Genomic DNA, 144,179 nt, shown 5'->3' on the forward strand with positions numbered 1-144,179 from the left:
TTGCTTTAGTCTGTGACAGATCCATTAAGACTAAAGACATTTCCTTGGTAAATACTTGCAAAAGAAATATTTGCAGTTCAATGAGAAAGGAACAGGGAGTGAGGCAAATTGGTAGTTTTTCAGAGAGCTGGCACATGCACAATGGGCTGACTTGGCTGCCTTCTGTGCTATGTGATTTCATGATTCTAATTGGGTGATAAAATAGTGTAATCTTCAATGTTTATTAATAATGCAGTGCCTCTATGTTTAGCAGCTTTATTTGATTTGAGAGATATGTTATTGATTTCCATTATTCCTGATCAAGAGTATGCTCCTAGTGCTTCTACACCAATTGAGAACTGGGCTTAAGATTTAATGGATCTCCTAAAGCCCCACATACAAGTTAGTTTATGGATGCAGATGTAGGTTGAGCATTAGTACAGTTAACAAAAGTGTTGTAACTTTTATTGGAAATTAAAATTCCTGTAAAAATACATCATTAAAGGAAATGTTTACAGTCTTTGGGATTCCTGACATTGTGATATCAAATAATGGTCCACAATTCATGAATATAGAGTTTCAAGAGTTTACAGAATTATTTGGATTTGTTCACACTACAAGTTCACCAAGGTTTCCTCAGGCCAATGGAGAAGTGGAGAGAGGTGTCAGACCTGTAAAGACATTACTGAAACAGAATGAAGATTTTCAACTAGTGCTCTTGAGTTATAGATCCTCACCCTTGCAGAATGGCTCCAGGTGAATTACTCATGGGAAGAAGGTTGTGAACACAGATTCCTACCCTTCTACATACATTGATGCTATAGGTCAAAGAAACAGACTTAGAGAAAGTATGAGAAAGAGAGGAAATTTACTTAAGTGAATAGATGAAATACTATGATAAAAGCAAAAAACTGCGGTAGCTGGAAATCCAAAACCAAAAACAAAAATACCTGGAAAAACTCAGCAGGTCTGACAGCATCTGCAGAGAGGAACGCAGTTAACGTTTCGAATCCGTATGACTCTTCAGCAGAACTAAGGAAAAATAGAAAAAAGGTGAAATATAAGCTGGTTTAAGGGGGGGTGGGACAGGTAGAGCTGGATAGAGGGCCAGTGATAGGTGGAGATAACCAAAAGATGTCATAGACAAAAGGACAAAGAGGTGTTGAAGCTGGTGATATTATCTAAGGAATGTGTTAATAAAGGTACAGATAGCCCTAGTGGGGGTGGGGTGGGGGGAAGGGATCGAAATAGGCTAAAAGGCAGAGATAAAACAATGAATGGAAATACATTTAAAAATAATGGAAATAGGTGGGAAAAGAAAAATCTATATAAATATTTGGAAAAAAGGGGGATCGGAAAGGGGGTGGGGATGGAGGAGAAAGCTCATGATCTAAAATTGTTGAACTCAATATTCAGTCCGGAAGGCTGTAAAGTGCCTAGTCGGAAGATGATGTGCTGTTCCTCCATTTTGCGTTGAGCTTCACTGGAACAATGCAGCAGGCCAAGGACGGACATGTAGGCATGAGAGCAGGGTGGAGTGTTGAAATGGCAAGCGACAGGGAGGTCTGGGTCATGCTTGCGGACAAACCGAACGTGTTCCGCAAGGCGGTCACCCAGTCTGTGTTTGGCCTCTCCAATGTAGAGGAAACCGCATTGGGAGCAGCGAATGCAGTAGACTAAATTGAGGGAAGTGCAAGTGAAATGCTGCTTCACTTGAAAGGAGTGTTTGGGCCCTTGGACGGTGAGGAGAGGGGAAGTAAAGGGGCAGGTGTTGCACCTTCTGCGGTTGCATGGGAAGGTGCCGTGGGAGGGGGTTGAGGTGTAGGGGGTGATGGAGGAGTGGACCAGGGTGTCCCGGAGGGAACGATCCCTGCGGAATGCCGCCGGGGGGGTGAAGGGAAAATATGTTTGGTGGTGGCATCATGCTGGAGTTGGCGGAAATGGCGGAGGATGATCCTTTGAATGCGGAGGCTGGTGGGGTGATAAGTGAGGACAAGGGGGACCCTATCATGGTTCTGGGAGGGAGAGGAAGGTGTGAGGGCGGATGCGCGGGAGATGGGCCGGACACGGTTGAGGGCCCTGTCAACCGCCGTGGGTGGAAAACCTCGGTCAAAGAAGAAAGACATGTCAGAGGAACTGTTTTTGAAAGTGGCATCATCAGAAAAGATGCGACGGAGGCGAAGGGACTGAGAGAATGGGATGGAGTCCTTACAGGAAGCGGGGTGTGAGGAGCTGTAGTCGAGGTAGCTGTGAGAGTCGGTAGGCTTGTAATGAATATTGGTGGACAGTCTATCACCAGAAATTGAGACAGAGAGGTCAAGGAAGGGAAGTGTCAGAGATGGACCATGTGAAAATGATGGAGGGGTGGAAATTGGAAGCAAAATTAATAAATTTTTCCAGGTCCAGACGAGAGCATGAAGCAGCACCGAAGCAATCATTGATGTACCGGAGAAAGAGTTGTGGGAGGGGGCCAGAGTAGGACTGGAACAAGGAATGTTCCATACCCCATAAAGAGACAGGCATAACTCGGCCCCCTGCGAATCCTTTTACCCGCCTCCAATATTCTCCCTCCACCTGGACCCCTCCCTCTGGATTCTTACCTTCTCTTGATCTTTTCATTGAGAACTTTCGGCGTGACATCAGTCGTCTCAATTTCTCTGCTCCTCTCACCCACTCTAAACTGTCTCTCTCTGAACTTGCTGCACTCCGTTCTCTCAGGTCCAACCCTGACATTGTCATCAAACCTGCTGACAAGGGTGGTGCTGTTGTTGCCTGGCGCACTGACCTCTACCTCGCAGAGGCTGAGTGTCAACTCGCAGACACTTCTTCCTACCTCCCCCTGGGCCATGACCCCACCACTGAACATCAAGCCATTGTTTCCAGGACTGTTACAGACCTCATCTCCTCTGGAGATCTTCCTTCCACAGCTTCCAACCTCATAGTCTCCCAACCTCGGACGGCCCGCTTCTACCTCCTACCCAAAATCCACAAAACAGGTCTGTCCCGGCAGACCGATCGTGTCAGCCTGTTCCTGCCCCACGGAACTCATTTCTTGCTATCTTGACTCCATTCTCTCTCCCCTTGTCCAGTCCCTTCCCACCTACATCCATGATTCCTCTGACACCCTACATCATATCAACAATTTCCAGTTCCCTGGCCCCAACCGCCTCCTCTTCACCATGGACATCCAATCCCTCTACACCTCCATCCCCCACCGGGATGGTCTGAGGGCTCTCTGTTTCTTCCTCGAACAGAGGCCCGAACAATCCCCATCCACCACTACTCTCTCCCGTCTGGCTGAACTTGTTCTCAAACTGAACAATTTCTCCTTAAACTCCTCTCACCTCCTCCAAATAAAAGATGTGGCTATGGGTACCCTCATGGGCCCGAGTTATGCCTGTCTCTTTATGGGGTTTGTGGAACATTCCTTGTTCCAGTCCAACTCTGGCCCCCTCCCACAACTCTTTCTCCGGTACATCGATGATTGCTTTGGTGCTGCTTCATGCTCTCGTTTGAACCTGGAAAAATTTATTTATTTTACTTCCAATTTCCACCCCTCCATCATTTTCACATGGTCCATCTCTGACATTTCCCTTCCCTTCCTTGACCTCTCTGTCTCAATTTCTGGTGATAGACTGTCCACCAATATTCATTACAAGTCTACCGACTCCCACAGCTACCTCGACTACAGCTCCTCACACCCCGCTTCCTGTAAGGACTCCATCCCATTCTCTCAGTTTCTTCAACTCCGTCGCATCTGTTCTAATGATGCCACTTTCAAAAACAGTTCCTCTGACATGTCTTTCTTCTTCCTTGACCGAGGTTTTCCACCCACGGTGGTTGACAGGGCCCTCAACCGTGTCCGGCCCATCTCCCGCACATCCGCCCTCACACCTTCCTCTCCCTCCCGGAATCATGATAGGGTCCTCTTTGTCCTCACTTATCACCCCACCAGCCTCCGCATTCAAAGGATCATCCTCCGCCATTTCCACCAACTCCAGCATGATGCCACCACCAAACATATTTTCCCTTCACCCCCCCTGGCGGCATTCCGCAAGGATCGTTCCCTCCGGGACACCCTGGTCCACTCCTCCATCACCCCCTACACCTCAACCCCCTCCCACGGCACCTTCCCATGCAACCGCAGAAGGTGCAACACCTGCCCCTTTACTTCCCCTCTCCTCACCGTCCAAGGGCCCAAACACTCCTTTCAAGTGAAGCAGCATTTCACTTGCACTTCCCTCAATTTAGTCTACTGCATTCGCTGCTCCCAATGCGATTTCCTCTACATTGGAGAGACCAAACACAGACTAGGTGACCGCTTTGCGGAACACCTTCGGTCTGTCCGCAAGCATGTCCCAGACCTCCCTGTCGCTTGCCATTTCAACACTCCACCCTGCTCTCATGCCTACATGTCCGTCCTTGGCCTGCTGCATTGTTCCAGTGAAGCTCAACGCAAAATGGAGGAACAGCACCTCATCTTCCGACTAGGCACTTTACAGCCTTCCGGACTGAATATTGAGTTCAACAATTTTAGATCATGAGCTTTCTCCTCCATCCCCACCCCCTTTCCGATCCCCCTTTATTCCAAATATTTATATAGATTTTTCTTTTCCCACCTATTTCCATTACTTTTAAATGTATTTCCATCCATTGTTTTATCTCTGCCTTTTAGCCTATTTCGATCCCTTCCCCCCACCCCACCCCCACTAGGGCTATCTGTACCTTTATTATCACATTCCTTAGATAATATCACCAGCTTCAACACCTCTTTGTCCATGACATCTTTTGGTTATCTCCACCTATCACTGGCCCTCTATCCAGCTCTACCTGTCCCACCCCCCCCCCCCTCCTTAAACCAGCTTATATTTCACCTCTTTTCTATTTTTCCTTAGTTCTGTTGAAGAGTCATATGGACTCGAAATGTTAACTGTGTTCCTCTCCACAGATGCTGTCAGACCTGCTGAGTTTTTCCAGGTATTTTTGTTTCTGTGTTGAGATGAATACTATGATAGTCATCACAGAGCAAGAGCATTATCAGATTTTTGACAAGGAGAACAATTTTGGATCAGCGATCAATCGAGATTTGGACAAATAGTGGAGAAATCACCAAACCCAAGACTTACATTGTCCAGGCAGAACAGAGCATAGTACACAGAATCAGAAGAACTTTGATTGCACTTGAACAACAGAGTGAAAATCAGAGACTAGAGAGGTCACAATCAACAGAAATGAAAGAAAACACTGAAGCAGGTGATCTCGAACCATCTACTAGTTTGAATTCCTTTCAACAGCATCCACAGGATCAATAGCAAATTCAGAAGGTTTTATTTCCTACAATCAAGAGGAGAACGAGGTATGGTAGACAATGAGGACACCACAATGCTTATCTGTGTAAGAGAAGGCGAGAATCTCAAAAAGACCGGTGAAGTAGAGAGAAGGGAGAACAAGAAGAGAACATGGAGAGAAAAAGAAAAGCATTTACTTAAGAGAGCAAAAGACACTACGTTTCCTTCAAGACTTCAAAGCACTGAAATGTTCAGAATGACTAGGAGACTGAAGTATTGGGTTTCCAGCAACATCAGAGAACACTGAAGTCTGAACAGAGACTTGGGGGAAGACATTGTATAATGGCATATGTTAGACTAGGTCCTGCAAAGGGTTAACTGTAATAATCTGTGATGTCATAGAAGGAAGTGACATGTACTCATGTGATCTGAGAGTCTAGAAGAAAGCAGCATGGAAAGAAGCTAATGTAAAGGAGTGCTCTCATAACTGGAAACATGTTACAATAAAGTTGGAGTGTTTGCAGCTGGCAGTCTTAAGGAGTTATTGATCTACTCCAACCCAACAACACAATAATATACTGCCTACCGCCATAATTGGGACCACCCCGCCCATGATTTCTCTCGCTCCTCGCTCCTACCTGCCCAATCAGACTGCTTGTGGATGGCAGCCTGACAGTTAAACTCTGTCAGATGTTCTGGAAACCCGTTCTTACTGGTTTCCTGAACTCACAAAAACACCTTTACACATAAGTCACCCCCAGGTTACATCCAGTCCGGTGCCTTTGTGAGAATTTGACAGTCACTTTAAACTGGATCCCAAGGGGTAGGTAGATACCAGTCCACGTGATATCAAGAAACGGCTGAAGGCACTGGATACTGCAAAGGCTATGGGCCCTGAAAATATTCTGACAATAGTACTGAAGACTTGTGCTCCAGAACTTGCCGTGCCCCTAGCCAAGCTGTTCTAGTACAGCTTCAACACTGGCATCTACCCGGCTATGTGGAAAATTGCCCAGGTATGTCCTGTGCACCAAAAGCAGGACAAATCCAACCCGACCAATTACCGCCCCATCAGACTACTCTCCATCATCATGGAATGGGGTAATGGAAGGGGTCATTAACAGTGCTATCAAGCGGCACTTGCTTCGCAATAACCTGCTCACCGACACCCAGTTTGGGTTCCGCCAGGGCCACTTAGCTTCTGACCTCATTACAGCCTTGGTTCGAAGATGGACAAAAGAGCTGAACTCTCGAGGTAAGGTGAGAGTGACTGCCCTTGATATCAAGGTCGCATTTTACCGAGTGTGACATCAAGGAACCCTAGCAAAACTAGAATCAATGGGAATCAGAGGGAAAACTCTCTGCTGGCTGGAGTCATACCTAGCACAAAGGAAGATGGTTGTGGTTGTTGGAGGTCAGACATCTCAGCTCCAGGACATCACTGCAGGAGTTCCTCAGGGTAGTGTCATGGCCCAACCATCTTCAGCTGCTTCATCAATGACCTTCCTTCCATCATCAGGTCAGAAGTGGGGACGTTCACTGATGATTGCACAATGTTCAGCACCATTCACGACTCCTCAGATACTGAAGCAGTCCATGTCCAAATGCAGCAAGACCTGGACAAGTGGCAAGTGAAAATCGCACCACACAAGTGTCAGGCAATGACCATCTCCAACAAGAGAGAATCTAACCATCACCCCTTGATGTTCAATGGTATTACCATCACTGAATACCCCACTATCAACATTCTAGGGGTTACCATTGACCAGACTGAACTGGACTAGCCATATAAATACTGTGGCTACAAGAGCAGGTCAGAGGCTAGGAATCATGCAACAAGTAACTCACCTCCTGACTCCCCAAAGCCTGTCCAACATCTACAAGGCACAAGTCAGGAGTGTGATGGAATACTCTCCACTTGCCTGGATGAGTGCAGCTCCCACAAGCTTGACTGGCACCCATCCATAAACATTCACTCTCTCCAACACCGTTGCACAGTAGCAGCAGTGTGTACCATCTACAAGGTGCACCATAGGAATTCACCAAGGCTCCTTAGACAACATCTTTCTAACCCACAATCACTGCCATCTAGAAGGACAAGGGTTGCAAATAGATGGGAACACCACCACCTGGAAGTTTCCCTCCAAGTCACTCACCATCCTGACTTGGAAATATATCACCGTTCCTTCACTGCCGCTGGATCAAAATCCTGGAACTCCCTTCCTAACAGCACTGTGGGTGTACCTATGCCACATTGACTGCAGCAATTCAAGAAGGCAGCTTACCACCACCTTCTCCAGGGCAACTAAGGATGGACAATAAATGCTGGCCCAGCCAGCGAAGCTCACATCCCATGAATGAATTTAAAAAAAGAATGCCTTTGTGACTTAGGCCTTGGGAGTTGGACGTGAGAAAGTGATTGTTAGGGCAATGTTTGGTGATAGTTTGGTTGTCTGGTTAAAGCCCAAAAGCTAGTTTTTTCTTTTTTTATATTAAAATTATGAAAACCTACCTTTTAAGTTGCAAAACCTACGTAGCTTATTGTGTTTACATGTCAGCGACTTTCATCAGTTTTTTGGGAGCTTTATCAATTTTTAGTTTTTCAGGCATCCTGGCTTATCTTGTTTAAAAAATGATTTCTTAGGATGTGGGCATCATTGGCAATGCTGGCATTTCTTTCCCATCCTAAGTTGCCCTGTGAAGGCAGTGGTGGGCCTTCTTGCATTGCTACAATCTGTGTGGTGAAGATGTCTTACACAGGGAGTTCCTGGATTTTGACCTGGCGACAGTGAAGAAATTGTGTGTTACTTTGCAGGGGTATTTAGAAGTATTTGAGTTCCCTTGCATCTGCTGTATTTGTCCTTCTAGGGAGCTACTGCCGAAGAAGTCTTGGCAGGTTGATGGCGTGCATTCTGTAGGTTGTACACACTGCAGTATGGTGATGGTGCAGGGAGTGGATGTTTAAGCCGTTAATGGAGCGGTGATCAAGTGAACTGCTTTGTCCTAGATAGTGTTAAGCTTCTTGAATGTTGTTGGTGCTGCATTAATTCAGGCAAGTGGAGACCATACCATTATACCCTTGACATGCCACTCATTGCAGAATACTCAGCCTCTGACATGTTCCAGTAACCAAGGCATTTATATAACTGGTCAATTTCAATTTCCAGGAAATGGTGACCCCCAGGTTGTTGATGGAGTACCAGACAATGGCAATTGAGTGTCAAGGGAAGGTAGTTATGCAGTCTCTTGTTAGTGATAGCCATTGCCTGGCACTTTTGTGGCACAAATGTTGTTTGTCACACCAGCCTTCATGTTGTCCAGCTGTTGCTGAAAGCAAACATGGACAAATGAGCAATTGCGAATGGAGCTGAATACTGTGCTAACCGTCCCACTCCTGACTTTATAAAAGAGGCAGTGTAATTGATGAAGCAGTTGAAGATCCACAATGATCGATGAACCCCTGCAGCAATGTTCTAGGGCTGAGGTGATTGGTCTTCAGTGACTAAAACCATCTTGCTTTGCATCAAGTATGACTCCAACCATTGGAGTGTTTTCCTATTGACTTCAATTTTACGAGGCCTCCTACATCCAATCCTCCAATCAGTCAAATGCTGTATTATTTCTGGAATTCAGTCTACGTTCCTGTTTGGACCAAGCCTGTAATAATGTCAGTGACAGTAATTGCCAAGGTTAGATTTGTCCTGCCTTTTACCGACAGGACAAGAAATTTCCACATTGTTGGATAGATGCCAATGTTATAGCTGTAAAAGACCAACTTAACTAAGGTCTGCGAGGGCACTTTGCTACAGATCAAAGAATTTACCTGGGTTCTATCTGTAGCTTATCGAGGAGAACCAGATTCTATCTGGGTTTGTAGGTTTGTATGTATAATTTACCAATGTTGTGGCATAATCGTGTTTAGAGATTTAGCGCTATCCAATAGTCGGGGTGTGAGTATGAAAAAAACACCCTGTTTTCTGCGTTCTCGACACATTGACGCTACTGGTGACGTGGAAAAGGAATAAGCACAGCCCCCTGCCGGTGCTTTGCTGAGCTGAGTGGACTAAGGGTCAAAATACCGGACTATCTGGTGCCGAACACGGAAAATTGGCCATCTGGCCACCCTACCAAATCTTTATAAATATTGCTGTTTGTGGGGCTGTGCTGTGAACAAATTGGCTGCTCTGCTTTCTATATTATAACAGTGATAAAACTTCATAAGCACGTTGTATACTTTGGGAGGTCCTGACTGAAAAGTGTTGTATTAAATGCACGTTCTTTTACTACTTTCCTTCATAAGTGCAGGTATGTAAAGACTGTACCATCTAAAAAAGGAAAATGGGAAAAACTAAATTTTGCTATCTGATGAACTGCATTGGTTTTTTACCCTGTGGTTCACGTTGCTGACAACCGAGTGCGCCCGTAATTAGCAGTCTTGAGCCAATGGACTTGCACGCTGGCGCGTTGAGAGCTCGGACCCTCCCCGGGACAGGCGAGTTGTAGGCGTCGCGCGTCCGGGTTGCAGAACGTTTTGTGTAGAGCTCAGAAAAGTAAACATGACTGACTGTAAAAATGCCAGCATTTTAATCGTGGGAAGGTAATTTTATCTTGTCTAAAGTTACAGTGGGTATGTCGTTCGTTAAAATAATATTGTGTTTTGGTTTGTAAAGTTGCAATTCGACTAATACAATATATTCGTTTTTAAAATATTGTTTTTATTAGTGGAATCGTTGGTCGGAGCTGGGCCATGTTGTTTTCAAGCGCGGGGTACAGAGTCACTCTTTATGATGCTGTTCAGCAACAGGTCACCTGCGCAATTGAAAATATAAGGTAAAGTATGATACAACGCACGAAATTCACAATAACACCTTCCAATTTACTTTCATTCTTAGACTATTACCTGTATTTTTAATATACATAATTTTAAACATGAACCAAAAGATGGAGGATTTATAACATAGCTGAAGAAATGGCTTTCACTTGTAGAGAGGTTAAAATCAGGGATGCTCAAGAGGTGAGAATTAGAGTATAGATAATTGAGGACCTGTAGAGCTGGAGAAGATTTCAGAGTTAGAACCATAGAAAAGTTACAGCACAGAAGGAGGCCATTCGGCCCATCTTGTCCATGCCAGCCCGAGGAAACCCAGGTGCCCTTTCTAATCCCACCTTCCTGCACCCGGCCCATAGCCCTGCAGCTTACAGCACTTAAGGTGCAGATCCAGGTGGTACTTAAAAGATTTTAGAGTCTCTGCCTCTACCACCAACTTGGGCAGCGAATTCCAGACACCCACTACCCTCTGTGTAAAAAAAGTTCTTCCTCATGTCCCCCCTACACCTTCTGCCATTTATCTTGAATCTATGTCCCCTGGTTCTAGAATTCTCCACCAAGGGAAACAATTTTATCCTGTCCACTCTATCCATTCCCATCATAATTTTGTACACCTCAATCAAGTCACCTCTCAGCCTTCTTTGTTCTAAGGAAAATAACCCCAACCTATCCAATCTAGTTAGGATGGAAGAGGACAGGGAGGGATTTGAAATCAAGGATGGCTAATTTAAAATTGAGGCATTGTTTAACCAAGAGTCAGTATAGGTCAGCGAGCATGGGTGAATGGGGCTTCTTGCAAGTTCAGGCATGGACAACAGAGTTTTGGATGCCCTCAAGTTTATAGAGGGTGGGACATGGGATGCCAGCCAGGAGTGAATTGAAATAGTCAAGTCTAAATGTAGCAAAGTCCTGGATTGGGGTTTCAGCAACATATGAGCTAAGGTGATCCAGTACTGGATGCTGGACTATTGGGAGGATTGAGAGAGGAGAGGATGAGGCAGAGCTGGGTGTTGTCAGCATTCATAAGACATAGGAGCAGGAGTAGACCATAAGGCCTATCGAGCCAGCTCTGCCATTCAATACGATCATGGCTGTTCTCGGGCTTCAACACCGTTTTCCTGCCAGCTCTTGGATGCCTTAATTCACTGAGAGACAAAATCTGTCGATCCCAGCCTTAAAATGTGTTCAATGATGGAATATCCACAAACCTCTGGGCCAGAGAATTCCAAAGATTCACAACCCTTTGATTGGAGTAATTTCTCCTCATCTCTGTCCTAAATGATCAGCCCCTTATCCTGAGACTGCATCCCCATGGTTTAGACTCCCTGACCAACGGAAACAATCTGTCCACCCTATCAAGCCTATGCAGAATTTTGTGTGTTAATGAGATTGCCTTTCATTCTTCTTAATACTAGGGAACATAAGCCCAGTTTACTCGGCCTCCAATCCGAGGTACCAATTTAGTGAACCTTAGCTGCACTAATTCCAATGCAAGTATATCCTTTCTTAAATGTGGAGACCAAAACTGTACAGTATTCCAGTTGTGGTCTCATCAAAACCCTGTACAATTTTGGCAATACTTCTTCATTCTTGTACTCCAGTGCCCTTGCAGTAAAGGCCAACATGCTATTTGCCTTCCTGATTACATGTTGCATCTGCATGCTAACTTTGTACGATCACAAGCAAGTCTCTTTGAACATAACACAAGTTTCTCACCACCTTGAAAAATATTTTGCTTTTCTAAGCTTGTGACCGAAGTGAATAACTTCACAGTTCCTTACATTATACTCCATCTGCCATCTTGTTGTCCACTCACTTAACCTGTCTATATGTCTTTGCAGCCTCTGTGTTCTCCCCACAACTTACCTTTCCACCTAGCTTGGTATCATCAAATTTAGAAACATTACTTTCTGCCTCTTCAGAGATTAATATAGATTATAAATAGCTGGGGCCCCAGCACTGATCAGTGCGGCACTCCACTATTCACTGCCAACTTGAAAATGCCTATTTATGCCCACTTTCCTTTTTATCTGTTAGCCAATCCTCTATCCATGTTAATATGCCCATATCTTGCCCATTAATCTTTTCTGTGCTACTATATCGCATGCCTTTTGGAAATCCAGGTATACTACAATTAATGGTTCCCCTTTAATGTACCCTGCTAGTTACATCTTCAAAAAAAACCAAATTTGTCAAACAGGATTTCCCTTTTGTAAAACCATGTTGACTTGTTCTAATCATACTATGCTTTTCTAACTGCATTGTTAAGACTTTCATAATAATAGATTCCAGCATTTTTCCAATGGCTGATAGGCTAACTGGTCTTTGGTTCACTGTTTTCTCTTTAACTGCTTTTTATGAAAGGAGGGCAACATTTGCCAACTTCTAATCTAATGGCACTGTTCCCGAATCTAAGGAATTTTGGAAAATCATAGAGTAGCAGAGATAGCGGATGGGCTGACTATCTTTTAGTACTCTAGGGTGTAGGCCATCAGGCCCTGGGGATTTATTGGATTTTAGTCCCGTAGGTTTCTCCAATACTTTTTCTCTGACATTAATTTTCTTAATTTATCACTTTTTAGGCTCTAGGTTACCACCTATTTCTGGTATGAAATGGTCTGTGAAGACAGACACAAAATACTTGTTCATTGCCTCTACCATTTCCTCTTTCCCCATGATAATTTCTCCTGTCTCTGCTTCTAATGGACCAATGTTCACTTCAGCTATTCTCTTTGTTTTTACATACTTATAAAAGCTCTTACCATCTGTTTTTATATTTCTGGCTAGTTTACAATCATTCTATTTTTTTCCCTTTTTATCAACTTTTTGGTGACCCTTTTGTTTCTAAAACACTCCCAATCCTCAGACTTGCTACAGTTTTTTTTACAGTGTTGTAAGCCTCTTCTTTGATCTAATACTATCCTTAATTTCCTGAGTGAGCTTAATTTCCTGAGTGAGCTAGGATGGGTCTTCCTTGCTGAGTATTTTTTCAGTGGAATGTATTTTTGTTGAACATTGGGAAACTTTCAAAGAAATAATTCAAAATGTTAATTTACCTCCATGCCTTTTAGTATATTTACCCAATTAACCTTAGCCAGTTGTTCTTCTCATACATATGTAATTGGCTTTGTTTATTCTTAAGATTCTTGTTTGTTATTGGAATATGTCACTTTCAAACTTAATGTGGAATTGAATAGTATGATCACTATTTCCCAGTAGATCTTTTACTGAATTGGACTAGCCATATAAATATTGTGGCTCCACGAGCAGGTCAGAGGCTAGGAATCCTACAGTGAGTAACTCACCACCTGACTCCCCAAAGCTTGTTCACCATCTACAAGGCACAAGTCAGGCGTGTGATGGAATACTCTCCACTTGCCTGGATGAGTGCAGCTTCAATAACACTCAAGAAGCTTGACACCATCCAGGACAAAGCAGCCTGCTTGATTGGCACCCCTTCCACAAACATTCACTCCCTCCACCACTGACGAACAGTGGCAGCACTGTGTACCATCTACAAGATGCACTGCAGACACTCACCAAGGCTCCTAAGACAGCATCTACCAAACCCATGACCCCTACCATCTAGAAGGACAAGGGCAGTAGATACATCAGAACACCGCCACCTGCAAGTTTCCTTCCAATCCACTCGCCATCCTGACTTTGAAATGTATCACTGTTCTTTCACTGTCACTGGGTCAAAGTCCTCAAGCTCCCTCCCTAACAGCACTGTGGGTGTACCTACACCACAGGACTGCAGCGGTTCAAGAAGGCTGTGACCTGCAAGGCTATGGACCTGGTGCTGGAAGGAGAAATTAGAATGGGCAGCTAGGTTTTTTTGGCCGGCGCAGACATGATGGGTTGAATGGTCTCTTTCTGTGCTGTAACTTTTCTATGATTATGATGAACCTTTATAAAACATGCTATGACCTCAACTGTTGTATTGTGTGCAATTCTGAACACCGCGTTTTGGAAGCGTGTGAAAGCTTTAGAGGATGCAGAAAAGATTTACGAGACTGCTTCCAAGGATGAGGAGCTTCAGTTGCATGGCTAGTTTGGAGAAGCTACAGAAAGGAATAGAACTGGATGCACCACCTGACATTGACTTAGACACCAGACGTCATAACAACACACCGAAACCTGCAAAGCTCAATTAACAGTTGGGGGCTTGTGCCAAAATTGAGAGAGCTGTCCCACAGACTAGTCAAGCAACAGCCTGACATGGTCATATATACACAACCATACCTTACAGCCAATGTCCCAGACATCACTATGAACATCCTTGGGTATGTCCTATCTGATACCCAATTATCTTCAGTTACTTCGTCAATGACCTACCCTCCATCGTAAGGTTAGAAGTGGAGATGTTTGTTGATGACTGCACAATGTTCAGTACCATTTGGAACACCTCTGATACTGAAGCTATGTGTGTCGATATGCTGCAAGTCCTGGACAGCATTCGGGCTTGAGCTGATAAGTGGTAAGTAACATTTGCGTCACACAAGTGCCAGGCAGTGCCCATCTCCAACAAGAGAGAATCTAATTATCTCAGCTTGACATTTAATGGGATTACCATTACAAAACCCCCTACTATCAACATCCTGGGGGTTACCATTGACCAGAAAATGAACTGGACGAGTCATTTTAAATACAAGAGCAGGCCAGAGACTGGGAATTCTGAGGTGAGTGACTCACCTGACTCCTCAAAGACCATCAACAAGGTACAAATCCGTACTGTGATGGAATACTCTTCACTTGCTTGTATGCGTGCAGCTCCAACAACGTTTAAGAAGCTCAACACCTTCCAAGACAAAATGGGCCACTTGATTGGTATCCCATCCACCACCTTAAATATTCACTCCCTCCACCAACGATGCACAGTGGCATCAGTATGTACCATAAACAAGATGCATAACAGTAACTTACCAAGGCTCTTACCAAGATGGCACTACCAAACTTGCGACCCTTACCACCTAGAAAGACAAAATCAGCAGATGCATGGGAACGCCACCACCTGCAAGTTCCCCTCCAAGCCACACACTGCTCTTACTTGGAACTGTATTGCCGTTCATTCACTGTCTCTGGGTCAAAATCCTGGAATGCCCTTTCTAACAGCACTGTGGATGTAACTACACCACATGGGCTGCAGCGATTCAAGAAGGCAATTCACCACCACCACCTCAAGGGCAATTAGGGATGGGCGATAAATGCTAGCCTAGCCAGCGACTCCCACATCCCGTAAATTAATTTAAAAAAAACTACGTCATTACTAATTAACCCTGTTTCTTTACACAGATCTAATAACTTTATCCCTAGTCGGCTCTGCAACGTATTGCTCCAGGAATCAGTCATAAAAACATTCCACAAATTCATCATCTAGACCACTCGTGCCAATTGACTGTCAGGGTCTATATGAGATTTAAAGTCCCCCATAATTATGACGCTTCCTTTGTTACAAGCTCCAATAATTTCTTGTTTAATGCTCTTCCCAAAGGTAAAGGTATAACTGTTAGAGGGCCTATAAACTTCTCCCACCAGCGGTTTCTGAGTCCTGCTATTCCTAATTTCCACTCGTACTGATTCTACTTCATGATCTTCTGAGGCAAATCATTTCTCACTAAAACAAAAACAGAAATACCTGGAAAAACTCAGCAGGTCTGGCAGCATTGGCGGAGAAGAGCACAGTTGACGTTTCGAGTCCTCATGACCCTTCAACAGAACTAAGTAAAAATTTTTTACTTAGTTCTGTTGAAGCGTCATGAGGACTCGAAACGTCAACTGTGCTCTTCTCCGCCAATGCTGCCAGACCTGCTGAGTTTTTCCAGGTATTTCTGTTTCTGTTTTTGTTTTGGATTTCCAGCATCCGCAGTTTTTTGCTTTTTTTTCCTTTCTCACTAATGTCCTTCTGTCATCCTTTACTATCAAGCCTACCCCTCCTCCTTTGCAATTCTGGCTGTCTTTCTGAAATATTGTGTACCCTGGAATATTTATTTACCCAACCTTGATCACCTTGCAACTATGCCTCTATAATGGCGATTAGGTCTAAATCATTTACCTCTGTTTGTGCTACTCATTCACCTGTCTTATTGCAGATGTTTCATTCATTCAGATCAAGAACCTCCCTGCAATTACCTTATTTGCTGATGTACAATTTTTGTTAAACTTTGTCCTTTCCTGTCCCACTTGTCTTTACCCACATTGCTATAATGTTCCAATGCCTCACCCCTTCTCTTGGATTTTTAAACCTCTCTTCACTCGAACCCTATGGAATACATGTGGAAACTGACCGTGTTTTCGGATAATGTTGCTGAGTGGTGGCATACAGATGAGAAATAGGAAGGGGCCAAGGAGATTATTGCTGGAGATCAGAGTTACCTTGTGGGATCAGGAAGTGATGCCATTGCATGTGACTCGGCTATAATTGAATAAGGATGGAACCAGACAAGTGCAGTCCTACCGAGCTGGACAACAGTGGTGAGGTATTGGAGGCAGATGGTGTGGTTAATCGTATCAAAGCCTGTAGACAGGTTGATCAGGATGAATAATTTACCTTTGTAGGGTGTCATTTGTCACTTCGATAAGCTCTGTTTCTGTACTAAGGCAGGGGCGGAATCCTGATTAGAGGGATTCAAACTTGGAGTTCCAGGGAAGATTTGGAAGATGACAACATGTTCAAGTACTTTTGAGAGGAAAGTGAGGTTGGAGATACAGTGATAATTAGTAAGGATGGAGGGATTAATAGTTTTCTTTTGAGGAGAGGGATGATAGTTTGAGAGAGAGGGGACAGTACTGAGGAGAGAGACTCATTTACAACATAGTTAACATGGGAACCAGAAAAGGAAGTTGGATGATCAGTTTAGTGTGAATAGGATCAAGGGAGAAAGTGGATCTCATGGACAAGATGAGTTCAGAGAGGGCATGAAGGGAAATGGGTGAGAACTAGAAAAAGATGAGTTTGGGGCTTGGGGAGGGGGGAAGCATAGAAGTCTTCCCAGGTGGGCTAAATGGAGGGAGGGAAGCGGCAGAGTCAACTGATTAGGTGAATTTGGTCTTAGCGACAAAAGTTCATGAGCTCTTCACACTTGGAGGTGTGGGAGAGGATGTTTGAGACGATGGTTTGCAATGGAGAAAGAAAACCAGGGCGCATAATGAACAGTTGCAGATGAAAGCTGGATCCAAATCACTTTGTGGCCCAGCCCAATCTGGCAGTGATTGGCCAAATCGGTGGTCTGCTATATATGTTAGTCTGCATTCCTTGCACTTAAGGGAGTGGAGGCGAGGGCTGAGCAGAGAAATGGCCAAAATGGCCCCTGCCTTACTATCATTTTTAAAATCCGAACTGTACTAAGTAAATTGGGAGATTTTTTTTCCCCCCCAGGCCAGACACAGAAGAAAATATGGTTTGAAGGGGGATGTGGGTGACAAGCGATACAAGGAAGTAATCAAAACCTTATCTGTGATTGACATGATGAGAGTAATGAGGCCACGTAAGATGATCAGGTCAAGGGGCCAATCGTAAATATAGGTTGGGAGTTTACATGGAGGGAGTAATTCAAGGTAGGATTATAGGGCAGTGCAGTCAGTGGAGAGAGAGCATGAGCAGATGAGATGGGTTAAAATCACCGAGGATGAAAAGTCGCTTGGTGTAGAGGTTGAGTGAGAAAAGAAGTGAAGACATCTGTGAGAATTTTTACGGTACTTGGGTGAGCCATAGTGAACAAGAATTTTAAACGAGAGGTGACCAGGGGGGTGGGGGTGGTGAGTTGGGTGGGGAGGAGATTGACAAGATTATCCTGCAGCCAGCATGTTAAACAGGAACCCGGTGAGAGGATAGGATGCGGTAGTTGGGCTTGCTACTCACAAGGAGGCAGTGACAAGTGCCTCAATTGACCCTTTGAAGGGTGCCAAGAGAGGGAAGCTGCTGGCTTATCCAAGGGTGTAGAGCTTGGGATGGTGGAAGGAGAGCAGAAAGGTCAAGATATATTTTAGGGGAAGGGGAAATGAAAGAAGGGATGAAGACTTGAGGGAGTAGAAAGAAGAGAATTAAAGGGTCAAGAAAAGTATAAAAAGAAATGATGGGGTCGGGCCCTGACTAGCAGCCAAAACCCAAATGGAGACGAGGAAAACTCGCATAGGTCTGATTTAGGTAGCAATATTTAGGGGTAAATATATTGTGCTGAATCTTCCGAGGAGTGGCAGTCACCGTCAGATTACCCCTCTGCCTTTATTTTCTTACCCAATGCCAGAGCTCTGCATTTCTGGCCTGGACTTCTGAACTGGGGCTATTCAGAAATGTGGAGCGTACCTATTCTGAGTCCTTCCACGTAGTGCAAGATTGTTGGGAGATTTGGCCCCATTTATGGCACTAGCTGCCATATTTTGCTAAGTCTTTATTCACTTACACAATGAAGTTTTGGGACATTTAGATAGCTTTTCAGTGTGTTTAATGAGTGTGAGTGAGATAAGTGGGTAGTGGTCAGGTCAGAAGGTTGTGGGGGGGTGGGGTGCATGGTGGGAGGGTGCAATTGTATTGTTATCCAGGAGTTAGACGCGGGTATTTTTCCAGTCTAATGTTACCTGGGTAACTATCCGGGTAAGTGAGTCGAAATCCTCTGAAGTCTCTGACACTAACTCAGAGTTGGAAACTTTTTGGAGGGTCCCGGGGAGCAGGGGAAATCAGAAATTAAAACTTCCCAGGCAATTTCCGCGGAGCCCTAGTGTCGACCATCTGGAGACTGGAAGATCTGGGCTGTTGGAATAGTAAATGGAGAATAGAGGAAACAATAGGATGGAGTTCAGAATTAACTCTTTGTATGCTATTTGAGGAGGTCATAGACTGAGCATTAGAGAGGAAAGGATCTTGGCTTGGAAAATCAAGATGTAGAATCAGTTGGATGATGCTAAGAAACAGCAAAGGGCAGCAAATACTGATTGGATTATTGAATAGATCCCCTAACAGACTGAAATGATTCACCGTCTAATATTTCATTCTCTTCCTATCATGTATTTTCACTGGCTCAGCAGAAATGGAAGGTTTACTGTGGTGCCTGGGATTTCCCATAAAGTGCTTCTTTACCACTCATGTCAAATCACTGTGCCATCAAGCTATTGATAAATTTGTGTTCATTGGCTTTTGAATGTAGCTCTGGTGGAGCTTTACGAACCTATAAAAATGTGAGGAAAAAACTAGCTGGCTCATCAAGCCTGCTACACCCTATGTGTGAAGTATCATGACTAGAAAAAAACCCCAGGGCTCAAACCAGAAAAAACACCAGGCCAACCTTAAACAATCAAATGGTGAAGACAGAGGTGGTTAAAAGTAACAGTTGGCTGCTGAGAGTTTCTAATCTTGAGAAATTGTCATCTTGCACTTGGTTGCTTCTTTTACAAGATACTTCTCAGAAAATAATTCTGCAATTCCAGAACTTTATATTTTCTAGTAGCCTTGCTTTGCTGGTACTGGTGTGATATTTCTGACTTTTAAAGTGTAGTTTATTTTACGAACTTGTATATTTTAAAATAAAAGGATTTGACTTGCTAAATTTCATATTTCACTGTTCCATTTTGGATTATAAATTGATTGGCATTTCAGCTTTAAATTCTTTGTCAGTAGGGATTGCTATATAATAATGAGGTCAGTTTAGTCAGGAAACATCTGTCGGGTTTTGTTGAAACAACTTTAGATCAGCAGTTTTGGTTCTAGAAAAGGAACCACAAGTAAAAACCAGCACTCTACATGGTCTGTGGCTTTCGAATAAAATGGTTGCGATAATGTGTAATTCATCAGACTACTCAGATTTCAGGGACATTCTTTAAACACAATACTTCCAAGGTTTTTTTTTGCAGTATCAAAGGGAAGTAAGGAAAAACTTAAGCGAAAATAGTAAAAAAAAAGTCAGAATAGATTTTGTAAAATTCCTTAAATGCTAGATTGATTAATTGTTTTATTGAAACTTGAAAATATGTAACATATAGGGCCAGATTTGTGCTGACTCCAGAGAATTTAAAAATGGTGGGCAGGGCTGGGTGCAGAAATCCCACCCCATTTTTGCTAGTGGGAAAGGGATCAGGGCATAAATCACGTAGGCAGGAAACCCAAACTCAGCAGGACCATTTGAAATTTGTGCTGACTCTATCCCACTCGCCCCTCCCTGAGCAAAAATTGGTTGTAATGGAGCCCTTTTAAACCAAAGCAGGTCTGCCCACTTAGGTTACCTACCTTGATAGTGAAAATCCTGCCCACAGTGTTCCAATAATGAAATAAAATCAAAAATCACCTATGCAGAACCTAGCAAAGTCAGAGAGGTGGATGAACTGCTGAACTGAACAAATAGGACCTCATTATTATTGTTTAATCCCTTTCCTGCTTAGCAGCTGGCCAACTGATGCCTGGCTGGTGGCTGAGGGGGAATACCAGTGGAAGGAGGCTACAACCTGGGATTTTTGAAGGAGTGTGTCAGCTTGCGGGAGTGAAGAAGGTCACTAAGTGGTGCTGGATGGTCAGACGTTGCAACTTGGTGGGTAGGGAAGAGGTGTGGTGCAGTAGGGAGCGTAGAGAGGATTGGGGTGAAGGGGGCAGGTTCCCAATTGGGAGGGGTGGTAGGAAGAGAAACAGTGATCAGCAAAGGAGAGTTTCCTTGGACTGGTGGGGGAACTTCTGATCCTCTGGGCTCACGAGTGCTGAAAAACCACTTGCCTGTGGAGCTGGTAGCTAATGCCCCCCTATCGCTGCTAGGTTTTCCAACTCCTGGAAAATGCTTTCTACAAAAGTGAATTTAAAATCTGGCTGTGTTGGAACCCAATTTAAATATGGTAAGTGCCTCATCTCTCCATGGCAGGATACAAAGACAGCATGACACCTGGCACTGTAAAAAGAAAAGGCACTGGGCATATGCACAGAGGCGCATTGCCTGTATTTAAGTCTTTAACCCCAATCCCTGCCCATTGTGGACAGGTTAATATTGAGTCCCTTGTCTTTAAAATGTGCTCTCCTATGTCATCTTGCAGTCAAACATTTAATTACAACCTAGTCTCATCTACTGAAATAGACCATCCCTGAAGTTCTCATTCTGGACACCTATACAGCAACACAGTGACTTTCTATGTTAACTAATCAGTATTTTTAATTGGTATCTTGTTCCAGTATTAAATACCAGTTCTCAACAAGCGAGCAATAATGAATCAGAAATGTGACACAGTGAATGTATTCAACTATTTATAAGGAATAATGTTGGTGGTTTAATATCTCTGGGTTTTTTTGTTTCCTGAGTTGCCTGGCCAATGTTACTTTGCAATTGTGGTTTACCTACATGTTTCCTTATCTTCCGAGAGATTTTTGAAGGTGTATATAAAGGTATCTGAACTGCATCTGTTGAATCAGATCTTTTTGCTGTCTGGTTTGGTAGATTTTCCAGTATACAAATTGTTTTTTTAAATATATCCACAATTTTCTGCTGTTATCACCCTCGATAAGCTTTACCCGCATGTACGCAGGGCTGTTTTATAGGCCATTTCAGGGTGTATGGACCAAGAGTAACTTTATTGGATCTATCTGAAGAGCAGTGCAGGAGGAAGCTTTACTTCAGGCAGGCTATTGAAACCAGGAACTGCAGGACTGATTGGTGTGCTCTGCCAGTCACTACGGCCCTTAATTTTTTTGCTACTGGATCATTTTGCACTACTGCAAGGGAAATCTGCTGCATATCACAGTCTACATTGGACAACTGCATCAAGCAGATTTGCTGCAGTGACTAACTGCCTTTATGTTCAGGTTTTCATTGACTGTATGCCATTGATGTCCAGCTAGTGGGCAAGCACAGAAGCATTGTTATTCAGGCCTGTACAAAATACCTTGGGGTTGCCAAGATGCAATTATCCTGAGGCATTCTACCATTTCTCCCCTCTCTGCAATATTCAATCCATTTCAGGGGGTCAGGGATATTGCCTATCATGATTACCAACATTCCTGCTCAAACCCACCAGACCCCATTTACACACAACCAAAGCCAGGGAGCACCAGGACCATAATAGAACACTCCATAGGGGAGCTGAAGCAGAGATTCAGATGTTTCAACTGTTCAAGGAGCTAACTTGAGCTGCATATGCAAAAACTTATGCTACAGAGAGTCCTGCATTTGGAAGAGGCAGAAGACCAGCAGCAGGAACAGTTCTTGCAGACAAGGAAAATCAGGAAGAATGGGATAAATTGATAGGAGAGAGGACCAGCTCATCACCTTGCAGCAAGGGCTGAAGGATCAGCTCATTGTTCAGTAATTTCACTGAAATGATCAAATTCTGCTTTGAGATCTTACACAAAAGGCCTTCTGATTAATGGACCTTTAAACATCCTTCATTCCCATAATCCTCCATAAAAGAACATTCAAACCATTCAGATAACTTCTATATCAATAACATACTGACAGTGTAGGCTTATGGGCCAAATGTGATAAACTTGATGGAAGGCAATTATGAATGCCATCAATTTATTTCTCACCCAAGTCATCAAACAGTAATCTATTTTTTTTAAAAACTTAGACTTCCTAAGTCTACTGTTCCTACAAGGTGCTCCCCTACTGTAGTCAATAAAGCTGATGGAAGCCTGCTATTTTTCATGAAGTCCTCACCACAGAGCACTGCACTGGCTGCTGCCAGCTGACTTGGTTGAAGGATGGCCAGAAAATCCATCTGCCACTGCCACTCTGGGTCTGGGGCTCAGCACTTCCACTGATTTGCAGGAGAGCATACTGCAGAAGATGTTATTCCTTCAAAGCTCCTATTATTTTGATTCACCAATCTTTCCATGATGCCCAGAGCCTGAAGGCTACTATTAAAACTACAAAGCCTACAAACATAACTTTCATTGTGAGATCCCTGCTACAGTTTCCCTGGAGATGATAGGTTGAATCATGATAAAATAGTTACATTATATATACATATACGATGGGATGAAATCTTTGCTGCCTAGCGCAAGGGACGATTGATGTTTTATAGGAATATTTTACATGACAAAGTCATTTGATTGCATAGCAGAATTTAGATGAATTCTTAATCTGATGTGAACTTCAGCTTTTAACTATTTTGAGTTTAAATTTCACTCTTGCCCTGTCTTTTCAATAAAACTTCTTGGAGAAAATTAACAGATTTATAAATACAGTTGACAAAGTTCAAAAAAGTATGCTTTATGGAAGTGTGAAAGAAGACAGCCTTGGACTTTGTATAAACCTGTTTTTGTCTCTAGTAAAAGACTGACATTTGACAATTCCACCAGTCAGTGAAACAAAGCAATATATTATCTAACTTAAAAACATACAAGCAATTGAAACATTTGTAACAGTTCCCATTTTTCATGTTCCAATCAAAGAAGACCATGATGAACTTCTCTGAGTAAACTGTACTTTTCAGAAGTATGAGTATTTGTTGACCCAGAGTTAATCCATTCAGGCAGGATATATCTTCGATATCTCATTATTTTCTGGCCAATTTTAGGGCAGTAATCAGGTGTGTGGAAGGGGGAAAATGGAGTAGGCATCATTACACACTTGGCCAGTTTGGTGGCCATCTTATTTTTAACTATCACTTCTGGCAGTTGTGCCCATCTGTTTTTTGAGTGGGGGCATCAATTAAGACAGTGATGATATCTTCTCATCCTTTTGTTTCTACATCATTTATGCTCAGCAATAATTACACCCATATAAAAACAAGTATCCTGGGTTGCTTGGTGCAGAGGGGGAACGGAAAGTAAATTTATGGAGCAAGCACCACAATTTCTAAAGGATGTTAGAAATCTGAAATCAAAACAGAAAATGCTGGAAGTATTCAGGTCAAGCATGTTAAAAGCTGTTGCTCTCTTCTCAGATGCTGCTTGACCTACTGAGTATTTTCAGCATTTTGATTTTATTTCACTGTTTCAAAGCCCCACTGAATACTTAATTCTCTTCCAATTCTGTATTTTAGTGTTTTCAGTTTATGAATTTCTTTACAATCACCCTGTTTATTATTTACTGTTGGTCTGTTATTTCTGCCCCCATTCCCCCCCAACCCACCATTTCAAAAAGGTTACATTGGATCTCATGGAGAATTTCCTTTTTTTGTTGCTATTCTTCTTCCAAACAACAGAGGGAGTCCAGACTGGTGAGATTACCACAGCATGGTTGTACATACTTCGACCACCAAACCATTACACCAGACATTTCTACCTCCAGTTGACCCAAAAATTATGCCTGTGTTGGCATCACTTCACTAAGAAAACTATTTTTGAATATTGCTGAATAATGCTTGTGTCAGCATCACTTCACAAAGAAAGCTTTACTTAAATTACTGAAAAGAGAGACACCACGTCAAAGCTTTTTGCCTTGCACACATCAGGACAAACACGATGCCAAATTTCAAATGATAGAGACATATGTTGCTGAAGCTTTGGCAACATGTCTCTTTTTTTCAGAAATATTAAAGGAAACTTTCACAGAATTATACACAATCTGCAAGCAGACCTCTGCAGGTCACCTTTATTGTATTCACTGATTTGCCAGTGGCTGTTAAAGTTACCATTGTATCACACTATCTACTACTAGAGAAAATTGTAATAGCCTAACAGCTGTGCAGAGGTGCATCAAATAATTCATGGGTGCATTGTGTTCTCATAATTTAATTGGTTTCACTGTGACAACTCACCATCCTGACTTGGAACTATATTGCCATTCCTTCACGGTCACTGGGTCAAAGCCCTGGAACTCTCTCCTTAACAGCACTGTGGGTGTACCTACACCACATGGACTGTAGAGGTTCATGAAGGCAGCTCACCACCACCTTCTAAAGAGCAATTAGGGATGGGAAATAAATGCTGGCCTAGCCAGCGATGCCCACATCCCTTGAATGAATTAAAAAAAAACTGGCAACATGGCAGAACACTGCAATTTTACCAAAGTGATAGCATTTTCCAAAGTTAAAGCGATCATAAATGGCAGCTATTCAATATGGACCTAATGCTCATTTCATCAATAGTATGATGTACATAGGGTACCAGTTTCTCTATGTAGCTTGTTTCTGACTATTGTAACTGGTAGTAGCTTGATTTGAAGGAACTCCATAATTCCAGTGATCTTTAACCAGAGAGGCAAGTCTGACTCCTAGAAGGTTAAGGCTTGCTCAACAGCCTAGGCCGATAACACTAGTGTGCTTTCCCAGGACTTCAACAGAACAGCACTATAGTCAGCTCCATTCATCAATCAGAATCATAATTTGAATACAGTGTGTAAGGACTCTTGGACTTGACAAAGCAAATTGATCAATTTGGGAGAATTTATTAAGTATAAAAAGCTAAGACTTAATAAACCAGGCAGTAGTAGTTTATAGGCCGCTACGGGCTTTGCTTCCCATTGTACCCTTGGATGCGGAGCATGCTACTCCGCCTGGACCTTGTTGCTGCTTCTCTTTGTCTTGCTGTGATGTCTTTAGGTGGTTGTGAAGTTGTCTGCTGTGGTGTTCCTCCTTTGTCGTAAAGTCTGGTTCTTGGCTTTGTTCTTTTATCTTGTTTTGGATGTGAGGGTTCCTTTGTGCACAATCTGTTTCTACCTGATTGGTTCTGAAGGCATGTAATAGTTCTGTTATTGGTCCAAGTCAGCATAGCTCTGTCCATGTGACTGACACTCGCATACTGTTATCTTATGACCACGTAAACTTTCTTTAAAGGTCTTTTGATTAATTTGAGCTGTTCTCCTGTGTCAGCAGTCCTGGGTATTCAAGGGTTACAAGCAGAGTCCACATAGCTTCTTGATTTAAGATCAAGAGTTAATGAGGTTTGCAATCATACTTTTAGCAATTATAGTCCAAACTAGTGCTTTGTTTTTATGGCTACTTGAGTTTGTTGTGCATTTTTAAACTGTTCATGTCTGTATATAACAAATCAGCCTGAGGTCTCTTAGTGGCCTCAATCACAGAATGGAATGTTAACATTGTTATGATCTAGGACAAGACCTGCAATTTTTTTACAATCCGGTTAGGGATTAATAACTTTTGTAAGGTAGACAAAATTTGAATTCCTAGGCATCTACTAGGAGAATTTAAAAAAAAAATTCCATGATTTTAAGCAAACAGAACTTTTATTATACAAAAGTCAGCAAAGCAAACAGTCAACACTCTATATGCTTAATGTCCAGAATTAACATGAGATAAACATGAATTAACAGGCAAACTATGGCCGAACACAAACCACAAACTGCACACCAAATGGCAGGCACAAACAAGACGGGTTCCACGAATTTCTCAGCAACCTACCCATATGTTGGTAATCACTGAGTCAACAAAACCCTTTAAAACTGTTTTCTTCAGGGATTTCAGCTTTTATCTTTTGAAGAGCTGGCCTGGTCCCCAGCTGACAGCAGCTCTACTGCACCTGATTTCCACAGGTACAAACCTCATCAAAAGGCAATTTATTTCCTCATTGTTTATGTGGGCTCACTTTTTGTGCTGCCAAAAAACCCGGTTACCTGGTCACTCTTCTTTTCATGCCAAAACCCCGGTCCCATGCTTTGGTTTTATAAAAACGCTTTTAAGCTATCTTTTGCACACGTGTGGCTTGTCCTCCTTGCTGCTCAATGTGCTTGCGCCAAAACTTCCAGGTACATTGGGATTTGTGGTCCTCGGTCATGGCCTGGAAAACCCACAGAAAAATCCCACGTTATAGATTTCCTCACAATGATTCTCAGTAAGTTATGAAATGGTTACAAAGCATTTTGCATCCTTTTCCACAGTAGAAGGCACAAAAAGCATCCCATGAATAATAGAAAATTAAGAGGCAAAAGGGAGGGAGGAACTTGAAACAATCACTACCGCTAAAGAAAAAGCAATGGGAATAATGGAATTTAAGGGTGAAAAGCCCCATGGACCTTATGGCTTGCATCCTAGGATCTTAAAAGAAGTGGCTGCAGAGCTGGTGTTTGCATTGGTTGTAAATCTTCCAAAATTCCCTAGATTCTGGAAAGATCACAACAGATCGGAAAATCACAAAGTTACACCTCCTTTCAAGAAAGGAGGGGGACAGAGCTGGAAACCGTAGCCAGTCTGTCATTGAAAAATGCTACAATCCATTTACTGAAGAAGTGGTGGCAGGACATTGACAATACCTGATGATTTTCTAATATGGTTTTTATGAAAGGGAAATCGTGTTTGACAAATTTATTAGAATTCTTTGAGGATATAACAAGCAGGGTGGATAAAGGGAAACCAGTGTATTTAGATTTCCAAAAGGCATTCAGTAAGGTACCACAGAAGGTTACTGCACAAGATAAGAGCTTATGACGTTGGGGGTGATCCATTAGCATGGATAGGACTAGATAACTAATGGGAAATGAAATCAGGATAAATGGATCATTTTCAGAATGGCAAACTGTAACTAGTGGAGTGCCACAGGGATCAGTGCTGGGACCTCAACTATTTATGATCTATATTAATGACAGATAAATTGACTGTATTGTAACCAGTTTGCTGCTGATATAAAGATAGGTAGGAAAGCAAGTTGTGAGGAGGATACAAAGAGTCTGCAAAGGGATTTATGTTAAGTTAGGGACAAAAATTTGGTAGATGGAGTACAGTGGGAAAATGTGAGGTTGTCCACTTTTGCAGGAAGAATAGAAAAGCAGAATATTACTTAAATGGAGAGAGACTGCAGAATGCTGCGGTACAGAGGAACCTGGGTGTCCTTGTACATGAATCACAAAGTCAGCATGCAGGTACTGTAAGTGTTTAAGGCAAACAATGTTGGCCTTTATTGCAAGGGGGATATAAAAGCAGGGAAGTCTCGCTACAGCAGTACAGGGCATCGGTGAGACTGCAGCTAGAGTACTGTGTACAGTGTCATGACGATGTGTCATGAGCAATGTGGAATATAAGCTTTTAATTTCATCGGCTGGTTAGATATATATTGAACTTCTTTAAAAGGTCTTGGCCAAGAAAAGACACTGACTAAAATGGCTGCTAATTTGCAGTGGTGAAAGTCACCTTCCCCATCATGTAGTCAAGTCTGCAGAACCCTCAAACAAAGGCGTGCCCTTGGAAGTGTAAAAGTGCCCTTTCTACATTATCAAGGGAAAAGTGGGCCATTCACGAAGTTAATAGCTGAGACATTAATATTCAGTTTTGGTTTTAAAATGCAGTTATTACAAAATGTCCAACCTGGCTTGCCGTAGTCAGTTGAACTCTGCCATGAGAGAATGTCCAGAGGCAACTATGATACATTCAGTTCAACACACGTATTACATTAGAAAGACTGTAGTCTCTGAGCTTGTAATGTATTCAATTACCTTTGGCTAGCACAATGGCTAACCGAATACAAGGAATTAATTGTCCAACTTGTTGAAGGCCACTATTGATCGATAGAGCTAACAACAGTTAAGAGAGAATCCCAGTGCCAGAGGAGACACCGTGCAATTTGATAGCCAGTCACATGACAGCAGCCATCTTTACTGCCAAGTGTAGTAAAAGACATTACAAGCTGCTAAAATCAGAGAATTCTGCAGAATGGACCTGTAACAACATCTTTCTCTCTGCATTTTAACAAGTTTGAAACCCTATCTCTGCTACATTTTGGAATACATCACAGAATTTTAAGCAAAAGGAATTTCAAGCGTAATGACACCCACTTTGGAAAAATATGGATTACAGTTTAAAAGAGACAGTCTCCAGAAAGCCAACCAGCTTGCATCAGCTGCAAAACCGGGAATTTCAAGACCATTGAGGAACATTGGAATGTATAATTCTTTATTTTCTTAAGGACTTTGACTCTCATCAATTTCACCTCCTCCACCCACTTGTTCTGATTTGTGTCTGTGTGTATGTTGCGGGATTCAGGACATTTTTTTATCTTTTTAATAAGTCTTATTTTTACGTGAATGAATTTTTAACAATAAAACTAAATCCTCACTTGTTAATTAAAGATCTTGCTGGCTTATTCCTTCATATAGCTTTACATACAGTCAAATACATATTGGATTGGAAAAAAACACACCTTTTTAAAAATTCAAACTCTGTTATAGCCAACTTCAGGAGTGGGAAAGAGGAATTTATTTGCCCCTCTGGACTTGGTTGTAACAACAGTTTTGGTCACCTTACTTAAGGAGAGATATACATGCATGGAAGCATTTCAGAGAACATTCAGTAGGCTGATTCCTGTAATTGAGGTGTTTGTCTTATGAGGAAAGGTTGAGCAGATTGGGCATATACCTACTGGAGTTTAGAAGGATGAGAGGTGATAGATGCTGAGAGGATGTTTCCCCTCATGAGGGGGGGAATCTAGAACTAGATTCTAGAGAGCACAATTTAAAAATGAGGGGTCACCCATTTAAGACTGAGATAAGGAGAATTTCTCCTTGAGTGTTAGTGTTTGGAATTCTGTTCCCCAAAGAACAGTAGGGGCTATGTCATTGAATAAATTCAAGGCTGAGTTAGAAAGATTTTTGATTGACGATGAAAATCAGGGATTATGGGGGCAGGCAAAATGGAGTTAAGGCCACAATCAGATCAGCCATGATCTTATTGAATGGCGAAGCAGGCTCCAGGGGCCAAATGGCCTACTCCTATTTCTTATGTTCTTATGGAATATTAACATGATTAAATGCTGACTATAATTGAACATAACCCCTTTGAATGCTAACACAATTAGTTCAATTTAACACCAAACATAAATCCCTTACAAGCATCAGTTTGTTAAAGATGCACTCCAAGTTCCTGGATCTTGCAGCACAGTAAGGTTCTAGAGGATGTGCTGGTATGATATACAATTTTGCCTTCCAAAAATGTCTTCTCATGGAGGCCCTTGAAAACCACGGTTCCTAATGGATCAACAGGATGAACAGTAGCCTGAAGAAGGGGATCACAGCCCATTGGTGGTTGTAAGAAATATTCATGTCAATCTGATATAGGTGATATTTTCTTGGATACCTTGTACTGTCACTGCACAAACAATTCTTTCCAACATCATCTCCCTTCTCACCAAAACTTGCTTTCATCTACTGATAGTTTGCTTTACATAGGGTATACACACAGAATGGGCCATTCGGCCTAACCAGACAATGCTGGTATTTGTACTCCACTGGAGCCGCCTGCTACGTTTTCTCCTCTAAACCTCCCATCATTACCATCTGTTCCCATCTCCCTCATATGCTTGTCTAGTTTCCCTTTAATTGCATCTATACTATTTGATTCAACAATTCCCCTTTGTAGCAAGTTTCTTCTGAATTCCCGATTGGATTTCTTGGTGACCATCTTATATTGATGCCTCTTGTTATGCTCTTGCCCACAACAGGAAACATTCTCTTTATCCAGTCTATCAAAAACATCTATAATTTTATAGACCTCTACTAGGTCATCCCTCAGCTGCCTTTTTCAAGAGAAAAGAAACCCAGCCTGTCAATACGTCCCTAATATGCACACTCTCACATTTCTGATATCACCTTTGTAAATCTTCTCTGCAGCCCCCCCCCCCCCCCCCCTGAGCCTCTGAATGCTTTTTATAATATGGCAACCATGTAGTAGTCTAGGTGTGGTCCACCCAAGGTTTGATACACGTTTAGTACAACTTCCCTACTTTTCAGTTCTTTCACCCTATATAGTGCTCAATTTGCTTTTTTTATTATGGCCTTGTTAACCTGTGCCGCAACTTTGTGACTGATGTTTTTGTACACCAAGATGCCTTCCCCCATCTAGACTCCCAGCTTCCAAGTAATAAGTGACCTCCCTATCATTCCTACCAAAATGTACTATCTTGCATAACCTGCATTGAACTTCATTTGCCAATTCTGTAAGTTTATTAATGTCCTCCTGTAATTTGCTGCAGTCCTCCTCGGCATTGACTCCCCCCCGTCCCCCCAGCATCCCAGCAATTTGTCATCCACAAATTCAGAAATTGTGCCATTGATTTGAAAGTGCAAATTGTAATGTGAATTGTAAACAGCAGTGGTCCCAGGACTGATCATTGTGGAACACCGCTCCCCACTTTCTGCTACTCTGAACTATTCTCACTCTCTTTACCCTTTATGTTGCCTTCCCACTTTCTGCTTTCTGTCTTGGAACCAGCTAGCAATCTATTGTGCCACTTGTCTCCTGACTCCACTTTCTTTAACCTTATTTATTTGTCTATTATGAGTTACCTTATTGAAGGCCTTTTGAAAATCCAGATGAAGTACATCTACCGTAGATCATGGTATAAAAGTCGACTGGTGTATAAAATGACACAATTTTTTCAGCACCAAAATTCATGATTTTTTTTACAATTCTTCCTCTGGATGTGGGTATTGCTGGCTGGGCTAGCATTTATTGCCCATCCCTAGTTGCCATTGAGAAGGCGGTGGCGAGTTGCCGCCTTGAGCTGTTGTGGTCCGTGAGGTGTAGATACACCCATTGCGCTGTTAGGGAGGGAGTTCCAGGATTTTGACCCAGTGACAGTGAACGAACGGCGATATAGTTCCAAGTCAGGATGGTGTGCGGTGTGGATGGGATCTTTCAGGTGGTGGTGTATTTGCTGCCCTTGTCCTTCTAGGTGATAGAGATTGTGGGTTTGGAAGGTGCTGTCAAAGGACCCTTGTTGAGTTGCTGCAGTGCATCTTGTAGATGACACATCCAGTTGCACTGGTGGTGGAGGGAGTGAATGTTTAAGGTTGTGGATGTGGTGCCAATCAAGCAGGATGCTTTGGCCTGGATGCTGTCGAGCTTCAAGTGTTGTTGGAGCTGTGTTAATGCAGACAAATGGCTGGCATTCCATCATGCTCCTGACTTGTGCTTTGTAGCCAGGATTTGGGGAGGCAGGAGGTAAGTTACTCGTCACAGAATACCCGGCCTCTGACCTGCTTGTAGCCACAGTATTTCTGGTTAATGGTAAACCCCCAGGATGTTGATAGTGGTGGATTTTAGCAGCAGTAATGCCATTGAATGCCATAGGGAGATGGTTAGATTATCTCTTGTTGGAGATGGTCATTGCCTGGCACTTGTGTGGCGTGAATGTTATTCACCATTTATCAGCCCAAGCTTGAATATTGTCCATGGACACGGACTGCTTCAGTGTCTGAGGCGTCACGAATGGTACTGAACATTGCGCAATCATCAGCGACCATCTCCACTTCTGACCTTATGAAGGAGGCCATTGATGAAGCAGCTCCTGCAACAATGTCCTGGGACTGAGATGACTGACCTCCAACAACCACAACAATCATTGATGGAATCATGCGGTCTATGTTGTCAAGAAGGTGCGTGGGAATTTAAAACACCCACACAGAGCAGAACGTGTGTGGCAAATGACGAACAGAAAAAGGTCCTCTGGCAAAAGGAATGAAGTATGAAGCTGGTTTCAAGCTAAAAGTCATAACATTTGCTAACTTGTCAAATATCTGTGCTGCAGCAAGAGAATCTGGTTAGTAAAAAACTGGTACAAGAATGAAGAAGGAGGAATCTGCCTTGAAGAAAATGCTCAAGATCACATGCACCATGAAAACCAAGACCTGATCTCAGAATGGGTCCTCAAATTGCCAGAATGGTTACGTTGTCATCAGAAATGCAATGCGTATCTACACACTTAAGTGGGGCAAATTAGACAGAGTCCAGCAAATATTTCAGGGCAACAGCTAGTTGGTATAGCTGCTTTATGGAACAAAAATGTCCAGCGTTGCGGCAGAAGACCAAGATCGCCCAGACTACCAAAAGACCATGGATGCCAAAATTACCAATTTCCAACAATTCATCATTAGACAGATACAAACACATGAGTTTCCAATATGTCACATGGGGAACATGGATGAAATGCCCATGAATCTTGATATGCCCAGCAACCAAATTGGACTGGAGAGGTTTGAAAACAGTTCTAGTGAAAACCACTATAGCCAACAGAACGAAATTAAAGCCTATGGTGATTTTCAAACGTAAAACCATGCTGAATATAAAGTTCCCTGCAGGAGTTTTTGTGTATGTCCAATGACAACGGTTGGTTATTGTGGTCAATAGCATGTGGAATAGGTGTCCTGATGGCCCACACAAAACTAAGCTGATAGAGTGGCACGTGGTCAGATCTCACATAACCGATGAGATCAAGTGCCTGCAAAGAAATAACACCCACTGTATTTCAACCTTTTTGGATATGTGCCAAAACAAGCCATTAAAAGATCATGTTTGCGCCAAATGGAATAGGTGGATGGTTGATGGAGAAAAATCCTTCTCAAAGAGTGTGAATATGTGCGTTTCCCCACATGATGACAAAACCACACACAACATCAAATCATGGGATGCTATTATGCAAAAACCGTCAGATTGTTCAGAAATATGTGGAATATCCACTTCAGTGGATGGAGAGGAAGATGATTTATTGTGGATGGATGAGTCCGAAAGTGAAAGCACCAAATCTGGTGCTTTGCCAAAATGACTCAATTGCCAAGATGACTCAATGAATTTGATGAACTCTTTGCATCGGATGCTGAAGACAATGAATTTGACAATTTTAAAAATGTTTTGATTGTGGTTAAAGGGATCCTTGTAGAATTAATTCATTCAATAAAACGTGTCACATTGATTTAATTTACTGGTGTTATGTTTATTTTTTTCCCATTTCAAAATAGCAACCACCTACACCAGCACCAGCAGTTCACATTTTATACTCTGCATATAAACCGACTACCATTTTTTGGAAGGATTTATCAAGGTTTCAAAAGTCGATTTGTATGCCACGATCTACGGTACTATATTACCATTGTCTACTCTCTCTGTTACTTAATATTAATAAGGTTGGTCAAGATGTTCCTTTTTGAAATCCATGCTGACTAGTCATTATTATAACTCATTTCTAGATGTTCTTCAAGTCTCTCTTTTAACAATGATTCAATTTATTTTTCCTACCACTGCTATGAAGCTGACTGGTTTATAATCCTCTGAAGGTGTTCTGTCCTCCTTAAATATAGAAATTACATTAGCAATTCAACACTCTTCTAGCACTAGACCTTTTGTCTAACAAGTTATTAAATGAGTATTAATGCTTCTGTTATCTCTTTCCTAGATGCTTTTAAAATATGTGGATGTAATCTATCAGGACCAAGAGTTTTATCCTCTTCAAGTGTGTTTAGTTTGTTCAGCAGCTCCTTATTTTTAATTTTAAATGCACATATCTCATTACTCATCTCATCGTTCAATGTAATGTCTACCAGTTCTATCTCTGTAGTAAATACTGATTTGAATTAATTGTTTAAATATTTCTGCCATCTCTCTATAGTTACCTGCGGCATGATCCTTTGTGTCCATAAAGGGTCCTATTCCCATCAGACCCCTCCTTTGTTATCGCTGTGCCTGTAAAATATTTTACTATTTTCTTTAATGGTACTTGATAATTTAATTTTATAGTTTCTCTTTGTCTTCCTAATGGTTTTTTTTTGACTTATATCCCAATCTTTTCACTTTTTCTCTCTGCAGTCTATCTACTTAATGTGTACATCTTTTCTAAGCCTCAATCGTTCTCATCTTTATTCATCCCTGAAGTTCCACTAGTGTTTAGTTTGTTCTTTTAGAACAAAGAACAAAGAAAAGTACAGCACAGGAACAGGCCCTTCGGCCCTCCAAGCCTGCGCCGATCATACTGCCTGTCAAACTAAAACATTTTGCACTTCCAGGGTCCGTATCCCTCTATTCCCATCTATTCATGTATTTGTCAAGCTGCCTCTTAAACACCACTATTGTACCTGCTTCCACCACCTCCTCTGACAGCGAATTCCAGACACTCACTACCCTCTGTGTAAAAAAACTTGCCCCGCACATCATCTCTAAAGTTTTCTCCTCTCACCTTAAATCTATGTCCCCTAGTAATTGACTCTTCCACCCTAGGAAAAAGCTTCTGACTATCTACTCTCTCCATGCCACTCATAATTTTGTAAACTTCTGTCAAGTCGCCCCTCAATCTCCATCGCTCTAGTGAGAACAATCCGAGTTTCTCCAACTTCTCCTCATAGCTAATAATCTCCAGACCAGGCAGCATCCTGGTAAACCTCCTCTGCACCCTCTCCAACACCTCCATATCCTTCTGGTATTGTGGCGACCAGAATTGCACGCAATATTCCAAGTGTAGCCTAACCAAGGTTCTATACAGCTGCAGCATGACTTCCCAGCTTTTATACTCAATTCCCCTGCCAATGAAGGCAAGCATGCCATATGCCTTCCTGACTACCTTATCCACCTGCATTGCCACTTTCAGTGACCTGTGGACCTGTACACCCAGATCCCTCTGCCCTTCGATGCACTAAAGTGTTTTGCCATTTACTGTATAATTCCTGCCTGTATTAGACCTTCCAAAATGCATTACCTCGCATTTGTCCGGATTAAACTCCATCTGCCATTTCTCCGCCCAAGTCTCCAACCGATCTATATCCTGTTGTATCCTTTGACAATCCTCTTCACTATCTGCAACTCCTCCAACCTTAGTGTCGTCTACAAACTTACTAATTAGCCCAGTTACATTTTCCTCCAAATCATTTACGTATAATACAAACAGCAAAGGTCCCAGCACTGATCCCTGCGGAACACCACTAGTCACACAGCTCTCCATTCAGAAAAGCACCCTTCCACTGCTACCCACTGTCTTCTATGACCAAGCCAATTCTGTATCCATCTTGCCAGCTCACCTCTGATCCCGTGCGACTTTACCTTCTGTACCAGTCTGCCATGAGGGACCTTGTCAAAGGCCTTACTGAAATCCATGTATATAACATCCACTGCCCTTCCATCATCGATCATCTTTGTCACTTCCTTGAAAAACTCGATCAAGTTAGTGAGACACGACCTCCCCTTCACAAAACCATGCTGCCTCTCACTAATACGCCCATTTGATTCCAAATGGTAGTAAATCCTGTCACGAAGAATCTTCTCCAATAATTTCCCTACCACTGACATAAGGCTCACCGGTCTGTAATTTCCTGGATTATCCCTACTACCTTTCTTAAACAATGGAACAACATTGGCCATTCTCCAGTCCTCTGGGACCTCACCCGTAGCCAGTGAGGATACAAAGATTTCTGTCGAGGCCCCAGCAATCTCCTCCCTTGCCTCCCTCAGTACTCTGGGGTAGATCCCATCTGGCCCTGGGGACTTATCCACCTTAATATTCTTCAAGATGCCTAACACTTCCTCTTTTTTGATTTCAACATGATCCAGGCTATCTACACACTCTTCCCTAGACAGATCGACCGCTAAGTCCGTCTCTTTGGTGAATACTGATGAGAAGTACTCATTTAGTATCTCTCCCATTTCTTCTAGATCCACACACAGATTCCTACCTCTGTCCCTGAGTGGGCCTACCCTTTCCCTGGCTACCCTCTTGCTTTTTACATATGTATAAAAGGCTTTGGAGTTTTCCTTAATCCTGGTTGCCAATGACTTTTCATGACCCCTTTTAGCCCTCCTGACTCCTTGCTTAAGTTTCTTCCTACTTTCTTTATATTCTCCACAGGCTTCATCTGTTCCCAGCCTTCTGGCCCTTTTCTTTTTGACTAATCTCACAATATCCTTCGTTATCCAAGGTTCCTGAAACTTGCCATACTTATCCTTCATCCTAGCAGGAACATGCCGGTCCTGAATTCTTATCAACTGACGTTTGAAAGCCCCCCACATGTCAGTTATTGATTTGCCCTCAAACATCCGCCTCCAGTCTAGATTCCTCAGTTCCTGCCTAATATTGTTATAATCAGCCTTCCCCCAATTAAGCACCTTAACCCGAGGACTCCTGTTATCCTTATCCACCAGTATCTTGAAACTTTCTGAATTATGGTCACTTTTCCCGAAATGCTCCTCTACTGAAACTTCGACCACCTGGCTGGGTTCATTCCCTAATACCAGGTCCAGAATTGCCCCTTCCCTAGTTGGACTATCTACATATTGTCTCAGGAAGCCCTCCTGGATGCACCTTACAAATTCTGCACCATCCAAACCCCTAGCACTAAGTGATTCCCAGTCAATATAGGGAAAGTTAAAATCACCCACCACAACAACCCTATTGCTTTTACATCTTTCCAAAATCTGCCTACATAACTGTTCCTCAATCTCCCACCAGAAATTGGGAGGCCTATAGTAAACCCCCAACATTGTGACTGCACCCTTCCTATTCCAGAGCTCTACCCATATTGCCTCGCTGCATGAGCCCTCCGAGGTGTCCTCCTGTCATACAGCTGTGATATTCTCCTTAACCAGCAGTGCAACTCCCCCACCTCTTCTACATCCCTCTCTATCCTGCCTGAAACATCTAAATCCTGGAACGTTTATCTGCCAATCCTGTCCATCCTTCAACCAAGTCTCTGTAATAGCAATAACATCATAGTCCCAAGCTCTAAGCTCATCTGCCTTGCCTGTTATACTTCTCGCATGGAAACAAATGCATTTCAGACCCCCAGTCCCACTGTGTTTAGTAATTTCTCCCTGCCTGCTCTTCCTCTTAGTCCTACTGGCCATATTCACTAGTTCCCAGTCATTTATTTCACCTGCTGACCTATTGCTCTGGCTCCCACCCCCCTGCCAAACTAGTTTAAACCCTCCCGAGTGACACTAGCAAACCTCGCAGCCAGGATATTGGTGCCCCTCCAGTTTAGATGCAACCCATCCTCCTTGTACAGGTCCCACCTGCCCCAGAAGAGATCCCAATGATCCAGATATCGGAAACCCTCCCTCCTACACCACCTGTTCAGCCACATTTGTGTTTGGTGACTTCTTCAAGTATCTTTTCTCTGGGCTCAACCTTCATGAGTTAAAACAACAGTTCAGTATTTTTATCCTATTACCACATTCTACAAGCTGTGTTACAGTGTTCTTTAATATTTAATACTGTACCACACATGCTTCACATTACTGATAAAAATTTGTCTAAGTGAGTGGAATGAGAGGGTACAGGTTTAGTGTGATGCTTTCACACTAAAGGTGAGGGAGTGTCAGTATAGTTCAAGTCTGTCAAAAGAATCAATATACATTGGTATCTATTCAAATAAAATGTCACAGAATGAGGTAATCACAGACTTAAATCCAAATGTTTTCATCTCATGGCTCACCTACAGAGTATGACTGAAAATAAGTTACATTTCAAAGTGTGTAAAATCTCTCTAAAGAATTATAACACATTTTATTGCAGTTTTCATTGGATAAAACTAATCTTTGCAATTGCACAAAGTCATTTACACCCAACCATTGTATCCCCTAGTCCAATTTACAAGCCATGCTTTTTAAACACCATTCAATTTAACTTCCACCAATTTATACACCCCACTGATATACATGCCCCCTCCCCGATTTACACTGCTCCCCCCCCCCCCCCCCCGCCCCTTCACCACCTTCACCCCCTGCAATTTACAGGATGGAGTTAGGGACTGGGGAAGGATTGTAGGAGGTTTGATATCTGGAATTGGGGAGGATGGAGATTGGGATTGTGATTGGGAGTGGGGGAGGGTGGGGAGCAGGAATCGTGGAGGCCAGATGAGTCTTTGAGGGGTCTTGGGTCCCTTCCCTGCTCTCCTTGTCCCACACGCAATACTGAAAGAACTAATTACCTAGTAGTTCCCAACAGGGATCAGCTGCCAGGTATTCTCCAGTTTCAGTTTAGCGGAATATACTTTCCCTAAACTCAGAACATCTTTTTAAATGTTTCCCATTGTTGTTCTACATCGTTGTTTGCCAATATAGTTGCCCATTTTGTTTTCCCAATTTCTATCTCAGCCCCTCAAACTCTGCTTTTCTCCAATCTAATAGTATGCTGAAAACCAGGTTATGTCCTTTTGTATAATCATCTTAAATCATTATAGTCATGATTGCCTAGATGCTCCCCTACTTTCTTATCTGCTCTGATTCATTCCCATTGCTAGATCCCATAGAGAATTTTCTCTGGTCTTTTTACATATTGGGTTAGAAAGGAGTCCTGTATACATTGTAGGGAACTGTATTTTCTTATCCCCTTTACCTGCCTCTTCTGTCCAATTATTATCAGGGTAGTTAAAATCCCCCATAACTATTTTATGTTTTTTACTCCGTTCCCCCTAATTTGCCTGCATATCTTTTCCTCCACGACCTTGCACTGTTAGCTGGTCTCTAGACTATACCTATTAGTCTGATTGATCCTCTATTACCTTTATCCATACGGATTCTATTTTTGTCTCGCTGATAGCTGCGTACCTTTTTTCTATTGCCATTATGTTATTTCGCATAAGTAGTTACTCATCTCCCCACTTTCCCTCTATCTTTTCTAAATACGTCATACTCTGCAATGTTTAATTCCCAATTCTGACTTTTCTGTAGCCATGTTTCAGTAAATCCCTACTCTGAAATCCCAGTAGTACTATCTCTGCAATGGCCATTGACAGAGATGTGGAGAAATGTTTTCTCTCAGAGGGTTGGGTGACTTTGGAACTGTCTGCCTCAGAAGGTGGTGGAGGCGGGGTCAATGAACTTTTTTAAGGCAGCAGTACGTAGATCCTTGTTAGACAAGGGAATCAAAGGTTATTGGGGTTAGGTGGGAATGTGGAAATCGACACGCAAGAAGATCTGCCACAATCTTATTGAATGGCAAAGCAGGCTCGAGGGGCCGAATGATCCACTCCTGTTCCTTTTTCTTATGTTCTTATTTGTGAGAAAGAAGATCTTATCATACTGATAATATCCAATAAAACCTAGTTGTCAGCATGTAGGCCATAATGGTAATTCCGCTGAAATCCTCATTGATGCCTCTTCTAGACTGTACTATTCCAATTCTCCTGGCTGACCTCCCATTTTAACTCTACATGAACTTGTCATCTGAATGCTGCATGTATCTTAATTCACACCAAGTCCTATTCACCTATGCTTGCTGATCTGCACTGGCTTCTAGTCCAACAATGCCTCAGATTTTAAAATCATAATTCTTGTTTTCAAATCCCTTCTTGGCCTTGCCCTCCCTATCTTCGTAACCAACTCCAGCCCCACAAGCTTTTGAAAACATTGTGTTGCTTTTGGAATCTTGCTTATCCCTAATTTTAATCATTGGTGATGCTTTCAGTTGCTTGGGCCCTAAGCTCTCGAATTCCCTTCCTAAACCTCCCCACTGTTCGAGTTCTTTCTCCTCCTTTAAGATACTTCTTAAAACCTCCCTTTTTAACTAAGCTTTGATCAATTGCCCTGATTGCCTCTCCTTGGCTCTTTAAACCTTTAAAGCATTATATAAATGCTAGTTGTTGAGATGATGACCAGTATGTACAGCAGTAATTACATATCAGGAGGTTTTTAATGGAGCAAATGCATGTAAGTGAAGGATGCATGCAGTTAGAGACTGGGTTGTGTGTAAAGGGCACTACATGGACTCGTGTTCTCATGACTACCTTGTAGTTATTATAGTCCATCCACCATTACTGCATAGGGTGGTTGAATTGGCACTCATTCCTGGCCACCACCTGCTGTGCAGTGTTCGGTGCAGGCTCTGCTTCTCTCCTCCTCCCAAGCATGTGCAAAATGACATTGTGCCTTTATCAAGGACACTGGGGCTCTGGGCCCAGCTTCAGATTTTGCAGTGTTGACCTATATTCTTGGGTAAAGAAATTTAAGTTTTATTTCTAAAATTTATTTTTACTGACATTATCCAGTTAAGATGCTACAAGCCTTTACTTGGGAGTGCGAGCTAAGGGTGTTGCCCAAATAACTTTCCAATGACCAGCATTCATAATGTAGAGAGCTCACCGACACTTAACATTATCTTGACCTTGGAAATTGTTCAGGCCACTTTTGTTGAGCTGGTGTGAGTCAGGCATATGCGAGTTGTACTTCTTTATACTTCCAGTCAGGATTATGCCCGAGTGGAAAATGGCATATCCTGGGAAGTTTTCTCCCCTGAAATAGAAGATAAAGAGATCCACAAGAATGCAACGAAAATGGCCTTTCCTGGCCCACAATTACTCAAGGAAAATGGCTTACTGACCCTGTCAGAGATGTAGTGGCATGTCTAAGAAAGTGTGCCTACAATTTAGCAGGAGTATAGTCTTAGACCTTGCCATTTCCTGCAATCAGCCCTACAAACATCACCCATGATTGGGACTTATCTGCTTGTATTTCAAAGTCATCACTGACTTGAAGGTCTACACCAATGACTCCCTTTTTTAGGCTGTTTTGGGTGATATCTGTCAAATCAGCCAGTTCTGCAGTGACTCATTGCATACACCAAGTCACTGATTTATTTGTATACACATGTGAATAACTTTTGCTGCTTATCTATGGGGAGGTAACAGCAGTAAGTTCTGCGTTTTTTTTTCAGATGGCCACATATGCATGATTCATGGATGAAACCCATGTGGTCATAGGGGCTTCACTTAAACAATGTTAAAGCACTTATTGAATAGGAAGGAGTACCATTCAATCATTAGAATCAGGATGAATGTCAACATTAGCACCAATTCATGCAAGTAGATGCATGATCTATAGATGCAGACAGAAGCAGCATTAGCTCATTTAAAGTACAGTAGTTACAATGCAATTAATATTTCTTAATGTATATCTTCCAAATGGATTATCTTGAGTCAGATTCATGACTTTTGTCTGAAATCCACTATCCACAGTTCAAACAAAATATGAGGCATGTGCTCAGTAAGGATGCAAATGATGCATACTACAAGATAGAGAAACACAGTTTCTACGTTTAGATTGGTCTGATGTACAGCCCTGAAAATATATCTGAAACAATGGTGGTGCTGTATAATTAATTATATTCTCAGATGAGGGCATGCAGATGGAATATAGGGGTCTGGAATGCTTCGAAGAAAATTATAATATTTAGGCCAATGTTGAAGAACTGCCACCTTTGCTAGAGCTGCACCAAAGTTGATCAATCCAGGAGCATTTAAGAAATAGAATAGGTTTTCCTATGATCAGTGCCCAAGAATGTATGTTCTTGGGCATTGAGTACAGGAAATGGGGTGGAGACTTCCAGGGTTTGGGAAGCAGCTGCCTGCACCAGTAATGGCTGCTAGCTAGGATCAGCCACTCGAATAACATTCGAACATATGAAATAAGAGCAAAAGTAGGCCATTCAGCCCCTCAAGCCTGCTCTGCCATTCAATAAGATCATGGCTGATCTGTTTGTGATTTGAGTTCCACATTCCCATCTTGACTTTAACTTTTGACTCCCTTGCCTAACAAGAATCTACCTACCTCTGCCTTAAAAACATTCAATGTCCTTGACTCCACCGCCTTCTGAGGCAGAGTTCCAAAGTCGCACGACCCTCTGAGAGAAATAAATTCCCCCCATCTCTGTCCTATAAGGGCGACCCCTAATTTTAAAACAATGCCCCCTAATCCTGGACTCTCTCACACAAGAGGAAACATCCTTTCCACATCCATCTTGTCAAGACCATTCAGGATCTTACAAACTTCAATCAAGTCACCCCTCACTCTTCTAAACTCCAATGGAGCAAACCCAGTCTGTCTAACCTTTCCTCATAAGACAAGCCACTCATTCCAGGTATCAATCTAGTAAACCTCCTGTGAACCGCCTCCAACGCATTTACACCCTCCTTTAAATAAGGAGACCAAAACTGCACATAGTATTCGAGATGTGGTCTCATCAATGTCTTGTATAACTAAAGCATAACAATCCTTACTTTTATGTTCAATTCCTCTTGTAATAAAGGATAGCATTCCATTAGCCACCTTAATTACTTGCTTTATCTGCATACTAACTTCTTGTGACTTGTGCACTAGAACATCTAGATCCCTCTGCATCTTGGAATTCTGCAGTTATTCTCCATTTAAGTAGTACTCTGCTTTTTTATTCATCCTGCTAAAGTGAACATCTTCACATTTTACTATATTATATTCCATCTGCCAGATTTTTGCCCACTCACTCAACCTACCTATATGTCTGCAACCTCATGTCTTCTTCACAACATACTTTCCTACCTATCTTTGTGCCATCTGCAAATTTAGCTACCATGCATGCCCCTTTGCTCCCCTTGTCTAAGTCATTGATATAAATTGTAAAAAGTTGAGGCCCTCTTCGTATCCTGCCAATCAGAAAAAGACCCTTTTATGCATACCCTGTTTTCTGCCTGCCAGCTAGCCAATCTTCTGTTTACACTAACATGTTACCCCCTACACCATGAGCTTTTATTTTCCACAATAACCTTTGATTTGGCACCTCACCAAATGCCTCCTGGAAATCCAAGTGCAGTATGCCTGCAGGCTCCCCTTTATCCATGGCATATATTACTCCTTCAACGAACTCCAATAAATTGGTTAAACATGATTTCCCTTTCACAAAACCATTCTGACTCTTCCCAATTACCTTGTTTTTCTAAGTGTCTGGCTATAACCTCCTTGAATGATCAATTCTAATACCTTCCCCAAGACAGATGCCAAGTTAACTGGCCTATAGTTTCCTGTTTTTTGCTTCCCTCCCTTCTTGAATACAGGGATTATATTTGCTACTTTCCAGTCTGATGGAACCTTTCCAGAATCCAGCAAATTTTGGAAAAGTAACACCAATGCACCTATGTCCTCCATGAGCCACCTCTTTTAAGACCCTAGGATGAAGTCCATCAAGACTGGAGACTTGTCAGCCCGCAGCTCCATCAGTTTGCTTAGTACTGTTTGCCTAGTGATTGTAATTTCACTAAGTTCCACTCTCTCTTCCATCTTCTGATTTACAACTATTACTGGAATATTTATTGTATTGTCTATAGTGAAGACAGAGCAAAATATTTGTTCATTTCATCTGCCACATCCTTATTATCTACTATTAACTTCCCCTTCTCACTCTCTAGAGGACTGACACTCACTTTACTTACTCTATTCCTTTTTAAATACCTGTAGAAACTCTTGCTATCCATTCTTACATTTCTAGATAGCTTCCTCTCATACTCCAATTTCTTTCTCCTGATTAACCTTATAGTCATCCTCTGCCTTTCTTTATATTCTGACAGTCATCTGACAGGTGACTCATCTTTGTGCAGTTATATGCGTTTTCCTTAAATTTGGTGCTTTCCTTAACTTCTTTAGTTAACCACAGATGGTGGGTCCTCCTTTTAGAATTTTTCTTTGTCCTAGGAATATACTTTGAGTATTTTGAAATATATCCTTAAGTGTCAACCACTCCATCTCTATTGACCTATCCTCTAGCCTAGTGTCTCAGTTCACTTCAGCCAGCTTGGCTTTCGTGCCCACACAGCTACCCTTATTAAAGTTTAAAATACTAGTCTTAGACCCACTGTTCTCCCTTTCAAACTGGATGTAAAGTTCAATCATATTGTGGTCATTGCTGGGTGCCTTTACTCTGAGGCCATTAATTAATCCTGTCACATTACACAATACCAAGCCTTAATGTAACCTGCTCTCTGGTTGGTTCCAGAATGTGCTGCTCTAAGAAACTATCTCGAAAGCATTCTATGAACTCCTCATCCAGGCTACTACTGCTAATCTGATTTTTCCAGTTCATATGTAGACTAAAGTCACCCATGATTATTGCCGTCCCTTTATCACATGCACCCAATATTTCTTCTTGTATACTTTGACCTACATTGTGGTTACTGTTTGGGAGCCTGTAGACCACTCCCACTAGTGACTTCTTTCCCCTACTTTTCCTCATCTCCGCCCAAACTGATTCCACACTCTGATCTCCTGAACCAAGGTCATCTCTAACTATTGCATCAATGCCATCCTTGATTAACAATGCTACCCTTTCACCTTTACCTAGCTTCCTATTCTTCTTGAATGTCATATACCCCTCAATATTCAGGACCCAATCCTTATCATCCTGCAGCCATGTCTCCGCAGTGGCTATTGGACCATATTTATTTACTTCAATGTATCAATTCGTTTACTTTGTTATGAATGCTACGCACATTCAGAGACAGAGCCTTTGGTTTTGTGTTTTGTTGACTGGTGTATTTTTAGGTTTCTTTCTCTCCGTCCCTTCCTGCCATTCTCTGACCCTCATTTCCCATATTATTATTTTGCTCTCCTGCTCTTGATTTGCTACATCTACCCAAGCTTGATCCCTCACCCTCCTTGTTTAATTTAATGCCCTCCCTACTTTCCTAGTTATGCGGCTCGCTAGAACACTGGTCCGAGCACAGTTCCGGTGTAGACCATCCCAACGGTATAGCCCCCACTTTCCCCAGTACTGATGCCAATGGCCCACGAACCAGAACCCACTTCTCCCACTCCAGTCTTTGAGCCATGCATTCATCTCTCCAATCTTATTTGCTCTATGCCAATTTGCATGTGGCTCAGGTAATGATCCAGAGATTATTACCTTTGAGGTTCTGCTTAATTTGGTACCTAGCTCCTCATACTGATTATGTAGAACTTCTTTCCTCGTCCTGCCTATGTTGTTGGCACCTATATAGACTATGGTAACTGGATCCTCCCCCCCCTCCCACTGCAAATTCCTTTCCAGGCCTGAACAGGATAGGACCGAGGTGGTATTGGTACGTTTCTTTTCAAGAACATGAGATCAGGTGTCAGTTGTATTATCTGGGGAAAGGAAATGAAATGACTTGCTCTAGCAAGCATTGCACCCATAATATGCTTAATGTAACTACAGAACTGATTGACATCTCCAGTAGCAGCCCAGACTGATTCTGTAGGGTAAAAGTTAAGTGCACTTGTAATTTTAATAGTTGTTGCCAGTGTGCTGCTTGTGGTGAAGGTGGGCTATGTGTCTCTATCCCTTGTGATGTAATTCAGTAACGCCTAATCAGCCAAGTAAAACCTTCATAAATGCAGCAAGCTTTGCCTATATAGCAGCAGTACCAGGAGGTGATGCTGTTCCAGTACTACTCGACCAACTTCTGTTGAACCTCCTCATCCTTTTAAGAAAAGGACAAGGTACACGGCAATTCCCAGTGAGAAATAATCCAAGGTGACTGTTGCCTGCTTGTAACCTGATCTAAGATCTCTCCCTGCCCTTTATCCTGCTTATCCAACTGCTTCCAGCTGCCTAATTTTCAGAACTTTAGCTATAATTTTCACTGGCTCAGCAACAGCAGCCCATATCAACCATTTGCCTGAAACCTGAGCTGTGCTGTCTTCTCCAAATGTTTCCTCACCCATTATCTGATCTTCTGTCTGTTATGTGGTCTTCTGCCCAGTGTCTAGTCGTTGAGATTTAACTGAAGCTATCAGAAAATAGAATAGTTACAGCACAGAAGGGGGCCATTCAGCCATTGTGCTCTTGCCAGCTCTCTGCAAGAGCAAATCGGCTGGACCCACTCTCCTGCCTTTCCCCGTAGACCTGCAATTTTCTCTTCAGAGATTGATCCAGTTCCATTTTGAAAAGCACAGTTGAACCTGCCTCCACCACAGTCTCAAGCAGTGTGTCCCAGATCCTAACCAGTCACTGCATTAAAAAAAAGTTCTCTCATGTCACCGTTGGTTCTTTTGCCAATTACCTTAAATTGGTGTCTTCTGGTTCTTTGACCTTCTGCCAGCAGGAATGGCTTCTCTTTATCTGTCCAGACCCCTCATCATTTTGAACATCTATCAGATTGCCTCTTAATCTTCTCTACTCTAAGGAGAACAGCCCCCAGCTTCTCCAACCTGTCCACGTAACTGAAGTCCCTCATCCTATGAACCATTCTCGTAAATTATTTCTGCGCTTTCACTAATGGCTACCTACAGTCTAATCTGCAGTGAAACATCCATTATCAACTTGTCAGGTTGCCATTGCTTCCATCTCTAGTTGCAGGCCTCAGCCTCCTGTGAAACTGGCATAATGTTCTCTATTAGGAATCTTCCCAATGCACTTTCTAACCTGCTCCCTGTTTAGAACCATTAAATGGAAAAATACCTGTTGTACATTACCACACAGTGAAGATCTACCCATATAGAAATTGCAGTTCTCAGAACTGTATCCTATATTGTCAGCAGGTATTGGAAACCAATCCATTTGCCATCTATTTTCATAATCCATTTGACTTAACTGATCGCAATCCTGAGACCTTGTCTGCTTTAGACAATCAAGCCTTCATCTTATTAAAACTTCTGAAACTTTGTCATCCAAATATTGTAGGAAGAAAAATTTAAATGGTGGAAGCCAGATCCTGTAGACCCTTGAGGTGATAGACATTAAAAATATTAGGATATGTAAGGTTAAGAAACTTTCTATTTGTTACAGAGATAGTAACATACATTCTGTTCTTAATTTAGACAACAGCTGACTGAACTTGAGAGGACTGGCATGCTGAGAGGAACCTTCAATTCCGAGGAACAAATGCTGCTGATCGGTGCCTGTAGTGACCTTGCACAAGCAGTAGAGGGTGCCATTCACATCCAGGTCAGTGTTTCCGCTGGGTTGCAATGGTTTTCCACAAGCGAATATTTGATTCAGCTCACTCTAAGCCATCAGTGTAGACATATGCTAAGAACATTTAATACTCACTTGGGTTTATTAAATGCAGTACGATTTTGTATGTGAAATGTTACAATAGTCTCTATAGACTGAAAACTTGTAACAAAAAATGTGAATTTCCAGTGGCTGACCATAGAAATGTTAGCACAGAAAGAGATCATTCAGCCCATTGCGTCTGCGCTGGCTAAAAAGCCTAACCGCCTATTCTAATCCCAACTTCCAGCACCTGGTCTGTGGCCTTGCAGATTACAGCATTTCAGGTACAGATCTAGGTACCACTTAAATGAGTTGAAGGTTTCTGCCTCAACCAACAATCTGGGCAGTGAATTCCAGACACGTACCACCCTCTGGGTGAAAAGGTTTTCCCTGATATCCCCTCTAGCCCTTCTACCAGTCACCTTAAATTTGTGCCTCCTGGTAATTGGCCTCTCTGCTAAGGGATACAAGTCTTTCCTGTCTTCTCTATTTAGGCCCCTCATAATTTTGTACACCTTAATCAAATCACCCCTCAGCCTTCTCAGTTCTAAAGAGAACAACCCTAGCCTACCCAATCTTTCCTCATAGCTACAATTTTCAAGCCCTGGCAACATTCTTGTAAATCTCCTTTGTATTCTCTCGGTGTTCACAAGTGAGAGGGACGACATGGGTATGGAAATCAGGCAGAAGAACTGTGATATAATTAAAGAAATTAGCATAGAAAGGGAGGAGGTTCTAAGTGGTCTGGCAGGCTTAAAAGTAGATAAATTTCCAGGCCCGGATGAAATGTATCCCAGGGTGATGAGTGAGGCAAGGGAGGAGATAGCAGGGGTGCTGGCAATAATTTTCAATACCTCTCTGGCCCCAGGAGAGGTGCCAGAGGACTGGAGGACAGCCAATGTGGTATTGTTATTCAAGAAGGGAGGAAGGGATAAACCAGGGAACTACAGGTCAGTCAGTCTAACCTCAGTGGTGAGGAAACTATTGGAACCAATTCTGAGGGACAGAATTAATCTACACTTGGAGAGGCAAGGATTAATCAAGGACAGACAGCATGGTTTTGATAAGGGGGGAGGTCATGTCTGACCAATTTGATTGAATTTTTCGAAGAGGTGACCAGGTGTGTAGATGAGGGCAATGCATTTGACGTAATCTACTTGGACTTCAGCGAGGCTTTTGATAAGGTCCCGCATGGGAGACTGATAACGAAGGTAAGAGCCCATGGAACCTAAGGCAAATTGGATCCAGAATTGGCTGAGTGGCAGGAAGCAGAGGGTGATGGTCGAGGGGTGTTTTTGTGACTGGATGCCTGTGTCCACTGGAGTTCCACAGGGATCGGTGTTGAGTCCCTTGCTGTTTGTGGTATATATAAACGATTTAAACTTGAATGTAGGAGGGTTGATCAGTAAGTTCGTGGATGACACAAAAATTGGTGGGGTGGTAAATAGTGAGGAGGATAGCCTTAGATTACAGGATGATATAGACGGGCTGGTCAGATAGGCTGATCAGTGGCAAATGGAATTTAATCTGGATAAGTGTGAGGTGATGCACTTGGACAGGACAAACAAGGCATGGGAATACACAATGAATGGTAGGACCCTGGGAAGTACCGAGGATCAGAGGGACCTTGGTGTACATATCCACCGGTCCCTTAAGGTAACGGGACAGGTAGATAAGGTGGTTAAGAAGGCATATGGGATACTTGCCTTTATTAGCCGAGGCAGAGAGGTTTGCTGGAATTGTATAAAATGCTGGTTAGACCACAGCTAGTTTATTGCGTGCAGTTCTAGGATCCGCATTATAGGAAGGATGTGATTGCACTAGAGAGAGTGAGTGCAGAGGAGATTTACCAGATGTTGCCTGGGCTGGAGAGTTTTAGTTATGAGGAGAGATTGGATAGACTGGGGCTATTTTCCCTGGAGTAGAGGAGATTGAGGGGGGACATGATTGATGTGTATAAAATTGAGGGGCATAGATAGGGTAGACAGGAAGGAACTTTTCCCCTTGGTGGAGGGATCAATAACCAGGGGGCATAGATTTAAGGTAAGGGGCAGGAAGTTTAGAGGGGATGTGAGGAAGAATTTTTTCACCCAAAGGGTGGTGGGAATCTGGAACTCACTGCCTGAAAAGGTGGTAGAGGCAGAAACCCGCATAACATTTAAGAAGTATTTGGATGTGCACTTGCAATGCCATAGCGCATAAGGCTATGGGCCTTGTGCTGGAAAATGTGATTAGAATAGTTAGGTACATGTTTGACTGGTGCAGGCACGATGGGCCGAAGGGCCTTTTTCTGTGCTGTAGACCTCAATGACTCTATGAGCAATTATGTCCTTCCTTAATGTGGTGAACACAACTGTACACAAAACTCCAGCTGTGGCCTAACCAGCGTTTTATACAGTTCCAGCATTACATCCCTGCTTTGGTATTCTATACCTAATCCAATAAAGGAAAGCATTCCATATGCCTTCCTTACCACCTTATCTACCTGTTCTGCCACCTTCAGGGACCTGTGCACATGTACTCCAAAGTCTCTCACTCTACCCCTCTCCAATATCATCTTGTATATTGAGTATCCCCTTGCTTTTTTGCCCTCCAAAAATGCATTACCTCACACTTCTCCAGATTGAATTCCGTTTGCCGCTTTGTCATCTACTTAACCAAACCATTGATGTCATTCTGGAGACCACAACTATCCTCTTCACTATCAACTATATGGCTGATTTTTGTGTCATCTGCAATTTTCCCAATCATGCCTCCCACATTTAAGCCTAATTTGTTTATATATCACAAACAGCAGGGTACCCAACACTCAGCCACGTGGAACACCACTCAAAACTGCTTTCCATTCACAAGATATCCGTCGATCATTACCCTTTGTTTCTCATAACTGAGCTAATTTTGGATACAAATTGCCACATTCCCCTGTATCCCATGGATTTTTACTTTTCTGACTACTCTGCCATGTGGGACCTTGTCAAATGCCTTACTAAAACCCATGTAGACCACATCCATTGCACTACCCTCATCAATCCTCCTTGTTAATTCCTCAAAAAATTCAATTAGGTTAGTAAGACACAACTTTCCCTCAACAAAGCCATGCTGAGTATCCCTGATTAATCCGTGCCTTCTGAAGTAACAGTTTATCCTAGTTCTCAGAATTGATTCTAATAACTTGTCCACCACTGAAGTCAGATTGACCGGCCTATAATTATTTGGCCCATCCCTCGCACACTTTGTAAACAATGGTACAACGTTCACAGACCTCCAGTCCTCTCGTACCTCACCTGTATCTAGTGAGTATTGGAAAATGATCCTCGGGGCATCCACTGTTTCCTTCCTGGCTTCCTTTAACAGCCTGGGATACAGTCCATCTGGCCCTGGTGATTCATTCATCATCAAGGATGCCAGCACTTCCAGTACTTCCTCTTTAATTACACTTATTGTATGGAATATTTCACACTCCTCATTAAGTATGCATCAGCCCTCTCCTTTGTGGAGATGCTTGGAAGTAGGGTACTACCTTGAGGAATTCCTGCAGCCATGTCCTGGGACTGAGTTGATTGGCCACTAACAACCACAGTCTTCCTTTGTGCTTGGTATGACTCTAGCCAGTGGAGAGTTTTTTCTCCCTGATTTCCACTGACTTCAATTTTACTATGGCTCCTTGATGTCATACTTGGCCAAATGTTGCCTTGATGTTGAGGGTAGTCACTTTCACCTCAATTCGGGAATTCTGCTCTTTTTGCATATTTGGATCAAGGCTGTAATTAGATCTGAAACTGGTCCTGGTGGAACCCAAATTGAGCATGTTAACGATGAGGAAATGCTGTTTGTTAGCACTGTTGACGACACCTTCTGTCACTTTGCTGATTGATGGTAGACTGATGTAGCTGTTATTGAGCAGATCGGGTTTCTCCTTTTTGTGGAGAGGACATACCTGGGCAATATTTCACTTTTCTGTTAGATGCTAGTGATGTAGCTGCATTGGAACAGCTTTGCTGGAGGCAAGGCTAGTTCTGTAATGCAAGCCCTTAAGCACAACAGATGGAATGTTGTTGGGACCTATGGGCATTGCATCCGGTGCGCAGAGCCATTTTTTAATATCAATTGGAGTGTATCAGATTGGCTGAAGACTGGCATCTGTGATTAAGAAGAGGCAAGATAAATAATCGACTTGACAGTTCTGACTGAAGATGGTTGCAGATGCAAAACAACTTTGTCTTTTGCATTTACTTGCTGCACTCCACCATCATTGGGGATGAGATATTCATGGAGCCACTTTCTCCTGTTAGTTGTGTAATTGTCCAATACCATTCATGACTGCATGTGGCAGGACTGCTGTTCTTTGATCTGATTCATTGGTTATGGGATTGCTTGGCTCTGTCCATAGCATGCTACTTCCACCTGTGGCCCTGTGCTGTAGCTGCACAAAGTTGGCGCCTCATTTTTAGGTATGCCTGGTGAAGCTCCTGGCATGCTCTTCTACACTCCTCATTGAACCAGGGTTGGTCCCCTGGCTCGATAGTAATGATGGAGTGATGGATTTGTTAGACTGAGGTTACAGATTTTGGTGGAATCAGCTGCTGCTGATGGCCCACAGTACCTCATGGATGCTAAGTCTTGAGCTGCTGGATCGGTTTCCCATTGAGCACGGTGGTGGTGCCACACAACACAAAGAGTGTCAGCAATGTGAAGAAGGAACTTTAACTCCTCAATGATTGTGTATTGATCATTCCTACCAATACTGCCTTGGACAGATGCACCCATGATAGGTAGAGGATGAGGTCAAGTAGGTTTTTCCCTTCAATGGTTCTCACATCACCTGCCCAGCAGTAAGCTCAGTCAGGTAGCTGTGTCCTTCAGGACTCAGCCAGCTTGCTCAGTGGTGATTCTATCAAGTCACTCTGTAATGGACATTGAGCCTCCACCCAGAGTACGTTCTTAGCACTTGATACCCTTGATGTCTCTTCCAAATGGTGTTCATCAACATGGAAGAGTATTGATTCATCAGCTGAGGGAGGGTAGTAGGTGATTATCAACAAGTGTTTCCCTGCCCACATTTGACCTGATGCTATGACAGTTCATAGAAAGAGAAAATAGGAGTAGGTCATTCAGGACTTCGAGCCTGCTCCTCCATTCAATATGATCAAGGCTGATCCTCTATCTCAACGCCATACTCCTGCTCTCTCCCCATACCCCTTGACACCTTTAGAGTCCAGAAATCTATCTGTTTCCTTCTTAAATATATTCAGTGACTTAGCCTCCACAGTATTCTGTGATAGAGAATTCCATAGGTTCACCACCCAATACCATTCATGACTGCATGTGGCAGGACTGCTGTTCTTTGATCTGATTCATTGGTTGTGGGACTGCTTAGCTCTGTCCATAGAAGAAGAAGTTTCTCCTGATCTTAGTCCTAAATGGCCTACCCTGTATCCTGAGACTGTGACCCCTTCTTCCAGAGCCTCCAGCCAAAGGAAACATCATTCCTGCATCCAGTCTGTCCAACCCTGTCAGAATTGTATACGTTTCAATGAGATCCCCTCTCATTCTTCTAAACTCCAGTGAATACAGGCCTAGTTGGCCCAATCTCTCCCCATTAGATAATCCTGCCATCCCTGGAATTAATCTGTGGGTGTTATGAATGAGTTTTAGCTTTAATGTTTAAGTTTGACTTGTATTTCTGTATGTGTGTGTTAAAAGGTCAAATTGAGTTTTAGTTTCACTTTAAAAGGTGCCTGCATTTCTAATGAGAGTTTACGACTGTTGCAGTTAAGTTAAACAAACAAGAGTAGAGAAACTGGGCTGTTGCCTAGCAACAGGATCCAGAGAGGTAGGTCCCTCCCACAGACACAGAAGAAATTAGAAACAATAGTTTGATTTGGAAGCTGTTTGAGTTCAGTTGGATTTGAAAGTAGCTGCCAGGAGAGACTGGAGCAAAGGGGACAGATAGCCAGTCCCAAGCTAAAGAAAAGAACCTAGGGTAGTGGAACAGGAGAAAGTCCCAAGAAGACCTTCTAGTCAAAGGAAGCAAAAGAACTGGGAAACGGTCCTGTTAAGTGACGTTAAGAGTGAGGGGCAGAGAGAAGCCTCCCAAGCTGCAGATTTAAAGAGAAAAAAACTGCAGAAAGCAGATTTAAAGTGAGAACAGCTTGCAAGAGGCCAGAAAGTCCAAAGGCTGAAGGTCTGTAAGTGTTTGCTATGGGCATGTGAAGCAGTGGTGTACTGTTGACAGCTGAGTCGGTGAGAGAGTGAGTGTGGATGAAAGCTTGAATGCATGTGGTGGCAAGGGGAGAGGAACGTCGGAAGGCGAGTTTGAAACCCTGGAGGTGAACTCTTGAGAAAGGCGTCTGAGAGAAAGCGTCAGTTTGGGAGAAGATTCCAAAGCGAACCCTTCGAGAATGGATATTGGAAACCCTCGTGTGAAAGAGGGAGTTCAGTGAGACTGGTTGGCTCACGGTGTGACAAGCGTCTGGGGGGAATTGAGGAGAGGTCCAAAGCATCTGTCTGGGGTGGCATCTGTCACTTGGTTTCAGAATGTGGTGTGCCTGACCACAGGTTGCCTATTGGTTTACATGGACTGTACTTACTGTGAGCATTAGAGTATAAGATAGCTTTTGTGACTTGTATTATCCTTACAAATCTGTATATATCTGTAAATGTATAGTTGTGAATGAAGGAGTATTGCAATATAGTTCATTTTTTCTTGCTTAATAAATGTTTTATGCTTTTGTTAAAAGCTAATTATCTGACTCAGGTGACTCTGTTTGGTAGCCCCTCTCCACGTATCTAAATGAACAAATAAAAGTTAGGATCTATCAGGCTGGGCTCCACCCTGGGATCAGGCTTGCCTAGTGGTAGCCTCAACTGGGGATCATCACACCTCAAAAGAACTCCAGTGGATTTGTCAAACATCATTTTCCCTTTCATAAATCCATGTTGACTTTGCTTAATCCCATTGATTTTTTTTTTGTGTCCTGTTATCACACCCTTTATAATAAACTCTAGCATTTTCCCTACTACTGATGTTAGGCTAACCGGTCTGTAATTCCCTGTTTTCTCCCTCCTTTTTTCAGATGGTGCAGTTACATCTGCAACCTTCTCCCAACCCAAAGAACAACTTTTAGTTAGTTGCCAAATTAAAGAAAGATTAGACTTTAGATAGGAGTTAATCCTTAAAAGTCCCTCTGTCACCAAACTCCAATTTAGGCACTGTAATGCAGCCCCAACCAGCATCAATGTTGAGGACTCCCAGGGCCACTCTTTTGTGACTCTATACCATGCTGCTGCCACTTTTGGTGGGTCTGTCCTGCTGGTGGGACAAGGATATCCATAGGGATGTTGGCTGAAATGTATAATTCCCTTTGTATGACTGTGTCAGGCTGTTGCTTTATTAGCCTGTTGGACAGCTCTCCTAATATTGTCACAAATCCCCAGATTAAGTTAATAATCCATTTATGCTCATGCTTGTTTAGTTAATGCCTGCTGATTGTATTTGCATCTAGATATGTATTCATATTGCAAGTACAACTTAATGCTTTTAAAGGTGTCCCACTTGTCCTCTACTAGATTGTTGTTGAACAAACTCTCCTAATCACAAGTTCGGTTTCCTGTATTTTAAGTGATTAAAAATACCTGGTCTAGAAAAGCACTGCCTCCTATGGCTTCACTGATGCCCAGGATCATGAAGCAGTCATGCATTTCATTTACCAGACCCAACTCTTAAAACTTTGATATTCTCAATTTATATTTGGATGATTTGAATTCTCTGGGTAAAATAACTTAACTGTTTTCATATGCCATTCCTATCTTCAGTTTTACTTCTAACTTTGCGGTCTGGAGTTTTTTCAGAATTTCCTATAAATTTTCACCCAAAGAAATGCATAATAGGAGCCTAATGCTGGTTTTTGGCACATAATGTTGAGAAGATTCAGGCATAAATGACTTCTATTTTCACTCAATGCCCAAATTTCTTTGATACTCTGTGCCGGTACTTTGAAACACACATGGAGATTCTGCCCTGCTCGTGAATATAGGTCCTTCCTCATTTGAAAGACCGGAAACCAAGAATTTCCTGCGATTATGTTGGTTTAAAATGGGTGTAAATTTTTAACACAGCGGCACCCAAAGTCATTCAATAAAATCAGTCAATAAATTTGGAATATAAACTAGACTTAGTAATAGTGATCATGAAACTATCACCAGTTGTTGTAAAAAAAAAACTCATCTGGTTCACTAATATCCTTTAGGGAAGGAAATCTGCCATCCATACCTGGTCTGGTGTACATGTGACTCCAGACCCCCACAATGTGATTGACTCTTAACTGCCCTCTGAAATGGCCTAGCAAGCCACTCAGTTCAAGGGCAATTAGGAATGGGCAACAAATGCTGGCTTCCCCAGTGATGCTCACCGCCCATGGAAGAAAGAAAAAATGACCATCAACATTTGGGTTCTCTGAGTCAAACTCAGGATACTGGTTGGCAGAGAGAGCGTTTACAGTCACGGGGAATTTTGATTCAGTTGGGAGGTGAGAGTTGGGGAGATTGAGGGCAGGTCCAGTCTGAGGTAGGAATATTCGAAAGTTTTGTAGAGCCAGTCATGGGATCTGATGGAATCTCTAAGGATGATGGGGGGAGGGTCTAAGATCAGAAGAGGAATCTTGACGGCGATAGGGATATGCTCAGGAGAGAGATGGCATGTCCACTTCAATGATGACAGGGTCCAGGGTGATGGGGGAGGTTCAAGAATTAGAGGGAAAGTGCACAGTGGGAGGGTTGAGAATGACGGGGACAAAGTTGACAGTGGTGCAGAGAGTGGAGGATCACTGGTTGCAAATCGAGCATTACTGGCCATGTCTAAAAACTTATTTATAACTGCTCAGATCCAAGTGGGAGACCAGTGTGGGGTGGGTAGAGAGGAGTAGAAGTTCCCTCTGCTCAGCAATTGTATGGCTGAACCTCATGGCCTTTTTCACACAGTTCACTTGGTTGAATACTTATGGGTCTCATGCGCTCAATATTCTTACAACCTTGAGAGCAGGAGGGGTAGATGCAACAAAGGAGGGCTCTTGCTGGTCGTCAACTGAGGCACAAGGCAGCACCAGAGGAGGGGAGTGGTCAGAAGGCAGGGAAGGCAAAGGAGAACATGGTCACTGACTCAGCAGCGTGTCTTCAGGACACAAACAAACTACCTCCATATGTCGGGAGGTAATGGGCTAGGGAAGTCCTGGGAGCAGTCACTGTGATTGCTGGATTCTGCAACAAGACCTGCAGCCACGTGGATTTGTTGGTAATCCATGCCTGTGGCCCTCAAGCACTCAACATTTTCGCCACTGGCTGCTTCCTGGGCTCCACAAGCAACATGTGGCATCTTGCAGGCTGCCACACACAGGCGCATCATAGAGGTGACCAATGCCCTCTTCATCGTGCTAATGGGTTCATCAAGTTCATCACAGATGAGAACCAGGGTGCAATGGGCTTTGTGGCCACCGCTCGTTTCCCTAGAGTGCAAGGAGTAATTGACTGCACTCGTTGCCATTAGATCTTCCTGGGAACAGCCAGCAGCATACATGAATTGTAAGGGATTCCACTTTCTAAACATGCAACTGGTTTGCAACCACAGGCAAAGGAACATGCAAGTCTGTGTTTGTTTCCCAAGGAACTCTCATGACTCGCTATATCTTGCAGATCTTGCAGCTTCTGGAGTTTTTTCAAGGCCCCAGCCCAGATTGACAACTAGACCCTAGGTGACAAGGGCTATCCCCTCTGGAACTTAAACAAAAATTGCTGGAAAAACTCAGCAGGTCTGATAGCATCTGTGGACAGAAAGACAGAGTTAAAGTTTTGAGTCCAGATGACTCTTCAGAACTAAAGAGTAGTAGAAATGTGGTGAAGTATATACTGTTTAAGAGGGGTGGAATAGCTGATGCTGGATAGAAGGCCAGTGATAGGTGGAGGCAAAGGAGAGATTGCACAAGATGTCATAAACAAAAAATCGAAGGGGTGTTGATGGTGGTGATACTAGCTAAAGGAGGTGACATTAAGAGTAGAAAGCAGGATGAGCAAGTGACAGATGGCCCTAGTGGGGGTAGGGTGTGGGGAGGGGACAGTGTGGGAGAAAAGATCAAAATAGGCTAAAAGGTGGGGATAAAACAATGAATGGAAATAAATTTTTAAAATAATAATAGAAATAGGTGGGAAAAAATGCATATATAAAAATTTAAAAATAAATATATGATAAAAGGGGATCAAAAAGGGGTGGGGATGGAGGAGAAAATTCATGATCTGAAGTTGTTGAACTCAGTGTTAAGTCCGGAAGGCTGTAAAGTGCCTAATTGGAAGATGAGGTGCTGTTCCTCCAGTTTGTGTTGAGCTTCACTGGAACTTTGCAGCTCTGGACCTGGTTGAGGATACCAGTGAGGCAACCCACAGCGCAGCGGAAAAGCACTACAATGAAGCTCAGACCTCCACTAAAGCCATCATCGAACAGACTGTTGGCGTGTTGAAAATGAGCTTCTGCTGCCTTGTCAAGTCTGGAGGGCCTTAGCAATACAAACCACACAGGGTTTCACAGATAGTCGTGGCACCCTGTGCACTGCACTGCGCAACGTCGCCATGCAATGCAATGGACCCTTGCATCAGGATGTCTGGGAGGAGCAACACTCCTTGGATGAGGATGAGTGGGATGAGCCTGAGGAAGTGGATATGAATGTGCATGAACCTTTAATGGTTGCCAGTGCTATAGAGAGAAATGCCAGAGAACCCAGGGACAATCTCATATGCATGAGATTTGTCCAAGATTGAGGGACCTACATGACCATTATTCCATTGCTGGGGCAGGTTTTCCTGCTTGAGGTGTCTACCAACCCCTGTCAGCCTCCCCTTGAGGAGCTACCTCTGAACCTGCATCCTCTACCACCTAGAATAGCTAGGAGAGTGGACCTCTGTCTTACACACTTGCTTTAGAAGGCTGTTACGCAAGACAACTGATCCATCAATGGTCATAAATCAAGCAGCCTGCATCGGTCAAGATTTCAGAACCTGCTGCAGGCCCTTGAACTCACAAGGCAGTTCAGTTGTCCCTGACACTATGCGTATTGGAGTGTCTGCAGAGCCCACATGTTCCTCTGGGTCCCACAAACTGGCGAACATTTAAATGGACACACAATCATTGAATAAAGATAGATTGCAAACACACATCACCATAGTCTTCTACATAATACAGGAGATGTCTAATATTCCCCTGCAGCCTTTAATGAGTGCCAACCATGAGGCATAACAATATAGTTAGGTCCCAAAAAGGATAATGATGCACAAATGAATAAAATAAAAACAATACATTGTGCAACATTTACATGTGACAGAGTGAATTGCATAAAAACACCAGTGCCACTTTTATGCTCTCAAATTCTTAAATTTTCTCTTCCTACCACTATGCCTTAGTATAAGCCAGACATCAGTAACTGAGGTGAAGGCAAGCTACTAAGTGTGATGCACCGTTTCCTGCGATGGCTTTGGTGTGCATCCTCGGATATCTGGGGCTTTCAGGGCTCTGTCCTATTGGGGGTGTCCTGAATGGGTTCAGGGGCAATCTCCTTGGCCACACAGTGGCAGAGGGGATGAGAGGATGCTCATCCTGGGCATGCCTTGAGACAAAGTCCCCTGGGGCAACTGGCACAGCTACTCCTCCAACTGGTTGCTCAATGGCACCTCCCTGTCATCCTGAGAAGGGGCACCTAGAGGGAGGTCCAGATCATAGTGAAAGGATTCGAGTACAGGAGCAGGGACGTCTTGCTGCAATTATACAGGGCCTTGGTGAGACCGCACCTGGAATATTGTGTGCAGTTTTGGTCTCCTTATCTGAGGAAGGATGTTCTTGCTATAGAGGGAGTGCAGCGAAGGTTTACCAGACTGATTCCTGGGATGGTGGGACTGACATATTGAGGAGTGATTGAGTTGGTTAGGATTATATTTGCTGGAGTTCAGAAGAATGAGGGGGAATCTCATAGAAACCTATAAAATTCTAACAGGACTAGGCAGGGTAGATGCAGGAAGGATGTTCCTGATGATGGGGGAGTCCAGAACCAGGGGTCACAGTCTGAGGATACGGGGTAGACCATTTAGGATTGAGATGAGAAATTTCTCCTCCCAGAGAGTGTGCGCCTTTGGAATTAGCTACCACTGAAAGTAGTTGAGGCCAAAACATTGTATGTTTTCAAGAAGGAGTTAGATATAGCTCTTGGGGCGAAGGGGATCAAAAGATATGGGGAGAAAGCGGGAGCAGGCTATTGAGTTGGATGATCAGCCATGATCATGAGGAATGGCAGAGCAGGCTCGAAGGGCTGAATGGTCTACTCCTATTTTCTATGTTTCTATCTCTGCATTAAATTTGATCTGCCATTAGTCTGCTTGTTCCACCAACCTGTGTCCTTTTGAACTTTTAACACTATCCTCCACACAGTACTCAGTACTTCCAAGTTTTGTCATCTGCAACTTTTAAAATTGTGCCTTGTATACCAAAGTCTAGGTCATTATATCAAGAATAGCAGGGGTCCAAACACTGACCCCTGGGGAACTCCACCATAAATCTTCCTCCAGTCCAAAAAACAACCATTCACCACTATTTTTCCTGTCACTCAGTCAATTGCTATTGTTCCTTTTATTCCATCAACTCTAACTTTGTTCACAAGTCCATTGTGTGCACTTTATTGAGGCTTTTGGAGGTCCATGTACACCACATAGTTGCATGACTTTCATAAACCCTCTGTTAGTAAGTAACTAATTAGCCATAGTCCACAAAAGGCCATAGGCATCTCTCTCCACTAGCAGGAGACAGAGAATTGGTTATATATAGCTTGAAGGGGCTGCTCTGCAAGCATGGGGCAAGGTGAGGAGGCAGGCCTCCATGAACTACCACAGCTGGCACCCTCATCAACAAACTAGATTAATTTAGTTAAACATGATTTAGCCTTAACAAATCTATCCTAGCTTTCCTTAATTAATTCACATTTGTCCAAGTGACTGTTAATTTTTGTCCTGAATTAACTCTTTCTAAAAGCTTCCCCATCACTGAGGTTAAACTGACTGACTTGTTGTTGCTGGACTTATCTTTGCACCGTTTTTTGGGCAAGCATTTGCAATTCTCCAGTCCTCTGGCACCATCTCGTATTTAAGGAGGATTGGAAAATCGGTTCCGAAGAAGAATTGGATTCGAAACGTTAACTCGGTTTCTCTCTCCACAGATGCTGCCAGAACTACTGAGTATTTTCGGTATTTTCTATTCTTATTTTGGAAAATTATGGCCAGTGCCTCCGCAGTTTCCATTCTTACTTCCCTCAGTATTCTTGGATGCATCTCATCCGGTGATATTGCTTTAGTATTTTTCGGAACCTCAATTGTATTCTGCAGTGTTTCATACAATTTATGCTGATATGCAGCACACTTGAACAAAGGGATGAGGGCCAACCGAGTGACACTCTCTAGTAATCAATCATGAACAATTCTAAATGCTACAGGAGCTAAGACAGTCGCTTCTTAGTTTTGGATGTTCTCCTGTGGTTTACTCTCCATTTTGAATGTTTTCATTCATGTTTTTCCATCTTTTCCTCATGTAGCCTGCCTAAAACCATTTACAATAACTGAACAGAGAAGAGAGCAGCAATTCTGATGAGTTCAGTACTGAAAGAGGAAAAGTGATTTTTTGGACCTCTTGGAACTGAATTTTGATCCATGATAGATTTCATGTAGGCATTAACTTTGCCTCTGAAGAATCAGAGACAATGCAACGATCGCAAAAGCCTATCTTTTGACTATTGAAAAGGCCAGTCAAGTTATTTGATTTTGTTCTTTTCTTGGATGTTTTAATAGGGCAAGGATATTGCAGAGCCCAAAAGCTTACAATACTAAATAAAAATGACTTGGCAAGGATTTTCAGGAATGGTAAAGGAACATCCTGGAATGGAACCAGGAAAGCATTTCCAAATCAAAAACAGAAATACCTGGAAAAACTCAGCAGGTCTGGCAGCATCGGCGGAGAAGAGAACTTTGCTCTTCTCCACCGATGCTGCTAACTTTGCTCTTCTCCGCCGATGCTGCCAGACCTGCTGAGTTTTTCCAGGTATTTCTGTTTTTGTTTTGGATTTCCAGCATCCGCAGTTTTTTGTTTTTATCTAAGCATTTCCAAATGCCTGCCCTCAATGGCAATGTTTATTGGTTAATGAAGAGTAGTGTTTAGTATACCTTTGTTAGGTGTGATACCTATTGCATTGGGAAGCATTGAGTGGAAACAATTTCCAAATGATGCTGTCAAAATCTAGTACAGGCAAACTGAGGCCATAAACTGAAAAACATTAATTGAAAGCCCATGGTAGCTGACATTGTGTCATGAAGAAATTAATGTCTATAATGTTATTGGAAATTATTTTTAAATTGGACTTGTTGTAGGTTCTGTGTCTATGTGTGTGTGTGTCTGTTTGTGGCTTAATTGGATTAAAGCCAGCTCACCTGGGTGCTTTGACGTATAGTAGTTGAGATGTTAATTAGATAAGCTTAAGGATAGAAGGTAAAGAGTACATTTGCATTTGTTGAATAAACCATTCAAAAGAATGGATAAAATCTTGCACCTAGCTGGGAGACACCAAGCAACGTGTTTATATTACTAATAAAACTAATAAAAGGATTATTGTTAGGAGAGGTAAAATTTTTTAAAACCTAGTAATACAATGGAAAAGTTATATTCAAAGGGAAAGCTAGGTATAAACCGAAAGGAGTTTGAGTCAGAGGCATTCAAGATCTAACCAGCCTGTAAGCTTAGGACTGTGTCTGCAAAGGAACCTCATTTTGAATTTGTAACGTGAAATGTGCTTTGCCTGGTGTCTGTTTAAAGTCTATGGGTTATTGTTGCCTTGGTGAATATTTACCTGGGAGTGATTAATTTGGGGATTTGTTTAAAGGTTATTATGGTAGTAATTTGTAGACGTGTAGGTGTTCATATTTGTTAAATTAATAAATGTTTAATTTAGTTTTATATAAAAAAAACCTCTTGAGGCTTGGTGGTTTTACATTTGAATTCAGAGCTGCATCTCAAACATACCAATTGAAAATATAGGTTATGACAGTTGTTCAAGTTTCCCTCTGGGATTTAAACAACTCAGCATTTACCAACTGCTGTGTCATAACACATTGTCTATCATATTTTGTTGAAAATTACCTGGGGGCAAAATCTACTTTAGTACTACTTGCAATGAATGAATGAATGGCCAGCAGCTCTGCTGCACTCCATATGAAATGATCAGTGCTAAATATACATTGTGATTGATACTTGTAGCATTTAAATCACAACAAAACTGGAGGTAAAAATCTACTTTGAGTTTTTCTATCCACTCAAACCTATTTGTCTGACTGCAAATTTCTTCAAGTTGTAAAAGCAGAAAAATAATCATGTCAACACTGTAAGGAAATGTTGTTTTGCCCTAAAATATATAAATTTGTTAAATTTGTGCCATTGTGATTTTTTATTTTAAATTGCTTTTGCAATATGCACACACAAGCACCACTGTTGTTGATTGTTAAAGGTTCAAACGATGCAACTTAATATTTCCTTTATCTTTTTCTAGGAACCCTTACCCTAATAATGTGGTAAATGGTTGTATGAATTCTATACTGATGGAAAGATATCAATCGATTCTCTCTTGTTGGTAGCTAGAGGTTATAAGCTCTTGCTTCTGAACATTGATAGCCAAGTTATGTTTGTTTTTGCAAAGGCTTATGCAATTTAACACTCCCCTGTAAAAGGTTTTAAATCAACAGCTTCTAAATTCTTTCAGATAATCAGATATATTGATGCTAGAATGCATAGCTAGTGAGTTGTGAGGGCCTATGAGAATGTTTTGGTGGTTTGCACTGAAAACATTTGTGAATCAGTTATCTTTTTTATTGGTTATTCACATGACAGCAAATGCAGCCTGTTTCTAGCTTTTGACAACAAATTTAGCCCAATGTCTTGCAATATGCACATTCATAATTCCAAGCAAAAGAAAAATTCAGAACTGGAATTTACGTTCCCCTGCTGGCGTGTTTGAAGGCAGGAGGGCTTGTAAAATCCAGCACATGGCCTGCTGCTGGTTTCCCACCTACACCTGACCTGCCTCAAATTTTAGAGGGGAGTGGAAGCTTTGGGCAGCCTACATATCTTTGGGCCTAGTGACCAATTAATGGCCATTTGAGTGTGTCATCCTGTCCCCCCACCCCCCACCTCCGGCTGCAATTTAACTTGCAGCGGGGAGGCCTATGCAAGTGGGTAGCCCGCAGCTTTTACTGGTCAGGCTGTTGTCGGGCAAGGAGGGGGGACCTCCTTGGGGTGGCCCTGTGCCCAGCGGAGGTACACCCTCCGCCCGTGGCGCCTCAGACCCACCCCTCCCCTCCACCCCCCTCACTTGGGCCTGCCAGACAGGCCCCACCAATATTCTGGATTTGCCTTCAGCTGGAACTCCATAATCTCCTCCTTTGGGGACTGGCTTTAGTCCCGGCAGTGGCCACCACCCAAACCTGGCGCTGCTGGAACTACAGAGCAGCCAACCAATCAATTTGGCTGGCAGCTCTCTAAGGCGGGACTTTCTCCTCAGATTGGGGCGGTTGTCTCACCCTGAGCCAATTAGTGTCCCCTTGAGTGTAAAATGGCTGTGGAGTAGCCAGCTTTCTCATGGGTCTGCTCCCGACCAACTTTTTAGTGAGGGGTGGGCGGGGGTGTGTGTGTGTGCAAGGAACATGGCGCCTCATAAAGTGCAGTCTAAGATCTCAAATGGACGCATTTGAATTTCTTGATTCTTTGAAGAATGTAATTCTTTTTACTTCCGCACAGGTTGTTGAGCTTTGTAGCAGCTTATGTTTCTTACTATGCAGGCAAGGTAGTACAACTTATGCCTAAAATGTATAACTGCTTCCATATGATACTTTTGCATTAAAGCAAAAGCAGTTAGAAAGTGAAAGTATAGTTTGCGAACCAGGTCCGTGATCTGACTCTCACTAAAGGATGAGTACATGGCACTCTAGTATATAGTCTTCATTGGGTGATGACCTTTACTTGGTACAAAATCATATTTTAAAAGTGCTCAGCCAACCTGCAATCTGTGCACTGTGGCAATATCCAAGCAGGTGTGCTGAGCTTTATTGTTGCTGAATTCAGTGCAAGTCACAAGTGTCACTCCAATCTGGCAACTGAGCATTACAAGAGCAGCTGAGGTAAAACTGATCCTAAGAAATAACTGTTCTGAGATTGAGTCCTTCTGTCCTGGATGTTAGACGTGGGACTTGGCTGTTGGACAGACTGTAGACATACTCATGCGTAACATTTGTCTGTTAGTATGACTTCTAAACAGGTTACAGTGTAGGTATGTAACACTTAGATATGATTCCAACCCCTCTCCCTCTCTCTCTCTCTCTCTCTCAAGTCTAACACATGACTGACTAGTGTCAGTGGTACGTCATCATCTACGTCATATATTAGCATATCCTATCTTTTAACCCTTTACACTACAAAAACAATAGCAATTCTGCTGCCATATGAATTGTCACTACAACGGAAGTTCCATGTAACTTGATTACAGAGCCTTAACATTTAATGTAGCTGGAGCCAAGGATTTTTGGTAATCTAAGCAGCTGCCTTGTTTGCTAGCAAAATCTTGGGTAAACCGATAATGAATAAGAAGAGGTTAGATGATTGAGTATTAGAACTTGTTACTGTTATTTGACTGGCCTACCAGGAAAAAGTTAATTTATGTGCTCGTGTTTTGGCCATATCATTGGCCAATATGCAACAGTTCTTTCTTGCAACACCTGCAAAGCATCTACATGGTGTACTTTACATGCTTTCACAAAGCTGTTTTTATCTGACAACTCATGACAGTAAGCACTTTGTTGTGGTGCTCTAGTATGGCTTTGGCATTAAATTGTAGAGAATCACACCTCTTTTTTTTAAACCACTTTGCTGCAATTTATGAATATTTGGAGGGTAAATTCATAAGGAAAATGTTAGATTGCATTCTACTACAGTAAATGACTGAAGAGTGCCAGTGTCATGAATCTTAGTTTTTTTGTGATGCGTTAAAACAAAAGTGTAACATCACCTCGTATTACCCTCTATTATCAGAAATGGGTTCTAAAAATGTCGCCTCAAAACAGAAATCTTCTGTGAAGGGGAAATTATAGAATTGGCCATCAGAGAACAGCTAGTGTTATGTGTGTTCCTTGGAATCCACACTTTCAGTTAACCTTTTTGCAATAAGTCGATTTTTATAATCTAGGGAATATTTACATTTGGGAATCCAACACTTTGCTGTGTCATTAACCTGCTGGTGACAGGTAATTGAGTTTGTCCAACACCATTCTTTGTCAGTTGTTTCATTTGCCTCTGCACTTAATCAATTTTGGCTCTAGAAATCTTCCTGATGAATGGATTGCTTTTTGAGCTTAAAATTCTTTCAGCTTTAAAATTTTTATTATCAAGTGTCAGCTTTTCTCAGGTCTGTCTTTAAACCTGAAGTTGTTTTCCCCAATCCTTTTGTGTTTTTCTGAATAACCTATTTAGCACAATATCTATCCCTGTGCTGCAGTAATTTTCCTGTGGGTCCTGAGCTGCAGCGAGAGTCTCACAGTAATGTTTTCATTCATCCTTTGTTGTGTCGTGCTATGGCAAGTAGAATAGTGGGGTTGAATTTCCTTCCCTTGTTTATCGGGCTCCCACTATAGCAGGAGTCCTGAGTTCAGCTCTGTGAAAAAAAGTCACAATCTCAGTTGGGAAATCCCACTTCACCATGTAAGGTGTTGAGGAAACCTTTACAATGCCATCAACATGAGAACTGTTAGGACCCCAGTGGGTTTTCTTATGTTGACCTTTCCTATTTTCCCATTCACTCGAGCTCAAATCCCTGAATTTTTCCATCTCACCTCCTGACTTTCTAAGCTCATCTCTTCTGAGAAATACACCTTCTCTCCTGACTCTTTTCCCACTAAGTTATTCTTCTCTTACCCCTATGTTCAGCAGCATCATTAGTGGCTTCCTTTGCTCTGGTAGAGTGTCTCTCCCTTTAATACGATTATTGGTGCACCACTTTCAGAAAATCCACCTTCAACCCATCTGCCCAGCTCTGTCTTCATTTCCCCTTGGCTGCCCGGTTTGAATTTCTTCATTTTGGCTTTTGCCATGCAGCGCTAAGGCTGCCTTGACTAAAATTATGAATGACATCAACTATAGCTGTGACCATGGTGGTATATCCCTCTATTTCGTCCTTGGCCTCTCACCTGCATTTTGACACCATCAACTGTTTAACCTTGTCCGTTACTTACATTTACCGTTGAACCACTCTTAACTATCTGAAAGCAGTCGGTGCACCTATAGCACTAGCTTCTCCAAGAGTTATTGAAGGATCTGACCTTGCCACGCTCCTCTTCATTGCTTATGTGCTTGTTTATATCATCTGTGGGAATTGGACCAGCTTCCACAGTTAGGCTAGTGATACCTGGTTCTTTTCCCCCCTCCTCATTCCATTCCTCTACAACTACTTCCATGTTGTCAGACTGCCTGCCTGACATTGTCATGATGAGCCAGAATTTCTTCCAGCTGAATACTGGGAAGACTGAAGTTATAATTTTTCATCCCCAGCTTAAACTCTACACTCTTCCCACTGGTTCTCCACACATTACAGTTATTAGTTCAGCCAGTTGCAGCCCCCAAGATACCTTGGTGTTCAGTTTGACATCAGCATCCATGGTGCTAAAGCCATGGTGCTTCTATCACCGTTATATTTGACCCCTCTAATGCACACTGTTCTGCTTCCTCATCTTATATTTTCTGTAAACTCCAACTTATCTAAGGCTCAGGCATCTAAATCCTGTCTCCTACAGTAAAGCATTCCTGTTGATCTATATTAGCTGCTCCCCAATCCCTTTCTTTGTCATCACATCCTTCCTCTAGCTTTGTATTTCCTCCCACACCATTCATTCCTATACTGAGCAATGGTGAATTCCTTTATACCCTCCCACCCTGTCATTGACTGCAGAGCCTTCTGCCACCTTAGCCCTTTCTCTGGAACTATCTCCAAAATCCTCAATATCTCCACCTATAAAAGTTGTTTTAAAATTAATCTTTTTGTTAAAGCATTTGGGTAACCTCTCCAAACTCCCCTATCATATTGTCCATTTCTTTAACTTACTGTTCTTGTCTCTTTCTCTCTCACTCCTCCCTTCATCCTAAAGTGCCTGGTGACATATCTGTTAAAGCTTAGGCTTTGAAACAGTTGTTGTTTGGATTGTTCAGTCACTTCATATTTATCCCTTCATCGGCTTTGAGACAGCTTTTTAACAATGTGGTTGCATCCTCAGTGATGACTTGGAGTACATCATACTATGGTTTAGTGTATTGCTTCATGCAGTGCTGCAGTTTTGAGGGTTACATTACCTGTCACTGATTGGAACCGGAATCTGATCAAGGGTACATCCAGGACTACTCCACTGGGCAGAAAACCATGTTGAAGGTGACCAGCTCATGCTCACACTTTATTGTAAAAAGGCAACTGTAACTATTAGCCTTCCCAACAATACTAATTTAAATGGAAAGAAAATTGGACAGCTTCCATATAGGTGGTGATCTACTTTTGCAGATTACTGCTTATGTGAAAAAGACAACATTCCCTCATTAGTTTCTTTGCTTCGTTGTCACGCCAGTCTGCACACTTATTCACTACAGCCTCGAGTGAACGCTTATTTTAGGTTATATGTCTCAATTAGTGAAATATTTTAGGGAAATTAATAAAGTATGTGCTCTTATCCAATGCAGCCATGCAAGGCACTATCCTACCTAAGCAATAAGTGTGAGAAAGAGAAAAACACAAGTAAAGAAATTGTGACCCTTTTCAAGTTGCAGAACTGTTAATGGAGAAAAACCTAATGGTTGATTTATAGAGCTCATTTAGTGGTTAACAATGGTGTAATGTAAATGTTTCACCTTGTTACATTGTAGCCTTGTTTTTCAAGATACATTTTTAATACCAGATAAACCACAACCTCTGCTTGCTCTGACGCACACAGCATTTTACCAGATGAACGTCACAGTTCACCCTTGTAGGACTGCCAGTTCTCAGTTATGCTTTGGGCGTGTTTACAATATTAGTTTTTAATCAACTTCTGAAACGCAAGGTCACACTTTGGAAAGTTCCTTAGCACTTCACTGTAGCTTCAGATTCTCTCAACAAAAACAATAGGCTTAGGCTTTGAAGCAGTTAATTGTAACAGTTAACCTTTAAATGAAATCTGACTTGTTCTAGCCATTTTAATGTAGCACAAAAGAACATAGGAAATTGGAGCAGGAGTAGACCAGTTAGCCCTTGACCCTGCTTCACCATCCAATATGATCATGGCTACTGGTAATCTGCCTTAACTCCACTTTCCTGCCCACTCTTTATATCCCTTGAATTCATGAGATAAAAAAATCTATGGCCTCTCGAGCCTGCTCCTCTATTCATTAGGATTATGACTGATCTATCTCAGCTGTAGCATCCTAAACTATACCCATATCCCTTGATTCCCTTAGTGTCCAAAAATTTGACAATTCCTAAAAAAAAACTAAGCATCTGTGGTAGAGCATTCTAAAGATTCACAACCCTTTGAAGAAACTTCTCCTCATCTTAGTCCTAAATGGCTCACCCTTTATTCTGAAACTGTGGATCCTAATTCTAGACTCCCCAGTCGGGGGAAACATCTTCCCAGCATCCGCCCTGTCGAGCCTCTTAAAAATGTTATATATTTCCATAGATAACCTCGCATTCTTTTCAAATCTACGGAATGTAGACCTGGTCTACTCAATCTCTTCTCATAGAACAATACTCTCATCCCAGGAATCAGCCTAGTGAAATTTTGTTGCACTTCCTCTAAGGCAAATATGACCTTCCTTGGGTAAGGAGACCAAAGCTGTACACAGTACTCCAGGTGTCATCTCACCAAGATCTAATGCTATTGCAGTAAGATTTCTTTATGCTTATACGTCAACCTTTTGTAATAAAGGTTAACATATCATTTGTTTTCCTTAATGCATGCTGTACCTACTTGTGAACTTCTTTTGATTTGTGTACAAGGACACCAAGGTCGCTCTGAATACTAACATTTCCTATTTGCTCATGACTTAAAAAATACTCTTTTCTATTTTTCCTACCAAAGCGGATAGCTTTTCACTAATGCTAATATACTTAAGTCCCTCATTTTCACAACCCTCTTAGTTCCTCATTACTCCTGGATTTTTTTGTTTGCTCTTCTACAGCAAAGACCAAGTAGAATATATTCATTTAATGTCTCTGGTTCAGTTGCCATGTGGGTTCTGGGCTCAAACCTGAATTTCACCTAGACAAGCAAACATCCACCTTGAATAGATTGATGCAGCAAATAGACATGGACTTTGAAGACATCACTTATCTTCTGCAGTCTACTCTCCCACAGATGTGTGAAAGAGTTGAGCCCTAGCCCTATGAGTTTGGCAGTGGCATTTTGGAATTGGCATGTAGCTTCCACTCTCCTGATACTTACGTGCCATTCTCCTGAACCAATACTAAATGGAATGCCAGAAAGACTGCTTTGGCAATAGATGAAGTGCTGCAGTATGCAGTCAGGTCCTCAGTGACTTGACTTCCCAGACTTGGACTCCGTTTCCCATAAAGGCAACAGCAAACTTTCATTGGCTTTGCTGAAGTCAATGAGGGAGCACTTCCTTGGAGTAGTAAAGTTACATTATTGTGTTTGGAAGCAAAGCCAACACCTTTTTTACATTTGCACCTTTGGTCCATAGTTTCTTTGAATGACAGCTTCTTAGTCTGAATGATTAGAAACGCATTGACGTAGAGGATGAATGGTTTCAATGTTCAATGCAGAATCAAGAAATTGATGAAGGGGAAAACATTGGTTCATACTTGAAGGCATTTTTTTGACCCTTCAGGTCAGGGGTTTGAGAAGATCACTAAATGCAGAACATTGCCTTCTCCTGCCCCTCCTTGTAGTTCTCCTTCATCTTCATTCTGTTCTCCCTTCTCTTACAATGCCTAGTCTTGTTGCTATGCCTCAGTGTTGGGACCACAACTTTTCACTTTATACATTAATTATCTAGATGAAGGAACTGAGGGCATCCTGGCTAAGTTTGCAGATGATACAAAGATAGGTGGAGGGACAGGTAGTATTGAGGAGGCAGGGAGGCTGCAGAAGGATTTGGACAGGTTAGGAGAATGGGCAAAGAAGTGGCAGATGGAATACAACGTGGGGAAGTGTGAGGTCATGCACTTTGGTAGGAAGAATAGAGGCATAGACTATTTTCTAAATGGGGAGAGAATTCAGAAATCTGGAATGCAAAGTGAGTTGGGAGTCCTAGTCCAGGATTCTCTTGAGGTTAACTTGCAGGTTGAGTCGGTAGTTAGGAAGGCAAATGCAATGTTGGCATTTATTTCGAGAGGACTAGAATATAAAAGCAGGGATGTGCTGCTGAGGTTTTATAAGGCTGTGGTCAGACCACATTTAGAATATTGTGAGCAATTTTGGGCCCCGTATCTCAGGAAGGATGTTCTGGTCCTGGAGAGGGTCCAGAGGAGGTTCACGAGAACGATCCCAGGAATGAAAGGCTTAACAAAGGAGGAACGTTTGAGGACTCTGCGTCTCTACTCGATGGAGTTTAGAAGGATGAGGGGGGATCTGATTGAAACTTACAGAATACTGAAAGGCCTGGATAGAGTGGACGTGGGGAAGATGTTTCCATTAGTAGGAGAGACTAGGACCCGAGGGCACAGCCTCAGGGTAAAGGGAAGACCCTGAGGAGAAACTTCTTTAGCCAGAGATTGGTGGACCTATGGAATTCATTGCCAAAGAAGGCTGTGGAGGCCAGGTCATTGAGTGTATTTAAGACCGAGATAGATAGGTTCTTGATTGGTAAGGGGATCAAAGGTTACGGGGAGAAGGCAGGAGAATGGGGTTGAGAAACCTGTCAGCCATGATTGAATGGCGGAGCAGACCCGATGGGCCGAATGTCCTAATTTCTGCTCCTATGTCTTATGGTCTTATATTCCTGAGTACCCCCAATAATCTTCAACCCTTTGTTAATCAAGAATCTATCTAGCTCTGCCTTAAAACTCCTTGACCTGCTCCTTTTAACAAGCACCTGAAGAATTCCCTACTTTTCTTTCAATGGTGACATTCTACTTCAAATAGTAAATTAACAGGCGAAGTGGAACAAATCTGATTTTCTAATGATTCAGGATGGTTTCCATAGTATACCCTTAATGATGTCTTCACTCATAGTGTTCATTAGATTATTTTGCTGTACAGCTTTCTAGCTTACTTAACTGCCGCATGCACAATAGGAAGTGATTTTGATTGTATTTCATGTCTTTATGATGCAGGAATGTATTCCTGAAAACTTGGAACTGAAGAGGAAGGTTTTTCAAGACCTCGATGAGCTCATGAATGACCATGTGATTCTCGGCAGTTCTACCTCATGTCTTTTGCCTTCAAAATTGTTCAGTGGTCTTAAGCATGTAAAACAGTGCATTGTGGCCCATCCTGTAAGTATTTATGCAGTGCGTAACAATGATATACTTAGTGTTTGTGTCTAGTTGTTCAAAGATTGGAATTGGTTGAAAATCTACAGAGCATGGTTATCAATCTTTCAGCTTACATACACTTATCAGGATTATGCATCTAAGAATATGTAGAAAAATGTGCTGCCTTGCAAAAACATGTTATTTTTAATTCCTTTCAGATTTAAGATTTAACAGGATAGTTTTAAGATTGTTTGTTTGAAAATCTTTATCTTGTGTACATAATAGGTTATCATATAAATGATAGCATCTAAAATTGTGAAAATAGAGGTTTTGATTACAGAACAATGCATTAGAATGCTGAGTTGAAACTAAATAAATCAAGTTGATGATGATTTGCAAAATAGAAGTCCTTGCTGCTATTGTGAAGTTAAAAAATGTAAATTTTCCAGTTCATTAAAATGAAGAGACCAAAAAACACACAATAGTAGGTGTGAAACTTTGTGGTGGGCACTCCTGACTTATGCCAACAAAAAACCAAGGTGGAAATTATTCCATTACATAAATGTCATTTTAGATGCAAAGCATGTGTATATAAAATGTACAGGAAGCCCTAAAACTGTTTACTGTAGAAATCGCAGTGAACCTAATCCATTGCTGCTGCCGTGAGTATTAATACTTCACAAGTTGACCTTTGAGCAGCAAAAGTCTCCTGTTTCTAATTCTTATCAACAGGAATTCTGTATTTTTAAAGTAGATATGAAGAAAGCCATATTTGCATTCTGACTTGGGTTTCAAAAATGCTAAATCTGAACTTGCATCCTTACTACTGAATCAGAAAAAATAATCAACTGTAGCCCAGATTTTAACCTGGGGCAAGAATCGGGCAGCTGGGGAGCATCAAACCATCCCATGTGATACCAATGTCAGGCTTGAGTGATTTTATCTCTTGTGTCTAATTTTAATGTGATTAAAGGACTGCCGACCCAGTCACATTGGTAAATGGGCAGTATACCAATTTTGACAGCACAATATTGGGCAGCTACCCCAAGGCCTATTTAAAGCAGGAATGCACCTCTTAAAGGAAGGTTGCATTCCTTGCAGTCAGATTTTGTGACAACACTTGACACAGTCCTCAATAATCCTGAGTGCAGGGTTTCACCAGGTTTACTGTGGAAGTCTTTGTAGCAAAGAGGGGAGATACTACTCAGCACTTTCAGGAAGATCCCTAGGCCTATTACCCAGCAGGTCTGGACAAAGATGACTATGAATGTCAATGCTGCCAACAATGACAACAATGTCAACTTGTCATTGTTGCTGACAGGGAATCCCAACAGGGAATCTTAGACTCGGGTTCAATGATCTTACACAAGCGGCAAATTACACTGAACCACTTCTCTTCCTCTTTCTGCGACTTGTTTCTGCCTTCACACCTGACACTAACCAATAGTCTCTTATCGCATCCTAGCACTTAGAGAACTAGCAACTCCTCTCAGGACTCATTTCTCACTTCACATGCCACATACTTTTCCTTTCCATTCATCACTTGCAATCTTCATTCTACCTCATTTCTTAACAAGCTCTTAGCAGAAGCCCTATATGTGTAAGACCTACACATCTCCACTTTCCTTTTCAATAGTCACTCACTAACTCTTGCCCTCTTGTTATGTAGGTTAATGGAGCACACAATACCAGGGAGAGAAAGACCAGGGGAGCATTATCTGACATCATTGTCATCACCCAAATGGAGCAGGGCTTCTTGGAGATTAATGATGCAGCAAAAGCCATGAGCATTGGGAAAGATCATGCCTGGAGGCATTTCTGATCAGGACACCTGCTTATTGCTTGTAACTGTTCATGCATTTCAGCAAATTGCATGTTCAGCCAGCTTGACAACTTCAGACTGCAATATGAGGACTCCCAGATTCCAATTTGCAGCCTGTCACTGAAGTGGTAACTTCTATCCCTTTTCGCATTCTTCTAAGTCCTCAGCAGAAAGCCACACAGAAAAGGACTATCCCTTTGAGAATGCATCATCATGCTCTTCATCCTTGCAAATCGTGAGCACAGAGATTGGCATTAGTGTCTGTGATTTGTGAAACATCCACACCCATGAGCAGCAGCAGGCACTGGTAGCCGGGACAGCTCAAATGAGATTGCCAGCTCTGTTTAGCAGACAGAGTTGAGGATTTCAGGGATTCAGCTTTGGAAAGAAACCTGCTTGACTCGCATGTGTCAATGTATTGGAAGTCCTGCCAAGGAGTTTCAACATTATGACTGAAAGCATGGAGGAATCCTCTTTCAATCCAGGTGGCATAATCTTACATGGCCCAGTCTGTCTTGATGGGACCACCTCCAGGAATGCAGCAACAAGGTCCTCACAATATGAAAGAATGTTCATAACTTTTGTATCTTTGGTAGATGTCCAAACAGCTGTCACGTAGGCTTTGGGCACCACATTGGGGAGCGTGATAGATCACATGAATAGCAATTTTTAAGGAGTCACTCATTTCCTGCAGTCTATTCCCAGCAGATCAGTGGTGAGCCCCAGGAATGCTACAGGAGCTTCCCAGCAACAGGAATGGCAGTAATGATTAGGGAGTGGTGTTTGTTGCCTTCTCTCAGGAAGTCAGCATGTCTGCCCCTTCTCCACTCCTTGAATCTACACCTACCATAGTACCAGGAAGATCAGCCAAGATAGCAACTGAATGGAAGCAATCTGCAACCAAGCCTTCACGGCCTTGAAACAAAAACAGAAAATGCTGGAAAAACTCAGCAGGTTTATCAGCACCTATGTCCGTATGACCCTTCTTCAGAGCTGCAGAAGTCCTGCTGAGTTTTTCCAACATTTTCTGTTTTTGTTTCAGATTTCCAGCATCCGCAGCATTTCTTTCTTCACAGCCTTGAGCAGCTCAAAGTTTCTAGTCAGGAGCATCACTGGGGTCCCAGAAAGGTTTGCTGAGGTCGCTAGGAGAATGCCTCTAAAGGTAGTAGAGTAATAGAGTCAATCAAGTGAGGAGCTGTGCTGACTTGGCAGCTGTTGGCAATCATCAGGTCTTGTTACCTGGAGGCTTCAGTGTTCTGCTACAGCCTGCCTGGCGAATCACAGCCCCCTCCTGCACTGTATCTCATAGGTGCAAGAAACTGGTTTAATAGACCCTGCATGCTGTGTTCTAGGTGAGCATCCATTAAGCAGTCAACCCCCTCATGCCTGAGGCCCAAATGCTGGGTGGTGCAACTGGTGCCCCCCCTTTTGCTCCACCTCTTCTTCCATCCAAATAAAACAGGCCATAATGACACCCAAAAGAATCTGTTCAAGCTTGATGACATGAAATAAGGCAAGAAATCTCAGGAAGAAGAAAGCCAGAAACTTCCCTGGTGATGCTATGAAACCACATCAAGATTCTGGCAAAACAGCTTCTGCAAGTGGAAGTAGCCATTCCAGTCCTATTCCGGCAAGGGTCTTGCCTGCAGTGGACGGTAGAGCTCTGCCTTTGTAGTTGAGAGATGCAGCCCTGTTTCCCTTGAAGATTTATACAATCTTGGTACCCCTTAGTTCTTCTGGGAGCCTCGCTTTATGCCAGATTTTCCAGAAAAGTAATTTAAGATCTGCACAACTGAGACCCTGCCAAACTTTTACACCTCAGCTGGTATACCATCCGGGCTGTCAGTCGTCTTGTTTTTGGCTTGTGCAATGGCTTACTGAATTTTGTTCAGAGAGGGAGATTTGGCTATGGACTCGTCCGTTGGTGCTGACGTACAAAGTCAAGAGTGGTGTCCAAGACCATCAAGTCGCAGTTGAGAAGAACCTCTGAATACTCTCTCCACCTGGTCCTGATGGAGTCGCTGTCTGTGAACAGGGTGGACCTGTTAGCAGCTAGGACTAGTGTGAGCCAGATGGGCACGGACTGCCGATGGCTTTTGTGGCCTGGTAACCAAGTGTCCCAGTCAGTGACCGGAGACTTGAGATCCTGCACAGGATCCAGTGCGTGAGCTCCTGCTTTGGAAAGCTAGGCCCAACCATCTTCAGCTGCTTCATCAATGACCTTCCCATCATCATAAGGTCAGAAGTGAGGATATTCGCTGATGATCGCACAATGTTCAACACCATTCACAGCTCCTCAGATACTGAAACAGTCCATGTCCATATGCATCAAGACCTGTACAACATTCAAGATTGGACTGATAAGTGGCAAGTGACATTTGCACCACACAAGTGCCAGGCAATGACCATCTGCGATGAGAGAGAATGTAACCATGTCCCTTGACTTTCAATGGCATTACCATCGCGGAAGCCCCCATTATCAACATCCTGGGGGTTACCATTGACCAGAAACTCAACTGGACCAGCGATATAAATACTGTGGCCACAGCAGCAGCTCAGGGACTGGGAATTATGTGGCGAGTAACTCACTTACTGACTCCCCAAAGACAGTCCACCATCTACAAGATACAAGTCAGGAGTGTGATGGAATACTCCCTGCTTACCTGGATGAGTGCAGCTCCAAGAACACTGAAGAAGCTCAGCACCACCCAGGACAAAGCAGCCCATTTGATTGGTACCCCACCCACCACCTTCAACATTCACTCCCTCCACCACCAACGCACAGTGGCAGCAGTGTGCACCACCTACAAGATGCATGGCAGCAACTCACCAAGGCTCCTTTGACAGCACCTTGAAAACCCACGACCTCTACCACCTAGAAGGACAAGTTCAGCAGATGCATGGGAACACCACCATCTGCAAGTTCCCCTCCAACCCACACACCATCCTGACTTAGAACTATATTGCTGTTCCTTCACTGTTGCTGGGTCAAAATCCTGGAACTCCCTTCTTAACAGCACTGTGGGTGTACTACACCAGATGGACTTCAGCGGTTCAAGAAGGCAGCTCCACCACCTTCTCAAGGGCAATTAGGGATGGCCAACAAATGCTGGTCTTGCCAGCAATGCCCGCATTCCATGAATGAGTTTGAAAAAAAAGCTGTTCAGGCGATTCTTCACTAACCATCACCTGTAGACAGACACGAAGTTTGCAGTCTGCAAGGCAGTCGTCCTCCCGTCATCCCTCTGCGAAACCTCGGCATATTGCTGACACCTGAGAAAGCTCGAGACATTCCTTCAATGCTACCTATAGAAGATCCTACGCGTCACCATACAAACACGAGCATCCTCCAGGATACAGCATCCTGAACATTGTTTTTTATTCATTCATGGGATGGGCTTCGCTGGCTGGGCCAGCATTTATTGCCCATACCTAGTTGACCTCGAGAAGGAGCTGACTATTCTTGTGTGGCAACTGCACTAGACAGGTCACTTCATCAGAATGCCGAACATTTGCCTTATGAATTGCGCTCTCTACTCTCAGTTTGGGACTGGTCAAAGAAAATGTTTCAAAAATACCCTGAAAGCCTACTTGAAGATTGACTTTGACCTCAACAGCTGGGAAGAGAGTGCACTATAGTGAGCCCTGCTTCAGCAAGGCAAAGCTAGTTTTGAAGCAGGGTGTATGATGAAGGCCGAAGACATGAGAGCAAGAAGAAAGCTCGAAGTTGCACAACCCCTCATTGACCACAAACTGACTAACTTACTGACTAATGACTAACTGCTGATGTGGAATGTGAATTTTGGATTTTTTTTATTTTGTTGTTTCTCCCCTAGCCTTTTACTTTCCCTCTTCCTCCTTTTCCACCTGCACTGACTTCACCCCTATCTCTTACAGCACCTTTCCCTCTCTCCCCCGCTCTCTACTCTAGGACTCTGTGACAGTATTTTCCTGGCTCTGAGGGACTCTCAAAATGAAACACATAGTTGCCAAGACTGTTTAGTTCAGCTTGCCAGTCATGGTCAATGTCAGGATGTGAACGCATTGGAAAGAGTGCAGAAGAGATTCATGAGACACTTCAGTTATGAGGAAAGTTTGGAGAAGTTGGGACTGTTTTCCTTGGAGAGGAGAAGGCTAAGAAGAGACTTGACAGAAGTTTTCAAAATCATGAAGAGTCTGGACAGAGTAGATGAGGAGAAACTGTTCCCACTTGTAAACGGATCGAGAACCAGAGGGCACAGGTTTAAAGTGTTTTGCAAAAGATACAAATGCAAGGTAAGAAAAAGCTTTTTCACACGGCAAGTAGTTAGGGTTTGAAATGCACTGCCTGGAAGTGTGGTGGTGGCAGATTTGATTGAGGCATTCAAAAGGGCATTGGCTGATTATTTAATTAGAAGCAGGGTTACGGGGCAAAAGCAGGAGATTGGCACTAAGTTAAAATGCTCGAAGAGCTGGTGCAGACGCGATGGCCGAATGGCTTCCTTCTGCATCATAACGATTTTGTAATTCTCACAAATGGTAGAGAAATCTGGAACTCTTTTTCCACCTTGAACAACTTTTTGGAGGACAATTGAAAATGCAAAACTGAGATTGATAGATTTTTGTTAGATACCCTTATTGAAGGACATGGAAACAAGGTGGATTAATGGAGTTAAGGTACGGATCAGCCATGATCGAATTGAATACTGAGAGGCTTGAGGGGCTCAATGGCCTACTCCATATGCTGCTTATATGCAGTAAACCCTGAAAGGCTTTGTATTGCTGGATGTAACTAGAAAGGGCTTATATTGCCTGGGTGCTTCTTGAGAGCCGTAAATTTCAAAATAAATTCAATGGCATCCATGCACAGGTACTGATGAACAAGCAATAGCAAATTGACTGAGGAAATCCAAACTGTCAAGAGCCATCAGTATTTAAAGACGAATGTTCTTTTTTATGAAAGGCATAACTTATCTTGGGACAGCTTCACCCTCCTGGTTCTCAATGGGTGGCATGAGGGAGCAACATATTTCAAGGTATTTAAAGTGAAAGCAGCAGAATTAAAAGGGGAACAGTTAACAAAAGATAACCAAAAGACAGAAGGATATTTAAAAGGGAGCATCCAATGGAAGTAAAATCGAATGAGAATAACCTAAGAAAAGTAAAGTTTTAAAAAGGGAACATCTGAGAGGTATAAAAGTATTAAATAGGATGTATTTGAAAGAAGTAACATGAGTGCAACTATCAAGCAAGAAGGAGATTTTGTTGAAGAAGCCGGTAACAGCTTAAAAACTCCATTAGTGCTTACTCTAAGATTTTCTATCTAAAAGGTGAGGCTATCTTCCAGTGCAAAAATATAGAAAATTGTCTATAGTTTTGAGTAGGATAATGTGGGATGGACAAGTCATGAGGTATGAATGTTGGAGCATATGCATTAGAAAGTCAGGCACAATAGATTTGAGAAAAAAATGAGAAAACTTGATCAAAAGTTAAAGGAAAGGCTTACCCATACAAGAGTACCCACAGGGTAGGATAAATGATTACAAAAGAAAATTGTATAGTACTAAACTTGGTGAAAGCCAGTGAAGTGATGAGCAATGAACCTCTACAGTGGGCAAGCTAGTTGGCATTTGAAGTGGGGATAAATATAGCAAAATACAGATTCACTAAGAAAAGGAGAAACATGTTGAGAAAACGCAAGATAATGGGGTTATTGAAAATATTAAAGTAGGAAAAAGGGGAATGCTAAGCAGATCTGTGAAGAGATTTTGAGAATGAACAAATAGCCAGACAGTGCCCCATAATAATGAAGGAAGATGGTTAGATAGCTTGGACAAAGATGCAAACTGAAAGGCAAAGGAAGATTGCATTCATATGGAAACCTCTCAGGAATTTAAATAACCACAACAATTGTATTTATAATAACACCTCTAATTATAGAAAAATGACTCAACATGCTTTACAACATTCAGATAAAGAAATGGCCAAGAAGGGTATTAGCTTGGTCGGATAGGTGAGTTTTAAGAAGCGTTTTTGAAGGAAATTTTAGTATAGGACTGAGATGGCTAAAAACTTAGCAGCTTGTTCGGGGCAAAGGAAGGAGGGAGATGTGCAAGAGAGCAGTTTTGTAGGAATGCAGAGTTCTTAGAGGATGTAGTACTGGAGGAGGTTATAAAGATAGGGATGATCAAGACCAAGAAAGGATCTAAACACAAAGAGAATTTTAAATTGGATGACCAGGCACCAATGTAAGTAAATGTGAACAGTGATGTAGGTGAGCAGGAAGTGGTGTGGGATAGGATGCAGGCTGCAGAGTTTGGAATGAGCTGAAGTTTGGGGTGAATGGGAGACTGATTAGGACAGCACTGGAATAGTGTCTGGAGGTGACAAGACATGGATGAGAATTTCAGCAGATTATAAAAGCTGGATGTATGTACTAATCAGAAGGCCACATTATTGCCCACACCTAGTTGTTCTAATTGGTTTGTTTTGTTGAGTGATAAGGCAGTATTGCTGAAGAAAGAGACATTTTTGTTGAAGCTTTTTATCTTTCACTCATCAGGACAATTCACAAGAATACCAAATGTAAACGGAACAACAGTTTATACTGTATGAGAAGAGAGTGCTGATTGGTTGGCAAGTGGACTTGATTGGTAGAGGCGTTGCCATTGAGAATGTACCAACTGATGGTGACTGACAGTTAGCTGCCAAGCATTGTTTGAAATTTAAATCAGTACTTGGGAGGAGTTGCCCTGGGAGTCCTCAACATCAGCTCTGGACCCCATGAAGTCTCATGGCATCAGGTCAAACATGGACAAGGAAACAAGAAAACCACTTGCTGATTACCATGTACCGCACCACCCCCCCACCCCCGCTCAGCTGATGAGTCAGTACTCCTCCATGTTGAACACCACTTGGAGGGAGAATGTACTCCAGGCGGGGGACTTCAGTGTCCATCACCAAGAGTGGCTTAGTAGCACCATTACTGACTGAGCTGGCTATAGTATATAGCTGCTAAACTTACCCTGCTTCAGGTGGTGAGGGAACCAACAAGAGGGAAAAACATACTAGACCTCATCCTCACCAATCTGCCTGTTGCAGATGCATCTGTCCATAACAGCAGTGGTTGGAGTGTCCACAGCACAGTCCTTGTGGGGACGAAGTCCCGTCTTCACATTGAGGATACCCTCCATCGTGTTGTGTGGCACTACCATAACACTAACTGGAACAGATCTAGCAACTCAAGACAGGGCATCCATGAGGCACTGTGGGCCATCAGCAGCATAATTGTACTGAACCACTATCTGTAACCTCATGGTCTGGCATATCCCCCACTCTACCATTACCAAGCCAGGGGATCAGCCCTGGTTCAATGAAGAGTGCATGAGGGCATGCCAGGAGCAACACCAAGCTTACCTAAAAATGAGATGTCAAGCTGATGAACCTACAACTCAGTACTACTTGCATGTCAAACAGCCTAAGCAGCAAGTGATAGACAGAGCTTAGTGATCCCACAACAACGGATCAGATCTAAGCTCTGCAGTCCTGCCACATCCAGTCATGAATGGTGGTGGACAATTATACAACTCACTGGAGGAGGATGCTACACAAATATCCCCACCCTCAATGATGGAGTTGCCCAGCACATCAATGCAAAAGATAAGGCTGAAGCATTTGCAACATTCTTCAGCCAGAAGTGCCAAGTGGATGATCTAACTCGGCTTCCTCTGGAGGTCCCCAACATCACAGATGCCAGTCTTCAGCCAATTCGATTCATTCCACGTGATATCAATAAATGGCTGAAGGCACTGGATACTGTAAAGGCTATGGGCCCCTCAATATTCTGGCGATTGTACTGAAGACTTGTGCTCCAGAACTTGCCACGCTCCTGGCCAGGTTGTTCCAGTACAGCTACAACACTGGCATCTACCTGGCAATGTGGACAGGCACGTCCTGTCCACAAAAAAGCAGGACAAATCCAACCCGGCCCATTACCGTCCCATCAGCCTACTCTCAATACTCAGTAAAGTAATAGAAGGGGTCATCAACGGTTCCATCAAGAGGCACTTGCTTAGCAATACCCTGCTCACTGACGCTCAGTTTAGGTTCTGCCAGGACCACTCAGCTCCTGACCTCATTACAGCCTTGGTTCAAACATGGACAAAAGAGCTGAATTCCAGAGGCGAGTTGAGAGCGATTGTCCTTGACACCAAGGCTGCATTTGACCGAATGTGGCATCAAGGAGCCCGAGCAAAACTGGAGTCAATGGGAATCAAGGAGAAAACTCTGGTGGTTGGAGTCATCATTGCAGGAGTTCCTCAGGGTAGTGTCCTCAACCCAACCAGCTTCAACTGCTTCATCAATGACCTTCCTTCCATCATAAGGTCAGAAGTGGGGATGTTCACTGATGATTGCACAATGTTCAACATAATTCGCGACTCCTCGGATACTGAAGCAGTCCATGTCCAAATGCAGCAAGACCTGGACCATATCCAGGCTTGGGCTGACAAATGGTAAGTAACATTTGCGCCACACAAGTGCCAGGCAGTGACCAGCTCCAGCAAGAGAGAATATAATTATCGTCCCTTGACACTCAATGGTATTATCATCGCTGAGTCCCTCACTATCAACGTCCTGGGGTTACCATTGACTAGAAACTGAACTGGACTAGCCATATAAATACTGTGGCTACAAGAGTAGGTCAGAGGCTAGGAATCCTGCAGCCAGTAATTCACCTGCTGACTCCTCAAAGCCTTTCCACCATCTACAAGGCACAAGTCAGGAGTGTGATGGAATATTCTCCACTTGCCTGGATGAGTGCAGCTCCCACAACATTCAAGAAGCTTGACACCATCCAGGACAAAGCAGCTTGCTTGATTGGCACCCCATCCACAAACATTCATTCCCTCCATCACCAATGCACAGTGGCAGCAGTGTGTACTATCTACAAGATGCACTGCAGGAATTAACCAAGGCTCCTTTAAACAGCACCTTCCAAACTCACGACCGCTATCGCTTCGAAGGGTAAGTGCAGTAGACACATGGGAACACCACCACCTGGAAATTGCCCTCCAAGCCACTCATCATTCTGACTTGGAAATATATCGCTGTTGCTTCACTGTCACTGGGTCAAAATCCTGGAACTCCCTCCCTAACAGCACTGTGAGTGTACCTACACCACATGGACTTCAGTGGTTCAAGAAGGCAGCTCTCCACCACCTTCTTGAGGGAAATTAGGGATGGGCAACAAATACTGGTCTAACCAGCGATGCCCACATCCCATAAAATTATTTAAAAAGTGCGGATGATACATTTGCTGTATTTAAATCTGAAACTGCATGTAATAATTTCCTTACATGTCTTAATGGACTCCATCCTGCCCTCAAATTCACCTTTGAAATGGAGCAGTCAGATGAATTCCCTTTCCTTGACATACTAGTTGAGAAATCTGCCTGGGTTCTCCACCACGGTCTACTGCAGGCTTTCACAAAACGTCTCTTTTTTTCAGTAATAAGACAGTATTAAGTCTATTACCAACCAATGTTAGCATAAATTGGCTGTAGGATATTTTTGTTCCTTAGCTTGTCAAAAACCTTGAATAAATTAGAACTCATTCTATTCACACCATGGCCATGTTATTAGCTGTTTTGGCATTGCGGATGGTAAATGCCGTGCTGCTCATCCCAGAGGGAAACTTGAAACAGTTGCCATAACTGTTTTGCAATTTGTATTTTATTTCGAGATGCATGACTTGAATTCAGTAGTAATAAGTCCACCAAAACTTGAGAGGTTTTTTTTTACAAAACTAAATTAAATATTTATTAATAAAAGAAAAGATTTTAAGCACATACATAGGCCTACAAATTACTACTATAATAACTTCTAACTCCCCTGATTAATCTGGCTCCCAGTTACACCTCCATTAAGGGAACAGTAAAACAAAATACATTTCAACAGACCCAGGCCAAGCACACAATACCCTGGACAGTGATATTCAAAGTGAATTCACTTGGCTTCAGTTCCTGTAGACAGCAACTTGATGCATAGAGGCTGGAGGCTTTTCACACTTGTGTTAGATCTTAGAATTCCTTCTTCCTTACACATAACCTCATCTCCTTTATACATGTTTCTCCCTTTTTAATGTAAACTCCATTGTTCCAATATGTCTTTGCAACTTTTTTCATAATATAAATCTTTCATAGTACTCATATTATCAGTAACCTTTAGGAAAAATAAATACTGTTTGGCTTAACTTCTTATGGCTAAATATAACATCTTACCATCTCTTTGAAATTCATACTACTCTGGTTTATCTAAAAATATTCCTTGCACCCCGCATTCTAAAGCTTCAGCCATGTTTACGTATTTAGCATTTCAAACCTAGCTTCCCTTTTTATCACTCAAAAACTCCAGACTACCTGTCCCTAATTCAGTTAAATCCCGCACACACACATCCACACACACAAACCAATCCAAACCCCATTATTAACCTACCTTTACAATAAATCACAATAATATTATGAAAATTATTATATTTTCATGATATTAGCCAATATCTAACTAATTTTTGCAACAATATTTGCAGAAGGGCTGTATGGTGTATTCTGCGTAGTTTTGCAGTGCATTTTGACAGCTCAAAAGATTGTGCTCCAAGTTGACTTCAACATTAAGTCATAAACAGTTATTTTTCCTGTACTGTGTTGACATAATTCATTTGTAATTGAGGATTGAACTAATGATGGCTCTAACATTTCTACAAAGTTCCTCTAAGTTTTGTGGAATTTACTCTGAAGGCCTTAAATAGATTGTTTTACAGATGTAAGAGCTGCACCATTAGCGAAATAACCTCCTCTGACTTGCACTCCGACAAGTATGGTATTCCACTAAGAGCATGGAATTGCAGAATTACCTCCCTTGAATATGCAGCAGCACTTAGATGAAGGTGTGCACCTCTTCAATTCAAGCTATCAGCAGTATTTTATTGACATGCAGTCTATATTTAGTGTAGATATAGAAAACAAAGAGGAGAGATTTTTGATGTGGTTGGCAGTGGGATGTTGTGGATGCATAATCCCAATATATACCGGGTATTATATGATGTTATCTTAATTGTTTACTTGCCACCATCTGCAAGTTTTGCAATGTGACAAAATTGCTTTAGTAAGAAAAGTTTGAAGAAAAATTGTGTTTATGTTCTCAGGTGAATCCAACGTACTATGTACCTCTGGTTGAACTAGTTCCTCATCCTGAAACACATCCTGCTGTACTAGAACAAACCTATGCACTTATGAAAGATATTGGCCAGTTGCCAGTCAAACTGACCAAAGAGATTGATGGATTTGCATTGAATCGAATTCAGTATGCGATCATTGGAGAATCATGGAGACTTGTTAATGTATGTATTACCTCTTTTACAATTTATTGCATATTTAATGAGGATTTTTGAGTGTCAGAGCAGTTATACAGCTAGTGAAAACAACGGTTGAATACTGCAATTACTCATGTGTCTGGGGTAAATTCTGGTCTGTGTATGGTTAAGTATTGAATATGTTGACATTAAGATGTTTGTACAAACATTTAATGACAAAGCAGGTTGGTGCTCCAATGTGCTGTGCCACAAAATGGCAGGCTTTCCCTCTTGCAGGCTTCTGAGATCAGACACTTTCTGACATGGAAAGTAAGAAAACCTGAGACTTGACTGTCTTGTGCAGCCTCCAGAAGTCCATTAGAGTGCCAGTACAAGGTAGCTGAGAGCAGGTTGCCTCTTCACCAGGGACTGGTTTGTGGCTTGGAAAAATAAATGTGGCTGTAACGCATAAATGTTTTACTCAATTAATTTGCTTTTGTTCCTTCAGAAAGTTATTATTACAGTGATTGAGTCATTTCAAAGAATAAGTTCCAAGATCCTCATCATTATCTCCTTCTATGTCATTAGTTTGATTATTTAGAGAATTTTCTGCAGTCAAATGTCCTACACTGCATTCTCCATTCCTCAGGTTTTGAATTACTGCTTGTGCTCTGCTCCTCCATCAGATTCTAATCTTTCAGGCACTCTGTTCCTGTCCCCTAAAATTAACCTTCAAAACCACAAGTGTAAGTTGTGGCAGTGGGTTGTTATTTTTAAAATATTCTTTCATTTGATGTGAGTGTCACTGATAAGGCCAGCAATTATTGCCCACCCTCAATTGCCCTTGAGAAGATGGTGGTGAGCTGCCTATTTGAATCGCTGCAGTCTATCTGGTGTAGCTACATCCACAGTGTATCGACCCAGCAACAGTGAAGGAATGGTGATATGGTTCCATGTAAGGATAGTGGGTGGCTTGGAGGAGAACTTGCAGATGGAGGTGTTCCAATGTGTCTGCTGCCCTTGTTCTCCTAGGGGGTCGCGGGTTTTGAAAGAGCTGTTGAAGGAGCCTTGGTAAGTTGCTGCAGTGCATCTTGTAGATGGTACATGCAGTTGCCACTGTGGGCTGGTGGTGGAGGGAGTGAATGTTTAAGGTGAGGGATGGGGTGCCAATCAAGAAGGCTGCTTTGTCCTAGATGGTGTCAAGCTTCTCGAGTGTTGGAGCTTCACTGATCCAGATATTAATTGCCCACTTAAGGGCCTCAATTAGCGTTTGGGCTGGAAGGTCATCTAGCATTCCCACCATGGACTTGATCGGGGGAAGGTGGGTACCCCCTCCGCACCCTCCCGCCCTATTAAATGTTCCCTGCAAACTCATCACTGAGGTGGAAGGGGATGCATTAAATTCAACCCATGGGGTCAATTTGTAGGCAGATTGATCTCCCTTCAGTTCAGGTGAACTCCATCCCTTCTAAGTAGTTCACCCCTGTCCCAGAACCCCTGGCCTCTTGCTCTCTCTGTCTCTGACTCTCAAGTCCTGCTTTAACTAATCTATTACCTCACGCCCAGTGCATGATGCAAGAAATAATTCTGAGATTATCACTTATGAGGTCTTGCTCTTAACTCCTTATTCTACCTCTTCAAGATCTCCATGCAACTGTTTGCTATGTCACTGATTCCTAAAGCACCTCTGGGTGCTTTTCTTCATGTTCTAAAAGTTTTTCCACCTGCTTCGTGATGGCATCACCACACATTCAGGACTTCAAATTACAAAAAAAGTTGTCTTTCAAATAATTGAATCTCCCCCAACTTTCCTGTTTTTATTCCCTTTGTCCCACTGGGCAAACACTAGTAGTATGGTATTGCTATGGTTACTATCCCCTGTATATCAGATTTTACCCTCATCATAGACTTCCAGCACTGTATAATGATTAGACAGGGTAAGATGTACAATGGTTTCCTCCTCCTCCCTGTTTCTTCATCCTGTCCCATATGTGGTCTGCTGTTTTTCCTGCTTTTGTCTTTCCCTACTTGGTGGAGCATCCGCCATGGATACTATGCTCAGTTGAATGTCTTACAGCAGAACAGACGAGTCTGAAGAGGTAAATGCCTCCAGAACTCTCAATAATAATGTAGGTTGCTGCTGTCCTAGTCTGCCCCTCCCATGATCACAATCTCCATTGCCCCAGACCCACCGGTTTCTTGGCCAGGTCAGCCATCAGGCCATCTGATATGGTGCCAGTCTGGAGCTGGCAAACAGGAGGTGGCAACCTGATTTAATATCTGAAAGGTGCCATCTCTGACAAAGCAGCGTTTTTCAATATTACACTGCAGTGTCAGCCCAGATTGTATTGCCAAATCTTGAATAGGGCTTGGCCCTACAATCTTTTAATTCAGAGGTGAGAATATTACCAAGTGATTAAAATTAACATTGAGCATTGTCTGCTAGTCTGTTTTACTCCAGGACTTAATTGTTTAATGATGGCAAGCACAAGAGAATCTGAGAGAACTATTTTAAGACAATTGTTTTTCCTGAATTTGGTTTGCAATCAGCAATTTCTGTCTAGGGAAATGTACTTCACAATTTTCTGATTAGACAAACTGAAGTGTATTTAGATGAACAGCAGCAAGACGGTCTGTTTTCAGAGCATGTCATACTACTTTTTGAAAGGATGCCTCTTCTTTCTGTCCTTCCCAATTTGAGTAGAAGATAACAGTCTCGAATTGTACTCTACAGATTGTAGTCTGCTATCTGGTTGAACCTCCATATCAGCTGCAGCCTACCAGGAACATAAGGTGACAATTTCTGAACTCCTGTGCCACTAACAGGAGTTTCATATGCAGTGGATCTCATCAGAAAATCACAGGTGCAATGTCTGTGATTTCTCATTCTTTCATTTATTTAGGTGAGGTGTTAAACCAAAAGTGCCCCCCCTCTGCTGCCTCTTCCTTGTGTGTTCATGTGGACATAAAAATCTGATGGAACTATTGAAAGAAGAGATTTCCCAATATCCCTGGCTAATAATTAATCCCTCAGCCAACACCATGAAACCTAGTCATTTATCTGATTTACTGAACTTGGGACCTTGCTGTGCTTGTCTGCATAATAAGTGACTGCATTTCAAAAAAAAAATCATTGGCTATGAAATGCTCTAGAACCCATAATATTCCGATAAGCCACTTGTTGCATTCAAGACCATGCTACTAGTGCAGGCTCTGAGAAGATGTTGCTTTTGGAAGTTGATGCTCAAGTCCAGAGAGAATGTTTACACTGTGGAGTGAAACACTACTGCAAAGATTTCTTTTTTATATGTTCATGGGATGGTGGCAGAGGTTACAAAAATAGGGCAGGGCCATTAAGGAATTTAAACACAAGGATGAAAATTTTAAATTGGAGGCTTGGGGGATCAATAGCCAATGTATTTTGGCACGGAGGTGGGACCTGATGGGGAATGGGGTTTGGGTAGACCGCCTTTGGATGAGTTGGAGTTTATGGAGCGTGGAGGATGGTAAACCAACCAGGCATGGTAGTAGTTGAGTCTGGAGGTGACAGTGGCATGGATGAGAGTTTTAGCAGCAGTTAAGCTGAGGTGAGGTTGAAGCGGATAATATTAGTTAGTTGAAAATAAGCAGTCTTTATGATGAAGAATGTATGGGATGCGAAGGTCAGTTAGGATACTGAGGTTGGAAACAGTCTGGCTGAAACTGAGACAGTGGTTGGAAAAGGAAATAGAATCAGTGCCATGGATATGGAGTTTGTGGTGAGGGATAAAACACACATTTTAGTAGCCAAGAAACCCAAATGAAGAGACATGCCCCACAGAGTAGATTGAAAAAGACTTGGTTAATTGAGTGATTAGGCGATGCCAGGCTTAGATATGGACTAAAGATTTTTTTTGAAATTCCCTATCTAGCTGTCTCCACTAAGTGTCAATCTAAGTAATCCTTTTCCTCCCTCATAACTTCTTCAAACTGAGACAGGCTTCCAACATTGGATTTCAATGCACCCTGTGGAGTAGGCTTTTAATTTGTTTTCAATTTATTGTTAACTTAAAATGAGATGTTAATATGTACTAAAATTTGAATTTCAATAGGTGCACATTTTCCCAAACTTTGACCTGACGGCAAAGGTGTAATGCTGACTGAGGCAGAAGGAAAGCAATAGGTCACCAAACCAATTGAACCCACCTATTGAACTTTACCCCCTAACTAAAGTCTTGCACCTAGCTGAGCTTTTTGCCCAGAATCTTTTTTTCAAATTAATCATTATCACAAAATCCTTCTGACCAAGTTAAAGTTAAATTGAAAATGCTGCACTGTTCAGATTCCAGGATATGGAGACTGTGTGATGGAAGTTGGAACTAAAAAGTGACCAATGGTACATTGACAGAATGCACCAGGAGACTGTGTCTCATTGTTTTTGCTTTACCTAATGGTATATGACGTACTTGGAATGACTGAATCAAAATTTTAAAAACAAAAAACTACTGCGGATGATGGAAATCCAAAACAAAAACAGAATTACCTGGAAAAACTCAGCAGGTCTGGCAGCATCGGCAGAGAAGAAAAGACTTGACGTTTCGAGTCCTCATGACCCTTTGAAGGGTCATGAGGACTCGAAACGTCAAGTCTTTTCTTCTCTGCCGATGCTGCCAGACCTGCTGAGTTTTTCCAGGTAATTCTGTATTAAAATTTTGTTGTAGCAGTGAATGTTAGCATTGTACATTTGATATGTGTTCACCCATCTTGTATAACAATACTTTTTACATATTTTTAATATAATCCTGTCAGGTTATGAATTTGTGTGAAAAATATTAATATCCCATGTAGTGCATACTTTTAACCCCCATTCAAGTGAATTATAGATCTTTCATTGCCACATTGTTGTCAGTGATAAAAGGCTCTTGGATTGAATAAGTTTAACAGCAATGCCACACCCTCAAATTGCATTCCGGCATAAATCTATACAACCTCATTAAACTCCAGAATTTGTAGAATGGTATTGAAGCATAAGAAATAGGAGTAGGAGTACAACATTCGGCCTCTCAAGCCTGACTGCCATTCAGTGCAATCATGGCTGACCTTCTACCTCAACTGCACTTTCCTGCCAGCTCCCTTGATTCCCTGAGGGATCAAAAACTCTATCAATCGCAGTCTTGAATACACACAATGATGGAGCATTCACAGCCCCCTGGAGTAGGGAATTCCAAAGATCCACAACCCTTTGAGTGAAGAAATTTTTCCTCATCTCAGTCCTAAATAATCAATCCCTTTTCCTGAGGGTGTGCCTCCATGTCTAGATTCCCCAACCAAGGGAAACAGCCTCTCAATGCCTACTCTGTCAAGCCCCTTAAGCTTGCAAGTTTCAAAGAAATCACCTCTCTCTCTTCTAACCATCAGAGTGTTTCGGCCCAATTTACTTATCCTCATCATAGGGCAACCTCCCATCCCGGGAACCAATCTAGTGAACCTTTGCTGTACTGCCTCCAATGCAAGTATATCCTCCTTTAAATATGGAGACCAAAACTGCGCATAATACTCCAGGTGGGGCCTCACCAAAGTCCTGTACAATTACAGCAAGACTTCCTTATTCTTGTACTCCAATCCCCTTGCAATTAAGTCAAACATGCCATTTGCCTTCCTAATTGGTTGCAGTACCTGCATGCTAACCTTCGCGTTCCTTGTACATGTGGAGATGAATATCGGAGGAGCAGAGGGTTATGCAAGGAGGACTCGCGCCTGGGGCAACAACATGACAGAAAAAGACTACTACCAAGTGGGGAGTGGGATTGGGGATGGCATGATACTAAGGAAGGGATAGGTAAAAGGGGGCATGGCAGGAAGAGAAGAAAAACAAGACCAGGGAGTAGCCCAAAAAAAGCCATGGGGACTTGGTTCTGGAGTGGACACTGAAGGAGACTTTGAATTACACACACTGTTGATCAGGACCATTATAGTCAGTTTCTATTGCCAATTTAAAAAATGATTTTAATTTTTTTTTCCTGTTTTATTTTAACCATATTTTTTTAAAAAATCATTGGGGAAAATATTGAACTTTAATAACACTCCTCATTACAGAAAATATCAAAGCCTGCCATAGTATTTGTGGTGGCTGGTTAAAGGTGCTAGCACACAAAGGACAATAACAAATCTGTTCTCCACCCCAACCATTTTTTTTTTTGCTGTCCTTGCTCTTTGTTACATACCTAACCAGGAATGAAAGCCTGTCATTTACTGTAGTGTGAAGGATATAGTTTTCTCAGTGAAACCCAAAGAAGAATCAGTTTCCCTTAAAAACATTTCAATTTGTACAGCCAACGTTCCTTTTCCTCTCTCAAATCAAGTTGAGAATCTGTTCATATTACAGCAGTGACATTAACATGACACTGCATGCAACATACATGTCTACTAACTTCATGGACATCTCTGAACTCAATTTTTGGTAAGGCGACAATGGGAAATTTCAGGGGGTAGGGCTCTCAAACTTGGAAAGAAATTGGTCTTTACCGATCCACCTTCCAATAAAATTGAATTTTATTGTTGGAAATCAGTCAAAACTGAAACCCCAATTTTGTCACAGAGCAAAACAGGTCTTGGGCGTTGGTAGGGCGATGGGGTCTGTGGGTATGAGCGGCAAGCAGAGTTAAAATTGTGTCAAAAAGCTTGACTTGGCAAAGCAGATTCTTCAAATTGAGGCGGATGGTAACTAATCCAGGATCTTGAGAGATATCTTGAGGGGAGTGCTCAGGATAGCATCCAGCAGACAGGTAAAGTCCAGTTCAGCAGACATAAGAGGATCCTCTTAGGTCAGGATCTGGAATGCACTGTCTAAGAGTGTGGTGGAGGTAGGTTCAATCGAGACGTTCAAGAGGGAATTGGATTATTATCTGAAAAGGAAGAATGTGTAGGGCTGCGGGGAGAATGTGTGGGAGTAGCACTAGATAAATTGCTCCTAAGAAAGCTGGTGCAGACAACGGGCCAAATGGCCACTTTCTGTGTTGTAACAATTTTCTGATTCTGGGATGGGGTATAAATCAAATGGGCTGTTATGCCCTGAATGGTGTTGAGCTTCTTCAGTGTTGTTGGAGCTGCACTGATCCAGGGAAGTGGAAATTATTCCATCACACTTCTGACTTGTGCCTTTATAGATAGTGGACAGGCTTTAGGGAGTCAAGAGGTAAGTTATTTGCTGCAGGATTCCCAACCTCTGATCTGCACTTGCAACTACAGTGTTTATATGATTGGTCCAGTTGAGTTTCTGGTCAATGATAATCCTCAGGGTTTGAGGGATTCAATGAACTGAACATCAAGGGAGAAGGTTGGAATCTCTCTTGTTGGAGATGGTCACTGCCTGGCACTTGTGTGGCACATATGTTACTTGCCATTCCTCAGCCCAAGCCTGAATGTTGTCCAGATCTTGCTGCATGTAGGCACAGACTGCTTCAGTGTCTGAGGAGTTGCAAATGATACTGAACACTGCAATCATCAGCAAACATTCTCACTTTTGACCTTATGATGGAGGGAAGCTCATTGATGAAGCAGCTAAAGACGTTTGGGCCTAGTACACTAACCTGACGAACTCCTGCATCGATGTCCTGGGTTTGAGATGACTGATCTCCAAAAACCACACCAAGGAGGCGTGACTGAAAATACCTTAACTAAGAGTGGTTGATGCTAACACTGGATGCCTGAAATGGGAAAGTATCCAATTTTCCAGGACTAACATCTCTCAAAAGATGACAAAAAATGATCAAAGTGCTGACTCGAAGTGTATGTCTGGAAGGACATAACTTGCAGCATACTGGAGAATGTACAAATAGATGAGGAACTAAGTGGAAACTTAGGGGCAGCATCAAATTCAAAGATGTCACACCCTTCTATAAATATAATTGACTGTTCTAGCTCAGTAATTCCTTATTTACATAATTAAGAACTAATAGTTTTGTGTTTTGAATACATTGAAGTGTACACTTTCTGTTTTTGGTCCCATTTTATATGTAATAAAATACAAATGGAGCTGTATGTAGTTGGACCAAAAGCAAAATATTACAGATGCTGGAAATTTGAAACAAAAACCAGCAGGTCAGGCAACATCATTGGAGAAAATTGTAAAGTAATGTTTCAGCTCCTAAAGTATCAACTGAATAAAATTCCTTGTGGCTTTGTTATGATATATTTTTGGGCATGTCTGTGTTTAATACATGAATCACAGCAAAACATACAATTCATCACAAAGATAAAATTACCAGTTAATTCTTCGACCTTTTCTAAAACAGGCTTTTTGAAAAAGTTATGTTACTGAATATTTAAAACTACAATGTCCCAGACATACTGCATTTTAAAAATTAGTTAAATGTGGTGAAGTTTAAAACAGGTTTCAAACAATAAACTCCCAGTGGTGAATTCTTTCTTGTTTCAAACTGCATAAACTGAGAGATTTACTGGAATTCAGGCTAAGTGATTGCAGCAATTGTGAGCTCTGCTGCTTTAAATCTATTTTTCCAATGTAAGCAGTGTGACAGGGATCACAGAGGCATTACGATCTGACTTTCTCAAATGCTGCGGGTTAATTATTATTTGGTGATCATAATCTCGTACATAGTAACTTAATCCAGTAACGTTTTTGCAGTAATTTCAGTTTAAAATTTTACTAATTGGATGTGGGTTGTTTGTTTATAGCTCAAACATCAGAAATATGTACAGTGCAAAACTTTAATTGAAACTTTCTTTACAACTAGAATGTAGAACTTGTTAAACAATTTGTTTTACTGTTTATGATTTATAGTCTGCATTAATAAGTCTCTATTTCACTTTGCCACTAGGTACCTTTCTCACAAGTTCCACTTGTAAAACTAAAAATATGTGAAATCTTAACAAAACATGCTGATATGGATTGGCAGGAGTAAAATGTTATAGCTTTCAAAGCAAACAGTTATCAAAGATGACTATCTAGAATAATTTGAGGATAGTTGCTGGTAGGTTATAACCTATGTATTTTTGATGGGGTTATAGTCGGCCGATCAGTGCCCATTAGAGGGACCCATCTTTGGGAAGGGGGAGGGCTGCTGAAAGCCACCCTGCCCCCTCTTCCAGTGATCCCCACCCTGTGACCCCCATCCCATTCATCTGTGACCTGAGATCCAATGCCATGGGCTGGGCCTGGGTGTATTACCGGCAGCAGCCACCACTCCCGGTAGCACTGCAGCACTGGCGCTGCCGGTTTCTCATTGACCGGCAGCTCTTGGTGGACGGGATTATTACCCCTCGGGTCCTAAATCCAATGGAAGGTCCGCGCTAGCCAGTTTAGTGCCTAAGAGGCACTTAATTGTGTTGGACCTCCTCCCACGGAAGTGATGTGGAGTTCCTACTGGTGGAGGGTGGCAGGGGGAACCCCATTAATAGGATCAAAATCCTGGCCATTGAGTTGAATTTTCCAGACTTAGTCCCTGCTACAATGGCAGGGTCGTTTATGAGTCACGAGCTTGAATGGTGAAGGTGCAGGTTTTGCCAAGATTCTTTAATTTAGCCAAGGCATTATTATCCCATCTCAGGTTCCCCAAACAAGCAAGGAGGGTAGGTGGGATGATACATCCAAGGGAGGATTTTTAATTAAAGGAATCACAAAAATGGGTCACAATGATACCAACTCTTTGATTTTTGAGGCTCCAGCAACCACACGAATGGAGAGGAGACCTGGGAAGGCTGCTCCCTGCATGTCTGTCTCTCTCTCTTACCTAGAGGTTCTGCTGCAGAATCTGTGGGTCTGGAGTGGGCTGAGCTCTCCCAAGCACAGAAGGAAGAGGACAGCCTCTCTAACAAAGCAGGTGTGGATGGAAGTGACTAAGGAAGTCAGCAGCAGAAGTGTGATCCCTCCAGTTTGGAGACAGTAAACCAAGAGGATTCAGGACATAGGAGGTATGACAGATAACACTTTCAGGTCTTAAGCTTCACCCTTTGGCTTTCCCAGCATTTTCTTGCATAGCACTCCTGAGGACAACACAACTTACAGCTCCACTCGCACTCGTCCTCATCATATTACCCTCTTGCAGCCATGCCTCCACAAATGTTATCCTTCCCTCCTCTCTGCACAAACCATTATGAAAACACACACACACGCACACACCTCTGCATCATCTCTCCTTGCAAAGATGATCCTTATAAATCCTTATAAAAGCAAAAAACTGCAGATGCTGGAAATCCAAAACAAAAACCAAAATACCTGGAAAAACTCAGCAGGTCTGGCAGCATCTGCGGACAGGAACACAGTTAACGTTTCGAGTACGTATGACTCTTCAACAGAACTAAGTAAAAATAGAAAGGCTTTCTATTTTTACTTAGTTCTGTTGAAGAGTCATACGGACTTGAAACGTTAACTGTGTTCCTCTCTGCAGATGCTGCCAGACCTGCTGAGTTTTTCCAGGTATTTTTGTTTTTGTTTTAAAAATCACACAGTAGTGTGCACAGTAGCAGCTTTGGTGGCAGATACAACAGAGTTCTCATAGTTATAACTGATTTTTTGATATATGCATTGAATGCTGCTATCAAGTGGAACTTGGAATTAGGGTGATGTTGGCTTTATGGGAGTACTTTTCCAATTTAATCTGCTGACATGGAGCTCTGCTTATGGAAGCATACATTGACCTCTCATCAGAACTTGAATTTCCAATGACCTGAAATGTTAACTCTGTTTCTCTGTCCACAGATGCTGTCTGACATGATGACTGTTTCTATTTTCATTTTGGAAATTCAAGCTTGTGCTGTGCTGACCATTAAAGGTCATAAGATCATATGCCCAAATTTCTAATATGTACTTTGAGCAAGCGGAGCTCTTGCTATCAATGCAGCTGGCAAGTTACCCCTTAATCCTCAATCTGTATAACAGACCTGTTTGTTTTCCATTAGGATGGTGTACTCTCACCCGAGGATGTAGACCTTGTGATGTCAGCAGGTTTAGGAATGCGCTATGCTTTTATGGGACCTTTTGAAACAATTCATCTCAATGCAAACGGTGAGTGCTTGGTGTGGCCTAGTTTATTGCAGCAAAATATTACCACATCACCAAAGTACTATTACACTAAAATCATTCTTACTAGCTGAAGAAAAGGTTAAGCAGATCAACGTTTTGATAACATTAAAGAACATGGGTCAGGTTATAATGTTGATATTGGTGATTTTTAAAAAAAATACTCATATTGCTGGAACCAGCGTGAAGACCTTCCAGAATGTTGAAAGTTGGTGGTTGGCCATGTCTAGTTTGCCTTTTTGCCTTCCCTGAGTCGGTTCAGTGATTGTGTTCTAATGCAAATCTTGAATGACTGAAAAAATATGCTAAAAAGTAGGCCAGAAGCAGAGGTCCACAGTCAAAGAAAAGGGAAAAAAAGAATAGAAGGAATAAAATAGATTTTAAAAAAATAATTAGCAAGTTGAAGAATGTCTCAAGATTGCCTTTAGAATCATAGAAAAGTTACAGCACAAAAGGAGGCCATTCAGCCCATCTTGTCCATGCCAGCCTGAGGACACCCAGGTGCCCTTTCTAATCCCACCTTCCTGCAGCCGGCTCGTAGCCCTGCAGTTTACAGCACTTTGTGTGCAGATCCAGATACTTTTTAAAAGAGTTTAAAATTTCTGCCTCTACCACCAACTTGGGCAGCGAATTCCAGACACCCACTACCCTCTGCGTAAAAAAGTTCTTCCTCATGTCCCCCCACCACCTTCTGCCACTTATCTTGAATCTATGTCCCCTGGTTCTAGAATTCTCCATCAAGGGAAACAATTTTATCCTGTCCACGCTATCTATTCCCCTCATAATTTTGTACACCTCAATCAAGTCACCTCTCAGCCTTCTTTGTTCTAAGGAAAATAACACCAACCTATCCAATCTCTCTTTGTAGCTACACTTTTCTAACCCTCCTCTGCACTCTCTCCAGAGCCATTACGTCCCTCCTGTAATGTGGTGACCAAAACTACACACGATACTCCAGTTGTGGCCTCACCAGTGTTTTATACAATTCCAACATTATCCTTACTTTTATATTCTATACTTCTGCCAATGAAGGAGAGCACTCCATATGCCTTCTTTACAACCTTGTCTACTTGAACTGCTGCCTTCAGGGACCTGTGTACTTGTACGCCAAGATCTCTCACTTCATCTACCCCTCTTAGTATATTCCCATTTATTTTGTAATCCCTGTAACTGTTTGACCTCCCTAAATGTATGACCTCACACTTCTCTATGTTAAAATCCATCTGCCAGTTTACCGCCCACTCCACCAACCCATCTATATTGTTTTGGAGATTATGGCTATCCTGTACACTATCCACTACTCGGCCAATCTTTGTGTCATCTGCATTCAAACAACCCAAGAAAGGATGAATAAATTGGAAACGTCATAAAATAAAATTAAGCAGAAATTAAAACTCTCAGGAAAAAGAGCAAAATATTAATTAATTTGAAATTATATAAATATCTTCCACCCTTCTTCCCTGCCAAATTATATAGATATCTTCTTCGAACCCTCTTCTCTGTCCTTCCTCCTAAGAACACTTGCATGCCAAATTGAACTTTTTAGAAAGAGACTGCTTATTTTAGGGGAGGCCAAATGTACTATACCTCACTTCGAATTTTGTGGAATAGATCTGATTTCCCCATATGTTTATAAGACAACCAATCCAGGTTAATGTTAATCACCTAGGTTTTCATCTAAACCTATTGTGGCCATTTTAAATGAAGATACTCTGTAGGATTCCAAATCTGCTTAGGTCGCCAACTCTGGACGTATCCTGGAGGCTTGTTCACATAATGAGTGACCTGTTGAAGTTTGATCAATGAAGCCTATCTTTAGTTTCCAGATGTTACTGGATTTACCTTATAAACACTTTGGTCTCCAGTAGTTGAGTGCATTACTCATCACCAGTGACATTAGTATAAGATGTGGCAGAGGGATCAGTGTTTTTGTTATCATTTTATACAAAACACCCAAAGATTTTGATATCCAGTCGGATTTACAAATCGATGTGCTTAAAGTCCTCACAAAGATTGTTCTTATCTCACTATACGTCCTTCATTTTCCCTCTTTTGTAATATTGCAAAGTATGTGGAATGCACTCTTGTTCATGATACTAAATGGAGCTATTTAGATATCTCAATAACACCAAACTTTTGTCAGAAGAGCTGACAAGCTATTGTCTCTGGGCACTCGATTAGCTCTGTATCTATGTTGATCATTATAGTAAAAACCTGATTGAATGCTGCTATCAAGTGGCACTTGCTTAGCAATAACTTGCTCACTGACCCCCAGTTTTGGTTCTGCCAGGCTCATTCAGCTCCTGGCCTCATTGCAGCCTTGTTTCAAACATGGACAAAAGAGCTGAACTTCCGAGGTGAGGTGAGAGTGACTGCCCTTGACATCAAGGCTGCATTTGACCGACAGTGGCTTCAAGGAGCCCTAGCAAAACTGGAGTCAGTAGGAATCGGGGAAAACAATCCACTGGTTGGAGTCATACCTAGCACAAAGGAAGATGGTGATGGTTGTTGGAGGTCAATCATCTCAGCTCCAGGATATCACTGCAGGAGTTCCTCAGGGTAGTGTCCTCAGCCCAACCATCTTCAGCTGCTTCATCAATGACCTTCCTTCCATAATAAGGTCAGAAATGGGGAAGCTTGCTGATGATTGCATAATGTTCAGCACCATTTGTGACTCCTCAGATATTGAAGCAGTCCATGTCCAAGTGCAGCAAGACCTGAACAATATCCAGGCTTGGGCTGACAAGTGGCAAGTAACATTTGGGCCACACAACTGTCAGGCAATGACCATCTCTGACAAGAGAGAATCTAACCATTGCCCCATGACATTCAATGGCATTGCCATCACTGAATCCCCCACTATCAACATCCTGGGGCTGCCATTGACCAGAAACTGAACTGGACTAGCCATATAAATACTGTGGCTACACGAGCAGGTCAGAAGGAATCCTGCAGTGAGTAACTCACTTTCTGTCTCCCCAAAGCCTGTCCACCATCTACAAGGCACAAGTCAGGTGCGTGATGGAATACTCCCACTTGCCTGTTTGAGTGAAATTCCCACAACACTCCAGAAGCTCGACACCATCCAGGACAAAGCAGCCTGCTGGATTGGCACCACATTCACAAACATTCACTCCCTCCACCACCGACACACAGTTGCAATAGTATGTACCATCTACAAGATACACTGCGAGAATTCACCAAGGCCCCTTAGACAGCACCTTCCAAACCCATGACCACTACCATCTAGAGAGATAAAAACAAAATACTGTGGATGCTGGAAACCTGAAACAAAAACTGAAAATGCTGGAAATACTCAGCAGGTCTAGCAGCATCTGTGGAGAGAGAAACAGAGTTAACGTTTTGAGTCCACGTGACCCTTCTTCAGAGCTGAAGAGAAGTGGAAATGTAATGAAATTTATACTGTTTAAGGGGGGTGGGGCAGGTGGAGCTGGGTAGAAGGCCAGGGAACAAAGGAGGGATTGACAAATATGTCATGAACTAAAGGACAAAGGGAGTGTTAATGGTAGTGGTTAGTGCTTGAAAAGGTGCTGATAGTGGCTTAAAGGTAAGAAAGGAGAATGTGATAATAGCAGAACAAGGGTAAGATTTTGTGAAAGGACAACCTGGAACAAGTAACAGATGGCCTTGTAGGGGATGGGGAGGGGGCGGTAGTGTTGGGAAAAAAAGGATAAAAAATTGGAAAGAGGGGGATTAAAAAGGGGATAGAGGGGGGATAAAACCACGGATAAATGAATAAAAATAAATGGATTAAAAAATTGAATGTAGAAAAAGGGGGATTAAGAAAAGGAGGTGGGGATGGAGGAGAGAGTTCATGGTCTGAAGTTGTTGAACTCACTGTTAAACCCAGAAGGCTATAAAGTGCCTAATCGGAAGATGAGGTGCTGTTCCTCCAGTTTGTGTTGGGCTTCACTGGAACATTGCAGCAGGCCAAGGACAGACATGTGGGCGTGAGAGCAGGATGGTGTGTTGAAATGGCAAGCGACCAGAAGGTCTGGGTCATGCTTGCAGACTGACCGGAGGTATTCTGCAAAGCGGTCACCCAGTCTGCGTTTGGTCTCCCAATTGTGGAGGAGTCCACATTGGGAGCAGCAGATGCAGTAGACCAAATTGAAGGAGGTGCAAGTGAAGCGCTGTTTCACCTGAAAGGAGTGTTTGGGCCCTTGGACGGTGAGGAGGGAGAAGGTAAAAGGGCAGGTGTTGCACCTTCTGGTGCATGGAACGGTGCCGTGGGAAGGGGATGAGCTGTTGGGGTGATGGAGGAGTGGACCAAGGTGTCCCGGAGGGAACAGTCCCTATGGAATGCTGACAGGGGGAGTGAGGAGAAGATGTGTTTGGTGGTGGCATCATGCTGGAGTTGGCAGAAATGGCGGGGGATGATCCTTTGAATGTGGAGGCTGGTGGGGTGAAAGATGAGAACAAGGGGAACCCTACCATGGTTCTGGGTGTGAGGGCAGAGGCGCAGGAGATGAGTCAGACACGGCTGAGGACCCTGTCAACCTCAGTGGGGGTGAACCTCAGTTAAGGAAGAAAGAAGACGTGGCTGGTGGGGTGAGAAGTGAGGACAAGGGCGACCCTATCACCATCTAGAGAAACATGGGCAGCAGATAGGTGGGAACACCACCACCTGGAACCACCACCATCTCCAAGCCACTCACCACCCTGGCTTGGAAATGTACCACCATTCGTTCACTGTCGCTGGCTCAAAATCCTGGGGAACTCCCTAACAGCACTGCGGGTGTACCTACACCACATGGACTGCAGTGGTTCAAGAAGGCAACTCACCCCCACCTTTTCAAGGGCAACTAGGGATGGGCAATAAATGCTGGCCCAGCCAGCGAAGCCCACATCCCGTGAATGAATTTAAAAAAATCATCTCCTAAATCTGTCCATCACTCCACCAATTCCAGTTGAATCAAAACTGACTTTGGTTTTGTTGTTTGTAACACTACGTTTAGCTGCTTGATGGTTAGTAATGCATAATTTATGATTGGAGGAACATTAAGTTGTGTAGTTAGGAGCAGGAAGTTACAGAGCAACATAGATTAAGTGACTTGGCAATACTGTGGCTGGTGAAGATCAATTTGGGGAATTGCACTTTGAATTCAAAAAAGACAAATCAGATTTTTTTTTTAAATGGTGAGAGATTAGAAACTGGGAGGAAAGAAATTTGGGTGTTTGGGTACAACAGATTACTAAAAACTAGTTCACAGGTGTCAAAAGTAATCAAAAAGGCTAATAGAATCTCAAAAGGATGGGAATACAAAGGAGAGGAGGTTATGCTTCAGTTTTATAGATCCTTAATCTGACACCATCTGGAATATCATGCTCTGGGCACTGCCTTGGAGGGAGCACAGTACATATTCACCAGAATGATACTGTGGCTTAAAGAATGAGGACAGGTGACATATTCCCTTGAGCTTTGTTGGTTGAGGGGTAATCAAATTAAAGTGTTTAAAAGGATAGAAAGATACTATCGATTAGATACAGAGAAGCTATTTCCTCTTGGAATCCAGAACAAAGGGACTCAATCTTAAGAGTTAGACCATTTAGAAGTGAAATCAGGCTGCACTTCTTACCCAAGAGGGTAACGGAAATATGTGGAATTCTGTGCACCAAAAGACTAGGTACAGGGTCAGTTGAAATTTTCAAGGCTGAGATTGACATTATTAGGTAAATGCATCACAGGATATGAGCAATAGGCAGGCAAATGTCATTAAGGTACAAGTCAGCCATGATCTAATTGAATGATGGAAGGGGCTTGAGGGACTGAATGTTCTACGCCTGTTCCTCTTTTCCCTGTTCAGAGCATGTGGTAAATCGAAACAACCAGAAACACCCCAATATTGTCATCTTAATTCGTTTATTAATTTGCTAGGTCTCAAGAATTACTTCAAATGCTATGAAGTGGGTATGAAAAGAGTTTCATCATCCTTTGGACCTGTTCCCGAATTTTCCGGTGAAGCCTTAGAGAAAATTAACCAGGTAGGTAGAAAGTCCATTGTTTGAATTGGTGATGAGGCAGTGATAGTTGGTGGCACCAGAAAATCAGACGCCGCACCTTTGTTAGTTAGATGTGTTCCATGCGCTGGTTTTCCGACAGCACTTTTGGGAGCCTTTTGAGGCGTCAGCATGTCCAGGCCTTAAAGTCATATTTAGATTAGGTTCTGGAGGACTTTTAGATTTTGAGATTTCAGTTGGGCTCCACCTATAGCACAAGCCAAGCTCATGAAAACTGAGTGCAGTGGGGCTTTTACCATTGTGGCCTGTTCAGTGTGCTTTCTGAACAGAAGGTAAACTTTCAATAACATTTTCCATTTCTCTTGCCCTTGGCTGCACTTTTCTTTTATGAGTTAGTTCATTTTGCTGTGCTTACCTCCTTTTGGTTTTTCTCCTCCACTAAATCTAACTTTATTATTCTTCCTTTCTCCTAGCTTTTACATGGCACTTCACAAAGAACTGGGGATGGGGATATCCCTTTCTCTCTTCGTGTAGTGTCCTTGTTTGTCCAAAGATGGCTAATCATGCACACCTGTGGGGGGAAGATCTGTAACTGTAGAATAAAGTTTCAAAGCATTTCAATAGTTTGACAGGAACTGGCTTACACCTCAGGGCTCAGATTAACACTAAATCCTATTCAAGTGCCATGTATGGGTGTCACAGACAAGGGTTATATCCAAACTTAAAAGGTTGATGTGGGCGCATTTAACACAGGAAGGTTTATAGGAAGATGTTTGCATAGTACTTTTCAATATACTTTGCGACAGACATACCAATTTTAATGCACTATATGGATAAACAAGTTAGAATTCCCTATCTGCCAGTCCTTCCATCAGGAAGAAGTGCTCCATTAGGAAAATGCATAATTTAGATCCTTCCCCAGAAAATAGGGGTTAAATCTGAAGTCAAGAGAGTTATGAAATATCTCGTTAAATATCTGCCACTGGTTCTCTACTGTATTACCTTTTAACCTATTTCCCCAATCCACTTCAGCCAACTTTGTCTTCATATCCTTGTAATTGCCTTCATTTAAGTTTAAGATGCTAGTTTATGGTTGAGTATGTTCAAAGCAGAGGTCAATAGATTTCTAGATACCAATGACATCAAGGGATACAGGGATTGCGTGGGAAGATGGCGTTGACGTAGGAGATTAGCCATGACCTAGTTAAATGGCAGAGTGGGCTCAAGGGACCTAATGGCCTACTATTGCTCCTATGTTTCAGACCCAAAATGCTGACCCTCAAACTGAATATGAAATTCTATCATGTTTTGATCGCCCTTAACTAGGGGATCCTTTACTATGAAGTCATTAATTACTTCTGTCTCATTACATGTTACCAGGTCTAAAATATCCTGTTCCCTGGTTGGTTCCAGAACCTATTGCTCTAAGAAATTGTCTTGAATACGCTCTATGAACTCATCCTCCCAGCTACCTTTGCCAATTTGATTTGTCCAATTTATATGAAGATTAAAATCGCCCACAATTATTGCAGTATCTTTCTTACAAATCCCCATTATATTTGTTGAGTTATATTCTGTCCAGCAGTGTAGCCACTGTTAGGGTGCCTATAAACTATTCCCTCCAGTGACTTCTTTCCATTGCTATTTCTTAACTCCATCCAAGTTGATTATGCATCTTGATCTCTGAACCAAGATCATTTCTCACTACAGAGGGGATCTCATCTTTTATTAACAGCGGTACTTCACTTCCTTTCCCTTGCTTTTTGTCTTTCTGAATGCCAATTTCCCTTGAGTATTGGTCGCTTTCCAATCATGTCTCTGTAATGGCTATCATACACTCATTTGTTTGTATTGGTGCTATCAATTCATCCAACTAGTTATGAAAAAAATTGTGGATTCAGATGAAGAGCCTTTAATTCTTTCTTTTTACCATTTTTCCCTACTCTGACCTTATTTAATGGTGCACTCTTAGGTTTGTATGCTCTGCCCCTTCCTGTCACACTCTGGTTATCATTACTCATATTGCTACCTTATAATATTGACTTGTCCTTTCTCTTTAACTTTCCAATCTCCCCCTCAGATGCACTCTTTTCCCGCCCCCCCGCCACTATTTTGCTTAAAGCCCTCTCTACAGCCCTAATTATATGAGACTGGTCCCAGCATGGTTCAGTCAGTAGTGTAGTGGTATTGTCACTGGACTGATAATCCAGATGTCCAGGGTAGTGATCCAGGTTCAAATCCCACCACAGCAGATGGTGGAGTTTGAATTCAATAAAAATCTGAAAAAACCCATCTGGTTCACTAATGCCCTTTAGGGAAGGAAATGTGCCGCTCTCACCTGGTGTGGCCTACATGTGACTCTTAAATGTCCTACCAAGTCACTCAGTTGTATCAAACCGCTAAAAAGGAATGAAACTGGATGGAGCACCTGGCATCGACCAAGGCACCGGAAACGACCCTGCAAAATCCTCCTTACTAACATCTGGTGCCAAAATTGGGAGACCTGTCTCACAAACTAGTCAAGCAACAGCCTAACATAGTCATACTCACAGAATCGTAATCTTGCAGATTGTGTCCCAGACACCACCATCACCCTCCCTAGATATGTCCTGCCCCACCAGTATACATTTGAGAGGCAGTTCCCAACATCCACTGCGGCTGCCATGAAGTCTCATGGCATCAGGTCAAACATGTACCATTCCCCCTCAGCTGAGGAATAACACCACTTGGAGGAAACACTGAGGTGGCAAGGGCGCAGAATGTACTCTGGGTGGGGGACTTCAATGTCCATCTCGGTAGTCCCAGGACAGACTGGTCGAGAGGGAAAAACATACTTGACCTCATCCTCACCAACCTGCCTACTGCAGATGCATCTGTTCATGACAGTCCTTGTGGAGACGAGGTCCTGTCTTCACATTGAGGATGCCCTCCAACGTGTTGCGTGGCACTACCACCGTGCTAAATGGGATAAATTTCGAACAGATCTAGCAACTCAAGACTGGGCATTCATAAGGCGCTGTGGGCTATCTGCAGCAGCAGAATTGTACTTGACCACAATCTGTAACCTCATGGCCCAGCATATCCCCCATTCTACCATTACTACCAAGCCAGGGAGTAACACCAGACATGCCTAAAAATGAGGTGTGAACCTGGTGAAGCTACAGCACAGGACTACATGCTTGCCAAACAGCATAAGCAGCAAGTGATAGACAGAGCTAAGCGCTTTCACAACCAATGGATCAGATCTAAACTCTGCAGCAGTTTCTCAGGGTAGTGTCCTCGGCCCAACCATCTTCAGCTGCTTCATCAATGACCTTCCTTCCATCATAAGGTCAGAAGTGGGGATGTTTGCTGATGATTGCACAATGTTCAGCACCATGTGCGACTCCTCAAATACTGAAGCAGTCCATATTCAAATGCAGCAAGACCTGGTTAATATCCAGGCTTGGGCTGACAAGTGGCAAGTAACATTTGTGCCACACAAGTGCCAGGCTATGACCATCTCCAGCAAGAGAGAATCTAATCATCGCCCCTTGACGTTCAATGGCATTACCATCACTGAATCCCTCACTATCAACATCCTGGGGGTTACCATTGACCAGAAACTGAACTGGACTAGCCATATAAATACTGCGGCTACAAGAGCGAGTCAGACGCTAGGAATCCTGCGACCAGGAACTCACCTCCTGACTCCCCAAAGCTTGTCCACTGTCTACAAGGCACAAGTCAGGAGTGTGCTGGAATGCTGCCCACTTGCCTGGATGAGAGCAGGCCCCAGGACACTCAAGAAGCTTGATACTGTTCATGACAAAGCAGCCCACTTGATTAGCACCACATCCACAAACATTCACTCCCTCCACCACCGACACACAGTAGCAACAGTATGTACCATCTAGAAGATGCACTGCAGCAATTCACCAAGACTCCTTAGAAAGCACCTTCCCAACCCACGACCACTGCCATCTAGAAGGACAAGGGCAGCAGATTGATTGGATCATCACTACCTGGAAGTTCCCCTCCAAGCCACTCACCATCCTGACTTGGAAATATATTGTCGTTCCTTCACTGTCGCTGGGTCAAAATTCTGGAACTCCCTCCCTAACAGCATGGTGGATGTACCTACACCACACAGACTGCAGCTGTTCAAGAAGACAGCTCACCACCACCTTCTCAGGGGCAATTAGGGTTGGGCAATAAAATGCTGGCCTAGCCAGCGACGCCCACATCCCACAAATGAATAAAAATAAAGGTGAAGCCCATCCCAACGGTACAGCTCCCTCTTTCCCCCAGTACTGCTGCCAGTACTCCCTGAATCGAAACCCATTTCTCCCAAGCCAGTCTTCGAGCCTTGTATTCTATATTCTGATCTTGTTTACTCCATGCCAATTTGTGCGAGGCTGAGGTAGTAATCCAGAGATTACTTTGTGGTTCTGCTTTTTAATTTAGCCCCTAGCTGTTCATATTTCCTCAGCAGAGCCTCTTTCATAGTTAAACCAATGTTATTGGTACCCACATGGACCACTATTACTGGATCCTTCTGCTCCAACTCCAAGTTTCTCTCCAGCCCCAATGAGGTGTCCTTGACCCTGGCATGGGGCAGGCCTGTTGCACTGATGTTCTCAGCTGCAGAGACAGTGTCAATCCCCTCACCACACTGTCCCCTACAACATTCCGTTTTACTACCCCCAACTTGAATGGCCCGAAGCACCACAGTATTGTGGTCAATGTGCTCATCCTCCCTGCATTCTCTGCTCTGGTCCACACAATCTGAAAAACATCAAACGTGTTGGACAATTGTAGGGGTTGAGGCTCCTCCGTTGCGACCTTCTGGATCCTGATACCTGACTCTCTTGTGGTCACATCCTCCTGTCCTTGATCTTGGACCAAATGTGAAGAACCTAGTCTAAGAGGTGTGACTGTCTCCTGAAACAAAGTGTCCGGGTAAGTTTCCGCCTCCCTGATGCATCACAGTATCTGAAACTTGGACCCCAGCTCATCAGCTCTGAACTGAAGTTTCTCGAGCTGCGGACACTTGCTGCAGATGTGGTTACTGTGGATTTCACTGGTATCCACAGCCTCCCACATGCCACAGCCTCCCACATGCCACAGCCTCCCACATGCCAGAGCTGCAACACATCACCTGCCCTGACACCTTTATTTTGTCTTATTTAACTAATTAGGTTTCAAGTTTTAAAATATCACTCAATGATTATCCATAGTTATATTATGGAGATTATCTAGTTACACTATAAATTTAATACAATACTTGTATCTCCCCAGCACCAGTTTGAACAACTGCCCAGTTAAAAAAAACTTAAAGGTCAACAACCAATCAATTTACTTAATTAATGTCTCTGGTCTTCAGCTCTCAGGCTTTGCCGTCTCCGGCTCCCTCTCTTGGATTATTCCTTTTTAAAAAAAACTGAACAGCACATCCCTCGCTTCACCAAATGCCCTCACTGTGCCAAATGCCCTCACTGTGCCAAATGCCCAGAGTTAAGCACTCTGTCTCACTGCACTCAGTCAACTTGTTTGCATATTCGACATGGAATGTAATGACATGTATGTAACCATCTTGAATAATTTCAACAACCTAGGCAATGTCTCAAAGGATTCCACCTGATCCAGAAAACCTCAATGCAAGAAGACAATGGAGAGACTCATGTTTAGCTGCTCTTGCCAAGTTGAAGACGTGTATGAAGTCAGATTGCAAATGAAACAAGTCCCTGGAGATTCTGTCAAGATTTATATCTCATATATAGCCCTCTTAAAATATGTTGCAATATAAAAGATGCAGTTTCATTTATTGTTGATTTTGACTTGTCTCTTCATTTAATATCTTTATGACCTGCACCATTTGTGTTTAGTATTTGCATTTAGATTTAACCTTTTTTAAAAGACAATCTTGGTTTTAAGAGCTATATATCTGTCAATATATATTTGTCTGTATTTAGATTACAAATATTTTAAACTTTTTAGAAATAGATTTATTAATCTCTACAAAAACTTAGCGAGTCCTGAACATTAAACTATTCTACTAAAACAAAATCTGTTTGGCCAGACCAAGTTATAATTGTTTTTGTTAAAACATTAATTTCATTCACAAGACAAAACTGGCACTGTCTACATTGTACAAAATAAGAACATGCATTGAGATGATGTATAATTTGTTCTTTTTGTATCAGAATGCCATAAGCTTCCTTTTTGCTAAAATTAGTGAACAAAATCGTGACTGTAATTTGGGGAACTGTGCTCCTTGCTCAATTACTATTTTTCTAAAATTAGCATACTGTGGAAAATATACCCAATTATGTTTTATCACTAACATATTGAAGGATGATTCTTTCAAGTGAGAGGTTTCTTTTTCCTATGGCCTTACTAGCCAATGAAAATCTTTAAATTAATAGATTAGATAATGCAAGTCATGATGGTTCATCTTATTACACAATCTGGGTGGATACCATTTCAGGAAGTCCCTTAAATATGATTGAAACATCAATAAAATGTTGTCTGAGTACATGCATTGTTTATTCTCATTCTCTAAGAATTTACAACAACTTGCATATATAGCATTTTAAAAAGTATTTTTTAAAAAAGGACAATATTTTCCCTTCCATTTAAGGCACTGTCTGCATGAAGAGCACTTCATCCTCTTTGTTCTTTGTCTTATTTTGCTAGTTCAAACATTACTGCAAATTTATAAGTGCAATTTTCTCTATTTGGATTGTAATCACAGAATCTTTACAATGCAGAAGGAGGCCATTCGACCCATCGAGTCTGCACTGGCTCTCTGAAAGAGCATTCCACCTAGTCCTACTTCCCTGCCTGAACTCCATAAACTTGCGCATTATTTCTTTTCAGGTAGCAATCCAATTCCCTCTTGAACACCTTGATTGAACCTTAGAGCTGATAGCTGTGTATTTTGCTGTAACTATTCAGGTGTTGCAATTAGAGTGACTAATTCTCAGGTAGAACTGTCATGACCACAGGGTTTTTGCTTTGTTCAGTACTCAGAACACTCATGTTCAGTAACCAGGGTGACCTTATAGAGGTCTTCTAAATTATGAAAAGTTTTGATGAAGTGGAGACATAGATAATGCTTTCACTTGTGGGGAAGAGCATATCTAGAGACCATCAATATAAGATAGCCACCTTGCCTTGTTTTTCATCTGACCTTATTCTGAGGGTTGGCCGCTCTATGAACAATCTTTCTCCCCGATTTCTGTTCTCTGCTGTCCTCATTGCCTGTCCCATAGAGAGGCCAGTCCACATTCTGATATTATTCTGATATTATCCATTCATGCCATCTTGGGCCTTCCTTGTGCACATTTTCCAGGTGTTTTTCCTTGCGTTACCTCTTTTTCCAAACACTCTCCTCCTGTTCACATCACATGTCCAAAATACGTGAGCTTCCTTGGTGTCGTTGCCTCAAATAAGTTCCTCTTAATGCCAGCTTTCTCGAGCACTCACTCATTTGCCCGCTTGGCCATCCATTGTAAACATAATATCCGTCTGAGTCCTTTCATTTCAAATGCTGTTATTCGAACCTCATCACTGTTCTTCATGGTCCAGTTTTTGCCAGGCATACATTGTCACCGATCACACAAGGTCTTTCAGAAAATGAATTTTCGCTGTAATCAATATTCTTTTAAATGGGTCCACAAAGCCAAGACCCTTGTTAAATCTAGCCCGAATATCTTTGATAGGCTCTGCATTTCCATGAGAAATCCAATAGGGAATTCAGAAGAAACTTCATTACCCAATGAGTGATGAGAATGTGAAACTTGCTACTATGGGGAGTGGTTGAAGCGAGTCGTCTTGATGGCATTTAAGGGGAAGCTAAATGAGCATATTAGGGAGAAGGGAATGGAAGATTGCAATGACAGATTTAGATGAGGGAAGATGGGAGGAGACTCAAATGCAGCATGGACTGGTTGGACCAAATGGCCTGTTTCTGTGCAGCATATCCTATGTAAGTAAATGCATTGCATGATTTGCACTACAGTAGCATAATCAAATTAAAAATTGCCTTTGAACCAAGAAGGAGAGAATAAGATGGGTAACTAAATGCTTGCTCAAAGAAATGGGTTTTAAGGAGGGTCTTAAAGGAGGGAGAGGCTGAGAGGTTTATGGAGGAAATTCCAAAGTGTAGAACCTAGACAGCTGAAGGTAATGCTGCCATTGATGGGGTCATGAAAGTTGGGGATGTGAGAGACCAGAATTGAAGGTTTCAGAGTTCTCAGAGGATTGTAAGGGCTGCTGAATATTACAAAGGTAGAGAGGCAAAGGTTTTGAACACAAGGATGAGTACTTTAAATTCGAAATGCTAGAGGAACAAAGAGCCAATGTAGGTCAACAAGCAGAGGGATGATCGATGAGCAGGTATTGATAGATGAGCCACATGAGATAGGATGGAAGAGGCATGTTTTAAGGAGCATCTTAAAGGAGGAAAGTGAGGCTGAGGGAGGGAATTCCAGGGCCTAGGCAGCTGAAGGCATGGCTATCAGTGGTAGAGCAATGAAAATTGGGGGTAAGCGAGACCAGAATGGAGCAATGAAGATACCTTGGAGCGTTGAAAGGATGGAGGAAGTTACAATGATAGGGAGGACTGAGGCTCTAGTGGAATTTGAAAACAAGGATGAGAATTTAAAAATTCCAAAGCTCCTGCATTGAGCAAATGTGGGTCAGTGAGCACAGGAGTGGCGGATGAACGGGACTTAGTATGACTTAGGATATGGGCAGTAGAGTTTTTGATGAGTACAGGTTTATGGAAGGTGGGAGGTTGGCCAGGAATGCATTGCAATTGTCACTTCTAGAGGTAACAAAGGCATCGCTGAGTGTTGTAACAGCAAATGAGCTGAAGCAGGACAGAGCCTGTCAATTTTAAGGAAACAAGTAGGTGGTTTTGGTGATGGAACAGATATGTGGCCGGGTGCTCAGAGTGAAGTAAGACACCAAGTTTGCGAACGGTCTGGTTCAGCCTCAGACACTTGCAAGGAAAAGGGGTGGATCAGCGGCTAGGGAGCAGAGTTTTTGTTGAGAATCAATGACATTGGCTTTGGTCTTCCCAATGTTTAGTTGGAGGCAATTTCAATTACTGGATATTGGGTGAGCAATATGGCTAATTAGAGACAGTGAAAGGGCCAAGAAAGGTATTGCTGAGGTAGAGCTGAGTGCTTTTAGTGTACATTTGGAACATGACATGTTTTCAGATGATGTCGCTCTCCTTCAGCCAGATGTGAAAGGGGCGGGGGTAAGGGTTGGTTCCTTGGGGTCTCCAAGGACAACAATGTGGGAGCAAAAAGAGAAGCCATTGCAGGTGGTTCTCTGGCTACAATTGGATAAATTAGAATGGAATCAGTGACTGTATTCCCACTCAGCTAAATGATAGAGGAGAGCTGTTGGAGGAGGATGGTGTGGTCAACCATATCAAAGGCTGCAGCAGGACTAGAAGGGATAGTTTACCATGGTCACAGTCTTCAACCTAAATTTGGATAGTATGGAGGCCATTGGAAGGCTTTCTGCTAGGGCTATTTTGGTGGTATATTTGGTTAAATATTAACCTAGCTCAGCCTGGGACTAAATGCTTTTTAGTAAATTCTTTAGAAAAGCAGAATATTTTTGACAAGGCAAAAACTTGTAAATGTTGATGTTCAGAGGTGCTTGGGTGTACTCGTACAAGGAATGTAAAGTTGGCACGCATTTACAGCAAGCAATTAGGAAGGCAAATGGCATGTTGGCCTTTATTGCAAGGGGCTTGGAGCTCAAGAATAAGGAAGTCTTTCGACTGTGGTACAGGTCTTTGGTGAGACCACACCTGGAGTACTGTGCAGCTTTGGTCTCCATATTTAAGAAAGGATGATCTTGTTTGTCTTTCGAGGTGGAGATGACTGCATTCATCATCTGGGGTGTCTGGTAGGCTTCTGGTGGGTACGTAGGTGACTGCTAAAGCCGATCTGCACCTGTAAGGTTCTACTGCAAATAGGACAGGATACTGCAGACAATTGAGTTTTGGATGAGTTGCTGGCTTGGGATTTCCTCTCCTTGCATTTTCTCTCTGCCTCTAATGTGCACTTGCATTTGAAGGAACACTTTTTTATTTGGTTGTACCAGGTGCAGCAATCCTGGGTGAGCTTTCCCAGGACTCAAAGCTGATATCAAAACTGCTAAGTGAGGCCTTCCCTGAGCCAGGAGTGCGCTCTTTTGCATATGCGGAAGTGCTGCCTCCGGGAGATTGGCTCAAGATTCAAAAGTTCATCAAAGGCTGAAAAAAATATTCCTGACGTGTCTGCTCATGCTGGGACATGTCAACTTCTTTTATTTAAACATTTTATACAAATTTTAAAACCCTTGTGAAACTTCATCCCGCCCGTGGATGAGGTTTCATGTTTTTTCTGAAGGCCTGGGCTCTTCGCCTGCCCGCCAACCTTAAGGTTGGGCAGCTCCTTTAACTTTTAATTACTTTTCAATAGGCCTTAATAGGCCTTTGACAGTTCGGCGGGTGTGCGGCTGAGTCAGCTGCGTGCCCGCAGAACTGAAAATCTAAATGACATGCGGTGACACCGGGATGCCTGCTCGACATCACCGCACGTCATTTTATACGTTGGTGAGCGGACCCCGCTCCTGCTCACCGAAGGGAGAATTCTACCCAAAGAAAAAGCATATAATTACGCAAAGACGGGTGGCAGGTCAGAAGATTGGAAAGAATATAAAGAACACCAAGGAATGACAAAAAGATTAATGAGGGGGGAAAAATTAGAGGACAAGAGAAAGCTAGCTAGTAATATGAAGACAGATAGTAAGACTTTCTATAGATATTTAAATAAGAAAAGAGTTAACAAAGTGAGCGTTGGCCCTATAGAAAATGTGCCTGGGGAATTGATAATGGAAAGTAGGGAGATGGCAGATGAATTAAACAGATATTTTGCTTTGGTTTTCGCTATAGAGGACTCGAGTAACATCCCGGAAATAGCTGTAAATCAGGAGATGAAAGGGAGGGAGGAACTTGAGAAAACTACAATCACCAGGGAAGTGGTATTGGGCAAGTTGTTAGGGCTGCGGGCTGAAAATCCCCAGGTCTTCCCTAGGTTCACCCTAAGGTCTTTAAAGAAGTGGCTAGTGAGATAGTTGATGCATTGATTTTAATTTTCCAAAATTCCTTAGATTCGGGGAAGGTTCTATTAGATTGGGGAAGGTTCTATTAGATTGGAAAATGGCAAATGTAACTCCTTTATTCAAAAAGGGTGGGAGACAGAAAGCAGGAAACTGCAGGCCTGTTAATCTAACATCTGTGATGGAGAAAATGTTAGATTAAAGATGTCATAGGAGGGCACTTCGAAAAATTCAAGGCAATCAGGCAGAGTCAACATGGTTTTGTGAAAGGGAAATCATGTTTAACCAATTTATTGGAGTTCTTTGAAGGAGTCGCATGTGCAGTGGATAAAGGGGAACCAGTGGATGTACTGCACTTAGATTTCCAAAAGGCATTTGATAAAGTGCCACATCAAAGGTTATTGCGGAAAATAAAAGCTCATGGTACAGGGGGTAACATGCTAGCATGGATAGAAGATTGGCTAGCTAACAGGAAGCGGGGAGTTGGCATAAATGGGTCTTTTCTGGTTGGCAGGATGTGATGAGTGGTGTGCCATCAGAATCAGTGCTGGGGTCTCAATTTTCTACAATTTATATAAATGACTTGGATGAAGGGACCAAAGGAATGGTTACTAAATTTGCTGATGACACAAAGCTAGGTAGGAATGTACATTGTGAAGAGGACATAAGGAGGCTACAAAGTGACATGGATAGGTTAAGTGAGTGGCAAATATCTGGCGAATGGAGTATAATTTGGGCAAATGTGAAATTGTTCATTTTGGCAGCGAGAATAAAAAAGCATTATCTAAATGGTGAGAGATTGCAGAGCTCTGAGATTCAGAGGGATCAGGGTGTCCTACTGCATGAATGACAAAAGGCTAGTTTGCAGGTACAGCAAATAGTTAGGAAAGCCATCAGAATGCTATCATTTATTGTGAGGGGAATTGATTATAAAAGTAGGGAGGTTATTCTTCAGATGTACAGGGCACTGGTGAGACATCTGGAGTATTGTGCACAGTACTGGTCTCCTTATTTAAGGAATGATGTAAATGCATTAGAAGAAGTTCAGAATTACCAGGAATGGGCGGGTTGTCTTATGAGGAAAGGTTGGGCAGTTTAGGCTTGTATCCACTGGAATTTAGAAGAGTAAGAGGCAAATTGATTGAAACCTTTAAGATCCTGAGGGGTCTTGACAGGGCTGATGTGGAGAGGATGTTTCCTCTTGTGGGAGAATCTAGAATTAGGGGGTCACTGTTTAAAAATGAGGGGTCACTCACATAAGACAGAGATTAGGAGAAATTTTTTCTCAGGGTAGTGAGTCTTTGGAACTCTCTTCCTCAAAAGGTGTTGGAAGCAGAGTCTTTGAATATTTTTAAGGCAGAGCTAGATAGAATCTTCATTAACAAGGGGGTCAAAGGTTATCGGGAAGGCAGGAATGTGGGGTTAAGATTACAATTAGATCAGCCATGATCTTGTTGAATGGCGGAGCAGGCTCGAGGGGCCGGATGGCCTACTGTTGCTCCTAATTCGTATGTTTGTATGTTAATTTAGAAGAATGAGAGGTGATCTCATTGAAACACATGATACTAAATGTTCTTGACAGGGTAGATAGACACTGAGAAGTTGTTTCCTCTGGCTGGAGAGTCTAGAACATGAGGACACCGTCTCAGGCTAAAAGGCTGATCATTTAGGATTGAAATGAGAAATTTCTTCACTCAAAGGGCTGTGAATGTTTGGAATTCTCTACCCCAGAGAATTGTGGATGTTCCATTGGTGAATCTATTTAAGGCTGAGATGAACAGATATTTGGTCTTCCAGGGAGTCAAGGAATATGACGAATGGGCAGGAACTGGAGTTGAAGCCGAAAATCAGCTATGATTGCATTTGATGGAAGAGCAGGCTCAAGGGGCTGTATGGTCTACTTCTGCTCCTAGTTCTTATGTTCTCATTCTGACAGAATCCAAACTGCAAGTTGGTGTTGCTTGGTGGAGTTATTGATTACTTTTTCCATCGTTTTGCTAATGATTGGGAGGAGGCTGATATGGCAGTGATTGGCCAGATTAAATTGGTCCTTTTTAATGGATAAAATAAAGCTGCCAGTGTTATACTGTATTGAAATAGCTTGGCTAGTTTTGGTGTGCCGATCTTCAGCCCTGTGGCCAGGATGGGCCTTGGTAAGACCCATGTACTCAGCAGCTCATAGGGGAGAATTTTTGGCTCAGCGAGCGGGGGTGGGGCGTGCGTCCTGACATCACTGCGTGTCATTTAGATTTTCAGTTCGGCGGGTGCGCAGCTTAACTAATTAAGGCAATTGAGAAAGCTGCCCATCCAACCTTAAGATTGGTGGGCAGGCAAAGAGCCTAGGCGGCCTTCGCATTTCTCATGCAACCTCATCCACGGGCGGGATGAGGTTTCATGAAGGGTTTATAAATTAATTAAATTTTATCATTAAAGTTCATTGACAGCTCACGTGAGGGGACATGTCTTAAATTTTTTTCTTTATTATAATTTTTAAAACTTATCTCCCTGAGGCAGCTCTTTCGCGCGCATACGTAAATTGGCAGCGCTTAGGAGCGCCGATTGGGTCCGCATCCGCCCCCGCACAACCCCCCGGGGCAAAATTCTCCCCATAATATCGCATGGCATGAATCACATTGCTGGACACTGACATTATGATGGTGTAGACCTCAGCAGTGGACCAATCAGCCTTATCTTGCACTCATTTTATATTACACCATATTTAACAATGATGCTGTTGACAGAGTCTCCCTTAGTTGGCTGTCCACTGCCATTTTCGAATGGCTGTAATAATGTGATACAGCTTAGCTGTGATACATTGGTGGTGAGACACTTAGCTGTGTCTGTCGGCTGCTTCTTTTGATGTTTGGCAGGTAGCCCTGTATTGTAGCTTCACTAGATTGATGCAGCATTCTAAAATATGCCTGGTACTGCTGCCACACCTTTTTACATCGCAGATTAACCCAAGACAGTCTCCTGGCTAGATAGTGGTGGAAGAGTGGGAAATGTACCAGGCTATTGCACCTAATAGCCCATAGTGCTGCATAGATGCTTAGCGCCTTAGTCTGCCTCACCTAGCATGGTGGTAGTACTATATTACAGAATGAAGAGTTTCCTCTCTGTGAAAATGAGACTTTGTCTTCAGAAGGTCTAGGCAATAGTCAATCCTAACATCTTCAAAACATTCTGTTGTTGTTACCTCTCTTTGGGTTGATATTTTTGGTTGAAAAAGTAAATCAATACATAAATTTGGATCTACTCTTTGGGAGCTTTAGGCTTATTTTGGAGTATTTTTCAAGACTTTACACTGATTTAATTCTGCTGGAAAGGTAACCAAAGGCTACAACATGGAATTGCAGTGTATAAGATGTATATTTTGGAGGAAGAAGAGGGTGATCAGTGGGAAATTGATGGTGAAGCGAGACAAATCAACCAGGTCCAGAGACAAGCTATATCTTTGTGAAGATTTCTTGAGAATATTACCTATAGACCACTCTGCTCCTTTTCTAATTATCTCATTAGATTTTCCTCTTTAACGGCCTCTTTCCACTTCCAAAGCCCTGGAAGATCTTTGCACTCTGCTGCAGGACAAGCTCCAAACTACATCAAGTATAAAGTTAGGCTGCACAACACAAGAGAAAGTAACACCTGGACAATTTTTTTCTAAAGGGTTATTTGAGTGAGCTACTGGCAATTACTATCTTGGGAACCCTTTTCAATAGATTTGCTTAGATTTACATGTAAGAACCTCTGAAAAAAATCCACATTAGCAATTTCAGTTTCAGTTTATATTGGAATGTAGAAATACAAATAAATTAAAATACCTAATTCTGAGTCTTGAACAAATTTCATAACAATAAATAGAAAAAGATCACCATCATGCTTACTCCTTATGCCTTTACAATATCTTTTTTTCCCTATTCTTACGCTCCTAAGTGTTAGCTAAGGGACTGTGATGTGGATAGTTACTTGGTATAATAAGCCTCAGAACTCAGGGTTATTGAGCACTTAGGCTGGTGTAGATTATCTGTGGTCTGGGTCCATAGACTATCTCCCAATGTGAAGGCATCTGAGATGACAATCCTGAGAGCTTACCAGTGCTCTGGTTATGAGGGTGAGTAGGAATCTTGGAGTATTTTTAATATTTGTTCATGGACATGGACATTACTGACAAGGCCAGCATTTATTGTCCATCTCTAACAAGTGGCACTCATCCAGGCAAGTGAAGAGTATTCCATCACACTCCTGACTTGTGCTTTGTAGATAATGGGCAGGCTTTGGAGAGTCAGGATGTGAGTTATTTACTGCTGAATTCCCAACCTCTGACCTGCTCTGGCAGCCACAGTATTTATTTGCCTGGTCCAGTTGAGTTTCTGGTCATTGGTAACCCTTCAGGATGATGATGATGATGGGGGATTCAGTCAAGATAATGGTGTTGAATGTCAAGGTGGTCCTGGTCATCATGGTTTGATTCATCACCGAAATCTGACCACCAACCCATCAAGATCGCGAGAAAAATGATGGCGCCTCAAGGTCTCCATGTTAGACAAATTCCCACGCAGGCTTCTACCAAGGTCCCGACAACAACATTGAATGTCAATGTTAGATTCTCTCTCATTGGAAATGGTCATCGCCTGGTACTTGTGTGTCACGAATGTTACTTGTCACTTGTCAGTTCAAGCCTGAATGTTGTCCAGGTCTTGCTGGATGCAGGCACAGACTACTTCATTATCTGAGGAGATGCGGATGAAACTGAACACTGTGCAATCATCAGCAAACATCCCCATTTCTGACCTTGTTGTGGTGGGAAGGTCATTGATGAAGCAGCTTGAAGATGTTTGGGTTTAGGACCGTGTCCTAAGGACTCATGCTGCAATGTCCTGGGGCTGAAATGTTTGGTCCACAGCAACTACAACCATCTTTCTTTGTGCCAGGTATCACTCCAATCAGTGAAGAGTTTTCCCTCTGATTCCCATTGAGTTCAATATCACTGGGTCCCCCGATTTCACGCTAGGTCAAATGCTGCCTTGATGTCGAGGACAGTCACTCTCACCTCACCTCTGGAATTCAGCTCTTTTATTCATATTTGGATCAAAGCTGTACTGAAGTCAGGAGCCAAGTGATCCTGGCAGAACCCAAACTGAGCATACGTGAGAATGTTATTGATGAGTAAGTGCTGTTGATAGCACTATCGATAACACCTTCCATTACTTTGCTGATTATTGAGGGTAGACTGAGGAAGCGGTAATTGACAGGATTGGGGGACAGTTTTCCACCTTGTCAGGTTAGGTACCAGTGTTGTAGCTATCCCACTGAACGCAATGTTAGAATGTTGGTGATTGACTGAGCAGACTTAATGGACTCACTAATATCCATAAATCAATGAGAGTGTGAGAGAGAGAGTATACATGATATCCTGAAGCAATTCATGACGGTGCTCTGGAGAAATATGAATCTAGTAATCACTGAAGTCTTCATTTGGTCTCCCAAGATCAGTAGACCATAACTAAATACTTGCATATTGCAGGTAATTAGTGGCCCAGAAGATTTCCTGTGAAGAAACATATGCAGATGCTCCTACAGCTGTCATTTATTTCAGAATGCACTATATCAATCAATATCGCTGTTTGATTTTGCCGCATGACATTGAACTCTGCCATGTCATATTGGGAGGTGGTGGCACAGTGATAAGGCCCCTGAACTGGTAATCCAGAGGCCGAGGCTGATACTTTGGGGACATGGGTTCAAATTCCACATTGCCAGCTGGTGGAATTTAAATTCAATTAATAAATCTGGAATTGAATAAATCTGGAACTGAACAGGCTCATTAATGGTGGCATTGGAACTATCATTGGTTGTTGTAAAAACCCATCTGGTTCACTAATGTCCTTTAGGGAAGGAAATCTGCCATCCTTGTGACTTCAGACCCACAGCAATGTGATCAACTCTTAACAGGGGAGGCAGTGGCATAGTGATAGTATTCCAGGGACCCAGGGTAATACTCTGGGCACCTGGGTTCGAATCCCACCATGTCAGATGGTGAAATTTGAATTCAATAAAAATCTGGAATTAAATGTCTAATGATGGCCATCAAACCATTGTTGATTGTTGTAAAAACCCCATCTGGTTCACTAATGCCCTTTAGGGAAGGAAGTCTGCTGCCCTTACTGGTCTGGTTGACCTCTTAACTGCCCCCTGAATAAGGGCAATTAGGGATGGGCAAAAAATGCTGGGTTAGCCAGAGACACCCACATCCTATTAACGAGTAAAAAAAAACTCAACTACCCTCTGAAGCTATGCAGTTTAAGGGCAATTAGGGATGGGTAGCAAATAGTGGCCTTGGCATCTTTCCCATGAAAGAATAAAAATAAATGTGCTGCATCATGTGAAATATTACTCAGCTTTCACTCATAATTTCTCTTTACAGCATGACCCATCGTCTGCTTTAGAGTCAGGGATTTTTCCGAAACCTCCTGAAAATCATCAAGTTCCTCTTTCACTGCCACATCATCTTGTGTCCTTCTGTAACTCACCCAATGACAAATACTCATCTGCAGTATGTTTGAGAAATCTGATATCTGGGGTAGCCTCCACATTAGCTCTGTTGTTTTATTTAACAAAAAACCTTCCAACTTATTGACCCACTTCAGAAAACAACGACTTTCATTTGTACAGCACCTTTAACACAGCAAAACCTCCCAAGGTGCTTCACCAGAGTTGTATCAAGCAGAATTTGGTTCTGAGCTACATAAGGAGATATCAGAAATAAAAGCAGAAAATACTGGAGATGCTCAACAGGTCAGGCAGCATCTGTGCAGAAACACAGTTGACTTTCAGGTGGATGAACTTCTGATGAAAGCTCATTGACCTGAAATTCTTTCTCTCGACACAGATGCTGCCTGATCTGCTGAGTGTTTCCAGTGTTTTCTGTTTTAATCTTAGACTCCCATTATCTGCAGTATTTTGCTTTTAAAGAAATAGTAAGATAGGTGAACAAAAGCTTAGTCAAAGAACAAACTTTGGCTTCTACAGTAAATCATCTCTTCTTCCTTCCATTCAATGAAAGGTCAGATCCTGGTATTAATCACCAAAGCCAACTTAAAAGCATAATGATTTTTAAAGTTTGAATTTCGCTCTTTAGCCATAGAACTATAGTGTGCTTCTGTTGTTCAATCACATGAAAAGTTTCTCATACATTTCTTTCAATTACTGTCATAAAATAAATTGCAATCCTTTTTGATTGAATGTTTTAAAGTGACAAAAGATTCATTCAGAGAAGGTGTCTCATTTTACAGAAAATTGAGGATTAGCTCTAGTTTCTTCCTCCTCAGATAGTCACAAATATCAAACACGAAGAATCAAAGAATTTTGTGCCAAGTATTCAAAGAAGAAAAATCGGGTTCGAAGCCAAGCATTGAACTCTACATAAAGGCTACATTGTAAAACTGATACAGCTTGGGCAGACTTAATTTTTTGATGAAGCATCCTTTTCCTAAATGAAATACTAGCTTGATACTAGATTTCCAAAAGGGAACTCCATATACCACTTTGTATGAAATTTTGAAGAGTACAAATGTACACACTTTTACAGTTTGTTACAGCTCTTTGCAGGAAGCTGATCTGCATATGTTGTATAGATGCAGCCCACGGCAATATGGTTGACTCTTAACTGCCCTCTGAAATGGCCTAGTGAGCCATTCGGTTGTATCAAATTGCTATGAAAAACTATACTGGATGGACGACCAGGCATTTGCCAAGGCAAATTCATACACACCGAGTTGAGTCGAACCTGCAATGTCCTCCTCATGAACATCTAGAGACTTGTGCCAAAATTGGGAGAGCTGTCCCAAAACTAGTCAAGCAAATGCCTGACACAAATATACAGCATTCATTAACGACTTAGATGATGGGATAGAAAGCCACATATATAACTTTGACAATGACTTAAAGATGGAAGGCATTGTAAGTAGTGTAGATGGAAGCATAAAATTGCAAAGAGATACTGATAGGTTAAGTGAATGAGTAAAACTGCGGCAATCAGATTTCAATGCAGGCAAAAGTGAAGCCATCTGCTTTGGACTGGGTCGAAATCCTGGAATTCCCTACCTAGCAGTGCTGTAGGTGTACTTTTACTACATGCACTGTAGCAGTTCACCTCTACCTTCCCAAGAGCAATTAAGGATGGGTAATAAATGATAGCTTTGTCAGTGATGCCCACATCCCATGAATGAATAAATACAAAATTTAAAAATATCAGATATTATGCAAAATTTGACACACAGCAAAGGAATTCACCATTGTTCATATACTATTAAGTAATTCTTATGCGCAAGCAATTTCCAAGACAAAGACATTGAAATTACTGTGATGTTACTGTACAGTTATATCAGTTATTGAAATTTCTGTGTGATGTTACTGTACAAACAGTTGTAACAGTTATTGAAATTTCTGTTTGCTACTTTAGTGAAGATGTTAACCCGCATAAAATAATTGGCTTAATACATTAAGCATTTCAGAAACTCGCTCCGTTTGATTCCTGAATAACAGTCTATTAGTTTGTGAAATGTTGTTGCACATCGTATCCTTAATCATACGATGGTCTTAGGCTTTGATGATGTGCTTCTTCAGATTAATTTCCTGGAAAAACATAGTCTGATTGGACAGAAAATGATGAACAGGAACTAAAAGGTGTATAATTCTAAATTTGTGTCATTTCTGTATACAAAATTGCTAATTAAAGTGTTTTCAACTCCCTTCCTCCTAACACAGAGCATATTGACTGGAATAACCTAATATTGAGTGGCATAGCAGTTTCATATTCCGTACATTACATTCGTAGGCTTGCCTGGGATTGATTGAAACTGATTTGGCAGGTGAGTTATGTCAATTTATCTGTCTATGTGACTTTACAATGAACTTGGAGTAGATTTCTTGGCGCCAGGATCATTCTCCAGACTGACTATCTGTTCTCGAACATTTTCAGTCTCCTTGAATGTTTTGTAGTGATGGAAGTGTGTTATTCTAAAGGCGTGTCCAGAGTTGTTTATATCATATTCATGTCCTTTGTAGCTGAGATACTTTTTATAAAGCTCACTTTATGTAATGCCAACAAAAAATGTACAGTACTGCTATGTTCTGCACCAAGACAATCTCTACTTAAAGATCAACACATGCTATAGGATCTAGTCTTTAATCTCACACCTCTGTGGTGACAAATTTGAAAACTTGTTAAAGCTCACCTGGCATGTGAGAGTATTCATCCAGAGGAAAAGAAAAGGTAAGGGAGAAAAGAATAATATCAAATTTTGATAAATAAAACGTATAATTAATTCATCAGGTGAAAAACATATTATGCTATTTGCAATTCTTATCATGTAGTAAAAGTTTATGGGGCTGATTTTATAAGGTTCTGCCAATGGCATGGGGCTTATGAGCAATGGCTGGGTCAGGAAATCTACTAATTTTCCAACATGTTTTGGGACTTCTTTGTGACAACATGTTACCAATATATGCAACCCTTATTAAATGTGGAAAATACTTATAATAGGATCCACACTGCATTTTTTGATTTTGACCAAGGCTCTGGCTATAGCATTAACCTTGACCATTAAAACTAGGTGCATCTTTTTTTTTAAAATGCATTTATTCATTCATGGGATTCAAACATTGCTGGTAAAGCCAGAATTTATTGCACATCCTTAATTGCCCTGAGAAGGTGGTTGTTAGCTGCCTCCTTGAACTGCGGCAGCCCTTATCATGAAGATTCTGCCATACTGCCATTAGGTGGGGAGTTCCAGGATTTTGACCTAGCAATGATAAAGTAATAATGATATATTTCCAAGTCAGAATGGTGTGTGATTTGGGGGAAATCTTGGAAATGTCTGTGTTCTCATCCGTCTGCTGCCCTTGTTTTTCTGTGTGGTAGAGTTACAGGTTTAGGAGACTCTGTCGAAGAAACTTGGAAAGTTGCTGTAATGCATCTTATGAATGGCACACATTACAACCACGTTGCATTGATGGTGAAGGAAGTGAATGTTTAAGGTGGCAGATGGGCTGCAAAATCAACTTCAATGGACTGGTTACTGTGCCTGGATGGCTGTAAAAATCTTCCCTGCCAGGTCCTCTTTTTTCCAACTCTCAAAAGTCTAGGGGAGGACAAAGAAAAGGTTTCAAAGACTCTCTGAAGCTCTTTTTGAAACACAAAAGCATTGACCTTAATGACTGGGAGGAACTTGCTACCAATCGTTCAGAATGGCAACAACTTGTCTCAACTTGTCTATCATGCTGAATCAGGCTTAATGATGAGGTAGAGTGGTGGCAGAGAAGGGAAAAAAAGGAAGCAAACCCTGCATTCCGGATCCCACCACCTTGTGGGATCCTGCCTCATGTGCCCTAAGATCTGCGGGTCAAGAAATGGCCTGTTCAGTTGCATGAAGACTCACGCCAGAAACTTGCGACCCCGAGTAAACGTCATCCTTGAAACAAGAGACAGCCACTGCCGCTTACTAGATGAGATGCCAATCAAGTCCTGGGTAGAATATTCTGCACTCACACAGACAAATATAGAGTATTCCATTGAATTCCTATATTGCACCTTGTAGATGGTGGAAAAGCTTTGGGGAGTCAGGAGAGAAGTGATTTTCTGCAGAATATCCAGCCTCTGACCTGATCGCATATTGATCTGGCTGATCCAGTTAATTTTCTGATCAATATCGAACCATATAAAATCCTAAGGGGTCTCAGCAGGGTGGATGCCGAGAGGATGTTTCCCCTTTTTGGAGAGACTAGAACTAGGGGACACAGTTTAAAAATAAGGGGTCTCCCATTTAAGACATAAGACATTTTTTCTCTGAGGGTCATGAATCTGTGGAATTCTCTTTCCAAGAGAGCAGTGGAGGCAGGGTCACTGAGTATTTTTAAGGCATAGGTAGATAGATTCTTGACTAACAAGGGAGTCAAAGAGTATAAGAGAAGTGGAGGTTGAGGCCACAATCAGATCAGCCATGATCTGATCAAATGGTGGAGCAGGCTCCACTCCTGTTCCTAATTCATATGCTTGCATATTCAGTATGACACCAGCATGTTGATGGTGGGGGATTCAACAATGGTAGTGTCAGTGTATGAAGAGAGGAAGTGGTTAGACCCTTTTGTCGGGGATGGTCATTACCTGGCACTTGTGTGCCGTGAATGTCACTTGCCAATTATCAGTCCAAGCATAAATGTTGTCCAGGTCTTCTGCATGCAGATACAGACTGCTTTATTATTCAAGGAATTGTGAATGGGAATGAACAGTGTGTGATTATCAGTGAACATGCCCACCTCTGACCTTATGATGGAGGGAAGGGCAATGATGAAGCAGCTGAAGGCGGTCAGGCCTTGGATACTGCCCTGAGGAGCACCTGTAGAATCATCCTGAACTGAGATGATGGCTGGGAAGGCAGGGACTGCTAGTAATGCTTCTTAAAGAATGGGGGTTTTGCCAATTGCATTTAAAAGTTACATTTGTGGACTAGGAATATTTTGGTACTTCTACATAGAATATTTTGCAAAGTTTGGAAGATAAGATTAAATCATGTCTGTGGAACAAATTACTCAAGTACAAACTATTAATGGAAAGTATAGGAGTGATGATGTAAAGAGGCATTTCTTCACCCAAAGGGCGTTTATAGCCTGGAGTAGTCTCTGGGTAGGGTTGTGCAGGCAAAAATCCAGAATGGGAAGCACTGAATGAGAGAGCCCTAGCACTGACACTAAATGAGAAACCCTGCGCTGAATTTGAGCATGCGGGACCCTATCACTAAGTGAGACCGACATTGGTGCTGAATGAGAAACCCTGGCACTGAGAGAAACATTCTAGCACTGAGTGAAAGATTTTGGACTGAGTGGGAGATCTTGCCACTTTTTCCTAAAAACAAAACATCACTAATTTGTCTGATTTACCATGAGTAACACTATGGCATCTTAGTGTATAAGTATTTCTTTCAGTAGTGTGAATAAATTTAAAATAATAAAGCTAATTTTGACAGATCCGTAGATTTATTAGCACAATTAGAAAGGAACATAGGACTTAGGAGCGGGAGTAAGTCATTCAGCCCTTTGAGCCTGCTCCACCCTTCAACATGATCATGGCTGATTGGGTTGTGGTCTCAACTCCGCTTTGCCCCCTGCCCCTCATAACCCTTGACTATCAAAAATCTGTCTAACTCTGCCTTGAATAAATTCAATGACCCAGCATCCACTGCTATTTGGGGAAGAGAATTCCACATACTAATGACCCTTTGAGAGAAAAAAATTATCCTTATCCCTGTCTGAAACGGTGGATCTCTTATTCTTAAACTGTGTCCCCTGGTTCTAGTCTCTCTCACGAATGGAAATATCCTCCCAGTATCTACCCTATCAAACCCCCACAGGATCTTATATGTTTTAGTAAGATCACCTCCCATTCCTCTAAACTCCAATGGGGATAGGCCCAACCTTTCAACCTTTCTTCATAAGATAAACCTCTCGTCCCAGGAATAAATCAAGTGAACCTTCCCTGAGCTGCTTCTAATGCAATTATATCCTTTTTCGATTAAGGACACCAATACTGTGGTTTAGTTAGGATTAATATTTAGATTTCACAATCATTGTATGCAGGCTGAAAACATTTTTAAAATGGCCCTGGATACCTGGAATTCCCCACAGCTGCCAGAAATCTAAGGATTAGATTAATAATAATAATATATATGATGCTTTACTGGTACCCAAGTCTGAAAGTCAGCTAAAAATCAGCCCTGGCTATTTATTTGTTCCTTTCTTGGCTCATTTTTCAATATGTGGTGTTATCGGATCCACACTGGTTAGTGAAATTAAAACTAAGATACAGCTGCTTTCTTTGCTGGAGAGAGTTTTGACTTAGTCAACACTACTCCCACCCTCCAGTGCCCCAGCTATCCCCATTTATAGGTGTACAAATGCCTATCTCCCCCTGTTTAATAACAATGTAATTGCAATTAAACCTTAACAATGTAATTAATAAGACATTGACAGATTCCCCTCTTTCCTTTTAAAATAAAACTTTTGAAAATTCAAGAATAATCTTGCAAACTAATTGAAAAGAAATACTTTTTTTTCATATTCTATGTCTCACATTATATTAAACCAACCATTAATAGATCCCACATTCCCCCTTCCTTAAGCAAGTTTTGTTTTCTACTGTTAGGAAATAGAGAGAGTTTAAGTAAGTTATATTTGTATTTGTAGGTGTTAGGAATGAGTTTTAGCTTTAAAGTTTAAGTTTGAGTTGTATTTCTGTATCTGTGTCTTAAGAAAAGGTCAAATTGAGTTTTAGTTTCACTTTAAAAGGTGCCTGCATTTCTAATGAGAGTTTTATGACTGTTGCAGCTAAGTTAAACAAACAAGAGTAGAGAACCCTGGGCTGTTGCCTAGCAACCGGGGTCCAGAGAGGCCGCTCCCTCCCACAGACAAACACAGAAGAAACTAGAAATAGCAGTTTGATTTGGAAGCTGTTTACGTTCATTTGGTTTTGAAAGTAGCTGCCAGGAGTGACTGGAACAAAGGGGATGGATAGCCTGTCCCAAGCTAAAGAAAAGACCCCAAAATCCAGGGGAGTGGAACAGGGAAAAGTTGCAAGAAGACCTTCTAGTCAAAGGGAAGGGCAGGAACCTGGAAAAGGTCCTGTTAAGTGAAGTTAAGATTGAGAGGCAGAGAGAAAGCCTCCAAGCTTCAGAATTAAAGAGACAAAAGCTATAGAAAGCAGATATAAAGTGAGAACAGCTTGCAAGAGGCCAGAAGGTCCAAAGAGGCAGCTGACGGTCTGTAACTCATTGCTATGGGTATGTGAAGCAGTGGCATACTGTCGACGACCGAGTCAGTGAGAGAAAACGCGTGGAAGAAAGCTTGAATAAAGTGGTGACCCAGGGGAGAGGAACATCGGAAGAAGAGTTCAAAACCTTGGAGGTGAATCCTTGTGGAAGGTGTCTGAGACAAAGCATCAGTTTGGGAGAAGATTCCACAGTGAGTTCTTGGAGAGTGGAGATTGCAAACTCTCATGTGAAAGATGGAGTTCAGTGAGAGCGGGGGTGGGGGGATGGGGGGGATAGTTGAGGAGAGATCCATAGCATCTGTCGGGGGTGGCATCTGTCACTTGGTTTAAGAGTGTGGTGTGTCTGACTGTAATGTAAGTATAATAATTTTCATAATATTTTTGTGGTTTATTGTGAAGTATGTTTATGGAGGTAAGTATCTACCACATCATAACACTGACCACAGGGTGCCTATTGGTTTACATGGACTGTGTACTTACTATGAACATTAGAGTATAAGATAGTTTTGTAACTTGCATTATCCTTATAATCTGTATATATCTGTAAAAGTGTAGTTGTGGGTGAAGGAATATTGTAATACAGTTCATCTTTTCTTGTTAAATAAATGTTTTATTCTTTTGTTAAAAGTTCATTAGCTCAAATTCTGCAGAACCTCCCCACAGCAAATCATCAACACACATTACTAAGATGCCTGCTAGTTTCTCCTTGTGATACCAATAGAATATTGCTAGGTCTGCCTTTAGCTGAATACAACCCATTTTCAAAAGGAAGGACCTAACAGAAATACTACACCCCTGATGCATCATTTGACCCATAAACACACTTGCTCAATTTCCAGTTTCCCTTCTATATCTCTAACTTCTTTAGGTGGTTTCAAAAGCACTTCCTTTTGAAATTTCTCACCCGGCAAAAATGCAGCTTTTACACCAATTGATTTACATTCCCAGGAATATGTTGCTAAAAGAGCTAAAAAAAATCTTCAAACTCATTTTTTCTGAAGTATGGGAGTCCACCCTGACATCTTAATCGCCTTGTCTTTCTTTGAAACCCTGATCTACTAGTCTAGCTTTAGCCTGGTACATGCCATCAGGAAGTACCTTTTCTGTGCTTTTTTACCTGTGTGATAAGACTGGCTATCCCCTGTCTGATATTTCAGTGTATGCACCAAATTCTTTCCAAATTTCCAATTCATTTGGTTTGGCATCCTTTGTCAACTTAAATTCTAATTTGTTAGTAGCCACTTAAATTTCTTGATCATGAGGATCATGCTACTTCTATTGGTATTCCTAGCCTGTTCTATGGTCCTTGTTCTTGTCAAGTTACGACCTCTACTCGCCCTCCTCTCTCTTTCTGGACTACTGCTACACGATCTCTCCCTCCTACGATCAGAGTTCCTTTAGCAAGTCCGTGATCTTTTCCAAGGACCATGATCACTTTCTGGCCTTCCACATCTTTACCTCATTTTGCCAGTCCATGAGTCTTACCTTTTGTCCCTCATCTTGCACATTCAGCCAATGTTTGTATTTGCCAGTGGCTTTTCCTGCTCTCCCTATAATGGCGACATCTCTCCACACACTAGCCCCTACTGGCATATGTGTTACTCTCGTGCCAACTTTGGGTAATTGTCCTTTGGTATGAATAGCCTTATCCTGTGCTACTGTGTCACTTTGTTCATATTCAGTCATCTCTTTATCTGTCGTAATCTGCTCCTCGTAATTGTCCAACATATGCATATGTGAAGTGTGTGGTGCCTCTTCACTTTCTTTGCTCTGTTCAGGTTTTGTAAATGTGTAGACAGTGCTAATTAGCCTCGAGGCATAAACCCTAACAGTTTGATTCCTATGTTATAAAATTACTGTTTTTTCATCACTGCCTATAATCTTAACAGGCCCTTTCCATTCTTTCAGCCCTTCTCTTCTATAATATACCATGTCCCCTGGTTATTTCTGATGGCCTTATATGGTGACATAAGGCTCGCTGAATTTTCTCCACAACCTCAGCCTTCTTGCATGCGGGGCCTCAAATGCTCAGAAAAAGTTGCACTAATCATAGTCCCTTCCAAGGCTGGGGGATGATCCCACATCACCCAAGGTATTTTTGGATTTCTCCCATAAACTCATTGGTAGGGACTGTAGCCTGCAACCATTTGAAGTGAATTCTTAGCATGGACTGCCCTGCCAGGACAGATGTCAGCTTACAGCTCGGTTGGTCAGCTAAGATTTTGTGAAGCATTTCATCAGTTACTGCGTGATTTCTTTCACAAATCCCATTACTAAAGGGACTTTCCGCTACGATGTTCATATTCTCACACATACTTTTAAATTCATCGTTGGCAAATTTTGCCGCTCCCCCCACGAACGACCCCATTGTCAGTTAGGAATTTAGCCAGTGCTCCCAGTCCAGTCTATTTTTCCATTATCTTGTCCACAATTACCTTTTTTCCTTTGCTATATATTACCGTTGACAGACTGAATCTAGTTGCCATGTCTACAAAGTGCAAGAGAAAAATGTTTTTGTCCTTACCCCACACCTTAAAGTCCATTGCTACAATTTAATTAAAGTCCCTTGCTAATGGGAGACTTACTATGGGTTGTGATGGTGTCCTCCTATATTTTCTACATATATCGCATTTCTCACTGATCTCTTCTACAAGTTTAGTATTTTTATCATTCATTACCCCTGCATCCCTTAGTAGAATTTTTTACCTATGACAAGATGGATGGCAAAATGCCAATGTGGTTTTAAACCAATTCGCATTTTTTCCTTTAAATTCCTACCCTCTGACATCATCAATACTTCTTTAACATTATTATTGGAAATGTTAGGTCTTGTTAAGGGGATACAATAATGTCCTGATTGTGTAAACTGTAAATCTACAGATTTCCCAAAAACAAATTGTCTTATCATGTTCCATATCTAAATTCATTTGAGCCTTTTTCATAGACAGCTTACTCAACAGTAAGGGTCTTTCACTGGACACTATATCTGTGTTGATATAATGGTTTACTCGGCTATGTTACGTGGAATCACCGCTCTCTTTAGTGATTTTAACACGTTATCATCCCTGAACCTGAAGTAGTTAGAACTTTCATATTCCTTAACCTTACTTCAGCCTTTACTATTTAGAGAGTTCAGATAACAATTTAACCAATTCATTCCACACACTGCGGATGTTCCCCCACTGTCTAACACAACACAATTGAATGAGCCTGCCACCAGAACACCCATCACCGGACTAAAACTTCTGGTGACCGGAACAATTCCTTCTGACTGATCAATATCATCATTTTCCCCTTCCAATCCTACCTTGTCATGTGTAATTTCAAAAACCCTGTTATTCCGTGTTGGACAATTCATCACCTAATGATATTTCAAGTCACATCTGAAGCACCTGTTTACCATTCCTTGGTTATTCCTGGGGTTCATTCTCCTTCCATAGTTACCCAATTCCTGTCGTCTGTTAAAGCTACCAAAAGGGTCTCTATCTTCATTCCTTTTGTTTGTGGCTCTCCTTTCATATTGATGCTTGCGCCCCATATTCAAACAATGTCAAAATGCTGCCAGCATTGAATCCTCTGTCTTTTGTGTTACCGCTGAATGTTCCAATGGTGCCATGAAAGTGGCTGGACATGAATGCTTTCCTAAAAAAGTTTTTTAAGTTTCAGACATCTGTTCCAAAAGTGTATCTCTTTCTGAGAATCTAACTCCAATCAAGACCAGGAGCCTATCCATATTCGACACTTTAGCACAATCCAACAATTTGAAGGCAAGAACTGAATTAGGGATCTCCAAATAGAATTTCTGAAATCTGTTATACAACCTGTTAAACTCCATGATGTATTCTTCTATGGAATAACCAGCCATCCTAAGTTTATTAAAACCTGACCGTGCCGCAAAAGCTCATATGCATTTAACAGGTCATCTTTCTTTTAAATTTTGTCCATAAATTTTAAGAGATTATCCAAACCTCCTTCAGCGTCAAAATTATGAGCCTCTAGCTTTGAAAATACTTTGCACCTGATCCTGCTGTTGGTGGGAAACAAAAGTACCAAAGCTATACCTTGCTTTTCCTTTGGTAAGGACATGTCCATATATCCACTTCATTCTTCCATTGGTCATAAGTTTCAGCTTCAGAGAACAATAGTGGAAAATCATACTCTGATACTTTACACTTGGCTTCAGCCATTCTTCTCAAAAGTAACTCCGATAACAAGCTTCCATCTGAAAAGGTATCTTAATTTCCAGTCTTCACCTTTATGCTAACTATTCTCTGTTACCAATGTTAATCAGATCCATGCCAGTTGGCGAAGTTAAAACTAAGACACAGCTGCTTTCTTTGCCGGAGAGAGAGTTTATTGATATAGTTCATAGTCAACACTACTCCCACCACCTCCACCTCCCCAGTGTCCCTGCTTTCCCCATTTATTACTCTTTTATTTAAACAATTAAACTAAATAACAAAATCAGGGACAAAATAAAAAGCAGCCCCTTAAATGGATAGCACAAAACGAAAACAAAAACCTTAAAGGAAACTTGTAAACATTAAATCAAAATGTGATTAAGGGGGTAAATAAAGCACCCAGTACCCACGGTGCCCACCGAGCATGTAAAGATTCGACGGTGCCAGTGGACATTGTGTGCTCCCTCTCCAGGAACATTCAGCCGCAAACATAGCCGCGGAAGAGGGGCAGACAATTGGGCCGGACGACACCCCTCGATCGCCTGCTGCCTGGACCTGCTAATGGCCAAACTGGCCAGGCCCAGGAGCAGGTTCATGAGGAGGTCCTCCTCCCTCCCTGCCCCTCTCCACACCGGGTGTCCAAATATCAGTAGTGTGGGACTGAAGGGCAAACAAAACAATAGTAAAAGTTCTTCAAATAACTGAAAAGGGTGTGCAGCCCAGTACAGCCTACATATGCGTGGTCCGCGGACTCCACAAGGCCACACAACATGCAGGCGTCTTGGGAGTCCGTGAATTGACACGTCCCACAATTGTATGGGACTGCTGCGTGCAACACACTCCACCCCAGGTCCCCGATGGAAAGGGGGAGGACTCCCATGTAGAGAGCCCTCCAGTGGGGACCTCCGCCACCGGATGGCAACAAGGCATGCCAGGGCTTATCTGGACAGCTGGCTAGGGTAAGGAGTTGAAGGGTGTGCAGCAGCAGCCCATACAGGAAACCCCTCCACACCGAGCTAAAGTGCATAGAGGCCATTTCCGTGAGGCGACTCAGGTTGCAGGCCTCTGGCTCCCGAGGGAGGGTTCAGGGCTTGGGACCAATGTGAAATTTCATCCGAGCAGTGGTTTGCTCAGACGGGAGTCCACCACACATCTGCGCCTTCTCGAGACCAGTACGGCGTCAGAGCCGAGCACGACCATTCTAAGGTCATGGATGGCATTTGCCTCGAACTACGCCCTATCCCCATTTATATCCCCATTTGTAACTCTTTTTTGAGTCAAATCAAATAAACTAAATTAACAAATCAGGGGACAAAAGACAAAATTTAAAGGAAACTTACAAACATTAAACCAAAAGGTGATCAAAGGGGTCAGTAAAACACCCCAGTCCTCACGGTGCCCACTGAGCATGGAAGACCTTGACGGTGCCATTGGACACCGCATGCTCCCTCTCCAGGGACATCAGGCCATGAACGTAGCCGCAAAAGAGGGGCAGACAGTCGGGCCGGATGACTCCCTTGATCGCCCACTGCCTGGACTAGTTAATGGGCCAGGCCCAGGAGCAGGTTCACGAGGAGGTCCTCCTCCCTCCCAGTCCCCATCCGCACCGCGTGTCCATAGATCAGAAGCATAGGACTGAAGTGCAAGCAAAATAACAATAAAAGGTTCTTCAAATAACTAAAAAGGAGGTGCAGCCTACAACAAGTAACATATGCGTGGTCCATTGCTGCAAAAAACGCAAACATCTTTGGAGTCCGTGAACCGACACATCCTACAATTGTATGGGACTGCTGCATGCAACACCCTCCACCCCAGGTCCCTGATGGGAAGTGGGAGGACACCCCCGTAGAGGGCCCCAAACTGGGGATCTCCGGTACTGGATGGCAACAAGGCACGCCAGGGAATACCTGGGCAGCGGGCGAGGGTAAGGAAGTGAAGGGTGTGCAGCAGCAGCCCCTACAGGAAACCCATCTGCGCCGTGCTAAAGGGCATGGAGGGCATTTCCGTGAGGTGACTCAGGTTGCAGGGCACCGGCTCCCAAGGGAGGGTCCTGGATTTGGGGCCAATGTGGAATTCTGTCCGAACAGGGATATGTTTGGTCAGGAGACCATCGTGCACCTGCACAACCTCGAGACCCAGTATGACGTCGGGCCGAACACAACCGTCCTAAGGCCATGGGTGCCATTGGCTGTGAACTGCGTCCTATCCCCACTTATAACTCTTTTGGGTCAAACCAATTAAACTAAATTAACAAAATCAGGGGCAATGGAAAGGCTGCCCCTTAAATTAGGGAGATTGCAGGTCCAGGCAGCGGGCGATCGAGGGGGTCATCTCAGCTGACTGTCTGCCTCTGTTCCACGGCTATGTTCACGGCCGGGTGTCCCTGGAGAGGGAGCATGCGGTGTCTGCCGGCACCGTCAAGGCCTTCTGTGCTCAGTAGGCACCGCAGGGACTAGCGTGTTTTATTGACCCCCTTAATCACATTTTGGTTTGATGTTTGTAAGTTTCCTTTAAATTTTGTCTTTGGTTTTGCAGTTCCTTAATTTAGGGGCTGTGTTTATTTTGTCCCTCATTTTGTTCATTTAGTTTAATTGGTTGACTCCAAAAGAGTTAAATTAGGGAGACTGCAAAAACAAAGCCAAAATTTAATGGAACCTTACAAATATTAAACCAAAATTTGATTAACAGGGTCAATAAAACACACCAGTCTCCACGGTGCCCAACTGAGCACAGAAGGCCTCGACAGTGCCAGCAGACACCACGTGCTCCCTCTCCAGGGACACCGGCCAAGAACATAGCCACGGAAGAGGGGCAAACAGTCGGGTCGGATGACACACTCGATTGCCTGCTGCCTGGACCTGTTAATGGCCAACTTGGCCAGGCCCAGGAGCAGGTTCACGAGGAGGTCCTCCTCCCTCCTGGCCCCCATCCGCACTGGTTGCCTGTAAATCAGGAGTGTGGGACTGAAGTGCAAACAAAACAACTGTAAGAGATTTTTCAGGAAACTGAAAAGGGGGTGCAATCTACAACAACGAACATACACGTAGTCCATGGATTTCACAAGGCCGCAAAAGACGCAGTTATCTTGCCAGTCCGTGAACTGACACAACCTATGGTTGTATGGGACTGCTGCGTACAACACCTTTCACCCCAGGTCCCCGATGGAAAGTGGGAGGACACCCCCCGTAGACAGCCCCCCACAGAGGACCTCCGCCACTGGACAGCAACAAGGCAGGCCAGGGCGTGTCCAGGCAGCGGGTGAGGGCAAGGAAGTTAAGGGTGTGCAGCAGCAGCCCATACAGGAACCCCCTCTGCGCCATGCTAAAGAACACGGAGGGCATTTCCGCGAGGCGACTCAGGTTGCGGGGCACCAACTCCCGAGGGAGGGTTCAGAGCTTGGGGCCAATGTAAAATTCTGTCTGAACAGGGATACATTTGGTCGGGAGACCACCGCACACCTGTGCCACCTCGAGACCCAATATGACCTTGGGGCCGAGCACAACCGTCCTAATCCTAACCTGGATGCCACTGGCCGTGAACTGCGCTCCATCCCCATCCCCATTTATAGGTGTACAAGTACCCTTCACCTGTTAAACAATGTAATTGCTATTAAATCTTAATAATGTAATTAATAAGACATTGACATGTGGATGTTTCTCAGCGTTCGTTATAAAGTTTATCAGTGCTCTGTGGTCTCTTAATAAGGTCATAAGGAATTTAATCACATTTTCTTTCTGCTTACAATTCTGTCTATATTATGTGACTATAAACAGTAGTCAGACAATAATATTTAATTACTTGGGTATGATTAATGTGGTACAGAGATAAGTGTCACTAATGTCATGAAAACAATAGCTGCGCTCTAAGCATTTAGCCCTCCACAAAGAAATGAAATATTTCTACAAACGAGTTAACTGACATGTTTAAGATTGTGTTATTATTGGGAGATCATATTCAGGTAGTTTCTAATGGTTATGTCTCGCAAATTAAAAGCTCAAAGGTTTTACTCTTTTTCATATTATTCATTCATGCCATGAATGAAACTAATTGATTTATAGTTATTATAAATTATTCACATTGGAGTTAATTTTAACTTTTCATTAGTAGACCAATGGAAGTTTTGTGGTGCACTGTCCCTTCCTCTGAGCCAGAAGCTCCAGGTTCAAGGCCCACTCTGGGGATTGATGGCCATGGAAGGTGTGTTCAGGATGTGGCCAAACAGGTTGATTATCAACAGGTAAATCCTTCCAATATGCCTCTGGCCGGCAGTAAGAGTGGGAGAGGCTCCTGGTCAGCTAGAACCTGCAGAAGGCAATGGCAAACCAGTGCAGTACCTTGTCAAGCATAGCCATGAACAAACACATGGATGTCTATGGTTGGCAATGCCCTCTAAAGGCATGGTATCTGGAGAGAGAAAAGATCCATGCAATCAGTGCAGATACATAATGTAGGATTAAAGCAGTTGTCTAGATGTTTTGGAGCAGTGTTAGAAGTCAGACAAAATCCATAAAGGAATTTCAGTGCTGTGCTAGTATGTGAAGCAACAGGTTACAACTTTAAGTCTGGAGCAGTTAGATTTGAATTACAAAATTTAACAAAATCCAAACGTAACTGTTAAGTTTGACTATTTACTAAATGAAAAATTAAAGACTGAAGAGTTATTCAAAAAGGCCAAGAGCATTGTTTTGTAGATATGGTGGCATAGAGAACAAATGCTTAGTTAAATATTTGTTCAGTAAATCACAGAAGTCTTTAGTATGACCCATTTAACATTTGGATGTAGTACTATGCTTGCATTCATTCCACATGTTAAAAAGCAGCTTTGTTTTCAGTTCCACTGTGATTGAGCCCTCTAAGTCTGCCAAATGCAGATTTTCAGACATGCCTTTTGTTAACTATAAAGATTAATTTCCAACTAAGTCTGGGATATTACAGGACATATAAAAAAGCCATTTTCTGATGTCACAGTGAAGTGCATTCACCTGATGAGAAGCTTTGATCATGACTGTGAAATTCTTTCCCATGAATCAAACAAGTAAGATCATTTGTGCCTTAACAGAGGGGTAGCAGAAAGGTGAGTTAAGCACCCAAAGTTAATGGGAAAATTCACTAATAAACAAAAATAGTGTGTTCAGTAGGAAGATCAGATCAAATTCAATTACCTAGAAATTCAATCATGCTGCACCTATTTCGTACACATAAAGGGTTCAAAATGGCTCATTTTGCACCAGAAGTAAATTGCTTACCATTTTGGATTGTGCTCCTTCAAGGGTTTCCAGAATGTGTACTGGTAGTATTAAAAGACCTCATTAAAATACTTACGTACAGAGCTTACGCCTGTTGTAGGACCGTTTTGTGAAATTGGGCTGCCCCAGCATCTGATTTGCCACATGCTGGACTTGCTAAACAACTTATAGCATCTAGGACCCTGCAGCAACCCTATTTAAAGAGCTCATCCACTCCATACAGGATACTTGCTTTTTCCTTTTAAACTGCTAGTTAATTTCTGGGCTTTTAAAAATCCTACTTTCTACCTTGATCGTAAGATCATAAGTAGGCCATTCAGCCCTTCAAATCTCCTCTACCATTCAATAAGATGATGGCTAATCTGATTATGGCCTTAACTCAAATATCCTGCCTGCCTGCCGACCCCCCCAATAACTCTTGACCCCCCCTTGTAGATCAAAAATCTGTCGAGCTCAGCCTTGAATATATTCAATGAACCAGCCTCTACTGCTCTCTGTGGAAGAGAATTCCAATGACTAATGACCCTTCAAGAGAAGAAATTCCTCCTCATCGCCATCTTAAATGGGAGATCCTTTATTTTTCAACTGTGTCCCCTAGCTCTAGATTCTCCCATCAGAGTAAAAGCCCTTTCAGCATTTACCCTGTCAAGTTGCCCTATATGTTTAAATAAGATCGCCTCTCATTCTTCTAAACTCCAATGAGCACAGGCCCAACCTGCTCAACATTTCCTGATAAGACAACCCTAATTTCCCAGGAATCAGCCTAGTGAATCTTCTCTGAACTGCTTCTGATGCAAATATGCCCCTCCCTAAGTAAGAAGATCAAAACTCCATCCCATTTGCAATAAAGGCCAAAATTCCATTTGCCTTACTAGTTACTTGTCGTACAAGTAATTTCTGCTAACTATCATTTACTAGTGTTGGACTGCTTTCTTCTGCATTCAAAACAGTTTTAATGCAGCCATCGGGGATTTGTGAAATCTGAACATGGGGCTAGAGAATGAGGGGAGGAGCAAAGAAGACAGGAGCAAGTAGGAACAGGTGGGAAAAGAGGGAGAAGAAGGGCATGGTGGAGGAGGTCATACCCACAGTGGGTCTTCAGGGAGTACCTCTCCTACCTTAGACTAACTGAGGAGTAGTAGGTCATATGCTTTTACTTCACCAAGTAGGACATAAGAAGATAAAAAATTGGAGCAGTGGAAGACCATGCAGCTCATTAAGCCTGCTCCATCATTCAATATTGTCATGGCTGATCTCCACTTCCCCGCCTGCTCCCCGTATCTCTTGATTCCCTGAGAGACCAAAAATCCATCTATCTCCACTTCAAAAATATATCCACAACCCGCTGGGGTAGAGAATTCCAAAGATTCACAACCCTTTGAGAGAAGAAATTTCTCCTCACCTCAGTCCTAAATGATTGGCTCCTTATCTTGAAACTGTGCCTCCTTGTTCTAGATTCCCCAGCCAGGGAAAAACAATGTCTCAGTATCTACCTTGTCAAGCTCCTTAATAACCTTGAATGTTTCAGTTAGGTCACCCCTCATTCTTCTAAACTCCAGAGAATATAAACCCAATTTACTCAGCTTTTAGTCATAGGACAACTCTTTCATCCCAGGGACCAAGCTAGTGAACCTTTGCTGTACTGCCTCCAATATAAGTATATCCTTCCTACAACCTGGAGATCAAAATTGCACAGAGTATTCCAGGTGTTGTCTCACCAAAGTCCCATACAATTCTAGCAACACTTCTTTATTCTTATACTCCAATGCCCTTGCAATAAAAGCCAACAAGCTATTTGTACCCCTAATTGCTTGACCTGCATGCTAAATTTTTGTGTTCCTAATACAAGCATACCCAAGTCTTTCTCAACATCCACATTTACAAGTTTCACACCTTTGAATAAAGATTCAGCTTTTCCATTCTTACAACCAAAGTGAATAACCTCACACTTTCCCACGTCATACTCCATCTACCACAATGTTTCCCACTCACTTAACCTGTCTGTATCTCTTTGCGGCCTCTTTGGGTGGAGTTTTCCAGCCACGCCGCAACTTGTTCCCTCGCATCGGGGCCGGGGAGCCATTGAAATTCCGTTCACATCGGCGGGGTTGGAAGATCCCCCTGGCGTGAGGGCATGGAAAATTCCGGCCTTTGTCTAAGTCATTAATAAAGTTTGAAATTAGCTGAGGGCCCACCACTGATTCTTGCTACATGCCACTAGTCACAGCCTGGCAACTTGAAAATGCCCCTTATCTTGTGTATTTAGCCTTTTGTGTGTCACTTTATCAAATGCTTTTTGGAAACCCAAGATCTCTTGTTCCCCTTTATCTACCCTATTAATTACACCTCAATAAACTCTAATAGATTTGTCAAACAGGATTTTCCTTTCATAAAACCATGTTCCACCACCTTCTCAAGGGCAATTAGAGATGAGCAATAAACGTTGGCCTAGCCAGCATTGCCCACATCCTGAGAGACAATAAATTTTTTAAACTATGCCCAGAATTTTGAGGTCGTCGCGCGGGCATGGTGAGCTGGCCCGCGAGCGGCTGGGAAATGGTCCGCTGACTGCGATCGGGCCCAGACCGTGTTTTCACACTGGCCAATTAAGGCCCACCCAGCCTGAAATGCTGCTCTGCACTGGCCAGGAAGAGCCGACCAATGGCGACCTGGCAGCCAGTTTAAGAGCAGCCCAGGCAGCCCCTGGAAGGCTGCCACAGAAGGATGTCTCCTGTACTTTTGCAACGGATTCGAGTGTGGCTGGACACGGCAGGCGGGAGGGCAGCTCAGGTGGGTGCTCGGCCCCCCACTTTTCTGATGAGTGCCTTGCTGTCCTCCTGGAGGAAGTGGCTGCTGGGGGGTCACCCTTGTCCCCAGGGATGGGAAGAGGAGACCACCACAACTCACAAAGACGGCATGGGAAAAGGTTGCAGCAATGGTGAGCAGCCATGAAGTGGTATGGCGCACCTGGGTCCAGTGCTGGAAGTGCTTCAATGGCCTGCTGCGCTCAGGAAGGGTGTGTGCTATGTTGGCATGGGTCAGTATGCAGAAGTGTTAAGGTGTGGTCGTTTCCCCGTGGACTTCAGGGGTGCTAGAGTCTGAGTGCCAACTGTCAATGACGCCAGAGCTGGCCAAGAGGGTGAGCCCTGGCTGCTTGCACTGAGTGCCTTGCAGGCTCGAGGCACACAACTTGGATGTGCCCTGCCAGGAGCTCCTCGGCTGGGATTGGCCAGGCTGCAATGGAGATGCAGGTACAGAGTGGACTAATCAATGCTCCTCTGTTGTTTCAGGAGAAGACGGTCCACAGCAATATTGAAAGGTCGCAGGCCAGCGGAGGGCCCCCTGGCCTCCTAATCCTTTCCAGATACGAGCAAGATGCCCTGGAGCTTGAGAGCCGGCACGTGGAGAGGGCGTGGATAGGCAGGGGTGCCAGACAAATATGAGAGTGCAGTGCACAAAAAGTGAGACTTTCAGATTGTGCAACGATTCTAGTGTAGACTCTTCATTGATGTGAGCCTTGAACCTGGAGTCCCCGTTGATCATTGGAAGATGAGGGCACCGTGATGCAGATCTCCATGGTCTCACCAGGGTGCCTAGTATGCACAGTGACAGTGTGATGATTTTAACTAAGGACACATCCTTGTTCTCCCTTTTAGGTTCGCCAGCATTTGTTCGCTCTGCGGACCCCGAAGGGTCACCCCTGACACTGGAGCTTCTGTTGCACCTGTGTCACACCCATTCTCTAAAGCAGGCATCAGCGCAGATACCAGCACCTCGGTGGGCATTAAATCAGCAGCTAGTATCTTGGTGCACATTGGTGAGGGCACTTCACATTCGCTTGAGGTGCAGGCAGAGGCAGAGGGTGCCCAGGATGCCGGCAGTCGGAGGACTGCTGGGGACCAGGATGATGCTCAGTTGAAGGCTGATGATGAGCCGCTGGGGTCGTCCATTAGGCAGCAGATGCTGGATGTCCAGCGAGATGTACGGGAGGATCTGGCGGAGATCCATGAGGGTATGCATGCCATGGTCTCCTTGATGGAGGACTTCATGCGGAGCATCAGCACTGCGTTGACCATCATGGTCGAGCGCACTGCCTCCTCCACTGAGAGAGTGGGGACTCTCATGGAGAGGCAGCTCCAAGAACAGAATCAGGGATTTCTGGGGTTGCGCTTGGATCTGCAAGCCCTCACACAAGCAATGAGCTCAGGTGGTCAGTGTCCGTGTGGGAGATGGATGAGACACTCAGTATCCCAGCCAGGTGCCTATCAATGGTGAGCAGGGTGGTCCAGAGAGACCTCACATTGTCACACGAGCTGCTTGTCGCCTCTATGGGCTCCTCTCAGGGCGCTCTGGATGATGACAGCAGCTCCTCCGCCTCTCTGCCAGTGACCATGGCATCTGATGAGGCCATGGCAACTAGGGAGATGCTAGCCATGGCACTGGCCAATCCCTCCCAGGCAGGGCTAGCACAGGCTCCACTGGCCAGAGGATGACCGCCAGGGCCATCAAGGCTAACAAGACAGTACAGTCGGCAGGCTGTCTCCAATGCCGGTGCCAGTGAGGTGGGGAGCACCAAGACGTAGCATTCATGAACGTAAGTTAAAGGCACCATGAGCACAAGAGGGACAGGTCATGGTTGGTTTTATGTTCATTTATGTTGACTTTATGTATACTGGTCTGGGGTTGAAGACCAGAAACGTTTATGTAAATATCATTGAACAGTCAGAATGAGGTAAATTGTGATTTTTTCGTCATGGCCTGAGTATGCTTCACCTTTTTATTCCATTGGTGCAGGGAATGCCTATATGTAATGCTGGATGTAGGTGGCTCTGAACTTTATTGCACAGGCACTGAGTTTTCTTTATGTTCAAATGATAAGGTCATTTCAGACATCTGGGATGGAGGCGGCAGCCCTGGCATGCGGTTGAAGCTGATCTTTTGTAGCCTAACTGAAGGAGCATTAGATCAAGGCATCCCTGATGTCCCTGCCACCCTGCAGGTTACCAAGGCCTGGCTCCATGCCCTCAGGATTCTCCTCACCATGCTCATCTTCGAACTCACTGCTGGACTCATCATCTGTGGCCTGTGCAGCTGCATCAAGATCCTCTTCCTCCACTGAGTGTCTCCTTGCCAGTGCCAGATTGTGGAGAGCACTATCAGTGACACTCGCTCTGGGGGAATTGTAGTACTCCCCCTGAACGGTCAAGGCATTGGAAACGCATCTTGAGAAGATCTATGGTCCCCTCTACCACCGCCCTTGTGGAGTCATGACTCGTATTGTAATGCTTCTCTGCCTCTGTTCTTGGGGTGCGGAGAGGCATCATGAGCCACCTCTTCAACGGATAGCCCTTGTCACCCAGCAGCCACCCATGCAGTCGGGATGGAGCACTGAAGAGCCTCGGCATCTGGGTATTTCTGAGGATGTAAGCGTCATGGGAGCTGCCAGGATACCTTGCACAGACTTGCAGAATCTGCATCCTGTGGTCACACACTATCCACACGTTCATGGAGTGGAAGCCCTTCCTGCTGACAAAGGCACCTGGCTGACCCGCTGGCACCTTGATGGCCACATGTGTGCAATCAAATGCACCCTGAGCAGGGGGGAACCCAGCAAGCACTGCAAAATCTCTGGCTCACTCAGCCTGGCTGGCCTCGTCCGTATGGTAAAGAATAAAGGTCAGGACCTGCCTGAACGGAGCTTCTATCACCAACTTGACGCAACTGTGCACAGCTGATTGGGAGACTCCACACAGATCCCCTGCTGACCTCTGGAAAGAGCCAGAGACATAGAAGTTGAGGGCCATTGTGACCTTCAGAACCACTGGCATGGGGTGTTCACCCCCACAGTTGGAACTGATCGTAAACCCAATCATCTGGCAAATGGAGGTCACAGTCTCCCTTGAGAGGCAGAGCCTCATTCGGCACTGCACCTCAGACATATTGAGATAGCTGCATTGCTGCCTGTAACACTGGCAGCAGGATAGTGGCGTCTTCTGCGGCCCCTTCCAGCTTGGAGTTCCTGCTGGTCCTGTGCCCCTTGTGCCTGCGCCTCTCCAACCACAGGTCCCTCCCCTGGAAGCTGCATTGGGACACCTGGCCTCCTCTCCCTTCTGCCCCTCTCTTCCTCCTCAGAGGAGGTGCATCCAGTGGAGACCAAAATCCCCATTACCAGGGTAAGGGAAGGCTGTCTGATATCTGGAAGGCTCCGCGGTCTGAATCCTCCGGGGCTTTGGAGACACCAATAAGTCCTGAAATGAAGCCTGTAAATGCTAAGAATGAAGCTCCGAACAGAGATGAGGCTGCCATATACCAATAAGCAACCAGCAGCAAAGTATCTCCAAAACTCCTCACTACTCACTACTTACACTGGCAATGCTGCTGACCCTTTTTACCCCACCTGTGGATGAGATTTTTGAAAATGCTGGCTGGCTGCCTGCCCGTTTTGCCCTTGCGACGAGCGTGAAATCGCACGGGCAAGGAAATTTGACTGTTAAGGGCTTTAAGTGGCCTCTTAATTACTGGTGAGCGTGGCTCTGGCACCCACGCACACCCATCAACCAAAATATCACGTGATGACATCGGGACGCACGCCCGATGTCATTGCGTGCAATTTTACGCCCGATCGGGTCAGGCATGTACTCACCCGCGGGACGTACAATTCTGCCCTATGTTTTTCTAAGTATTGTTAAGACTTCCTTAATAATAGATTCTAGTACTTTCCTGATGACTGATGTCAGGCTAACTGGCCTGTAGTTTCCTGTTTTCTCCTTCCTCCTTCTTTAAATAGCGGTCTTAAATTTGCTAACTTTCAATCTGCTGGGACTGTTCCAGAATGTAGAGAGTTTTAGGAAGTCATAGCCAATGCTTCCACTGTCCCTGCTGCTCTCTTTTAGGACCCTAGGCAGTAGGCCATCAGGTCCTCGGGATTTGTTGAACTTTAGTCCCTTGAGTTTCTCCAGTACTTTTTCTCCACTGATATTAATTATCTTAATTTCCTTACTCTTAGTAGCCCCTAGGTTACCCTTTATTTCTGGTATGTAAGTTGTATCTTCTACTGTAAAGATAGATACAAAATATTTGTTCAATGCACCTGCCATTTCTTCATTCCCCATGATAATTTCTCCTGTCTCTGCTTGTAAGGGCGGGCTCAACATTTACTTTAGCTACTCTCATCCTTTTTATACACTTGTAAAACCTCTGACAATCTGTTTTTATATTCCTGGCTACTTTACTCTCATATTTTATTTTTTTCCTTCTTTATTAACTTTTTGGTGGCCCTTGCTGGTTTCTAAAACATTGTCAATCTTCAGACTTACTACTATTCTTTGCAACAATATAAGCTTCTTCTTTTAATTGAATACTACCCTTAACCTCCTTAGTAAACCATGGATGGCTTTCTTGCTGAGGCTTTGCTTCTCAGTGGAATGTATTTTTGTTGAACATTTTGAATTGTTTCTGTTTATTTACTGCAAAGTTTATGGTCTATTTACCCAGTCAACTTCAGCCAGCTTTCCCTTCATATCTGTGCAACTGACTTTATTTAAGTTTAAGATTCTTTTCTGTGATTGGACTATGTTGTTTTCTAACTTAATGTGGTATTCATTTGTATTATGATCACTATTTTGCAGTGGATCTTTAGTATGACATTACTAATTAACTCTGCCTCATTGCACTATACTA

The 144,179-nt window shown here is 42.7% G+C and overlaps 1 protein-coding gene and 1 long non-coding RNA gene across 2 annotated transcripts; both read left to right on the forward strand.

Annotated features, from left to right (window-relative positions):
• The first annotated feature begins 9,744 nt into the window (after positions 1 to 9,744).
• Positions 9,745 to 108,563, forward strand: cryl1 (crystallin, lambda 1). Its single transcript, XM_078545469.1, has 8 exons — positions 9,745 to 9,864; positions 9,990 to 10,097; positions 47,248 to 47,374; positions 71,848 to 72,009; positions 84,990 to 85,184; positions 96,036 to 96,141; positions 102,056 to 102,162; positions 107,736 to 108,563. The coding sequence occupies exons 1-8, from the start codon at positions 9,824 to 9,826 to the stop codon at positions 107,853 to 107,855; spliced, it is 966 nt and encodes a 321-aa protein (XP_078401595.1). The 5' UTR covers positions 9,745 to 9,823; the 3' UTR covers positions 107,856 to 108,563.
• LOC144682777 (uncharacterized) lies at positions 26,853 to 29,023 on the forward strand. The gene is made up of 2 exons (XR_013577103.1): positions 26,853 to 27,037; positions 27,364 to 29,023. It is a non-coding gene; the product is annotated as an uncharacterized LOC144682777 (long non-coding RNA).
• Positions 108,564 to 144,179: the final 35,616 nt, after the last annotated feature.

This window comes from Cetorhinus maximus, chromosome 7 (assembly GCF_964194155.1).
Source record: "Cetorhinus maximus chromosome 7, sCetMax3.hap1.1, whole genome shotgun sequence".
Lineage (NCBI taxonomy): Eukaryota > Metazoa > Chordata > Chondrichthyes > Lamniformes > Cetorhinidae > Cetorhinus > Cetorhinus maximus.

Coding starts and splice junctions, on each gene's coding strand:
- cryl1 (XM_078545469.1), top strand. CDS start 9,824: ATGACTGACTGTAAAAATGCCAGCATTTTAATCGTGGGAAG. Junction 9,865..9,989: donor AGCATTTTAATCGTGGGAAG/GTAATTTTATCT, acceptor TGTTTTTATTAG/TGGAATCGTTGGTCGGAGCT. Junction 96,142..102,055: donor AATTCATCTCAATGCAAACG/GTGAGTGCTTGG, acceptor TTAATTTGCTAG/GTCTCAAGAATTACTTCAAA.